General features: G+C 35.1%; 19 protein-coding genes, 1 long non-coding RNA gene and 1 other non-coding gene across 41 annotated transcripts; 11 read left to right on the top strand and 10 right to left on the bottom strand.

Annotated features, from left to right (window-relative positions):
* Nucleotides 1-2,799: 2,799 nt before the first annotated feature.
* Nucleotides 2,800-7,903, top strand: LOC18042925 (sugar transporter ERD6-like 6). 3 transcript variants are annotated; one of them, XM_024184199.1, is made up of 18 exons: nucleotides 2,800-3,153; nucleotides 3,246-3,308; nucleotides 3,393-3,482; nucleotides 3,585-3,644; nucleotides 3,752-3,817; nucleotides 3,906-3,971; nucleotides 4,088-4,163; nucleotides 4,724-4,740; nucleotides 4,832-4,924; nucleotides 5,070-5,150; nucleotides 5,272-5,356; nucleotides 6,286-6,332; nucleotides 6,406-6,468; nucleotides 6,556-6,615; nucleotides 6,810-6,875; nucleotides 6,967-7,026; nucleotides 7,116-7,230; nucleotides 7,606-7,903. In XM_024184199.1, the coding sequence occupies exons 1-18, from the start codon at nucleotides 2,965-2,967 to the stop codon at nucleotides 7,716-7,718; spliced, it is 1,410 nt and encodes a 469-aa protein (XP_024039967.1). In that variant the 5' UTR covers nucleotides 2,800-2,964; the 3' UTR covers nucleotides 7,719-7,903. The 3 variants fall into 3 exon arrangements, with proteins under 3 accessions (XP_024039967.1, XP_024039965.1, XP_024039968.1); XM_024184197.1 differs by having other exon boundaries at nucleotides 4,676-4,740; XM_024184200.1 differs by lacking the exon at nucleotides 3,585-3,644 and having other exon boundaries at nucleotides 4,676-4,740.
* An 868-nt stretch (nucleotides 7,904-8,771) lies between these two features.
* Nucleotides 8,772-10,694, bottom strand: LOC18042738 (3-ketoacyl-CoA synthase 4). The gene has a single exon (XM_006434939.2). The coding sequence runs from the start codon at nucleotides 10,524-10,526 to the stop codon at nucleotides 8,979-8,981; it is 1,548 nt and encodes a 515-aa protein (XP_006435002.1). The 5' UTR covers nucleotides 10,527-10,694; the 3' UTR covers nucleotides 8,772-8,978.
* Nucleotides 10,695-10,908: 214 nt separating this feature from the next.
* LOC18042761 (maf-like protein DDB_G0281937) lies at nucleotides 10,909-15,651 on the bottom strand. 7 transcript variants are annotated; one of them, XM_024183151.1, is made up of 11 exons: nucleotides 15,219-15,639; nucleotides 14,258-14,365; nucleotides 14,080-14,150; nucleotides 13,917-13,988; nucleotides 13,743-13,817; nucleotides 13,219-13,302; nucleotides 12,136-12,205; nucleotides 11,968-12,059; nucleotides 11,648-11,689; nucleotides 11,477-11,557; nucleotides 10,909-11,211 (listed from the first exon to the last, which is right to left on the bottom strand). In XM_024183151.1, the coding sequence occupies exons 2-11, from the start codon at nucleotides 14,316-14,318 to the stop codon at nucleotides 11,140-11,142; spliced, it is 720 nt and encodes a 239-aa protein (XP_024038919.1). In that variant the 5' UTR covers nucleotides 14,319-14,365; nucleotides 15,219-15,639; the 3' UTR covers nucleotides 10,909-11,139. The 7 variants fall into 7 exon arrangements, with proteins under 7 accessions (XP_024038919.1, XP_024038921.1, XP_024038922.1 ...); XM_024183152.1 differs by lacking the exon at nucleotides 13,219-13,302 and adding an exon at nucleotides 12,576-12,656 and having other exon boundaries at nucleotides 10,968-11,211; nucleotides 15,219-15,631; XM_024183153.1 differs by lacking the exon at nucleotides 15,219-15,639 and having other exon boundaries at nucleotides 14,080-14,188; nucleotides 14,286-14,346.
* Nucleotides 15,652-16,645: 994 nt separating this feature from the next.
* LOC18043079 (protein RADIALIS-like 3) lies at nucleotides 16,646-17,636 on the bottom strand. Of its 2 annotated transcripts, none has more exons than XM_024183158.1 (2): nucleotides 17,149-17,636; nucleotides 16,646-17,066 (listed from the first exon to the last, which is right to left on the bottom strand). In XM_024183158.1, the coding sequence occupies exons 1-2, from the start codon at nucleotides 17,418-17,420 to the stop codon at nucleotides 17,045-17,047; spliced, it is 294 nt and encodes a 97-aa protein (XP_024038926.1). In that variant the 5' UTR covers nucleotides 17,421-17,636; the 3' UTR covers nucleotides 16,646-17,044. The 2 variants fall into 2 exon arrangements, with proteins under 2 accessions (XP_024038926.1, XP_006434998.2); XM_006434935.2 differs by having other exon boundaries at nucleotides 16,646-17,059; nucleotides 17,149-17,520.
* Nucleotides 17,637-27,730: 10,094 nt separating this feature from the next.
* On the top strand, nucleotides 27,731-33,000 carry LOC18043078 (probable LRR receptor-like serine/threonine-protein kinase At2g16250). The gene is made up of 5 exons (XM_006434931.2): nucleotides 27,731-28,214; nucleotides 28,415-30,440; nucleotides 30,749-30,871; nucleotides 31,487-31,509; nucleotides 31,957-33,000. The coding sequence occupies exons 2-5, from the start codon at nucleotides 28,456-28,458 to the stop codon at nucleotides 32,550-32,552; spliced, it is 2,727 nt and encodes a 908-aa protein (XP_006434994.1). The 5' UTR covers nucleotides 27,731-28,214; nucleotides 28,415-28,455; the 3' UTR covers nucleotides 32,553-33,000.
* A 415-nt stretch (nucleotides 33,001-33,415) lies between these two features.
* LOC18042685 (50S ribosomal protein L27) lies at nucleotides 33,416-34,746 on the bottom strand. 2 transcript variants are annotated; one of them, XM_006434930.2, is made up of 4 exons: nucleotides 34,506-34,746; nucleotides 34,285-34,390; nucleotides 34,060-34,184; nucleotides 33,416-33,955 (listed from the first exon to the last, which is right to left on the bottom strand). In XM_006434930.2, exons 2-4 carry the CDS (start codon nucleotides 34,373-34,375, stop codon nucleotides 33,710-33,712), a joined length of 462 nt encoding a protein of 153 aa, XP_006434993.1. In that variant the 5' UTR covers nucleotides 34,376-34,390; nucleotides 34,506-34,746; the 3' UTR covers nucleotides 33,416-33,709. The 2 variants fall into 2 exon arrangements, with proteins under 2 accessions (XP_006434993.1, XP_024040752.1); XM_024184984.1 differs by having other exon boundaries at nucleotides 34,319-34,390; nucleotides 34,506-34,745.
* Nucleotides 34,747-36,455: 1,709 nt separating this feature from the next.
* On the bottom strand, nucleotides 36,456-42,376 carry LOC18042684 (5'-nucleotidase domain-containing protein 4). Of its 6 annotated transcripts, none has more exons than XM_006434926.2 (18): nucleotides 41,863-42,375; nucleotides 41,550-41,629; nucleotides 40,593-40,912; nucleotides 40,275-40,352; nucleotides 39,927-40,147; nucleotides 39,663-39,755; nucleotides 39,070-39,153; nucleotides 38,806-38,922; nucleotides 38,492-38,597; nucleotides 38,341-38,403; nucleotides 38,175-38,228; nucleotides 37,988-38,045; nucleotides 37,749-37,825; nucleotides 37,329-37,399; nucleotides 37,155-37,215; nucleotides 36,983-37,042; nucleotides 36,807-36,869; nucleotides 36,456-36,669 (listed from the first exon to the last, which is right to left on the bottom strand). In XM_006434926.2, exons 3-18 carry the CDS (start codon nucleotides 40,881-40,883, stop codon nucleotides 36,547-36,549), a joined length of 1,620 nt encoding a protein of 539 aa, XP_006434989.1. In that variant the 5' UTR covers nucleotides 40,884-40,912; nucleotides 41,550-41,629; nucleotides 41,863-42,375; the 3' UTR covers nucleotides 36,456-36,546. The 6 variants fall into 6 exon arrangements, with proteins under 6 accessions (XP_006434989.1, XP_024040361.1, XP_024040357.1 ...); XM_024184593.1 differs by having other exon boundaries at nucleotides 40,554-40,912; nucleotides 41,863-41,955; XM_024184589.1 differs by lacking the exon at nucleotides 41,550-41,629 and having other exon boundaries at nucleotides 40,554-40,912; nucleotides 41,863-42,376.
* An 8,473-nt stretch (nucleotides 42,377-50,849) lies between these two features.
* Nucleotides 50,850-54,847, top strand: LOC18042683. Of its 2 annotated transcripts, none has more exons than XM_006434925.2 (7): nucleotides 50,850-51,184; nucleotides 51,261-51,368; nucleotides 51,448-51,578; nucleotides 51,780-51,880; nucleotides 52,039-52,098; nucleotides 53,673-53,794; nucleotides 54,760-54,847. In XM_006434925.2, the coding sequence occupies exons 1-6, from the start codon at nucleotides 50,941-50,943 to the stop codon at nucleotides 53,755-53,757; spliced, it is 729 nt and encodes a 242-aa protein (XP_006434988.1). In that variant the 5' UTR covers nucleotides 50,850-50,940; the 3' UTR covers nucleotides 53,758-53,794; nucleotides 54,760-54,847. The 2 variants fall into 2 exon arrangements, with proteins under 2 accessions (XP_006434988.1, XP_024040347.1); XM_024184579.1 differs by having other exon boundaries at nucleotides 53,673-53,731; nucleotides 54,760-54,789.
* Nucleotides 53,827-56,796, bottom strand: LOC18042418 (putative S-adenosyl-L-methionine-dependent methyltransferase MMAR_2791). Its single transcript, XM_006434924.2, has 2 exons — nucleotides 55,798-56,796; nucleotides 53,827-55,380 (listed from the first exon to the last, which is right to left on the bottom strand). The coding sequence occupies exons 1-2, from the start codon at nucleotides 56,408-56,410 to the stop codon at nucleotides 54,752-54,754; spliced, it is 1,242 nt and encodes a 413-aa protein (XP_006434987.1). The 5' UTR covers nucleotides 56,411-56,796; the 3' UTR covers nucleotides 53,827-54,751.
* Nucleotides 56,797-59,011: 2,215 nt separating this feature from the next.
* Nucleotides 59,012-63,935, top strand: LOC18040607 (DUF21 domain-containing protein At1g47330). The gene is made up of 12 exons (XM_006434923.2): nucleotides 59,012-59,533; nucleotides 59,872-59,948; nucleotides 60,087-60,170; nucleotides 60,269-60,382; nucleotides 60,488-60,574; nucleotides 60,782-60,921; nucleotides 61,004-61,091; nucleotides 61,588-61,661; nucleotides 61,759-61,922; nucleotides 62,343-62,572; nucleotides 62,919-62,965; nucleotides 63,330-63,935. Exons 1-12 carry the CDS (start codon nucleotides 59,350-59,352, stop codon nucleotides 63,490-63,492), a joined length of 1,452 nt encoding a protein of 483 aa, XP_006434986.1. The 5' UTR covers nucleotides 59,012-59,349; the 3' UTR covers nucleotides 63,493-63,935.
* Nucleotides 63,936-64,575: 640 nt separating this feature from the next.
* On the top strand, nucleotides 64,576-69,690 carry LOC18040606 (probable methyltransferase PMT28). 2 transcript variants are annotated; one of them, XM_024182871.1, is made up of 8 exons: nucleotides 64,576-65,841; nucleotides 65,941-66,090; nucleotides 66,641-66,911; nucleotides 67,012-67,104; nucleotides 67,656-67,830; nucleotides 68,405-68,647; nucleotides 68,862-69,056; nucleotides 69,201-69,690. In XM_024182871.1, exons 1-8 carry the CDS (start codon nucleotides 64,957-64,959, stop codon nucleotides 69,397-69,399), a joined length of 2,211 nt encoding a protein of 736 aa, XP_024038639.1. In that variant the 5' UTR covers nucleotides 64,576-64,956; the 3' UTR covers nucleotides 69,400-69,690. The 2 variants fall into 2 exon arrangements, with proteins under 2 accessions (XP_024038639.1, XP_024038640.1); XM_024182872.1 differs by lacking the exon at nucleotides 68,862-69,056.
* Nucleotides 69,691-70,156: 466 nt separating this feature from the next.
* On the top strand, nucleotides 70,157-73,814 carry LOC112097639 (S-adenosyl-L-methionine-dependent tRNA 4-demethylwyosine synthase). Its single transcript, XM_024182873.1, has 8 exons — nucleotides 70,157-71,349; nucleotides 71,559-71,674; nucleotides 71,830-72,005; nucleotides 72,300-72,490; nucleotides 72,583-72,669; nucleotides 72,913-73,070; nucleotides 73,146-73,356; nucleotides 73,437-73,814. The coding sequence occupies exons 1-8, from the start codon at nucleotides 70,480-70,482 to the stop codon at nucleotides 73,575-73,577; spliced, it is 1,950 nt and encodes a 649-aa protein (XP_024038641.1). The 5' UTR covers nucleotides 70,157-70,479; the 3' UTR covers nucleotides 73,578-73,814.
* Nucleotides 73,815-74,835: 1,021 nt separating this feature from the next.
* Nucleotides 74,836-77,470, bottom strand: LOC18040509. The gene is made up of 2 exons (XM_006434920.2): nucleotides 76,022-77,470; nucleotides 74,836-75,598 (listed from the first exon to the last, which is right to left on the bottom strand). Exon 1 carries the CDS (start codon nucleotides 76,593-76,595, stop codon nucleotides 76,203-76,205), a length of 393 nt encoding a protein of 130 aa, XP_006434983.1. The 5' UTR covers nucleotides 76,596-77,470; the 3' UTR covers nucleotides 74,836-75,598; nucleotides 76,022-76,202.
* A 5,021-nt stretch (nucleotides 77,471-82,491) lies between these two features.
* LOC18041208 (uncharacterized protein At1g01500) lies at nucleotides 82,492-86,939 on the top strand. Of its 2 annotated transcripts, none has more exons than XM_006434919.2 (3): nucleotides 82,492-82,845; nucleotides 83,650-84,454; nucleotides 86,356-86,939. In XM_006434919.2, exons 2-3 carry the CDS (start codon nucleotides 83,747-83,749, stop codon nucleotides 86,584-86,586), a joined length of 939 nt encoding a protein of 312 aa, XP_006434982.1. In that variant the 5' UTR covers nucleotides 82,492-82,845; nucleotides 83,650-83,746; the 3' UTR covers nucleotides 86,587-86,939. The 2 variants fall into 2 exon arrangements, with proteins under 2 accessions (XP_006434982.1, XP_006434981.1); XM_006434918.2 differs by lacking the exon at nucleotides 82,492-82,845 and adding an exon at nucleotides 82,862-83,103.
* A 1,092-nt stretch (nucleotides 86,940-88,031) lies between these two features.
* LOC18041207 (phosphatidylinositol transfer protein 3) lies at nucleotides 88,032-91,000 on the bottom strand. 2 transcript variants are annotated; one of them, XM_006434914.2, is made up of 6 exons: nucleotides 90,841-91,000; nucleotides 89,808-89,899; nucleotides 89,272-89,448; nucleotides 89,032-89,130; nucleotides 88,702-88,947; nucleotides 88,032-88,513 (listed from the first exon to the last, which is right to left on the bottom strand). In XM_006434914.2, exons 2-6 carry the CDS (start codon nucleotides 89,862-89,864, stop codon nucleotides 88,232-88,234), a joined length of 861 nt encoding a protein of 286 aa, XP_006434977.1. In that variant the 5' UTR covers nucleotides 89,865-89,899; nucleotides 90,841-91,000; the 3' UTR covers nucleotides 88,032-88,231. The 2 variants fall into 2 exon arrangements, with proteins under 2 accessions (XP_006434977.1, XP_006434978.1); XM_006434915.2 differs by lacking the exon at nucleotides 90,841-91,000 and adding an exon at nucleotides 90,028-90,046.
* A 6,759-nt stretch (nucleotides 91,001-97,759) lies between these two features.
* On the bottom strand, nucleotides 97,760-100,598 carry LOC18041206. Of its 2 annotated transcripts, none has more exons than XR_002905342.1 (3): nucleotides 100,365-100,598; nucleotides 98,340-100,205; nucleotides 97,760-98,202 (listed from the first exon to the last, which is right to left on the bottom strand). It is a non-coding gene; the product is annotated as an uncharacterized LOC18041206 (long non-coding RNA). The 2 variants fall into 2 exon arrangements; XR_002905341.1 differs by having other exon boundaries at nucleotides 100,370-100,598.
* Nucleotides 100,599-107,159: 6,561 nt separating this feature from the next.
* Nucleotides 107,160-109,687, top strand: LOC18041338 (glucan endo-1,3-beta-glucosidase 7). The gene is made up of 5 exons (XM_024183866.1): nucleotides 107,160-107,226; nucleotides 107,989-108,647; nucleotides 108,818-109,141; nucleotides 109,241-109,499; nucleotides 109,620-109,687. Exons 1-5 carry the CDS (start codon nucleotides 107,160-107,162, stop codon nucleotides 109,685-109,687), a joined length of 1,377 nt encoding a protein of 458 aa, XP_024039634.1.
* A 1,889-nt stretch (nucleotides 109,688-111,576) lies between these two features.
* On the top strand, nucleotides 111,577-111,648 carry TRNAE-UUC. The gene has a single exon. It is a non-coding gene; the product is annotated as a tRNA-Glu (tRNA).
* Nucleotides 111,649-112,456: 808 nt separating this feature from the next.
* On the top strand, nucleotides 112,457-119,763 carry LOC18041337 (glucose-6-phosphate isomerase, cytosolic 2B). Its single transcript, XM_006434910.2, has 24 exons — nucleotides 112,457-112,661; nucleotides 112,956-113,016; nucleotides 113,140-113,216; nucleotides 113,329-113,410; nucleotides 113,494-113,541; nucleotides 113,860-114,015; nucleotides 114,108-114,204; nucleotides 114,356-114,398; nucleotides 114,590-114,657; nucleotides 114,761-114,845; nucleotides 115,124-115,172; nucleotides 115,680-115,752; nucleotides 115,843-115,903; nucleotides 116,684-116,750; nucleotides 116,907-116,963; nucleotides 117,069-117,122; nucleotides 117,201-117,329; nucleotides 117,729-117,792; nucleotides 117,908-117,981; nucleotides 118,233-118,286; nucleotides 118,353-118,421; nucleotides 118,862-118,951; nucleotides 119,096-119,203; nucleotides 119,410-119,763. Exons 2-24 carry the CDS (start codon nucleotides 112,966-112,968, stop codon nucleotides 119,458-119,460), a joined length of 1,707 nt encoding a protein of 568 aa, XP_006434973.1. The 5' UTR covers nucleotides 112,457-112,661; nucleotides 112,956-112,965; the 3' UTR covers nucleotides 119,461-119,763.
* A 1,303-nt stretch (nucleotides 119,764-121,066) lies between these two features.
* Nucleotides 121,067-122,451, bottom strand: LOC18040513 (deoxyuridine 5'-triphosphate nucleotidohydrolase). Its single transcript, XM_006434908.2, has 4 exons — nucleotides 122,368-122,451; nucleotides 121,873-122,260; nucleotides 121,688-121,779; nucleotides 121,067-121,604 (listed from the first exon to the last, which is right to left on the bottom strand). The coding sequence occupies exons 2-4, from the start codon at nucleotides 122,193-122,195 to the stop codon at nucleotides 121,360-121,362; spliced, it is 660 nt and encodes a 219-aa protein (XP_006434971.1). The 5' UTR covers nucleotides 122,196-122,260; nucleotides 122,368-122,451; the 3' UTR covers nucleotides 121,067-121,359.
* A 3,406-nt stretch (nucleotides 122,452-125,857) lies between these two features.
* On the top strand, nucleotides 125,858-134,421 carry LOC18040512. The gene is made up of 10 exons (XM_006434905.2): nucleotides 125,858-126,066; nucleotides 127,016-127,104; nucleotides 127,350-128,270; nucleotides 128,351-128,471; nucleotides 128,564-128,755; nucleotides 129,147-129,884; nucleotides 130,037-132,767; nucleotides 133,006-133,199; nucleotides 133,281-133,340; nucleotides 133,798-134,421. The coding sequence occupies exons 1-10, from the start codon at nucleotides 125,994-125,996 to the stop codon at nucleotides 134,184-134,186; spliced, it is 5,508 nt and encodes a 1,835-aa protein (XP_006434968.1). The 5' UTR covers nucleotides 125,858-125,993; the 3' UTR covers nucleotides 134,187-134,421.
* The last annotated feature ends 1,899 nt before the right edge of the window (nucleotides 134,422-136,320 follow it).

The following is a 136,320-nucleotide window of genomic DNA, read 5'->3' as shown; positions in this document are numbered from 1 at the left end:
GACGACAAAGCTCCAGCTCACTTTACCTGGGCCTGCCATCACAATTATTCGGGCCCATAATTTTGGTTTTTACTTCGTCGGATAGTTAACCATAGCGATGGCGGAGGGCGGTCGAAATCGATGTCAATTCAATTTTTCCGAGCATCGAACAAATCAGAAAATTTTGAATTAATTTGAATTTGATCTAAAAAATGGACTGAATCTAAGATGTTAATTTTTATAATTATAATTTTATTTAAGAATTATTATGTTAACTTTTTGTAATTATAATTTCATTTAAGAATTATTCATAAGTATCTCTATTGAATTTGAATTCATCAATTTAATTTAAAGGTTACCTATTACTAATTGATTAATTATTTATTTACTTAGTTGAGGCTCTTTTGGTGTAACTTTTTAAATAAAATTTATTTAAGTAAAAATTTTATTAATAGATCTTTTATAAGTGGAGCTTTTATTTTTTAAAAAAAAAATTGTTTGGTTGTCAATGAGAGTTTTTGTTAAAAATTATAAAATTATTTTAATAGATAATTTTTTTAAGTTATGTTATGAAAAGAATGAAGTACGATTGTCAAATAAGTAAATAATACTTTAATATTTTAAAAATATTTTACAACATTTACTCTTTAAAATTTAAGTTTTTACTAGTAAAAATAAAATAATTTATTTAATTTTTAAAATCCCTGCAAAAAATAACAAATATTTTTTTAAAAAAAGATTAAGGTTAAAAAAATACTTATGATCATTAGATTAACCATACGAAACAACAATTAATAAAACCAATGATAAAAATTAAAATATTTAAATTTAAAGATCTAAAACAATTACGTTATCAATATTATAAAAAAAATCATGCAATGACATGAAAAATAAAAAGAAAAAAATCTTTTTTTACTATTATTATTTTTTTAACTAGCTAATTTTGATAATCCGGCCAACGGTGGCTTTGCTATAAATTGTTGGAGTAGAAGCTCCACGTGACATCTATATTTGCTGTGTCAGACATGACGGTAAACGGGACTCCATCTAGTTTTGGATGAAGCTGAACTCTCGTACTCCAACGGCAAGAATAGATGCAATCATAAAACCATTTGTATAAATTAGCGTGTCTTTATAAAAGGAACATATGCATAAAATAAAGACCATATTTTTAGCAAAATCACCAGGACAAATAGTTGTGAAGAATAATAACAGTTGTGTCCCTAAGTTTTATGAAGAATAAGCTTGTATTTAGATTCTAACTAACACAGTTTATTGATTAAATTAGATCAACTATTTAACTATTATTCTCTATAAAATTTTGAAACAAATTAATTAGTCCCATTTCAGGATATAATAATTAAATAATTAATTTTATATAAAAAATCTAAATAAATTTATTGATAAGAGTGGATGTTTATTGCTTGATAGTTTAATTTGTAAAATATTTTTTTTAAAAAAATATCAGAAGTTTGGATTGAAATTTTATTGACATTGGTGAAGAGGGAAAAATTCTTTAATTTATGTTTGTGCACCAGAGCGTGAAAATTGTTAACAGAAAAATATGCGTACAAATCATAGGGGCGCGCATGAAAGTATTAGACGTTGTTATCTCTCTAATTGTGATTTTTTACAAAAAAACGAGGATCTAAACTTTATTATTTCGCACATAGAGTTGAGTCTGACGAATGACTGGGGGGTTACTACAGTGATTGTCGGACGATAGACCCGGCGGGATTTTATAATAAACCATTACATGCCAGAACCATAGTTATAATAAATTTTTTATTATTTATCATTTTAAATTTATGATTGTAATTTATTATCTATCTTATAACAATTCTAAGTAACCATAACTTTATAATAATAAACGGTAAAGAAAGTGAGTTTTTTTTTAAGAACAAGCGCCATCACGTGGAGGGTAATTTTATAGTACGGACAATTACAAAGTTGTGTTGCGAATTGTACTAGTTGTTAAGGCCAGTGTACTTAGTTCACACGTGGTCAAAAAAAAAAAAAACTTAGTTCACGCAGCAACAATGGTAGGTCCCATCGTAAATACTGTTGATGTGTGTAGGTGTATGTTACGTAAACGTAACGTAGGGGGATCCAGTTGTTGAATGCAACTTGACTTGAGTGGTACAAATTATATGATGCGGAGGAAGGAAGTGTTGCTTTCGGTGTGCTTGCGCAGTTGTGTTGATGAGTTTGGTTTTGTTGTTAAAGTGGAGCAGGCTAAGTTACAGATTCTGCTTTAGCCCGCTACCAAACAAAAGTATTTGCATGCTTTTTTTTCGTTCTGCAGGACAGATGTGGGGGATGTATTGGGTGCGTATGTTATAGAATCTGTAACATAGCATTGTTAAAGATATATGTACGTATTTACTGGGAACTTGATTGAACATGTGGCGTCATCTAATCATAATTCTATGGCATCGCAAAATCAAACAAGAAATTTAATGAGACGAGGTCGAGCTTCGCTGATTTAACCCAATCTGTTGCTGTTTGTGATGATATAATTTTATGGGTCACCTTATGTTACGTTAAGTGTAATATATATACACTTACAACAACTATTAATAAATCTTATTATTAATATTGTTGTTGTGAATATATATATGTTACACTCAATGTAACACAACAATGGCCTAATTTTATAATTCGAAGAGCCAATAGTATGTCAAGAGCCGAGGTAACAATTTCTTCTCCTTTTCGGTCGTCGGTTGCCAACAGGGCACAAGATGACAAGCGCATGACTAAGACTAAGACATGAAGACCTATACAAAGATATCTCCCTCTCGATTAATTGTATTACACAAACAATAAATAAATCAATCAATCAATGTATAGGTATAGATATTTCAATGCATGACTAATTAACTCATAAGCGGCTCTGGTCCTTACCGTGACTGTGAATTTTAATTCCTCTTCACATACATCTTTCAGTTTCGTAAGCTGTGGTTGTGCCCTCGTTTTCAGCTAAAAATGAGTTTCAGAGACGAAAGTGATGATCAAAATCTACGTAAACCGTTTTTGCATACGGGAAGCTGGTACCGTATGGGTTCTAGACAATCCAGTATGATGGGTTCTTCTCAGGTCATTCGGGATAGCTCTATCTCTGTTTTGGCTTGTGTTCTCATTGTTGCTTTGGGTCCAATCCAATTCGGTTTCACTGTAAGCAAGCTTACTCTCTCTCTCCCCAATTGCTCAACTATTTGTAACTTGGTCTTTTCATTGATTTGTATTTGTTTTTGTTTCCATTGTAGTGCGGTTATTCATCTCCAACGCAGACTGCAATCACCAGGGATCTTGAACTCACACTTTCAGAGGTCAGAATTTTACTTTAATTTGGATTTAAATTTCTGTTGGATTTTCTTGGTTAATTTCTAACATAACATGGTTTCTTGGCACAGTTTTCTTTGTTTGCTTCTTTATCTAATGTGGGAGCTATGGTTGGAGCAATAACTAGTGGTCAGATTTCTGAGTATATTGGTCGGAAAGGGGTAGGTAGAAGATAATTGCTTAAATTTAACCCCTATTTTTTGAGTTAATTACTTAATTTTTTTTTTATAAAAAAAATTGATGCTTTTTGTTATTATATGTAGTCTTTAATGATTGCTGCTATTCCTAATATCATTGGATGGCTTGCCATATCTTTTGCCAGAGTGAGTTTTCATTACAATATCAATATTTTAATTTTGGTGCTGTAGATTAGAGCTAGTGCGTTAGGATGAGTGTGTGAACTAATGTTTCATTTCACTGCTTGATGAAGGAATCATCTTTTCTTTACATGGGGAGATTGTTAGAAGGTTTTGGTGTAGGAATTATCTCTTACACGGTAATCTTCAGTTGTGATTTTGTGTTATTCAGTTAAATCTGTATATGAAGGCAAGTTGAGAAATACCATGTTTCTTCGTCTTCTCTAGGTGCCTGTGTATATTGCTGAGATAGCACCTCAAAACTTAAGAGGGGCCTTGGGTTCGGTGAATCAGGTTGGTTTATTGGTGGCTATGGTAAACATGGTTTGGTATTATTTCTATCAATCCTTACAGAAGTCAACCTCAAATCACTTATTGAATTGGTTGATATTTGTGTACATGTTCTGTAGCTGTCTGTCACAATTGGAATAATGCTGGCTTATTTGCTGGGACTTTTTGTTCCATGGAGAATACTGGCAGTTTTAGGTAGTTCTTGTGTTTATTGATTCCCTTGGCCTTTTTTTTTTGGAAATCTCTTAGATGAAAAGGTAACAGTTGTAAAATTTTGAGGAATGGGACGGCCATATTGCAATTTGTAGGTGAGCAATGGCAGCCAAATATGTTTGTTACAGAGGAAGCATCGTTTTCCATAATTTTCATATTGCTTTTGCAAAATGTGAAGACATTTCAGGATATAATTCTTTTATAACACCATCCTCGCATGATCTTTGAGTTAGCTGTGGTGACCAGCTAAAAAAGACAATTCTCAACAAGCTTTCTTCAATTCATTGCTGGTGTTCAAGATAATTCTTCACATACTAGATCTTGCGCTTTTTTGTTACATTGTCAATTTGCACAAACACCTTAAATCACTAGTTGAAGCTCTTCCTCCTCCTTTAGAGGGGAAAACTATCTCAATATTTGATTTCAATATGCTTTATTAATTAATGGTGATTATATTATCGCGTTGAACTCTGTCAACCTTTTTCTTCTTGCAGGAATATTACCATGTTCAATATTGATAACAGGCCTGTTTTTCATTCCAGAGTCTCCACGGTGGCTGGTAAGGTCCAAGAGGAGGTTGTTGTATTGATTATAGTTGCAAATATTGTTGTGATAAGATGCAAAATTCTATTTTTCCCACCTTAATTTAGGCAAAAATGGGTATGACAGAAGATTTTGAAGCATCTTTGCAAGTTTTGCGGGGGTTTGATACTGATATTTCCATTGAAGTGAATGAAATTAAGGTAACAGTAACAATGTTCAACTTCTTTTGAACATTGCAAAGTGGTTCCCTGCTTTTACACATCCAATCCCTTTTTGAATATACCTGGGAAAGTCTTTCATATCTGTGTGGTAGTTAAATAATATTATCTCACTTGCATGATGCAGAGGTCTGTAGCATCAAGCAGCAGAAGAACAACAATCCGGTTTTCAGAACTCAAACAAAGAAGATACTATTTTCCTTTAACGGTAGTAATTATTCCTAGAAACTATAGCTTTCATCTGCCCCCATTTTGGCCTTACTTTCAACAGTGCTCTAGAGTTTAAATCATTCAAACCTAATTGTTTGTGACTACCTGATGTCCTGCAGGTTGGAATTGGTCTACTGATCTTGCAACAGCTTAGTGGAATAAATGGTGTTGTATTCTATTCGAGTACCATTTTTGAATCTGCTGGTAAACAGAAACTATTTCCTTATCTGATGCTTGAGCTTTTGTGAAAGTGTTACACAACAGCTTTTGGAATTTCATTTTCGTTTGTACCAAACCAATTATGTACTTCTATATTCTTTTTAGAAATATTTTAATTTTACCACTTAATATTTTCTGGCTATTACTTTTTTCTACTTAATATTTTAGGCTTTACTATTTTACCACCAAACCTTTAAAAATAACAGAATTTTTAATAGATATTATAGTAAAACTCTATGTAACCTCTAAACTGTGTAAGTGCAACTTAATTCTCTGAATTAAAAAACTACAAAATTAATTATATACAAAGAGATAATGCTTATATCAATTGACTATTTTATATGTCTAAAATAATTAATTGATAAGTTGTAATATTATATCATGTGAAACTCCTAAAATACTGAATATACTAAAATATCTGAAATACCCCCAGACATAAGTAATTTTTTAATGGAATTAATGATTTGGGCGTAAAAGAAAATAAAAAAAATTGAAACATTAAGTGGGAAAAACCAGTTGTCAGAAAACTTTGGTGGTAAAGTGATATGTCGGAAAATATCATGTGGTAAAATGATAATATCCCTTCAAGAGTCAAATCATTAAGGAATTTATCTATGTGCTTGAAACCACATAGTTACACCTTCAGAAGTACGTTAGAAACCTCAAGTAATTACTGGTTGCAGGAAGCAATACTGGTTAAGCAGGATAAACTTTGGTCAAACAAAATTGCTATTTATCCCTGTTTATCCCAAAATATGTTAGTTATGCTTACTATCTCTATCTTGGCTGTATATGTTAGATTAATGGTGTCAAGGTTTCCTTCTGTCATGCTTAGGCTAACAAGTAACAGCATGCAAAATATCAGTTTAGCTTTGAATTCAAATGACTCTGATAGTTTCCTTAATCTTTATCAGGGATTACATCAAGTGATGTGGCTACATTAGGACTTGGTGCTCTTCAGGTATAGCTTGTTGAAAGTCCGATCTGTCACAATTCTCAAAGTATAAAATAATTGAAACACATACACCGTATAGGTCATCGCTACTGGAGTGACTACATGGTTGGCGGACAAAGCAGGTCGCCGAGCTCTACTTATTGTGAGTTCAAGGCAGTATTATTTTCACTTATTCACTATATCTGCATGGAGGTGAGATATGGCTAATATTCTCCTTTTTCTATTGCAGATTTCCTCTGTTGGAATGACTGTGAGCATCCTAATTGTTGCTGTTTCATTCTTCGTAAAGGTATACATGGTTGGATCCTTTTGACTTGCAAAATCTTAACTAGAACATGAAAGGTTGTGAGCGCACTCTTTGGCTCGAGGATTAACTTGTGAACATTAAAACAACCTACATATTGGGGAAGTATTTTTTCCAGTTTCCATCTCACTGCACTATCTGATTTAATTTTTTTTTTTTCCTGTTGCAAATCTAATCAGGGTTTTGTATCTGACGATTCTAGTCTTTATAGCATATTGGACATATTTTCAGTCATTGGAGTTGTGGTATGTCTGTTCTGTACATTATTATATCATGATTCCTGTTGAATCTTAATTGCAACTTTTATCATCTTCCTAACCTGTTTTTTCCTTTTAGGCCATGGTAGTTACATTCTCTCTGGGAATGGGGCCCATTCCTTGGGTTATCATGTCTGAGGTATTGACATCTATCACCACACTATGTTACATTTTCTCATCATCATTTCTGCTTATGAAACTATTCATTCTCATGTTGTGTCAATGCAGATTCTTCCAATCAATATAAAGGGTCTTGCTGGAAGTGTGGCTACCCTTGCCAACTGGTTAACCGTCTGGCTAATTACAATGACTGCAAACTTACTCTTGAATTGGAGTGGCGGAGGTTTGTTTGTCTTACTTCACTTGTGAATGCTTCACTTGTGCCACCTTAATTGGGCAGAACACAGCACAAGGCAATAACACACGTGATTTATTTAGTGTGGCAATCAACAGAATCACTTTGAGCAAAATAACAGTTTTTGGCTGATGGAAAAAGAAATTCTATTGCTGTTGTCATTACTGTTATGTTATTATTATGAGAGTTTAATATCATTGCCATATACCCCACATTTTCAAAGGGACAAGAGAAAATGAGCAATGCTTAACATGTCACAGCAATATAACAATGCTTCTTCAGTTTGTATGGTACATTTTGTATCCCTGACATTATTCTTATTGAGGGTGTTTTATTGATTGAGGCTGCCTTTTTGTCTAACAGGAACCTTTGCAATATACACTCTCGTAAGTGCTTTCACTGTAGCATTTGTGAGCATTTGGGTCCCGGAGACTAAAGGGAAAACTCTGGAAGAAATTCAGCGGTCACTTAGATGAGGCTTCGTCTCGTTTATTTGTACTCTATTGTTTCTTTCGTACCTTCCTTTTTTTCTCTTGAAGCAGCCAATTTCTGCTATTTCTATTTTGAAATGATCCTCAGATATTATGACACAAAGTTTTTGTTAGCAAATCAGCTTTAATGAAGGCATGTTTTCGCCCAGCAATTTGGGCTTTGACTTGTATTTGCCTAATCACCCTGTATTATCATATTCTCTGACATAGGAAGCATAGAATTTAAGCCATCAAAAGCAGGAGATAGTGTGTCTGAGCACTAGTGGAACTTCAAATAACAGAAATGAGTGATGAGAGTGAATTTATTTATTTAAATGTTTTAAATTCTAAACTAGACAGCTGCCTCAAAGATGGACAGCTTGATCCATCAATTTGATGTATGGAGTGGAATGAGGCCAAAGTTACTGAATTTTCAGAAGAAATGTCGAAACATTACGTTTTGAATTGCCGTACCTCTTGATAGAAAGGGCTAAGAGTTTTAAATATAATTTCACGATTTCCTTTGTGCAAAGTCAGCAAATGTACTCATGAGTAACCGGAAAGACAAGCCGAGATTGAAAGCTACGCGTAGAAGTCACCAGCCAGTATTTTCGTAATAATATTATACTTGCAGAGAGTTAGGAAGCACTTGACTTTTTATGGGTTACTGAAATTCCAAGCCTGTATGTGTATTGTCACTAGTCTTATAATGTTAAAAAGAAATTGTGGATGTTGTCTATACGTGGTGGTCTTGCTTGTTTGTGCTCTTGCTAAACGAAAATGCAAAGAAAGAAGAGAAGAAACGTGGCTTGCGCAAGTTATGAAATGAATGCAAACCAGAAGTAGAAAATGAATTCAGCAAGTTAAAATTGAAAGGGATATGAAGCTGCCAAGAGATGAATGGTAGTTTGAGAGAGAAAAACATTAACTAACCAGTTTCCCTCTTGCAACAAGGTAGAGGCTGCCTATCAGAAAGATTGGGAGTGATTACTTCTTTTTAACTTATTTTCGATATTAAAAAGCGTAAACTTACGTTAAAAGATAAAAAGGCCGGCGGTGTCATTCCCTCCTCATACTCCGAGAACCTAGCGGCTCTGTGAAGTAAAACGAGGATCTACTATTTCGCTATTAAACTTCTGGTTGAAAGAAACATTAGAGCATTCTGTAATAATGACATAAGCAATTATTGACAATCATGACCTGATGTGGTACAATATAAACAAACTGGTAGTCAAGTACCCCCGACGTTAATACCATTGAGGTGAGCTAGCTGATTAATTTCACAGGATAATTATCAATGCAATCTTCCCAGGGACTATGATGAGATGGTTTCACATTCTGGAGCGCCTGCCATACAGCACTGTTACATTTGAAACCGCTTCCAAAGGCAATCTGCCAGACGCGGTGACCCCTGCACATCCTCCCCTTGGCTTCAATATATGCTAGCTCATACCAGATAGAGCTCGATGAGGTATTCCCGAAACGGTGAAGAGTCATTCGAGAAGCCTCTACATGGACCGGTAGCAACTGCAGATTCTTCTCCAACTCATCAATCACAGCCCTGCCACCAGCATGTATACAGAAATGATCAAAAGCCAGCTTGAAATCCGGGATGTAAGGCTTGACATTCCTATTGAAAAGCTTCTTAATCACCAGAGTTGCAAAAAACAAAAGCTGTTCACTAACTGGAAGCACAAGAGGACCCAGCGTAGTGATATTAGTTTTAAGTGCTCCTCCAGCAATCGCCATCAGTTCTTTTGATAGAGAAACACCCGTCTTCCCTTGATCATCTTGTTCCTGATAAACACAACGAAAAGCCTTATCATCTGCCCCTTTGTGTGTCCTCACAATATGAACAAGCCTATACTTCGCCCGCCTCCTATCCTTACCCTTATTAGAAAGCAAAACTGCAGAACACCCGACACGAAACAAGCAATTGGGTATCAGCATGGACTTCTTATTCCCAAAATACCAATTCTGAGTAATATTCTCAGTACTGACAACAACAGCATAGGTGTTCCAATTCACTTGCAACAAATCTTTTGCGAGATCAACCGCAATCACTCCAGCACTACAACCCATCCCACCAAGATTATAACTCCTAATATTACCTCGCAGTCTATACTTATTCACAATCATAGCTGACAAAGACGGTGTAGGATTAAACAAACTACAATTGACAACAAGAATACCAATATCTTTGGGATTAACATTTGTATTACTAAAAAGGTTATCCAACGCACCATACATGACCTGCTCAGCCTCTTCTCTGGCAGCAGCCATTGATGGCTTAGGTGGAATAGCATGCATAGCTTCAGGGAAATAAGTCTCCTCTCCAAGCCCAGAACGCTCAAGAATATTGCGCTGGAACTCGAGAGAGGACTCATCAAAATCCCCTGTTAACTTCGAATGCTCCATGAATTTATCATACGAGGCTTTGAGATTATGGGGTGGTTTATAACAGGAGTAATCAACTAAATAAACCGGTCTTGGCCGAGTCATGATAAAAACCGTTAAGCCAAAAACAAGAATGGCTGAGCAAATAACAACGCTTACGAGATTGAACTGAAGGTGAATCCACAACTGACGTAGATCATCAATGTTCATTTCCGAAACTTGAATAGAGGTGATTATAATTAAGGGAATGAAACATAGTGTTAATAGATTTGAAATGAGGTAATGGTACCCAAGTTTTACGTACTTAAGATTCACGCTTTGTAAGAAATCGGGTAACCTTCTATTGTGTTGGATCCGAACACCAACCGGAGCACCGCCGCCGCTACCACTGTCGTATGTTGGGCCGCTTTGTTCCATTGCCGGTAGTGATTGACGGAGAGAGAGAGAGAGAGATGGGGGGAAGGTCAACTTTTTACTATAATTTTTTTTCTAATCCTTTGGTTTTTCATCGGCGATGATTACGTAACTGTTTGCCATTCTACGTGTGACGAGAATTACGATACCGCTGACGGCATCTTAACCCACGTGCCGGCTTTTCGGGGTACCCTTTCTTAGGCCCACAGTTGCAACATTAATCCAAAGCCCAAAAAAATTAATTGGGTTGTTGGACCGGGCTGCCTCATACTGGAATTGTTAAACCGGGCTTATGTTTGCCAACAAGAAGTCAAATAGCTCCCTACACAGACTTAACAGCTGATAATTCTATTTTATAACTGTGATGAATGCATACAAAACATTCTTCAAAACCAACTTAACCAAAGACACTGTTTTCACGATTCTGCGTAGTGCGTAACCACAGATGGTAAATTTAGCTATTTGCAATATAAAATATTAAACCTCTGCTGGTCTTTACAATCAAGATTCTATATATAAATTAGCAGTAACATACTAACATTATATAGCTGTTTTGCACTTGAGATGACTAGCGTCCATCATGTGAAAAATCAGTAAATAGAAAATGACTGCCATTTTAGAGTGCTTCCTTTATGAGTTTCTCGGTTACTGCTTTTGGAAGTCCCATCACACTGTCCATCGCCCCGACCTGAAAAACAATACCGATGTCATCATCCCCAATAAAATGGGTAATATACAATTTTTCAGGATAATTGTGATCAGTCATTGTACTACAGCTACTTAATTGAGTTATTATTCATGTTTTCAGGACGGACATTCTAGCAACCAAACTCAGATCTGATCCAACTACAGTATTCTATCTCGTCCTAGTCTCAATGTTCCAAATACCATACCCTGTGCGCTATTGTCTATTGAATTCATCATAAAGGATAGGCAGAAATTAAGAAACTAACCACTTGTTTAACATAGGGCAAAATCAAAGAATGTTCGATAATTAGTCCCCCAGCAACATTAAGCACAATTCCCTCCTCAATCTGAAAAAGAACAAAGTACAGGGTAAGATTAATATAACTCGTAATCCCACATGAAAGAAATTACAATTTTGCAAGGAAAACAAGTCATACCAGCTTCTCAATTACTTCATCTGGTATCTCATGGAACTGGATCTGCAAGGCATTATGCCGAACAAAAATTAATTTCCTGATTTACATTTAAGTGATCATAGGAGAAATAAAAAAAAACAAATATTTTGCATGCAATTCCACTGAAAAACCTTTTTCTTTTAATTTATATGGAAACATTATGTAAAGTGATCTCTTGATTCGGAGTACTTACGTGTCGGACCAAATTACAGAGTCAATTCTGCAGATCCATTGAGTAGGATCATGCAACAAAGAACTAGGATCTGAAAAGAGCACAAATAAAGAATAAGAACAAACGGTACCTCCACCCTGTCCCACTCTCCTTTTCTGAATCCTGTTTTAAGGTTTGTGACAAGAACAGAACCCACTGTGGCACATTGCCCACCAGAATAATCTGCAATCCAGATACGTAAAACACCAGACTGGAAGAATGCAAACAACAAAAAGTGGAGCAAAGAATATTAAGAAACCTTTTATGAATCGCCGGGCTTCCTCCCTGCTGGATGGTTTTTCTCTGATTACACCTTCATAGACCACCACCTCCAGATCATTTAATAATAACAGTAAGAAACTACAACGATCGAATTCATTTCCAAGCAAGGAAAAAGAATTGAAAAGAATTCTATGTTACAAGCATGTCTTATCACGAGGAGGCCATTTATCTTGGAGGATACAAAGTTCTGGTGAGCACATTGCACTAATAAATGAAAGCAGAAAAAATCTGCTATGCTGCCATTTAAATCTCTTCTGTTTAAATTTTACTTTTCATGATTTGATATGGGGTTATTTCTTTCCCTTTTTCCCCCAGAGTATAGTGAGTTATATATCTTAACAAGTTTACAATGCATAACACAGATCAGAGACAGAAGTAATCTAAGAATAGAACTAAATGAGAGCAAAAGATTTATACTTGATCACCAGTAATTAATATGGTTGGCTCAGCTTCCTTTATGTAGTCACCAATGGGGAGCCTATTTAAGATGGCTTCTGCCTGTGAAGAAGTTTTGTTAAGATAAGCACCAGAGTCAATGTTTGACTAAAACTAGAAGCCAATAGCGTATGCTAAGGGTGATGACAATCATGGTAAGAAAAAGAAATTTTTTTACTGAGACTAGGAGCATTTTAACAGACCAGAGAAGAATAACATGCAAAAAGAAACTTACTGTTGGTCTTCCAACAACCATACGTAAACAAGTACTCAAATTGCATATGCATTTTGCAGTGAGTTCAGACACTAATTAACAAGCATGCTTGAACATTCATGTCAGAATTAGCAAGGTAATTTAACTGCAGGTCTAGAGGTACAGCTTCTTTGGAATCAACAAAGTAGACTTTTTTTCTTTTTTTTTCTCCTCCCTTCCCAAATTTAATCAATAACTGGTTCCATTAGTCCAATAGAGCACTCGCTGGTGCCAGAACTAAAGTATAAGATTCCCCTAATGAAAGCTCAATGTATCCTCAGTCGATAAATGGCACTCGGTGACAACAGCTTGACACAAAATATGGTTTAAACAGGGAGCTTCATCTAAGATAAAAAAGAAAACAAGACATACTGTGTCCGCCACAATCAATATAGTTTGTTCAACATTCCCCAGTTGACTATCCGTAATTTGTAGTTTAGAGATTATGGCATCAGCCTGAGAAGCAATACACACTCCATCAGTGACAGACTCTTGAACCAAACTCCAGCAAAAGAATTTATGTTTCATACAAATCATATGAGGACTTTATAACCTTAAGACCACTCACAACAAGTCGAGTGTTAATAATTTTCAACATCAGCTTCTCTAACTACATCTCTCAATGAACCCAAAAGGAGGAATACTTCTCTCGGGCATGTTTGGGATTAAGGTAATGTGGCTTTTAGTCCACAAATGCTGAAAAATGAAGCCACTGAGTGGGTGGGTGGAAGATATTAATTACTAAGTAAAATTGGGGGTTTCGCAAGCTGAGCTTTCAAAAGTTGAGAAACATACCATGTTAACTATCCAAGTTGAAGCAAAGCAACACACTATTCGTGTTAAGCAAATAAAGCTATAAAACTGAAAATTAAAGTGAAAAGATAAAACACAATCACCTTAGCTTCAGCAATAGCCATGACTAAATCTTCAGGCTTCTCCTTTCGAATACTTTTCTCATCAATATCTGCAGCCTAAATATTTGACTGGAGTCAACTCTCTATATAATACCAGCAGCTTAACTTCACTAAATACGAAACTGAAATAAATCGAAGTTAAAATTGAAAAAGTACCATGACACTGAATTCATATCCCATTTCCGCCAATATTTTTCGACGTGGCATTGAAGATGAGCCCAGAATTATCTGAGCAACGCAATGATATTGAAAACCTAATTAATTAGACATAAATAAAAGAGATAACTTAAAACTGAAACAAAAACTGGTTTGGCGTTACCTTGACTGGAGTCGCACTGGCTTCCATGTTTCCCAAACTTTGTCGGAACTCGGAGGGACTAACCGGTGAATCTGGGCGTGTCAAAGACTCCTTGGTCATTTATTTAAAGCTGAGGGGTAATATGGTAACACGACATTGGAAGGAAATATTTAAAAGAAACTCTGTAAATGAAACATACTTAAAAAAGGCGTAATTTTGTCATTTACACGTGCGATGCCGCTTGCTTCCTTTTTGTTCATGTTTTTCTCTCAAGTCTCAATTCTAGAAGGGTGTGATTATCTTCTTCCTAAAAAGTTCAGAGACAGTGTTATTTAGACATGAATTTTTCAATAGGAAGTGTTAAATTTTAAAGATGCAAAAGTTAATTCACACACATTAGCTCAATAATCTCTGTTTAATCGTGGGTAGTTTATTTTATGTCATAATTAGGCTTATTCTTTATAATATTATAGATTGAAGTTGATTTTTTTTCTCCTTTTATATCATATAGAGATTTCATTTACCAAATACTATCAAAATAACAACAATATCAAATTCATATAATATAAACAATAGGTAAAATCATTAATGCAAATTTACTAATATTTAAATATAATTAACGTGTGCAACTGAAATATGCATTCACAAATTATAAGAACTTAACACTAAATGAACTAAGATGCTATTGCTGATACCTCAAATATTTATTAGATCATACTCTATCTTGGGATGGTAATGGGGCGGATATTATGTGGGGATGCTAATACCCATATCCATACCAGTTTGATACTAGACATCCAATTACGCTCTTACCTTTTTTGAATTTGAATATGTTGAAATTTCTGTTAAAATATATAGATACTATTCCCCTTCCCTTATCCCCTCTATCTCCTTTTAATTTTAATGATTATTAAGTTTAATTTTAATTAATATATTATGAAATAAAAATACTATATTTATTTAAACAAAAGAAAATTATAAAAATTGCTAAATACTTGGAATAGTAATGTGATGAGATGGCTGATATAATTTGAAATACAAAATCCTATTGAATTGTAAATAAAATAATTCCCCAGTACATAATATAATCAAGGAAAAAAAAACTATAAGTTCCTAGAATCCTACTTCTAACAAATACACATACTAGTTGCTACTTTTACCTGCTAATTATGTTAAATGCATTCTTCAAAATTCTTGTCAACACAATACTCGTTACAGCCATTCTTCGTCAGCCTAAAATAACAAAGAAAAAAAAGTGTTAATATTATTATAAATGAAAAATAATGTAACATTTACATACTATACTGTCCATATCTCTTTTTCATCAAACTCATCATTCTCTTCAACCTCCTTAACAACGCAAATACTTCATCTTTAAAATAAACAAAAAAATAATAAATAAAATTGATTCTTCAATAAGTAATATATACATAAATCCACCATTCATTGACTCTCATTGACTACGTTTTGCATCGAAATTCACCAAATTATACTCAAACGCCCAGTACACGAGAAATTTTAGAATATATCTGTTGTACTATGTCAGCCATATAACAAGTAAATAATATCATGATATGTGTGCATTTATTTTGTAAAACATCATGCAAGTGATAGTTGTATTAAATTCAATTACTCATGTCATGCATGCATTAATTGATTGTAATATAACAGATGTATTTTAGAATTTCTCTCAGTACACATGTTGCTTTGATAATTAAAAAAAAATCTCTTTCTTCTATTTCATGTGCTCCAATATTCAGAGAAAAATTTTCTAGTCTGCATTTAAAAATTGAAACGAGTTGATAACAGTGTAAATAAAGTGTTTTTTTTAATTAAAATTTGTGTTTTTATTTTTCTTTTATTGTTCGTGACATTCTCACCTTAACAAAGTAAAAATATCCTCATTAAAATATGATTATATACACACACATCTGTACGATGAAGACATATAGCCCATTTCCATCTACTTTATGGCAATCTCTCGTTCTAAGTCTAAATTTGTGGTGATCATGATTAAAATAGATTAAAAGATTTTGTTATGTAGTTAGTTTTTGTTGGACATATGTATATTAATATTCCGCAACTAATTAAATAGGCAATTTATAGCGACTAAATCATCCCTATGAAATGAAAGTGGGGGCTGCACGTTGCATGACAATTGCAAAATGCAAACTAAAATTATATTTATATTGTATTATTTGAGACCATTATGATAAGGGAAAATCTTCTACTACCATCATTATCATTTGACATCCAAACTAAACAAAATTATGTTGCTTTACAATTTGAGTCCAATTCCTCCGGCAAAGATTTATCGGGTTCTTTATTTTCTTCGCTGAAATCATACGGAACGTGTAATATGGGAATTAAGTCAAAGAAATTATGATTTCATTTCAACAAATCTTATCTTTTGTGTCTAATAAAGGAAAGTTCACGCCCTCATTTTTCTCCCCCAAAAAGTAACCCAATTTTTGTTTTGGACGGCTCCAAAACTCATAGATCATAATGATTAGTTCCCGACAAATTTAAAATGCGCGCAATAAATAATTTCAAATTAAATTAAGTCGAATATATAAGATCACAGAGAGAAGATGAAGATCCATGAGTCTCTTTACGATTATGTCATCGTTCTATCAGAGTATCTGGTATGTCGTCCTTGTTTGGTAACACACCAAATAGACTACATCATTCAAGAAAAATAAAGCTGAAACATATAGTAATAATTAAGATAGGCATAAATTTCGTTAATATAAAACGAGGATACGATGAACTTGGAGTCACCATATACATACAATGACTCGTTTATATGCAACCTCAGTAGTACATGTAAAGCTGAAGAAAGGAAATAAATAGGTGACAATACAATTATGAGGGATATTGGAAAAAGAAGCAAATACAAATATACATTATTAGCTTCTTTTGTTTCTTAAAGTTTACACATATTTGGATCTTTATTCCACGGATTCTGGTTCATGCTTCACTGAGCCTAAGAGTCTTCAGCCTGCGCGCTTGCAGAGACTAACTGTTTTAGTTAACACATTCAAAAAGATAATCAAAATATATATCCATATATATAGTAATAGTACGTACCTTTGTTCTTCATTATCCATGTTGATGTAACTGGGAGCTTTGTTGGTGCCACCAATTTTCTTGTAGTCGGGCAAAGGGATTTCGCCAGCTTCAATCCTGCTCACATCTTCAGCCAGCATCTCATAATGCCTCTTCACTTCCTCCACAGTTTTGCCACCAACGGCCCTGGCGAGGTTGTGCCAGCGATCTGGGGTATCCTTGTCATAAATGGCCAAAGCATTCTCAAACAACTTATTTTGCTTGGCAGTCCATGTTGAGCTGCCCGATGCCATTGCAGAAACTAAACAAAGTACAGTAAATGAATATATAAAAGAAATATATAAAAGAAAAGGAAGTTCAGAAAATTTATATGAGCAGAAAGTGTGTCGTTTGCTGGTGCTTAAATAGGCAGAGAGAGGAGGTGGTGGGTGGGCCAGTACTAGGGGGAGGAGGGGTTGGGGAATTGTGTTTTTGTTCCACTTAAATTAATTTGCCGATCAGCCGTTGCTTTACTGGCAAAACAGCGGAACTAATTGGTAAAAACCTACGTGGTTTTAATTTTAATTTTTACTCATTGGGTTTGCTATTATATGCTTAAAATCAAAGCAGGCACAATTGACAATTGTTTATTTGACGCTGGTTTTCATCTATCCGAGGAAAAGTCGTTAGCTGTAATTTCCATTTTGGCTCCATGTTTTTTATGACGCCTGCTTCTTTTCATGCATCGGCTGTTACCGAAATCATATGCTGCGATGCACTTGCAAGTTGCAAGCATCCCTCACGTGATGTTTGGAAGATACATGAGAATTGCTATGCGCATGTGGCTCTGCTCACCATACATGCATGTTTCAAGGCTACATATACATATACACTCGCAAAACTTAACCCTTTTCCCTTTTAACTCCCTAAAGCACGTTTCTGAAGTTGTAAGCTTGGAAAATAAATATAAAAAATAAAAAAATCGTGGGCTGCTTCTGTTCTTCACTTACCCGATTAGATAAGACCTGCATAATTAACAGGATGAGGGCATAAACACTAAAACTTGACTAAATTCTGGTAATGGTACTTACTTACAGATGAGAAAAAGTTGCTTCTAAGTGAAGCTAGTTGTTTTTTGTCTTTTCAAGAATGACAAAATTATAGCTGGATAGCTTCCCTTTTTTATGAAAGGTGCGGAGAGTATAGTACTAAGCTGAAGTGATCAACATTGCCTGCTTTTGGAAACAAAATGTCTATTTTATCAAAATACATAAATGCTTTCCGGTCAATAAAATAGCATCTTGCCACCCCGACTGATGATATGGATGGTGTAATGACCCAGTTAGCTAGGAAATTATCTTCTTAATTAGATTCATTATCTTTTTTTTAAGAACGTATAATCAAACTTGATACAAAATGAGAGATAAGAGAATGGATACTTGTGAGATACTAGTATAAGGTGCGATAAGCCTAGCTACCGGCTACCTACATCGAGTAATGAGATGATGCTATTACGTGAGATAGCTAGGCTGATCATACCAATTCAATAAATTTTTATCCTGTGTTTTTTCTTCAAGTAATTGGCCAATTATGACAGTAGTAACAAGATCAAATATCAACAAGTTGAGCTGCATTGATTGAGACTGCTATGTCGTAAGTCTTCCGATAGTGTGTACAACAGAGTCAGATACTTTCCAGGGAAATCTTAGGTGCTCTAGATCCTCTTGCCATATGCTCCCTCATCTGTTGGATTCTTGACATGTGTGAATTTATTCTTATATAATTGGTTGAGACATACACAAGGTAAGAATCCAAATTAAGAAAAGGGTGTGTATAACACGAGTACCCAAATCTCTCTCCTCTCCCTGAATGTGAATGCTCAAGGTCGCTGGAGCAACACCTATCCCAGCCTCGTGAGTCATCAGCACCAGCTCTACATTAATTTAGGCGTATTCTGTCTTGCGTTCATCCGTCACCAGCATCAGAGATGCTACCACAGTTGTTGCTTTTTTGTCTATTCTCAACAAATATTTTGAAAATGTATAGCTGGCTTGTAGATCTTCACGTACTATATACGATAATTGTACTTAAATTTATTTTTTTTTTCTGCAGAGAACAAGTTTAAGAGCTCTGATTTTTTACCAGCAAGGCAGAAATAAGGTTACTAATCATACTGTATCACTATAGCACACAAAACATATCAACTGAAGAAAAAAACCTAATATATCAATTGTTTTTGCTCTCTTTGCTACTAGCTTCTTTTGGATGATTATTAGAGTTAATTGCACTTGAAAACTTGCCAAGTTAATTGTGGCATGAATTTTTTTACTCCAATATGTGAGCTGGAGGAAATAATTACCTTTGATATATTTGCCTATCATAATTAAACAGGCACCTAAAGTAAACAGGCCACATGCAATTAGAAGCTAGTAGAAACACTATGAGATATTATTATCTTATTGCTAAACTCTATATATTCAATAATTTTGTAATTAACTTTAGGAGTAGTGACAAATAAACATGCAGAAAGAAGTTATCCATACAGGTATTGTTGTTGGAGATAAAAGAATCCTTATCATCCACGTCCATTATAAGTAGAATTTATCTCTCAGGATATACCTTTTCTTTCTTATTGATCATCCGAAGCTAAATGGCCATTTATTTTTTTTCCTCTTTATATCTTGGTGGCCCTGGATTGCAAGTTGATGTAGGGGTCACCTGGAGCTAGATTCAGTTACCAATGGATTCCTCACTGACCAAGACCAGATTCTGAACAGGTTCATTCCAGATACTTATAATCTGAGGGGAAATGGGAATCCCGGCCATCACTTTAATTTATTTTTAAATTAAAGTAGAATCTCCTATATGGACTCCGCTAGCTGCTTGTGATTTTTATTTTGGCCATTAATTAGCAAGTGATAAGTTGAAGTACCCCCAACCAAAGGGTTTCATAATTTACTAGACTCGACTTTTGATAAAAGGAAGAATTGAATAATCATAAGAGGACTGCTGGGAGCGGTAATCATTTGTTGATGATGACTGCTTTAAAGTTCTTACAGGTATATACCGATTGTAAAATGTGGTACATATACCTTGAGATACATCAGTTCAGGTTACTGATATATCGAATCCTTATCATCCATGTGTCGATGTTAATATTTCTGGCTGGCAACATCTTAATACACGCACGCACACATACATATATAAACAGCGAGTCCCAAAAAAATATAAAAAAAGCCGCCCACACTACAAAAGGAATATATATACGTGTGTGGGTTAATTATTCTTAAATGACACTTGTTTTAATATACTTCAAAAAGGTGACATTTTAAAAAAAATATACTCGATCATGTGACAATCTATTAACTTTTACTACTAACTCTAATGGAGGTAGTTAATTAGTTACAAAATGTTTTTATCCCTACAATTAGGTATAAAATGATGTCATGCTCCCACTCATTTATATTTATTTATTTATAATAAAAATACATATAATATTAAATCTATGTCTAATTAACATAGTTTTTTTTTTAAAAAAAAAAATCTTGTTGAATTAAAATGATTTGTGACTATAAAGAAGAACTAGATCTCTCATGAGCCGTGCAACATGATGTAGATTCAATATTTTTTATTTCTTTGGTTTTATGATTTAGAGCATAAAACATCAGACCCTGTTGCAAATGTGATGAATTTCAACCTGAATTTTTTAATCCACATTGAAAAATAACAACATTACAAGATTTTCAAATTCAACTTTGGTGATCTTTGAAAAAGCCCTTGCAAGTCTCCAACTTCATATCTAAATTAGACTAATCTAAAAATTAAAAAGAATGCACCAAACAAAACAAAATTAATCAAATCCTAAAAGAAAACTTTCCAACCATAAAACAGAATTTTCAAACCCTAAAATCAGTAAGCTTAATTTGACAGTGGCGGTGGTAGAAGGCTTCACGAATAGTGGTTGGATTTGTTCAAAGATGTTGTTCATTGTGTTACTGCGCTAGTGTGTGGCTGTGATGTTGCTACCACTGCTGCTCTGGCTCCACGAACTCGCGATTGCTATCATCGTATGGCCTTGGAGTAGATGAAGCCTATAGAAGGCGAAGAAAGAAGGAGAAATAGACCGGAAAAAAATGGAAAATGAACTGAAGAAGAGGAAAAAAGAAGGAAAGAGAGGAAAATGGGGAAAAAAGTTAAAAAAAAAAAAAACTCCCTTTTTCAATTTTACCGTAGGAATGTTAGAATTAACGGCAATAGTTAATGAATTGTCGCTTGATCGAATATTTTAAAATATGTATCACTTTTTTGAAATATGTCAAACAAGTATCACTTGAGGGTGATTAAACTTATATATGTTAGAAATGTTTCAATTAGGGATTTGACTATATTAAAATTATAAAAAAATTAAAAAAATATGTGTATTTTAATACAATATATTTTATCTTATAATATATTAAAATTTATATATTTTTTAATTTATCTTTTTAATTTTAATACGGTCATGAATTACTGATTAAAACCAACTGCATATACGCGCACCCATTCCATCTAAGTCAACGGACATGAAAACCAAATTTATTCTCTTGGGTCCCCCCTCCTTGCAACTTGGAGTTGGATATATCTCATGAAAGTCAGTTGTTAATTTCGGCCAAATTATTTCAATGTGCTTTGACATGGATAGATGCATACTGAAATAGACAGTTCCTTTTAATTACTACAGTACAACGTGCTTTAATTTTTGCACCTTACTTTGGTGGAGCAAATGAAAATCAATTGTCCGTTCTTCTTAAGATCATAAGAGAAGAAAAGACACGGGGATTGGGACGTGTAAGATTGAATTGGAGCAACAAAGGTCGGTAATAAAAATTCTGCCAGGCTGTATATATATATATATATATATATACAGATCGAGTTGATGGTGATGAATGGAATAAATGTTTTGGAAGATTCATATAAGATATGGCTTGATATGTACTCTTGTTTGCTTTATGCGTTTTCAGTGAATATCATATTCATGTCATCTCTTTCGCTGTATATTGAGGTGATGTTTGGTTTGAAGGAAAGGGAGGAGAGGAAATGAGGAAAATGAAAGGGAAAGAAGAAAGTATGGAAATTAAATTTCGTTGTTACGTTTAACATAAAATATTAAGGGAAAGGGAATTATAATTTTATTTTTGGACAAATTTGTCCATACTTTAAATACTCAAACTATTAAGTCATTAAATATAATTTAATGTCAATACTAAACTTTTGTCAATTTATAAACTATTTTTTTAATGTCAAAATATCTTAAAAAATTAATGATATATATATAAAAGCTTAATTCATAGCAAGGATTTAATTCAAAAATTAAAAAAACTTAAAAAAATAACAATATGCAAAAAATAAGTATATGAAAACATAAGAAGCCTAAAATTATGTAAATTCACTACTAAGGAAAAGTTTAACCCACACTTCTCACTCCTCGTCATAAAGACTATAAAAAAACATTGATGAGCATGAGTTATTTGAAGTTGTTGAATTCTTTTTTGGAACATGTGAAATCGACATACTATCATCTAGATCATTATACATACTCTTAAAATTCAAACTCTCTCTTTCATCTCAATTTTCTCTATAGCATTCATAAGGGCCTCTGCACTTTTTCTAATTGCATGGTTTTTACCATGACTCAAACATGAATCCTCGTAAAAGAGGAATGGTTTATGCTTGAAATATACTGCCTCTTTATGACAATGCAATTATTTAAAATGAACAATTTTTATGAAAAAATTCCACGTCATTTCAAATATATGTTCACACTTCAGCAAACATTTACACATCTACTAGTTAAGACATTACATTAAGACAGAGTACTGTTCGAAAGTTCAAAATAATTAAAATAATTATTAATGATCACCATATTATCGATATAATACCAAGATATAATGATAATAAAAATGAATAGGAGAATTACCTTAAACCATTTCCGTTTCTCATAAGTGGAGTTTTTAAAAACCAGATCAGGTTATTTCAATAACTCTCTATGAAGCCTTAACTATATATTTAGAGCCAACAAACGTAAATGCGCTCCCCGATATTCCCAGGAATAAGAGCAATAGGAAAGGCGCATAGGGTTCAGTCATTTTGTGACATTCGCTCATTATTCACTGAACCTGTCTGTACTGGCCAATTTCCCACCCAAATGCGGAACACTACTTAAATTGTCCCATCACTGTGCCCCCACTACCGAATAATCCCATCAAAATTTTATTGGGCTTTCCTTTAAGCACCCCTCTAAACAAACCCCCACAACCCATTGAAAACGAACTCTTTTCCCCATCTCCTTCTATCACATATCTCTGGAAATCAATTATAAACAGGTCATTTTTCTTAAATTTTCTTTAAGAACAAATGAAATGTAATGTTTCTTTGTTGTTTATTTTAATTGCTCAGCCCGTACTGTATAGCTAACCTAAGGGGAAAAAAAAAGGGAACTATTTGAAATTAAATTTCGCTTTTAAGAGCAAATTTTCTATCTCACAATAGAGAAAAACGCATTAGGGTTTAATTTTTCATTTGGATGCACGGGCTTCATTTGATTAATCTGTCCAAGGACGCACGAGGAATAGAGCTCTTCTGAGATCAATACCCCTGGTACGAAGCACATTTGTTCAATTCACGATGCTATACAAATAAATTTTCACAATTCTTGATGTGGAGATTTTATTTACGTTCTTTTAATAACAATTGAGCAGTGAGAGACCAATATATAAATGGGCTACAGTTGGGCTTGAAAGCCCATTAAACAAGTCACTGAATACTAAATCATATAGAATTTCCCGTCTATTATATTTACATATAAGAAGAGATTGTCTCTTCTTCTTCTTCTTTATTTCGTCCAAAGCTATAATGTCTATAATTGGACCTATCTGATAAAATTAAGTCACCTTTTCTTTTTTCTTCTTTTAAATTATGATTAATTGGTTTAAAAAAATTGATACATGCAATAAAATTTTGTTAAATAAACATGTAATTGAGGTGATATTTTTGTTTCAGTTGAGAATTATTGATAAAAAACGTCACCCACCAACCAATTCAATCAAACCACAAAATCCATAAATAAAAAATAAATCGAGTATTAAAACTACAATTTGCTGATCCATGTGATGAAGAAGAGGCACGGTAGCGGTGGAGTAGTGTCGCCGTGCAGCAGCGCAATGGCGGTGGAGCTGGGGTATCCCGCAGCAAATAGAGAATGGAGTGGTTTTGATGGAGCAAAGTTGGCCGCCGAGTATTTAGTGAAGAGATCAACATTGGGAGATTTTTGACAAGTTCTTCATTTTTTTTTTAATTGTGAGCAAGCCCATATAAACTGGATTGCCCCACAGGTTTAGTTTATATGGGTTATAATTTTATGTAGTGTTAATAAAGCCGAACGTGATATAATATTAGTTTATTACAATTCGAAGTTTGTAATACAGTGTTACGAGGGATGCCATAACGCGCCCTATTTTCATATAATTAAAGCTACAATGTCTTTCATTGGACCTATTTGATAAAATTATGCCACCTTTTTTATAAAAAAAAAAATCTAAAAAAATAAATTGATATATACAACAACATTTTATTAAATAAACATATAGATGACGTAATATGTACGTTTTTGTGAAACTTTAATTTCTTTTTTTTTAATTAAAAAGGACATGAGTTAAATTTTTTTAAATATATTTACCACGCACTCAGTGTACATTGGAAAATTCATAATGTTGTGTGTGTGTGTGTGTGTGTATACTTTGTTCACATGAGAAGCATTAATTCCGCTCAATTATAGGGGCTGTGAATGGCGAATTCTACATGAAGATGAGAAAACATAACATGAGCTTGGAGACCCTCTTTATCAATTTTAATTCGTGTGAACCAATGAAACTTCCTTCCTTATCCATGCATCACTGATAAACTTAGCTTTATGGACCGAGTCGTTGCCCTGAATTTACTTTTTCTGGTGGTGGCTGCTACGCTACAATACGTAATTTTCATGTCAATCAATTAACTCGGTAATCGTGTTGTAGAGGCTCGTGAATAATGTTGTTAGTCAAAGCTCGTCCTCGTCATTCATCCAATGTCTCGGCCGACAAGTCTAGAATTATCGCAGCCAACTTGGACACGTAATTCTCATCCTTTTTTTTTTTTTTTTCGTTTTGGAATTGCAATGATTGACTATGACAAAAAAAAAAAAAGAATTATTATGATTATTATTATTTCTGTTAAATCATGTCGGCTTTAGGTTTAGCAAATATAGAGCCTTTCCATTAAAATTTTAATCTCAAGTGATGTAATAATGAATGTGATATTTATCAATTGATAATAAAATGTTGTTATTATTTTTTAAGAAAATATGCCGCATTATTTTGAACAATAATTGCTGGTTGATTACAGGAGTTAATGGTTTACCTATTATTATTTATTTATTTTTCCTAATAATCAAAAGGCGTGGAGAAAGATGAAGGACTTTGACCTAAATATGGACAAACAAAGTATAATTATTGAGTTGTTTTGATGTTAAAATTGATGATTCAAAACTGTCGTTTAGTGTTTGTTATTACATTTTAAAGACAAAAGAGTGGAAGGAGGCCCCACGAATCAAGTGAATAAAAAAAATGGCAGAAGCAAAAGCCCAAGCGCAGAGCTGTCACGTCCACGTCGGATGACGCGTAGGAAAGTTGTCGCGTCAGTCACATTCCGTTCCCCATTACCTTCAATCACTTTTTTTATTTTATTTTAATATTTTAATAAATTGCTGAATAGAGTGTATAACAATTGACCAAAAAATGATTGATACGGTTGACTTCTATTTATCTTCGGGTTCATACATCAACACATAGTGCTGCATCTAATAAATTTAAATATTCTTTAATTGTGTAGTTATTTTGAATTATTAAGTGTAACATTTTTATGTATAATGTAAGATTAACGTAACCTCGGCGGCCTATTTTCAACCGAGTCCATTTCTCACATCGTATGAAATTGTCTGCCAGCATTAAACTAAAAGCTTCACCAATTGTGTGGGTGGGTGGGTGTGTGTGTGTTTTCCTTTTTTGGTTAAAAGGGGTTGTTGAAGGTAATAATGTGTCATTAATGCATACGGATCCCCACTCATTCGTGACGGGTAATAGCCAATAGCCAATAGCCAATAGCCAATAGCCAAGCTTGACTGGTAAAGGCTAGCTTAAAGCCTTAAAATATCAACCAATTTTTTTTCACGTCCATGAATGCAAAATTATTATCTTAAAACCAAACTCGTAAACATAAGTCAGCGCGGAAAGCAATGAATTTATCTCTTCTTACGCTCCTACCTTATACGAAGATGATTACGTGACAAACTGACAATAGTATGTTTATTGGAGTGATAATAACACTGAAGTCCTTGAATTCTATAAAAAGCTCAAAAAATGCATTATTTGCAACTTTTTTTTTTCACATATCCTTGATCCTTGTCCTTATGATCTCTATTTATTATATTCCACACATTACTTTGAGTTGAATGAAATAAATCACTCTCGTTCTCACGTGGGTGAGTATTCAGACACAAACCCCTTGTACTCTTAGGAAGTATCTATTAGTTACTTAAACTAATTAATATTTCTTTTGTTATATCTAGGGGTAGAACAAGCCAACTTTAATTAGAGGAGCCAAAAAATTAATAAATAAAAAAAGCTCAATGTATTTAATTATGTTTATTCACAAGATAATCTCATATTTATTGATGCAATCCTAGTTTATGTTGTGCAGAGTTTATATTATCATATTTTCTTGATTCAATTCATAGAGATTTAGGAAGAGTGTTGCTCTTGACCGAGGGCTAAAGATTCAATATTAGTTGGATGCATAGTTAACTAATACATTTAAAATCTATTGTGACCTAACCATAACCTGAGAAAAAAATTATTCTTATATATAAATGTTACTAGATTACTAAAAATGCAATGGCAAAGAATTATTATTTATAAAAATAATTGGATATTCAATTACTTTTTAATTTCTAGTAAGTGAAGAGGGGTTTTTTTATATACTAATTTGGGTAGTTATTAACTATTTGCTAATGGCAAAACTTGGAAACTAAAAATTCCTTGTTCTATAATCAAGACAATCATAAACTAATATTTAATAAAATCAATGTTCAATCTCAAGATTTACCTTCAATTGAGAAGGTCTACTAATTCGTCATTCAATCAAGCATCACCTGTGCATAAAAAAGTTGATCTTCTTTATTTAAGAATTAGATAAGAAAAATTCAATTTATTATTTATCCATTAATAATAAATTTCTATTTAGTTCTTCTTCTTCTTCTTCTTCTTTAATTATATAACTAAATGTCGATATACAAATTTACAAGATAGGTATTTGATTGATATCAATTCATTTTAATATTAAAATTGACGCGGATTTTTTAGCAAGCGATTAACAAAAGAACACAGTGGCATGGCAGCATGGAAGGGACTGTCCGGTAAAAACATTTAGACTATATATTTATTTGTGATTTTACTGAAAATCAGGGATCCAAACGCTATTTCTCATGTTCCTTACACCTCTAAATCAGCCTTTGCTAATCTGCTTCAGCCTGACGAATGGAAAGAAGAAGAAGAGCAAGTCAACGAGGGAAAAGCCTATATCTTCCTCAGAAGCAGAGGGCAAGCAAATGTGGAGCAGCACGAGGAGAACCAAAAGTCTAAAAAGCTGAGCCTAGGTGGACCAAAACCCAAAGCCCAGCCTCCACCACTTCCCATACCAGGTTGCATTTAAAGCGTCCGGTGACAACGAAAGCAACCCCAGCAGCAACATAAACTCAGCGGTTGGGCAGAGCAGTGGCAGCTGCTTCTTTCATAAATTGCTTTATAAACCCCATCATCAGTCAGTCATCCACGACATGTTTTGACGATTACATGATTAACATTAACCTTCTTCTTTGAGTGCCACATCATTCAAAATTAAACTCTGTTTTCTTCCATTAATATACAACTTACATTATCTTACTTATTTATATGCTTAATTAAATCACTCTCTCGCCGCATTCATTTCAAATTGAGGCGCAACAACATCGAACACAGAATCAAATCTCGTGATTGGAGGTTAGAATATTTATTATTTTTTCTTTTTTAATTATTATATCGTAAATAAATTTATTACTGTATCTTCATCTTATAACAAGTAGTGGTAACATAAATCTATAAAACTTATAGCACATGGTCAACAATACATCATGCACTTATTTTCTTTTTCTTTTTTCTTTTTTTTTTTTATGTGCATATCATTATTATTATTATTACAGTTGAGGCTTAGAGGGAAGAAGATGAGTCATAATAAACTGTCATGAACATGATGAGCTTCGCGGTATTATCAGCCATGGAAGCGAAAGGAAACTTGTTACTAATGGAAGCAGCGGTTTTCGTTCTTTTATTGATCCGGTGCGTTTTGGCCCAGCAAGTCCCGTTAGACTCCGCCGTCCAACGGTCCGCATTGCTCGATCTCCGGTCGTCTTTGGGGCTGAGAAGCCGTGACTGGCCATTAAGAAAGGAGCCTTGCCGTTCTTGGAGAGGTGTTCAATGCCAAAACGGCCAAGTCATCGCTATTAATATTTCCGGTTTCAAAAGAACCAGAATTGGCCGGCTCAATCCCCGGTTCGCTGTCGACTCTTTGGGTAACTTAACGCTGTTAAGTTCTTTTAACGCTTCTGGGCTTTCGCTTCCCGGTTCAATACCGGAGTGGTTCGGTTACCGGTTACCGGCGCTTCAGGTTCTTGATCTCCGCTCTTGTTCGCTCTCCGGATCGATTCCCGGTTCATTTGGTAATTTGAGTAGACTGAATGTACTTTATTTATCTGGCAATAGTCTTGCTGGTAACGTTCCCGCTACTTTGGGTGAGTTAAAGAAATTGTCCAATCTTGATCTTTCACGTAATTTGCTCACTGGGCAAATACCTAATGCTATTTCACTTCTTGGTAACCTTACAAGACTGAACCTCGCTTCAAATTTTTTTACTGGGCAAATTCCAAGTGGTTTATATTCACTTTCTAGCACTCAGTTCTTGAATTTATCAGATAATGCTTTGACGGGTTTTATTCCTAGTGTGGTTGGAAATCTTGATAAATTGATTGAGCTTGATCTTAGCAAGAATTCGATATCCGGGTCATTACCTTTGGAGTTGAGAGGTCTGAGAAATTTAGAGAAGTTGGTTATTTCAGAAAATGGACTAGAGGGTCAGCTGTCAGAAGGTTTGTTTCCCACACTTGATCAGTTGCAAGTTGTTGATTTGAGTGGGAATAAACTTGATGGTGCACTTCCTGCAACATTGTTTTTGAGGCCTAATTTGCGGTTTCTTGATTTGTCTCGGAATAACTTTACGGGTTCTTGGCCGATTTTGAGTACAAATGGTAATGCCAGTGGTGCTGTGTTTAATATCTCGAACAATATGCTGTATGGAGAGTTGAATTCTTCATTCGGGAAATTTAGTTTGATTGATTTGTCAAGTAACTATTTTCAAGGCACAGTGGCTGATGATAGAGGAAGAAATGTTTCTCTTGGTAGAAATTGCCTTCAATCTGTGGCAAGCCAGAGGAGTTCAGAGGATTGTAGACTTTTTTATGCCGAGAGAGGTTTGAGTTTTGATAATTTTGGAGTGTTGGAACCAATGCAGCCACCGGTACCACAACATGAGGAAAAAAGCAGCAAGAGGTGGATATTCATTTTGGTGGGAGTATTTGGTGGGCTTGGATTCATTGCGATTCTGGTGATTGTGCTGGTACTGATCCTGAGAAGATGTGACAAGGGCATTGCAAATCAAAGAGGCAGTGCAGATGTGGGCCCGGTTCCAGAAGGAGATAGCACACCACCTCCTAAGGATCCAGCTATTGTATCTGGTGTTGGTGATTCATTTACATATGAACAGTTGCTCCGTGCAACTGGTAATTTTAGTGAAACGAATCTCATAAAAAAGGGGCACTCTGGGGACCTTTTCAAAGGGACTTTGGCTGGTGGGACTACAGTAGTAGTAAAAAAGGTCAGTCTGCATTCGTTCAAGAAAGAATCATACATGATGGAATTAGATTTGTTCAGCAGAGTTTCACATGCAAGACTGGTGCCACTTTTAGGCCAATGCTTGGAGCATGAGACAGAGAAACTTTTGGTCTACAAATATATGGTATGTGGAGATTTGGCTAGTTCCTTGCACAGGGTTACAGATTTGGAGGATGACAGTTTACAATCCCTAGATTGGATTACAAGATTGAAAATTGCAATTGGTGCGGCGGAAGGTTTATCCTACCTACATCATGAGTGTAACCCTCCTCTTGTTCACAGGTACAGAGAAACTTGTATTTAAATCCATTATTATGGTTTTTGCCAGAATTCTTATGTTAGAACATCTGTACTGAAACTTAACAATGGACTTTGTAAAATTTGTACTGATCAAAAGAGTTGAAACTTCCAAATTCTGAAACTATCCAAGCATGATTCCATAGTATTCCAGAACTTCCATATACCTTTAGGCCATTTGCTGCTCATCTTTGCTATGTTTCAGTGATGCATTTGCGGAAATGTGCATAATTATTTGCTAGATTTTTTGAAAAATTTATGCATCTTATTGTACCATGTTTTGGCGGATGAAGAGATGTTCAAGCCAGCAGTATCCTTCTCGATGATAAATTTGAAGTTCGACTTGGAAGCTTGAGTGAGCTTCATGCTCAAGGAGATTCACACCAAAATGTGCTAACGAGATTTTTGTGGAGACAGTAAGTACCTTTCAGCCAACTTTTTTAGCATTTTCCACTTAAACATTCAGAAATAGCGGTTTGTGCAACTTTTTGGCTTTGGTATTGCTTGATTGAGTTCCCATTTGGTTTCTTTCTTCCGATAGTATATGAGAGTTTACATGTTTGTTATGTGATCCCCAGATACAGGCTTCTAACTTGGTCAATTCTTTGGAAACATGCCCTTAATTTATATTAGTAGACAAAGTATAAGAATAAAAATGAAATCAATGAGGGAAGAGCTGTTTAAACTACATTGGATATTCATATTTCCATTAGTAATTTATGGAATCTCATTATGGATGGTATTACTGCATAAGTTGGTCTTCTCACTTTGTTATAGGTTGTATCAAAGTTGCATGAATGGTCCTTGAGCATCTATTGTATCCTTGAAATATGTTTCTGTCATTTGGCTAGTGAATTAAATTAAATGAAGTAAATAAAAGTTTGACCAGTGATATATCTAAAAATTTAAATGAAGTAAATGACAAGATCTATCAGTAACAAGTTCTGAATTTTTAGCAAGTATATGCTGCATTTCATGTTTGTAGTGTTCTAATTGAGCTATAATAACATTGTTTTCTTGCTGATGTGCAGAACCTCTGATGCAAGCAATTCAGGTACTAAATTTTCTCAGACATACTGTTCTAGATATTTTTGGTTCCTTGAAATCTGTTTGTCAATATTGATTACTATAATTTATATGCCTGAGAGGTCCATCCTCCTAAACAGACCTTATCTGTTTGTTCTTAATTGAATTTGACTGTAAACCGTGATTTTTCATTGGTGGGTAAAAATCCCAATCCTATTAGATGACGCAACTAGTTTTCCTGCTACTGACAATTTAAGGGAGGTTCATACATAGGATATCCTTGACTGAACCAGGCCTGTTCAGAAATGAAGTTGTGTATCATGTAAAGTATTGAGTGTTAAGCTAGTCTGAATACTTGGAAGATGAAGCTACGTAAAAGAATTGATTATGTTGGATTTACTAGGTTTTTCGTCTTTGAGTTGTTAAGATTAATGAAAATTGATCTAAATTGATAAATATTTTTGATGATAAACAGGCTCGTCCGTGGCAACTTGTGCCTACGATGTGTACTGCTTTGGAAAAGTCCTACTTGAGGTTGTAACTGGCAAGCTTGGTATTAGCAAATCAGATGATGCTACTACACGAGAGTGGTTGGAACACACACTACCTCACATCACTTTACACGACAAGGAAATGTTGACCAAGATCATCGACCCATCTCTGATTCTAGATGAGGATCTACTGGAAGAAGTATGGGCCATGGCAATTGTAGCCAGATCATGCCTTGACCCTAAGCCTGCCAAACGACCGCCAATGAAATATATTCTAAAAGCATTGGAAAACCCTTTTAAAGTGGTGAGACAGGAGAGTTTCAGCTCTGCGAGGCTGCGCACAACTTCATCTAGGCGATCTTGGAGTACTGCTTTCTTTGGTAGTTGGCGACAGAGCTCATCAGATGTTGCAACTGTTGCTCACACAAGAGAAGGTATCAGTGGTCTAAAACAGTTGGGAAGAGTACTTTCTCACGATAGTGGTGGAATTGAGCACTCATCTTCGAATAAAAGGTCATCAAATGAAATATTCCCTGAACCGTTAGAAATGGAAGATATGGAGAGGCAAGACGAACATTAGTTCGAAGTGTGCGCTTGTGATTATCTTTAAATGATTTTGTGGCTTCCCATCTGAGCGCCTGCTCGATAGCATTTCTTGACCCCCGTCTTTTATATTTGCCTCATCACTGGGGTCCAAAACAATTTTTTGAAGACAAGTTGTTTGACCGCATGATGATGAGGATCCAGTGGAGCTTATAATGTACAGGCTAAGAAAGGGGTTGAAGAGCCAGTCTTGTAGAAGAGTGAAGCGAAGAGGGTTTTCATTTTTTTAACCATTCTTTTCGGTTTTGGAGCTTGTTCATTGTTAAATCAAAGCTGCAATTTTTCATCCTGTAATTGATAGTTTCTCACAGATCTCCTTGTAAAATTACAGAAAGTTTGAAGCCTTGAGGATATCCAGGAACGAAAAGCAAATTGAATGTACCAAGAAAAAGATAATTCATCGTTCAGAGTTCAGATTTGGTGAACATCCACTTTATTTTGACCAGATGCAAGTTTAAATGGCTACTCTGGATACCGGACCCTTGAGAACTTCTCTAACTAGGTTGTCCCCTCTATATTTTGAGTGGAAGTCAAATTCCTATGCTAAAATAATTCTTCCACTATAAATTTCTATACTAAAATTGCTCGTTTCACTATGATGCCAGTGCCTGTGCCAACAGATAAGTAATCAATCAAATCTTGCCCTCCAAATCTTCTTACAGAATTTTCCAAACCACTGCAAAACCTGCCTTGCTTGTGACTGTGGTTACCAGGAGAAATCATGTTTATAATGCTAGAGTTCTGTGGCAACATATGTAAATTCTGAAAGCAAATCCGTTACCTTAAGCTGCAACAGCCGAGATCCCAAACAATAAGTGCAGCAAAACAAAGAACATAAAAAGCAGAAGCGACAAACCAACTCAAATCATGTCAAAACCTTTCAGAATCTACCAGCTCAATATTAGTGGCAGTACATCATCATCCCCTTCATACCATTCATTGTGCAATATGTTCTTCATCATGACGATAAAATCGCGACAAAATGATCAAACAAGGAAAAACAGTAGGAAAATTTATATTCAATTCTGGTACACAGTTTCAGTAAAAACCCATATTTATTTCAGTTTCTGTCCAGAAAGGAAGAAGAAAAAGAGAAAAGAGTAGCTTGATTAAATAATCAAATAAAATGGGGTTTTATGCAGCCGTCTCCAGCTGAGGTGAAGAAGCATTTGCCGTTGCATTTGCATATAGAGGATGTAGCACATGGCCTTCCTTGGGTTCAACATGCACCCACTTGCGACCGCTAAGCTTGTGTTTTTCAAATTTGACACGTCCTTCCTTAAGGGCATAAAGGGTGTGATCCTTGCCCATCCCTACATAATCTCCAGGATGAAAGCGTGTTCCTCGCTGACGAACAATAATGTTTCCAGGTATCACCCTCTGCACAATACAATAAAAAACCACATTCCTAAACAAAAACCTCCATGATTAACAATCAAGTCTCTGAAGAAATATCCAAATCTGAGAAAAGATCATGCACTGACCTCACCACCGAATTTTTTCACCCCAAGATTCTTAGGTTTGGAGTCACGTCCGTTCTTGGTTGATCCAGCCGTCTTTTTGGTAGCCCAACGCCTAAACATCAAGCTTAATCCACCAGCAGATCCATCTAAACGAAGATAAGACACCACAAATTAATACAGCACTATCCAACAAAAAATGCAATTGAAAAACAATCTGTCAGAGCAGAGTCTATATCTATACATTACCAGCGACGCTGCCGTATACGGAAACATTACTAACCAGTTCTTTCACATTCAATCGCTTGCATAGCGTATTTGCGAAATTAAACATGCTCATTTTTGGTAATTTATCCTGAAAAGTAACCACCCAAATATTTACGATAGCTAGTTTATTTCGACGCAACCATCGAAGAAAAGGAATTCACTCACACGATATTGGTTCTTACAATTTCTCTGAAATCACGTACCTCTCAATATGCAATTCGAGTTCCTCAGTTCAAGTGATTGTTTGTCGATGTGGTGATGTTCCTCTTTTAAATTTATTTCATCCTTTGCTTCGCTCTAGGGTTTTACTTTTCAGTCGTGGAAGACGAGAGGGGGAGGCCGATGAGTAACGGCGTCGTTTCATTTGGGTAGGAAAAAGCTAAGCACACCCAGTTCCCGACAATGACTTCTTAGGCCTCACACGAGTTAAAAGTAAAATAACTTAATCATGTTAACGAGTTCTTCGGATACGGACGCTAAAATATGAATTTTATGTGAATTCAACTAAAATATAAGAACCTCTCAAAAAAAAAAAAAAACATAAATTTTATAACATTAGTATTATTTTTTTATTTTTTAGTGTTTAGGAGTTCGTATTTTTTAGCCGCATTCTTAATAAATCTTTATTTTAAAATCCGCATCTTAAAAAGTCTAATGATTTAAAGCATCTTAAAAAGAATAAAAAATTATAATTTTTTAGGATTTCTATTACGTTTCCATGTCCCACTTATCAATTTTTTTTTATGCCCATCTTAAAAGTGAGTTTAGTTGACAAACAAAATGTTTTGCCGGTGGACATTTAAATTAGGTTGAAACTTTAAATTTGTTCGAGTTTAAAAATCAAAACCAATGGAATTGTATTTTAATTAGGGTTAAGTTCGAATTGAATAGTCAATCCAACCGGGTTAAATAAGCATTTTTTAGGAAAAAAGAAACTCTCAAAAATTTAAAGAATTCGTATCTATCTGACCCTAATTAAAAGTTACAAACACACACAAAGTCGCTGCGGCCTCCTCCTCTTCTTCTTCTTCTTCAAGTAGTCTTCTTCTTTCCCCTCCCCCCACCCCAATTTTCTGCATTAATCAGTTGTTAGTTTTTTTTTATTAATTGTTAATTTTTATGTTAATTTAATTGTTAAAAATAGAATTCTTTAGAGATTAATTGGTTAACTTTTGGACGGGATTAAGACAAATTAGTTGGCTAACTAATTGAACCCAAATTTATAACCCGAATCGAACTTCAAGTTTATAATCAAATTCAATCGCGTTGATTTCTTTAAATTGAAAGAGTTGCAAATCAAATTGAAACCTGATTTACCCAACCCTAAGTTTTTGAATTAGATTATTTTTATATAAAAATTAACCCAGTCAGTATATTTGGTGCAAATAAAATCAGTTATGATAGTTTATCCAAAATCCACGCTATAACATTTTATAAAGTGCATGGAGAGGACTATGTGTTTTTGGCCGTTTGTACATGTACATAATTTTAAATGAATCGGCTGACTAGCTGAAGTGATTCTGTTTTAATTTCTTTGTTTTTATAATTTTGACACTAATTTAACCCATACTCTCTTAGATGCACTCACTCATCTTCTTAAGCTCATTCTCAGGTTTATTCTTGAGCATTAATCAAATATTGTCGTTCTTCTCTGATCCAAATTTTAATTGAACCATAAAAATATTACACTGCCAATGTATTTTTCGAGCATTATAACGAACTTCCTCCTCTTGATTTAAAAGAACTTATAAATAATTTCTCTTTGGCAATTCCAAAATTTGAAGTCAGAAGAATGCCATTATGCTTTTGTATTGATTTGAACAGAAAGAAGGGCCGGCCTTGCGGTGGCCTACTGCAAGTAGCATTAGACAAATGGCCGAACTACTTTTAAGGATTTATCCACGATCAACCTCCAAATAAAATCAAGTTCAAAAACATGAGAAACAAGATTCACACATTCATGGTAAAACTTTATCACTATTTTTTTTTTTTGTATTGAAAGGTGCTTTTTGGGTGGATGTTTTGCCCTTACTCACAAGCAGTGACGATTATTCAAATATTAAAACTGTAAAATTTCCAAAGGAATTTAACTACAAAAGAGCAAACAGAAAGGCAAAACAACAAAGCAAGATAACTTTCAGGCGATCGCTCCATTTTTTTTTTTTGGATCTCCCTAGGGCAAGAAATATAATAATGCTCCTTTCAAAAGCTAGACCTCCGGTGTTCAGGATGCAGACAGGTATATCAAAGGGGAATAATCTCGAATTCATGGGGCATGAAGTCTTCACTGGGTCTGTAGTATTTGTCCGGAGAGTACAAGCTTAAGTTGGACACTTGGCTAGTATAAAGGCAGGCAAATCTCTCAACCTAAAACAACAAAAAAAAAACACATCATATACAATAAATGAATCTTTTACGTTGAAAGTCAGCATCAACAAATGACCCAAATCACCTACAATACTATGTTACAGATAAATTCTAACTTGAAAATGGCAAAGTTATACCTGATGAGCAAAGCGAGAATTTTGATAGCCAGTCTTCATTAGTTGTCCCCATACCTTGTGAAACTGCAATTGCAACGACGCAAAGATGTCATCAAATTTTCTCTAATTGAGATGCCACTACAATTAGTCGCTAAAACATGACAAAACCCATATCACAAGGCATGAATGAACAACACCTTTTGGTGGCATTCCCGCTGTGCCTCTTGGTGACTCAGACGCGCCTTATCCCTTTGATACTATCGAATCAAACCATTAAATATTTTAAGTTATTTTGACAGCATTCATCTAGCAAAAGTTTATAGGGTTGCTACAAATTACAAAATCAGAATTATTGACAACTGGCCCAACCTCCAGATCATCCATTCTGGTGCACATTTTTCGTTGCTCATCGACATCAATACCTTCAGACCTGAAAAGGGGCATGAAAATAGAAATTGAAATATCACAAGCTACAATCACGGAGTCAGTCAGAGATCAAGTGCAAAATCATAAAATATGGAAGTCAAGAACAAGAATACTTACTTTAAAGACCACTTCAAGTGATGTATTTGGTCTTCAATGAGATCGCGCTCATTCCTCAGCAAATGAAGTTTCTGTACAGACAAGTGTAATTGAGTTGGAGTGAAAAGTAAAAAAGCAACTGATAAGCTATCTTCTTATTAGTTTTTGCTGATTAGAAACTACTAAATACATCATCAACCCATAGTTTAAACAGTTTTGGACAAATATAGGGCATGTTCTCCAAAACTATTCATCAAATTTGAAGCAGTGTATCACAGAGCTTATAAGCAAGGTAGCAAATAGCAGGCTTCAAGTGAAGCTGTATTGTAATCTACCTATCAGTGTTGCAATGTATTGGAAGTCTGATCTTATTGATGATTTCAACATTCTTAAATTGTCATTAAACATACTACTAGTATGGTGAAAACTTCTAAAACTCACCTTACGCAAATCCCTCAATTCCCAAAGTAACTCAACTTCCCTCTCAAGTTCAGGGACAACAAGCATTGTTCTCCAACCTGCTCAATAAGAAGTAAATAAAACACAAAGAAATCACGATTTTACAATAGAAGGGCTGTCATATATACTCTACAAAATCTATTCAAAGATCAACATAACAGGAGCAGAAAATATTAATCAATTTAAAAAAAGATGAAAAGCACAAGGGTAAACAGTCATACCAAGAACCTTTTTGCTGCGTAATATATCTCCATAGATATGATCTCCAACATAAAGAACCTACAGAAAAAGTACAACTTAATAATGTTACTATTTTTAGTATGCTTAAAAAGCAATAATTACAACAATAGACTAAAAGATAAGTTTTCCTAAGGTAATACTGACTCAGTGCCCATAATAAAGTATCACCTGTGAACTTGACTCAATTGACAGCAATTTATGCAGATGACCAACACTTCCGCCCTAAAAAGACACGTTGGCATGCACAATTAGAGTTAATCCCATTAGTGAAACTAATAAGTGTTCTCTGGTAGTGACTGGATATGGTTATCTCTAGATGTTTACTGAAAAGTACCTGAAAAATTCGACAGGTTCCATTTTTCTCCTTCAATAATAATCCTGGTGAAATATCTCCTACCTGTTCAACAAAACATATTCAGTATCTACTAACCGAGGGATAAAAAGGCCAAAAGGTGGACAAGAACAAATAACATATGCATGGTGACCTGCGGCATAGGTGTGCCATTATCAGTATTAAGTAGCATCCCAGACTCGGGTTCAACCTGAAAAAGATTGGCACGATTATCTTCATGGAAGAAGCCTGGTTTCGCACTGCAATGATAGATATTTCTTAAAGGTCAGATTCTGAAGGACTAAAGCATTGACGTTTACCAAAATGTCATGAAAATTAAAAGTATATAAAATCTAAACGTCTAACCACAAGAAGGGAAATAGATCAAATTTTCTAGAGAATTTTTGTCACAAACAATATTTAACACAGCATGTTGCAGTTTATGAAATCTGACAAGAAGAAATTGACCTGCCAGTTATGACTACATCAAAGCACTGAAGCCAATCAGAGTTGCGAGTGATTCCACCATCTAGTGTATGCGATCCACAGAGAAAGTTCATCACAATAGTTGTATAGTCCCATAAACTGCAACACATCCAATGTAAAATCACAAGGATTAAACCAATGAACATGGGATATCAGTTGCATGTTTGAATCATTAATCAACTCGGTTGAATTGATTAATGAATGTTGAATGACCAGATTAGGAAACAAAATTAAGAGATAATATACCTATTTGTCACCAAGAATGTTGAACGACCAGATTCTCTAAGCATTTTCAGCATGGGCACTATTGACCTGTCCTCATTGATATATCTAGCATTTGACAGAAGGAAAGCTATGTGAGAAAGAATCTATCAAAAATCTGTATCGTCAAATCCAAAACCAATAAAAACCAATCTGCTTTCAGTTTGGCAACTAGCCTTGGTAATACGTCAAGGCTTAAATCTATTTTAAACTTAAAAAATATATATATAAATTAATAAGTCAATTTCCTAAGGGTTAATTTCGGATTACCCCTTCGTGAATTAACTATCTTCAAGCCACCCCTTTACTTTTGAAAACCTCAAGTTACCCCTCACTTTTTTTAAGAAGACCCCATAAAAAAAAATCATCAAACCCACTCCTATTTTTCCATCATATTTAGAACAAAAATGGGGGTAACTTGATGTTTCAAAAGTAAGGGGAGTGATTTGAAAATAGTTAATTCATGAACGGGGTAATTCCGAAACTTACCCATTTCCTAAAGATAGAGGCTCATGAAGAACCACCATTCAAAGTTGATTTTCTTTGTGTAAGAAATTGAATTGCAACTTAATTCTTACGTTTTGGGATCCTTTGCAACCATTTGCTTCAAAGTCCCATCCCGATGGCACAAATCAACAGCAGCTCTAACATCTTTGTACATCCGAACATAGCTGGGATATCATATAAAGAAAGTTTAGCAAATTAAACATTAAAGTTAAATTATCAAAAGCAGTCTCATTTATCCATTCGGCTGTATAGATGAAGGTAATATCATTGTCAACAGTAGCAGTGTCATAAATCAAAGATCACAAAGACTACAAAGAGTGAAAGTATTTTCTTACTCAGTGCTCTTTGAGTCTTTTCCAGGATTATTGTCCATAAAGTCAACAAGTTGAGCAAAGAGGTAGGCTTCAGCTAATGAAAAGAGGGTATCAATAAGAGCATAGTCAGGTTCATCAAAAGCATCTCGTATTAGAGTATTTCCATAGGCTTCAACTTTCTCTTCCTTGGACATCTCTCTAAATCCATGGTAGGCTACTTTCACATATTTATGCCGGTCCATCTGGCAATGCACAACCATTGAGCAAATGTTCACCGATGAAATGCATACATCCAAAGAAAGTCAAATTGGCCAGACAAAGAAAAAAGTCACAGAACAGGCTAAGACAAAACAGATGAATGGGGCCAACCTTTAAGATATTTCCTCTCTTTTTATCAAGAACCAATCCTCTCACCATGTACTTCCAATCAAATGACCACTCCAGCAACTACATTAAACAAACAAGCTTAAAAAGAATATCACATACTGTCCAAATCTTAGAATGAGAATAGAAATACCTAGCAATGATAATAAAGCTAACTAAGATCATATCATATGGGACTACCAATTTTATTTGCTTGTACATATTGAATAAAGTGAAAGTTGCTTCATCAACTTACTCACATATATGCGCCTAGATATCACTTACATTATTGATAACACATGCATAGACTATAAGCAGACAAACCTCTTCAGGATATCCCAAATCATAAACCAATTTTCGGACTGTTCCATCATAAGCAAGGGATTCAAAAGTTTCAGGCTTATATTGAGCCAGAGTGTAATCCATATCAAAGCCAACAGCAACAATGTTCTTCATATTCAATGACCTGTTGCAAAAGATCTGTTTTCCTATATCGATCTTGCGTGCTCCTCCAGGTGATGCCCATATACATGGTTCTTGAACACCATCAGAGCAGCTGCTGTTCTGAAAATGTGATATTCTGTCACCTATACCAGCCCCAAGACCTTTGTCCATGGTATAGCTGTCATGCAATGGATTACTTCCTGACACATTATAGAAGGAAAAAGTAATTAGCTTTAAAGGCAGATTAGACATCGAAAATTATTGTAGCATTAAATATGTACTATATAAAGCAGACATACGTCCATAAAATCCATGTGATAAACGTACAAAACTCACGAATTCAAAGCCTGATCTGTCCAAATCTCTCGTGCCAAAGTCACGACAAAAAGGACAACAAAACGATATCTCCTAAAGGTACCATCCTAATTTCCGCTATGTACACTAGTAAGCGACGTTACTCCACAGTTCTGTCAAGTTCGTTAGCAAGTTTCTCACATAAACCGCCTCAAAACAGACAAAACCGATCACCTGCTTATCCATGCCCGGTGAACATTTCATGTTTATTAACTCTATTACATACCTTACACATTGAATATAGCTAAATAATATCATAGATAAACAATATCAACAATTTGTTCACTTATTTCAAAAAACACATAAGATTGAAGACACTTAAGTTTAAGCCTAGTGATACTCAAGTTACAGAACTAGCTCACTGTTCACTAAACAGATTTCAAAACGTTTAAATCTTCCTTGTTAAAAAAATATAAAATATGAAAGAAAATAGAAAGGGAAAAGAAAAGAAAAAAAAAAGACTCTTAAAAGTGAACATCTTACCTGTTGAATTTCAATCAAAAGTGCACACGACGTTAGGTTCCAGAGCCTAAGAATCTTCCAAGAAATGCTCCAAGAAACACCTAAAAATTTGAATTTCTGAATTAAAACGACAGCTTCTTGCTCCCTGAAGACAAACCTATAACCAGGTATCACTAAACTAAGCCTAATTCCCCCACCCTCAAGACCTTAATGCATATTTCATTACCGCAATTACAAGCAAAATAGCAAAAACTGAAACAGTATAGACAAGCAACAAAAATAAAATGGAAAATAGTTTCAGTTACAGAAGAAGCAAAAGTTGAAAAGCACTAACCAGCGGCGTGAAAGGCGTGTCGTTTGGCGAGATGGAACGGAATACGAGGCAAGAAAGGACGAGAGAAGTGAAAATCAGGAGGAGAGAAAAGAGAGAGACAAAAATGAACGGGACTCTTAGGAATTCGCATGATGGAATTAAATAGACATGCCTGGAAACAACAAGAATTAGGATTAGTATTAGAATTAGTTAGTAGTGGACAGGAATCCGATACTGGAACAACAAATGTGCGATTACAACTTGGCAATAAAATCGAAAGAGGAGAAGACATCTGACATCTAATCCTAGTAATAATATAAAGCGAGTAACTTGGTTTTGGCAAGTCGGGGAAATAATACTTGAATGGAAGAATTATCCATATTCGGGAGATAAGGGGGAATTAAATTCCAAATGAGGTTCAATTGAGCTGAGTTGAGGGAGGGAATATGAATGAATGAATACAAATATGTGTGAGTGAGTGAGTGAGGTGAGGGAATGGGAAACGTTAAAAGCGAGGGGGTGGGATGGGAAATTGAAGATTGAAGGTTTGAGATCCATACGCCTTTTTGCCACGCAGGATTTTATTTTATTTTTTGTCTTCCTGAGAGAGAGATTTGTGCTTGGTAATAAGAGTTAGTTAATTTTATTATTTATTTAAAAAGTGACATCAATATTTAAAATTTTAAAAAATATTTTAATTAAATTTTTTTAAATAAAAATTAATTCATCCTCTTTAAATTTAGTGAGTTAATTTCTTCTTTTTCAATTTGAATCAAAGTTTTTTTTCTGATCTGATTATGTTTTGAGCAAACCAATTAATTACTAATTGGTTGTTAATAAATAAAAAAATTTTAAAAAAATCTTACCCATACACTACCATTAAAAAACACATGACAGAAGATCTTTAAAGTATCAATATAACTCAAATCAAGAGAGGATCTTGCTCCCTTTAATTTATATTTTATTATTTTTCATTAAAAAAGAGAAAAAATATTTTAATTACTATTAATTTTTTCTTTAAAAAAATATTTATTTAATTAAAAAATATTAATTTATTTCTATTTGAAGAGTTTTTTTAGATAATATCATATTTTTTTCTCTTTTATTTACCACATAACTAAGTAAATATGTATTTAAAGAGTAAAATTTATATAGACTCTGTGAGATGCTCTAATAAATCATTTCTCTCTCCATTTTGTCGTTTTCTAAAGCTTCGAATTTTCTTTCTTTCTTTTTTTCCCCTAAAGACTGATTGCTTTAGACATATCTGACAATTTAACTCCCAATTTATGTTTGATGAACCAATTTCAAAATTGATTAGAAATCTGATTATCAAAAAATCAGTTTTTTAATTGATTCTTAAAAACAATTCAAGTTCAACGTAGCTTTTGTCTAATAAATTATTATTTGAGAATCTAATTTTGTAATGTAAAATACCACAATTACCAGCCATGATAATACATAATTTCAACAATACCCTTACAAAAATTAAATAAACATAAGATTTTCAAAGTTTATTTATTAAATAAAAATAAAATACGACAGTTGTTTACTGTTCTGTCACCAATGACTGCTGTAGCCGGCGACGGGAAAACCTCTGATACCGACACGACTAGTGTCATTCAATTCCATTGTTTGTGATCTATTTATTGGTAACAATTTTGATGGCTAAGGATGTTTGTCGGAGTCGCACGATCCACTTCAATTTTGGCGGCCGCCTTATTGCCACCATCACCTGGTGGCGGTGTGTGAGATGCACCGCAACCATTATTGAATATATGGGCTCTTGTAGATCAAGATATCGATGGCTGTACATCTCAAATCATTACCTGTTGACGGCGACGTCATAGATGCCGCCATCTTTACCAGATCTCTTATGTCGACAAATCCACCACCATTTTATAGATTAAAGAGTCGCCAACCGATTGGTACCTGATATGCTTCCATCGAAACAAAACCGTCGTCGCCGTCGCCGTCGCCGGCGATGTTCCCGGCATGGGAGTGGACACCAGCAACCTTTTTTTTTCATTTTCTTACGTTAGCTTTTTATTATTGACATAAACCATTATTTACGCATTAAAACAAATTATGTTTACGTTATTATACTTCTTCAAACAAAAATTATTAATATTTTGATAAAATTCAAACACTAATTATCAATTTAGTTATATCTAAAATGAAGTGAATATGTCCAAATTTGTTATTTTTACTGTTATTTTCATTTTCTAACTGTTGACAATTGATCACGCCGCAAAAAATTTAATGGTGGCCTTTGTGTTCATTTATTTTGTTTTCATTTATTTCATTTGAAAAATTTAAGTGTTGGAATTTTGTCCATGACTCATGGGTAAACCATACCCAACCCATAATGAAATAGTTTTCTATATAAAACTCACATCTAACTCATTTTCATGATTTACCCAATCCAAACCATTTAATTTGGTTTGGGTTTGGGTAAACCCATGGGTTGTGGGTTTATGCCCACCCCTAAGCTCGATCATCATCGCTAGTCGTTTGTGTAGCAGTAACAACAACAAACGTCACGCAAACACCTTTGTTGTAGGGATAGCAATAGGGCAGATATGGGTTGGATATATTCTGCTTCAAATTTAGATCCATAATAAAAATCAAGATTTGTATCTGTTTCAGATCCGTCATAAATCCATATTTTTCGCTCTATATCCATATCCAAACAAGAAATAAATATATATATCTGCTCTAAATCTGAAAAAAAATTAAAATCCAAATATACTCTAGATCCATCATGAATTCTAAAACTCAACAATAAAAAAGTAATAATTTTTTAGAATGAAAATTGAAGGCTAAAATGTTTTGATAACAAATAAATTATATAATTTATCTCAAAATATAATAAATATTGTAGTTTATACTTTTACACCAAAACAACAAATAAAAAATATAATAAAATATTCTTCAAAAGTAATTGCAGGAGTAATATCAATTTAATATTCTATTGTTTCCTTCATCATTCTAATATCCACACCCACTCACCCACCCTCATTCTTACAACATTAGATAATTACATATAAATAAAATATGATTTATATTCAATGTTTTATTATGGCAATATTTGACTAAATATATGAACAACTATATTCCTTAAAAATTATTTGGCCAATATAGTAAAATAAATTGCCAAGTTGTATTACTTGGCTTGCAATTTGAATGTTGCATGTACATACTTTGGGGCTGACTGACCTTTAAATTTATAAAACTAACCTTTAAGTTTAAGAGTTTAAATGCATGATAAATACCATTAATATGCTATAAATAAAATTTATTATCATTATAATTCTACAATTGGTATGAGACTTTTAAAATAAAATTAAATTAAAAGATGGGTGGGTGGATATGGATATGGATTTAGGTATTATGATAGATCTATACCTACTCCAGATCCGTCTTAAATCCATACATCAATATCCAAATCCGATCCAAATTCATTTTAAACCGACTCAAATCCGATCCGATTGGATTTGGATCACCTGGATCTTAGATCAAATCTAATCCATTGCCATCCCTACTTCGTTGTCTCTGCAAAAAACTCATACATCATCGCTTATAGAGCAACAACTGGTCATTGGTTGGCTAGCACGTCGTCGTCGTTTGGGCAACAACTGCAGGTTTCATGCATTGGCACCAGCAACCAATTAAATAATAATAATACAATAATTAACAACATTAATTTTGATTCTTATTATTTTTAGTTTTAGTATTATTTTTATTCTTATTATTGTTAACATTATAATATATACAAATAATTTCAGGAACAACAATTAACAATGAATAGTTTAGTAATTTGTAATGGTCTATTCCAATTTTAAGATTAAGTAAACACATCAATGCGAATGCAATTTATTGTGATTTCGATTCATACAGTTCAAGTAAACAACTTATAATGATTCCAATTCCTTATTTCGATTCCAACTTATTTTAATCTAATTTATTCCGATTACTTATTAATAAATACACTATAAATTACCAAATATGTATAGCAGATTATTTGAAAAGTGATAATATTATGTCAATTTACACCTTATCAATTTTTTTTTATTCTGTTTACAAAACTAGACTTTAGATAAAGATGGATTGAGAAAATTTGAGATTCACAATGGTCAACCATACTGGATTCCTTAAGTGATTTCTTAATAAAATTTGGCCTAACTTTATGCGGGAGGAATAAAAAATCTGAATAGGACATAATTTATTTTTTAACTTATAAAGTTACTTATTATCTCATTATACTATCCAATGAATAAATGCAACCACACTTTAGATATTAATAATTGAGTATAATAGTTACTATATTTGAAAAAATAAGTTGAGATATAAATTTTGTAAGTCTAAACTTTATAATTTATCATTTTTAAATAAAGTTATAGACCATGAAATAAGACTATATGATGAAATAATATTACTTAATGGATAAAAATATTGCGATGTTCATTTGGAGATGTGGGGTGCATTGTTACTTATTTTTTAAGAAAAAGCACCACTAATTATAATTACCAATTTATTATAAGTGTTAACAACTTAAAAATGAACTAATTATTAATTAGGTGTTAGCCCGTCTGTTTTTCATTAGGTATGGCAAGAAATTCGAGCTTTTATATATATTTGTAGAGAATAATTTCTTCTTTTTTTTTCAAAATATTTTATTTTTAGTATTTGAAGCCAAATATGGAGCACAAGTACGAAATATCTCAACTAGACCATTGCAAAACTTATTATTTTAACGTGTATCACATGTCAGTCGTAAAGAATGTTTGAGAAAAGGCAAATGCTAAGTTACAATAATTGTAACATACATTCTTCATGTGAACCACACAAATTGTGGGTCCTACAATTTTGTGTGGTTCACATGAGGGATGTATGTTACAATTATTGTAACTTAGAGGCTCCCGAAAGAAAATTATCTTAAGATTTTCTGAAATAGAGAATGCATAAACGCTGGACGGATCCATCAGTGATTAGTTATTTAAAACGTGTGTCATCAATGCGCGCGCGTGACTACCGACAAATTACAGGTGATATTGTTTTTTCAAAAACTACATTAATTAAAAAATATGATACTTGGTGGTGGTTTCTGCGATATCACCTGTAATTATATCTATACCACGTTTCTGCGCGCGCGCACACACACACACACACACACACACACACACACACACACACACACACACACACACACATATATATATATATATATATATATATATATATTTATTTATTTATTTATTTATCAATGCAATTAATAAAAGAGTGAAAATATAAATTCTATTTCAAAAGACTTTTTAAATAAAAATAAGTTAATATTATTTTAATAAATTTTTTATCTCCACTAAATTCAACTACCCTTTATTTTTTCTTAACAAATTTAATTACCCTCTATTTTATCACTCCAACAACCTTAATTACTTTGCATTTCCCCCCTCCAACAATTTAAATAAACCTTTATTTTTCTAAAAGTATTTTTAACTCTTTATAAATTAGAGCATTGGTGATGAAGATGGCTCAACGAATAAAGATAAATTAGGAACTTGTGTTGAAAATATCAGATAATTCAAATTGATCCATTTGACGAAGTTAAGTGAAAAAAGGGGTAATTGTAAAATTTATGGTGAGATGTGTTATGAGTTTAATAATACTAGTAGGGTGAAAAAAGGCCGTTATAATAAACAAAAAAAAAACTGATTTTTATTTTTTTGCAATGAAAAATTAATAGTAATTATTAGCACTTCTTTCCAATAAAAACAATATAATGTTAATAAAGAAACTTACTAATAATTTTAAGGACAAAGAAGCATATCTTATTTGAATAATCTTAATTAGGGCACCTTCTGATTTTTTTTAAAAATTTGATATTGCTCTTAAAATAATAAGTAAAATATTTTACTTGAAGAGTCTTTTAGTGATGCTTTTAGTTTGTTAGTCAATGAGAAATTCTCCTTCGTGTAAATCTATCTTTTAGTCATTTTTCTATATTGTTGTCATATCATTGTTGTTTTTGAGTGTTCTTGGAGTAATATTATTTATTCATTCACTATTTAGTATATGTGTATCCATATTATTATAATTGGTTGGAGCATGCACGTAATAAAAAGTAAATAAAAAATGACCAGTGCTTTAGGAGCACCTAAAAATTTTTCCTTAAGGGTTACCAAATTTACAGATTCTGTTAGGCTCCAACAATCACGATCAATAAACATCTTTCCACCCTGAAAATTTGTCTAGATCAAAATCAAATCCAAAGAAAATATTAGAAGTAGAAGGAAAATGACATAATATATATGGCAGAGGTCACGACTTATGTGACTGAACGTACTATTAGTATCATTCGATGTAAGTATTTTTGTAGACAAAAGAATAAGAATATAATCCAGGGCATAAGTTCTAGTGGTATATCAGAGTTGTATGCCACGTATGAATGAGCCGAAACGATTCCATATTCCACTCTTTGATTCAATTCTTGTTACAACTACCTTCGAATAATGATGACGTCTCGTGGATTAATCAAAATTAAGCAAGGCATTGTTAAGCTTCAAGCTTAGTTTATATAGTAAGACTGTTAAAGTCATCCTTGGATCCCTCAGGACACGAGGCGGAACCTAGTTGGTAATAGCCCCTTTATATAAGAAAATTTGCATAATTTTCGGTTAGAGTTCAAATATTTAAAGTCTTCTTAATTTCTCTTATATAAGATGTGGCAGTTTCATAATAAAAGATTTTTTTTTTTATTGAAGAATAGTACGGTCCCCTCCAAATGGCGCGTTCTGGTCTGTCATAACAATTCTCATTAAATTATTTAAAATCTTTTAAATTTCTCTTATATGACATGTGGCAATTTCTCATTAGAAAATTTTTTTACTCAAGAATTGCGTGTCCCCCTCCAAAAGATGCATTATAGTTTATCTTGATATTTGGTATAAACGTCAGGTTCCTCCCAAGTTTTTGACAGCGGCACATCTTTTTTTTTTCCTTCAAGGACCATTGTTTTGTATGATAGCGGCCGGAGAGTGTTGGAATAAGCTTGATGCACAAGATAAGGTTCGTGAGTCCCTCTTCCTAAGTTAGTGATAATTTATTAGAAAATGATACGCACCCAATTTATTAGAAAATGATACGCACCCCCTGGGTTCCCGACTAAGGGTGCGTTTAGGATTGAGGTGCTGTAACTTTTAAGTTATAACTGTTGTGAAAAAAAAGCTGTAATTATGAAATAAAAGTTAATAATATATAGTAAATATAAATTTTAAATAATAATTTTGATAAAATTATTAAAGATATAATAAATTTTATATTATATAAGTGAAAAATCATATCAACATAACTTAAAAGCTACAACAGTTAGTGTTTATCAAACACTTTAGTGCTGTACCTTAAAAGTTATAGCTGCCCAACCTCAATTTCAAACGCACCCCAAGGGAGGTTGATTTTAGAAAATAGAAAAGCAGCTTCTAAATCATAAGGCATCCTAGGCATACTTTCAGCGTTCCTCATTTTGCTCTATTGCCTATGTAAATAAATTACGTGTTCGAATCAAATTCCTTCCATAGGGATCCTTCGTGGGTCATGGAGACCTCCTTAAAGTCTAAGGATTCTGCCTACCTAATGCTTCCATCATTTATCCTTCCCATCATTGACATGTGCCCTTTTATAGTTGACCTAAATTAACTATCAATAATATTCCCTAGTCTCCTTCAGTGAAAAATTAAGTGAAGAAGACTATTCTATGAAAGGACACATGTCGTCCTTCTATTTCCTGTCATTTAGTGTGGTGCTCGTAAATTGGCTGAATTGCCATTGCAGAAGTCTCAATCCAAACAACAAAATCGTAAAAATCCAAAACGAGTTTAGATAACGCATGTGCCGGAAAGTTTGCCGAGGGAGACAAACGCTGAACACGATGTTCATGAGCTGATTTATGCAACAATTATGGACCATTTGGCTCGGAAGGAGGCAGTGCTTTTAATTTTCCGATGGAATGCGGCCAGGCGGGGTAATTGTTGGCTTTCACGGCCGAGCTGGCAAATATATCAATGCATTTGGTATGTTCAGCCATCAGTCTTATTCTGTTTTTGCCAACAACAACAGTTAACCCGAAAGGTAAAACTAATGTATTAACAAATAAGGTTCAAAATATAATTAATTTGACGAGGTTTATTGGTGGGTGCGTATCATTTTTTACAATTATAATGTCTAAAGATGCGCACGTGGACCAGGGCCTTGGGGGTGGAGCTAAAGTTAAAACTTGGGATGATACGAAGGCTAATCAATAGCAAACCAGTCAAGCTGCGCCCACCAAGCAATGATAAATTTCTTGTCTGACATTGTTGCTGGTGAAGGAATTCAAGTAGACGCCAACGAACGATTTTTAAGCCGCAATGGGTTGGAACTTCTCCGACCTAACACACAATCGGAGCTAATTTATATGCTAAGTCAGTTGGCAGAACATGTCCGCGATTATACCCGGTTGATGAGACATTCCAGCACCCCTCAGCCATTTGGTGAAACTTGTGCGATTGCGCCTATGATAATTTGATTTCGCTATGTTAGTTACCTGCAGTCTCATCGTTTGGATGAGATTGTTCAATCTGTTGGGATTCTGGAAATGACTGCTGTTGGGCAATGGGCTTCAGGCCCGCCTTGTGCTCCCATACTTTGCGCAAGAAGTACGTTGCTCGCTGGGTGAAGAATAGCCGGTCAGGTCGTCCCTAGTGCCATACTGACTTGTCTATACAACTACGATTTTTAGATGTGTAATTTCTTTTTGTTTAATGTTTTAGGTTTTTTTTTAAATTTTTTTTTGAGATTCAATTAGAGACGATTTTGCATTTTTCCAATACGATTTTGTTTTTTTCTCTCAAAAAAAAATACGATTTTGTTTTTTTTTGTCTAAAAAAAAAATACGATTTTGTTTTTCCAAGGATTTCAAAATTTAAAAAAAAGTTTTACTAACAAATAAAATAAAATTACTGGTGAAGCGGGCCTATACTCGGCTTTCGACTTTGGGTTTCAGACTTTGGGTTTCGAGAGGTAAAAGGTCAAAGAAACTGAAAGTATCAGTCAAACTCAACCATGACAGCAGCTCCACCGCGTCTTAGCTCCTGCGCGCCTTCCACATTGTTCACCGCCTCATCAAACTTCCCTCCAAAATTACCAATTTCAAAACAAAATCTCTTGCCCAAACATCAAAACAATCAACAAAGCTATCGCATCGAATTTGAAATCTCTCGAAGAGACGCCTTTTTACTCTCATTTCTGACTCTCGCGCCTTCACTGGCTCTACCTGATCCAGCCAACGCTTTCTCCATCGGAATCTGTACGTGCCGTTTCCATTCGTTAAGCAAAGCTTCTTGCAATCGCAAAACCTAATTGCTTGTTTGTTGCTCACGCAGCTGGACCAAAGGACTGGCTCAAAGAACAAAAGAAGAAATCCTCCAAGTTTCTTTTAGCCCCAATCGATGCCTCTCGGCAAATCCTCAACTCTGCGTACCTCTTACTAAGTAAAATTATCACTCTCCTGCAGTTACTGAGTCTCTATTTTATTAATTTAATTGATTAATTTTAGTTAAGTTCTAGCAGTGGATAAACAATCCGATTATACAAACAAAGATTTAGAGGAGGTACAAAAGATGTTTAGATCTGCAGCTAGAGATTGCGTTCCACAAGAGAGGAACTCATTTGTTGCATTTCAAGCTAATACTGGCGTAGAGGTTTGCATTTTCTTTTTCTTTTTTGGTCTTTTAGTATTTGTATTTGTTTTGATAGTTTCGTTTTCCTTTAATTAGGGTTTCGTTATTGCTCAAGTGAAATAAATAGATGATTGATCAGATGTTAAGAGAAAAGAAATTGATTCATTCCATTTGATGTGAAGTTGGCTGTGTTTATATTGTTCAAATTCATGTAATTCGCAGGTTTGCACATTTCGTTTGATTGTGAAGAATGCCTCTTCATTGCTTGATAATAAGGATCCTGCAAAATTGCAAGCTGAAGCTATACTTGATGATCTTATAAGGTAGTTACTGATTTACATGGGTGTGCTACCAATAAAGTATATCTGCCTATGTGTAATATTTTGTTTTGGTTATATTCACTGGAAAATGGAGTATCTTTGCGCCAAGAATGCATCCTGTCTGTTCTTGTTTCTCCCACCTTAATGCTTCTTATTTACAGATCTTTTGCTTCTCTTAACGGGTTGGCTGGTGACACTGCTATCGAACTCTCTTCCAGAAGGTACGTCTAGCTCACTAGAATGTGGATGTGGGAAAACTTTTTATTTTTTTTTCCCCCCCGAAGAATCTTTACTCTTGTGTTAGAAATGTAGTGTTTGGTTCACATTCCACATCAGCCCTTATCTTACTTGATCATTCTTGGCAATGTTCGTAAGTATAATAGCTGTAAAACATTAGTCGCTTGACTTTGAAATATAAGGAAAGAGCCAGAGAACTTGCTTTCCACTGGCAGCATCTTTTTAACTAAAGTTTAAATAGCCATTTATCATATAGATAGAACTCTTGAAACTAAGGTGCTTGTGTGATGTAGAATTGTTTTTTGTACTTATGAATTAGGAGTCAAAGTTGGTGCTTGTGTGATGTAGAATCGTCTTTTGCACATATGAATTAGGAGTCAAAGTTGGGCATGTCTATTGACTATTGATAACATCGTATTCTGAAGCAGTTGGCGCATGCTGTGAGTACTGGCTGGGACAATTTTGCTGGCTTTCAGCTATGTTTATCCACACATGTTGCCATTAATTTTGTGGATGTATCTATAAGCTGGTTTCTATATGCAGTTTAAAATTCTTTGCAAACTTGTGAATTTCCTAGATTATTACTCCTCAATTTAGGTGTGATGGTAGTCGTGCGTATTGAAGGCTAGGCTTAGGATTTATAGGTATCTAACCCAAAGGACTAGCTTATTGGGTGGAGGGACCTATTCTATTTATAAACCCAATTAAATCCTGTTTACTAGCCAATATGCGACATAACTCAACAATCCCCTCTTAGACGAAACTACTGGTAGACCCTTGTTCTTTTGTCTGACACACGTGAGTTATTCTGCCACCACATTTCGACTATTAGTGTCATGACCCAACCCAGACCTGTTAAGATATTGTCCGCTTTGGGCCTTAATAAGGCCCGCACGGATTTGTTCTTGGGGCGCCCATACACCCCAAAACGCGTCTTGCCAATTAAGGTGTGGATCACCCCTTATAAACCCAGCATCTCTCCCGTGCTTTGCCGATTTGGGATTCGCCTAGGGTGTTACATACACCCCCCCTTGGGGACTCAGCGTCCTCGCTGAGGTTTGCCCCACCATCGCTCAAGAGGACACGCGGAGCCGCTCTGATACCATAATATCATGACCCAACCCAGACCTGGCAAGATATTGTCCGCTTTGGGCCTTAACAAGGCCCGCACGGATTTGTTCTTGGGGCGCCCATACACCCCAAAACGCGTCTTGCCAATTAAGGTGTGGATCACCCCTTATAAACCCAGCATCTCTCCCGTGCTTTGCCGATGTGGGATTCGCCTAGGGTGTTACAATTAGGGTTTGGCTCTGATACCACTTATTTGAGACCTTGGCCTAGAATTTCTAGGTATCCAACCCAAGAGGCTAATCTATTTGGTGGAGGGACCTATCATGCTTATGAACGCAATTAACTCTTCTTTACTAGCAAATGTAAGATGCAACTCAATATTGCGCTTATTCAGTTTTTATCTACATTCTTTCTCTTAATTAACCTACTTCAATTATCTTTTCGTTGTCTTAATATTTTTCTAACAATTATTCAATCTTTACTGCAGGGAAAAGTTGGCTGATGCACTAATGGACACCATATCTTCCCTTAACAAATTTGAGCAGGGTATAAAAGACTGCCTTGAAGTATGAACATTCTGGTTTCCTCTTGCAATTTGAACATTCTGGTGTATGTTCTGCTTTTAAGGTTTTGTAGATGCTTTATTTTTTTATTTTTTTATGGAGTTGGAAAATAGAAGATACTGGAATTGTTGAAAATGTCTATTTCAACATGACGTCTTCTGGGTCTGCATCTGGTTATTTTCTGTATTATCTGTATTATAGTATTATTCTGGAAATGAAGATGGTTTACTTTTGCTCAAAGAGAAAAAAGGGAATATGTTCCACATTTAAGTTTTCCAATTTGTCTCTTGTGCATTCAATGATATTAGCAGGTAAACCTCCTAAGAACTATGCTGTAAGTTAATGATTTTGTATCATTTTATAATATGTTTATGTTTCCCAAAATGTTCGGGTGTATTTTGTGATTTTTATTTTTGTTTCACCTGAATTCTGAATGGCCATGAGGAACGGAGATTTTTAGAACTATGATTCCCGCCATCTGAAAATCTAGCTATGGTCTTGACTCTTACTATATGCAGTGGACAAAAACCTTGTGTTATCTGATTTTTTGACTGAGCATTGCCCTTTCTGGTTTCAAAGTTTTAATTCAATGGTTTGGTGAGTGGGTTTTACCCTTCTCTTCAGCTGCTTCCTGTTACATCAGTTTGCAAAATTTAGTTTCATACCTGAAAATCATAAGAGTATTTTAATGAACCCCCAATAGGTAAGGAACTTAAACTGGGGAATTTTTATGAAATCTTTTACTGGGAAGATAAAAGTATGGTTTATCCCTAGCATGTGGCTTAAGATAAAAGAGTAAACAACATTAGATGTATGCATATTGTTCATGTCTATGACCTGTTATAAATCATCACTCACTGCTCAGATTATGTGTTGCAATTTGGTTATTTGTGTGAGTTTTGATGTTTTCTGTCCCTGGGACAAATTTGCAAACAATAGATACTACATCTATCTTGTAACTGGAAGCTGAGGCCTAGGTTTCTACAATATAACAGATGGCTATCTATGCAGTTGTTTGATTCGGTGAACCAGAAGCCTGCACCAAATACAGTCGACGGCATGGTGTTCCATCATCTGGGTGGGTTTGCACGGACCTGGGTAAGCTCCGGAGCTTGTTGAACAGATTTAATGGATCATTCATGAGCCCAAAATGAGCATCTGGATCACCAATCTGTGAAAGCCTAACATTAGAAAATCCTAGGGTTGGCAGGAGACGATCTGGCCAATCACTTGAGAAATGGAAGATGGAACTGGATAGTGTGGTTGATGGTTGGTTCATGAAATCTGCTAAAAGAACTGTGTGAACAAGGTTGCACTTGTCAGCTATGAGCTTCAGCACTTGCATGGCGTGGATGTCCAAAAGATAGTAGATGATACCTTCTAGAACCCACACTGTGTTCTTCTCTGGCTTATACCCTGATAGCTGAAGCTTTTCAAGCCAATCATTCTCTCTAATGTCTGCTGCCACTGTGGTTAGGGATTTTGCTGTCATCCTTGGATGCTGCTGTTCATCTCCGAACTCCATTGCTGTTTGTATGAGAGCGGTTTTCACTTGCAAGACTTGTGAAAAATCTACTTCGAAGACATCACTTTCCTTCAAGCAGTTTAAACGGTATGCTCTTGTGTCCATTCCTACAGATAAAAGACTCGCTAAGCTTTTGATAATTGTAAATGCTACTGAATTTATTATTTACTATAATTATGAGTTTTCTATTCCTGAATTGCAGAGACTGATTTTCTTTTTTGGAAGACGCCATGAATCTGTGATGCATTGATGCAAGCTATCTACCCAAAATTTGTTATTAACAGTCTCTTACCACAGCTGTTTCTTACAAATGGTAGTAACTGAAAGATTAGATGTTTGCATGTTTCCATGAATTAGATTGGATTATATCTATTTTGTGGTGTGGGTCCATCGTTATTCATTCAGTTGATAATACGAAAGCTTAGGGACCTCACAGACTCTAGTTTGAGCTGCATTACTGATAACAGTGTGTAATAAATAATATGATCAAACATATCAAGAACCGGGGAGGAATGACCGCTAACCTGCACCAAGGAGTACAACCTGGGCTTCTCTGCTATTAAAAGAATTAAGAGCAGCTTCAATTTGTGAGTCAAACCAGAGGGTTCGAATGGCAAGAATTACCCCTGAAATTTCTCGAGCATTGTTGAGACGGTCTTTCTTTATCTTCTCATGAACGTTTCTTAGATACGTCTCCCCTGCAAGCAAGTCTGCAAGGGGGTCATGGATTACATGCTTCCACATGGCTCTCCCTGCTGCAGTTTGGCATGCTGTCCGTTGAAGGTAATCCCATTGAGCATCAATTGTTGCATGCAGATTTCGAACTGTGTCAGTAAGTAACAATTGTGAAAGCTTTAGCTCCTGCCATTGTGGGCTTTCCGGCAATCCATTTTCTTGGTCCGACATTTGTGAGAGAACGGAGAAATTTGAAGAGTAATGGAAGGTAGTAAGAAGATAATGCATGAGATATATAATATAGGAAGGGTTTATGTTTATGCAGGTAGAGGGAATTGTCTGTAGTTGGGATAAGGAAAGAGAGCCACACATAACCAACGTTTGAGAAAATCCTTCAATCGTATCGTGCTTCACTGCCTTGATGAAAAGGCATGTAACAAAATAGTCCACGAGTGCCACCATTTCATATGTCCCAAACTTCGTTTTCTAACATGTCCAATCCATCATGAATTGCGTAAAAAGGGCAACAAATGAATGGTTCAAAAGAGTTAAGACTCTTTATCGTAAGTGGGTGGCTCCCGTAGTAGCAAAATGTAACCAAGCCGAACCATTCTATGCTGAGGTACGTACTTGTCTTTTGGTTGCTCATGCCAAGTGTGACTTCAATCCACCCGAAATTGCCAATTGTGCAAGTACAAGGCTGGCGATGTAACATGTAAGTTTGTTTTGACAGATCAAGGTGGCTATCGGGTGGCTATGGCCTATGTGGGCTTCTTCTTCTTTTTTCTTTTTTTTTTCTTTCTTTTTCTCCCTTTCTCTCTTTCAAAGTCCTCTTTATTGGTCATCAGCAGGAATAGGATTCGCAGATTCGGCTTATTCCTAATTTTTTTTTCCCTTAAATGCAAATAATAATTTTGGTTGTGGTTTTCTTGAAAATTTTAAAAGCTAAAATTTTTTATGGAGTTTTATTTAGAGATTAGCACACAGCGGTCTGTGACACGTGGAATGAAACTAATACGGATGTATATCATCTTGTCTGTGTTTGCATCATTCATTTATTATATTAACCACGTTGTGTTTTACTTTTTATTCGCTGTCTTGCCTACCCATTTGTATTACAATTAGCTCTCCAAGTGATCGTGTCGTCTTAACCTGTGAACTGACTTTGAAATCTTTTACAAGAGAGTTGCGATTTTTTGACAAATTTAAGAAGTATACGGTTATTTTTATAAATAGGGAGATTTTTTATTTTCTCCAAATTAAAATTAATATATACTATTTATTTTTTTATTATTTTTATAATAGCCAATAATCTTTATGTCACTGTAATTTTATAATATAATTTTATTATTAAATACACTTGTATTCATATTTATTATTAATTAAATAAATTATAAAAATTTAATTACTAAAAATAAGATATATAGGTTTCAATGTGCATAAAAAATTAATAATAATATTTTTTTTATACTTTTTATTATTTTAAACATCTTTTCTTATAATAAATATATAGATATATTTTATATTTTCAAGATAGAATGTCATTTGAATGACCGTGATATATATTAATTTTAGTAGGGAGGAAATAATAATCTCCTTTATAAATATATTAAAATTCAAAAAATTTAAAACTAAACTTTCTTTTTCATTCATTCTTTGATTATGTACTATTTTTATTATCTAAGAAAATTTATTCTCAATAACATCGTAAAGGATGAAATTCGTGTTAAGCACATGGGCGAGTTAAACAAATGGTTGAAATTCGTATAAATCAATCGTTTACGTGAACGAAACATGATGTGTTTTGTTCATTGTTGTACTCTGACGGCCTGATTTGGAGCTCCAAGTCGTATAATTGTATCAAATATTTAAAATTATCTTTTATAACAGATTAATAAATTTGGATGACAGAGACTCAGAGCCACGCAATTGTTATAGAATTAAGGATTCCCTAAGTTAGATGCATTAGCCTAGAATTAAATGTTCCAGAAAAAACAATCTTCATGCTGTTACACAGCTCCGTACACCATCTATTCCTCATTGGGTAATTTTTAAAAGTCTCCCTTGAGATTTGGGCTTGTTGTGAGTAAATGGCGAAAATTTATTTATTTATAAAATATCCCCTACCGTCAGTTAACTTTAACATTGACCGTTAGTTAACTATGCAAAGATAATATTACCCTTAACAATAATTTATAGACGGAAATAACTAAAAAAAATTAAAATTATTGATTATTTTATCCTCTTTAAATTATTGATATTTTCTTAAAATTCCTACAAGAAAGATAAAATTAAAAATTTTAAAAATCATCTTTAAATTATTGATATTTTTTTAAAGTTTCTATAAAAAAGATAAAATTAAAAACTTGAAAATGAAATAGTTATAATCTTTACCTATGATATTGTAAATCTTTAAAATTGACAAGGATAAAATTGTCAAAAAATAGGATTTGTGCTTTTCGCGCCAACAATTTAAAATTTTTTTTTAGTTATTTTTGTCTACAAATTATTATTAAGGGTAATATTATCTTTACACAGTCAAATAACGGTCAATATTAAAATTAACTGACGATAAGAAATTTTTTATAAATAAATAAATTCTCACATCTACTTACAACAAAAGGGAGATTTTTAAAAATTACCCACTCCTCATTTTCCATCTCTGAGTGTCCAGTGAATGGCCCCGGGGCCTGGCCAGCTCAGAGTACATTATTAGGGTAGGTATCTGAGTATGACTGCTAGCCACTCGAAGTCTGAACCTTCATTGCAGAAAGAAGATCACTCACACACGACATGTAACAAACACTTGGTGAATAATAGTTACCCAAAAAATCTTTTTTAATTTTTTTTCAAAACTTTTTTGTTTTGTTCAGACACAAGTCGGGGATCCTCCCACTCTAATTTGTATTATGATTAATTTTTATTTTTTTACTTTTGAGCTTATAAATATGACATTCACATCAGCCGCAAGGATGTGGGGTCCACCTCAGCAACCTATGATAATAAAGCTTTATTTATCTATCGCACGCGGCCTTCGGACATGACAATGGAACTACAAAATTAAATTTTAATGAAAAGTTTGGAACGTGGAGAGAATGTCCGAAGGTTGAAATAGGCTGGCAAAACGTAAGCAGATCATGGCCGCAGATACCTACCTAATCAAGTGGACAAGTCGGTGTGAGTGCATACACGCAACGCAAGTGTTGGATGGCCGTAAAACTGAAACTTTTTTGCACAGTAGAGGTCGATTGCTGACTGATCAAATCGAGGAAACTGAACTGAAAGAACACATATAACTCATAAAGCAACAGACAAAGGCCTGGTCTGCAAATCGTTAATTTATTTTGAATATTGTAACAAGAAGAAAGCCTTGGGCGAGAGGAAGACGGAGAGAGTGAGAGATGGCGTCCGACTCTGACGTGGCATGCTGTGGCACGATGTTTTTTGTGTTCGTGCTTGGGATAATAGCGCTGGTGTGCTTCGCTGGATTGATGGCTGGATTAACACTGGGACTCATGTCTTTAGGACTCGTTGACCTTGAAGTCCTCATCAAGTCCGGTCGCCCTCAGGATCGTATCCACGCCGGTATCCTCTTTCTCTTTCATCGTCATCAATTCAAAGTTTGAATTTCAAACTTAATTTCTAAATTTGTTCATCACTTCTGCTCTGAATACTTATTCGCCTCCTGAATTAATAGGATTTTTTTTTAAACTCAATTTTCCTCACTGAAAGTTGATAAGAGTCAATCAATCTGAAGGGTGCCAATATTCCTGCTGATAACCGATAAGTTTTGTCAAACAGTAAAGATTGTATATTGAGATTTGAGGGCGGGCACTGAGTTGATTTCAGTTGTGAGTCAACTTACGAGCTAAGGGTTCTAACATTAGACAATGTGAGTTATGGTATCCTCTGCTTTTTTACAGCAAAGATATTTCCTGTGGTTAAGAATCAGCATCTTCTGCTATGTACTCTTTTGATTGGAAACTCTCTTGCTATGGAGGTAATATAACATGGTTCTATGATGTGTGTGCCTTTTTTTTTTTTTTAAAAAAAAAGAGAGAAATGTTTTTGTTAACATCAATATCTATATATATATATATTTTCAGTTGTTTCAATTATCTCTTTCATATCCTTGTAGGCTCTTCCTATATTCTTGGACAAGCTTGTTCCTCCATGGGCTGCAGTCTTGATATCAGTGACTCTAATTCTTATGTTTGGAGAGGTTTTCTTTTTTCACTAAATCGGGCATCCTTTCTTTATAACGGTGTTGCCCTCTTAAGTATTAGTTTGACTTACTTTTAAACTTAATTTTGGGTATAGATACTGCCACAAGCGGTCTGTACTCGTTATGGCTTGACTGTTGGAGCAACAATGGCACCGATTGTCCGTGTCCTTCTTTGTTTGTTCTTTCCTATATCTTATCCAATTAGCAAGGTATGATTGATGAACAGAAATGTTTGTACTTTGTGCTTTGTGTAAGTTGGGTTGGATAGTTGTTTAGCAAATTGCATTTTCAATGAATGCTTATACAAATTGTAGATTTTGGATTTGATGCTGGGTAAGGGACATGCAGTTCTTTTAAGGAGGGCAGAGCTAAAGACTTTTGTTAACTTTCATGGCAATGAGGTATTAAATTAATGTTTCCAGCTTTTTTAGTTCCAAACTTGTTTGCATTAGGCATTTCCGTATCAAACTATCTTTTGTTTGGACTTTATACAAGCTTTTTTGGAAGGGAAATGAATGACCAACCTGTAGCTTGTGTTTTACTGCTGTAAATGCCTCGTCTCTGGGCCAAATTTGTTGATGGGTTGTGTAATATACTTTGTTGTTTAGGCTGGGAAAGGTGGGGATCTAACTCATGATGAGACTACTATCATCGCTGGAGCTCTGGAGTTGACTGAAAAAACTGCAAAAGATGCCATGACTCCCATATCGAAGGCATTTTCTCTTGATCTGGATGCAACACTTACTTTGTGGGTTTGTGGATTCCTGAACATTCTATTTAATATCCTATGTGTTCTTCATACATCTAACTATATTTTCTTTGCAATTTAGGGATACCTTAAATGCCATAATGACCATGGGTCATAGTAGAGTTCCTGTTTACTCTGGGAATCCGACAAATATAATTGGCCTCATTCTGGTAATTTTGTTTCTTTATGTATATTAGGTTATTAGATTATGTTTTATGGATTGTTGATGGCACGAATACTTCACTTTTTTTTTTTCATCTACTTGCTTTATAGTCCATGTTCTTGTGATCACATCTCCCTTTGAATGGTAAAAGATTTCAGCAGAAGTTTCGTCTTACTGCTGGTTTGTTTGTAGTCATGAAGATAAAGACTAAATTAAGAAAATATTGAATTAGTTGTGTATTATTGAATGCATGGATGCCTAGAGTTTTCTCTTTCTCTTCTATTGTTATGCAATGTTTTCTTAGTTTAGCTCTTCTCCTTGATTCTTTTGTTCTTAAAACCAAAAGCTGAAGTTTCTGTTCATCTTTATTATTAATGTCATTACTTACACCAACTAATTTCTTCATAATTGTCACGTGTCAGTATGCACCATCAAACCAGTGTCTTTTCTTCTTCTTCTTCTTTATTTTTCATTTTTCGCTAACCCTTATCTGATGTTGGTAGGTTAAAAATCTTTTATCAGTCGATTATAGAGATGCAGTTCCTTTGCGGAAAATGATCATACGGAGAATACCACGGTATGATGTCTCTAATTTTTTTTCTTTTCTGGTCTGGAGGGATGTATATATGAAGGTGCCAATTTGTTCTTGTTTTTCTATATTATTCATCCTACAGGGTTTCAGAAGACATGCCTTTGTATGATATTCTAAATGAATTTCAGAAAGGACATAGCCACATTGCTGTTGTATATAAGGATCTAAATGAGAAAAAAGAGGGTGAGCTTTTTAAGGACAATTGTAAGAAGCCAAGAGGACAACCTGAGAAATCATCTCAAAAAGGTGAAATGGATGCTGCTACTTTTATTCTGAACTGTTTTAAATAGCAATATCATGCACCTCTGGTTGTAGTTGCAAGTTTCCAACCTTGAAACTCATAACTTATACATTGTTCTAAACTTCTGCTTAGCAATGTACTTGAACCGATGTTGTCTGTTACCATGTTTATTCCTGAAAGTTGTCATCTGGTACTACCAAACAGAAATTTTCCTCTTTGGATGTTTCTTGTCCGTTGCCTTTGTATCTGATTTCCATTTCAGCAAGAAAGAATCACCAGTCAATTTCATTGTTCTTCCTCTGCTATTGCTTTTGTTATGAGATACCATTTATTGCCGGTGCAAGATGGCTTTATTGCTCTTAGTTGCTTGGTTACTTGATCTGTTTCTGAACTAAATTTAACTAATTGTCTGGTTGAATTCTCAGTTGATAATGGGGTTACTGCTGCTGGCCAGAATTTGCGGAATAAATTGGAATCAAAAGATGCTCAACAGACTAAGAAAGTTCCACCAGCTACTCCTACCTTTAATAAGCGACACAGAGGTTGTTCGTACTGCATTCTCGACTTTGAGAATGGTCCTTTTCCAGATTTTCCATCCAATGACGAAGCCGTAGGTGTTATTACCATGGAGGATGTCATTGAAGAACTTCTTCAGGTAAACATTAAGCAAAACCACATTGCCTGCACATCCATGGGAGAGGTCATTCACTAAGCATTGTGTAGGCCTTCATATATGTTTATTTAGACATCTTTCCTAATATCATGGTAATGAAGAAATTGTTCTCTGCATTATGGGACTCATGGCAGGCCACTTGTGCACCATCAGTGTACCTGAGTGGTATTTTTTTATGCATGGTGATTTAAGAAAAAATATTACTGTCTGGAATGTTGGGATAAGTGTCTAAAACTGCTGCAGAAATACTGTTCTTGGGGATTGTCATTACTCTTTTAGTTTTAATTGCCTCTGCTGATTTATATATATTTCCAAATGTGTATGTCAGGAGGAGATACTGGATGAAACCGATGAATATGTCAACATTCACAACAGGTTAAGTTTTATGTTCTCCTTTGTGTTCTACTTCTTTATTTTCTTGTGTATGTGGAACCTGCTAATTGACTTGATTACTCTACGTCACAAGTTTAGTAACTTGTGACATTTATTATAGATGGATTGGAAAGGCATGGTGTGGTACGTCCAATTTGTTTCACTCTGATTTTCCAAGCCATGCTATGGCAAATTTTCTGCCTTGCTGTTGCTAAGCAAGATGAGAGAACTGCCAATACTGTCCTTCATGTCAAATCCAAAGAATCCTTGGTTTTTTTATTTCTCTATCTTGTATCAAGTAAAACTAGTACCATGTAATGAGTCATTTGGTGAACCTGAAGGATGATTGGTATTTTTGTAAATGCAGGATAAAAGTAAACATGCATGCATCCCAGGAAAAGTCTCAGAGTCAGGATAATACATCACAACCCTCTCTGAATGGATCATCTGCCCTTCAAAATTCTGCAGGCTCACCTTCCTTGGAGGACTTTGGTGCTGCAACCACTTTCTCACTGAAAGAGCCTTCCTGATCAGGGCAGCCGCCAGAGCTGGTTTTGAATAGAAAGAAAGCTCATATTCAGCTTTAGAGGAGGGGTACAGTTCAATAGCTAAAGGATGATCATGCACTCTCTAGCGATAATTTGGTCACAGGCGTAATTGCCGCAGCACGTTATTAATACTACAGGAGGGTAGGTGAAATTTGGGTTGTTATTGTGCTTTACTTGATAGATGAAAACATAGATGAAGTTACGGAAAGGAATCCTTTAAATTTAGTTACTTAGCCCACGGCATATGTTGAACTTTAGGCAGAAGGTAGAGGAGGATGTATAGTACTTGTGTAGTTGAAAAAGATACTTCCTGACTCATGTTGATTGCTTGTAAAATCAAACTGAAATCTCTGTTCCATTTATTGCTCTAGAATCCGAAAGCCTTACATCTAATCTAATGATGCCTCCGAGAAAGATTAGCAAAAGGATGCATTTAATTTAAATTAATAATAGCTTCTTTTTTTAATATTGTTATACAGGAGTATAGGACAATAACTGATATTATATTGAATATTACAATTGATATGTACAAATGGATTATACATATGATATTACATTAAATTTTACACAGCTTAACTAAGAGTTGTATTCCTCCAAAATCTCTTACTTTGGTTAAAGTATAGAATCAGGCTATCAAATTTGAATATAATGATTTAATCCGGCATGGGTAGATTTTAAAAGTTTCAATTGAGTTAAAATGCAGAATCCTTTAATAGAATCTAAACTGCTAAACTAATTTCCTTTGGAAACATATTTATTTATTAATTTTAAAAAAAGAAATCGAGAATTATTTTGCACAATAAATTACAAAAATTGGACAAAAAAAAATTTCTGAAGGGCTTTGCCCAAATATTTTTCGCACTTTTCACACTCCTGAGCCGCTGAGTCCCACTAGCTCACCGGACATTAGTGACCTTCGCTGGACAATGACATGCACCAATCAGCTTTCAGGGAGTGGCAGCCAATAAAAGCAAAAATAAAAATTACATGAGCGAAATCTTCGCTTGCTATTTCCTTCCGTTGAATGCGCCAACTACTACTACTACTACTCCACCCAGTACTTGCAGTATCGGCTCTCTCACATCACATGCCTAGCGGCTGTCGGAGAGTCGACTTCGCCTGCCTAAGGCATTTTCATTTGTCATCTCTTTCTCTCTCTTCTTTTAAATATTATGAAATTATCTTCTTTTAAACATTATTTCTTTAAAAGAAAGATTGAAGTCGTTAGGTGCTAGCCACTAGCTAGTACTATTGTTCCAGTTGAAAGCTCACCTCTTGCTTTTAGCCTGTTTTACCAATCTGGGTACTCATTATTTCTTACTTCTCAAGGATAACAATCTTGATGGGATTTTGATTTTCTTCATGTTTCCACTTTCAAGTGAAGATTTTTAGTAATATATCTTTGTTAGTTAGATTAGTTATTGTCGATTGTGGGGTGTTAGAGAGATGGCTATTGCTCGGTTAGCTCGATTAGGTCGGCATGCAAAACGACCACATGGTTTGTGCGTGAAGATGACAGCGGTTGCAATCTTGGGCCTTTGTTTCATTTTTGCTTGGTCTACGTTCTCTTCTTCTGCAAATTCAGTCACCACTCAAAGGGAAAGCTTTGATGATATCGCTGAGCCTGTGTCTGCTGATACAAAGGTGATAAGTTCTAAGCCTCAGTATACAGAGAGGAAAAGGCAATGGCATGAAATTGGTAAAGAAGAAGATAAAAAAGTGAAACTTGAATCTGATTTGGACAAGGCAAAAGAGAAAAAGATTAATGGATCTGCTTCTGTGACGGTTATTAAGCACGAATCTAGGAAAAAGAATGAAAAAACAGTGCCGAATGTGAAAAAACAGAAACACACTGTAAAGTCGGTGAATGAGGAAACAAATGAGGAGAATGAGAAATCTGAGAGTGATGATTCGCTGAAGGAAGATGAAGAAGAACAAGAGCAGGAAGTTGTGGATGGTAAGGAAGAAGAATCTGTTCGTGAAAGTGAAGTTAATGGAGAGACAGAAGGTGATGTTGATTTAGTTCAACAAGAGAATGAACAAAGTGTGGTTACGGTGGAAGGCGAGAGTGGTAGATCGAGAAGTACGGGGAAGAAGAGGAAGGTAAAGGGTCCAGTCTTTGATCCTAAAGCTCATTATAGTTGGAAATTATGTAGCACGAGGAGCAAGCATAATTACATTCCTTGTATTGACAATGAAAGTGGTTTTGGAAAGTTCCAGAGCTATAGGCATACAGAGAGGAGTTGCCCTAGATCTCATCTGATGTGTCTTGTGCCACTTCCTCATGCAGGGTATGGATCTCCTGTCTCTTGGCCTGACAGCAGACTCAAGGTATATACGAGGGTTTCATCCTTTTTGTTGAAGTTATGTGTATGGAGAGGCAAGATTCGTTCGATTTTCTTACATGGTATTCTCTTACTCTTTCTGCAGATATTGTATAAGAACGTGGCTCATCCAAAACTTGCTGCGTACATTAAGAAACATAATTGGTTGGTGGAGTCTGGCGAGTATCTGACTTTTCCCCAGAATCAGTCTGAATTCAAAGGTGGGGTTCTTCACTACCTTGAGTCCATTGAAGAGGTGAGTTTCTTCTGCAGGTGAACTATGAAAGTTGAATCAATAATGTCCTTCTTTTTGAGTCCCAATATCAACATGACCAGAATACTACTAGTCCTCATTGGATGACCCACAACTTTTCCTTGCTTTTCAATGATTGGTTCAGGAGCATATTAATAGAGATATTATGGCATTTAATAATTGGATAGTGATAACCACAAACCTTCACTCTTTTTGGCACTTCTGTAGCTGCCTCTAGCACGAGAGTCACTATCATCAACCTCTTTCTAAGAATTTCGGCTTCAGGCACCGATACCTATCATATAGAGCGATTAGGATGGTTTTGAGTGAACTTTGGTTGCATCAATCTGTAGAGGACTAGAAAAAAGGTGGATATACACTTCCCAATGATAAGGTGCACTTTAAATTCTGATATAAAAATATTGAACTTATGTAGGGTACAATATAATTTCTTGAGTTTGCTTCTTATGTTGTGCTTTTATTGAATACTTCATTTTTAAACCACTAACATCATTGGCTGATTTACATTTTGAAATTTGATTGTTTCTGATAGATGGTGCCAGATATAGAATGGGGGAAGAATATTCATGTAGTGCTGGAGATTGGATCGGCAGATTCAAGCTTTGTGGCGTCTCTTCTTGATAAGGAGGTCCTCACATTAACTGTAGGGTTGAAGGATGATCTAGTCGACCTAGCTCAAGTAGCTCTGGAGCGTGGTTTTCCTGCAGTGGTTAGCCCTCTTGGAAATAGAAGACTTCCTTTTCCCAGTGGTGTTTTCGATGCTATTCATTGTGACGGATGTAGCATAACTTGGCACGCCCATGGTTTGTGTTTAACCCTATCTCTCTTCGTTCATTTTATGTTATCATTTTCTGTTAGAGATTATGTCAGTTAGATCAGTATAGTCCTTTCTTTCCTTTCCAGGGGGAAAGCTTCTCCTAGAGATGAATAGAATTTTAAGGCCTAGTGGATACTTTATTCTGTCAACTAAGCATGATAGCATTGAAGAGGAAGAAGGTATGGCCTTTATGTCTTTCTTTTTTCATTTTTATATTGTTTTTGATGATGATGAATATGAAGCATTAAAAGTTATAAATTGGACCTGAAAAGCATTTTCTTTATCTCTTATGACTGATGTCCGTGCTCTAACCAAAGCTGTTTGCTTTAAGGTATTATTTGTCTCTCCTGATCTTGCTGATCTGTATTCGATGCATAGATTTAGATTGCTGTTGTACTTAAAAAATGTCATCCAGACATTACTGACTTAAAGTCCATGTCTAACTCAAGGCTGGGTGGTAGATAAGTCCAAAATGCACCAGTATGGGCAGCAACTAAGATTGCTTCTAGTGATATGCACATGTTCAGCTTTTGACGTCCCAGTCCTCTTTGGCAAGTAAAGCCAAGATTGCTAGTCTTTGTCAAGAAAAGAAAGTACATATTTGTTATTGTAGTGACTGAAAGTATTTTGTTGAAACTCGCTATGCAGGGGCTGAATTTATCAGTATTTTTCATATATTGTGCTGTAATTTTAATAGCAAGCCGTTTTTTTTCTTTTTTAATTTTCTCAGCCTTGACCACATTGACTGCGTCTATCTGTTGGAATATTCTGGCTCATAAAACTGATGAAATCAGTGAAATGGGAGTTAAAATATACCAGAAACCCGAATCAAATGATATATATGAATTGAGAAGGAAGAAAAATCCGCCTCTCTGCAAGGAAAATGAAAACCCTGATGCAGCATGGTAAGTGTAGATGAACTAGTTTGTCAAAATTCGTCTTCCTTTCTTTGCAAGTTGGTTTTGTTGACAATCTAGAATAACTCACATTCACTGTCCTTGCATGAAAATTAGATTCTATCATCCCATCAAATAGATTAATAGAAACTAAAATAAACCTCCTGATGGATAATAATTGAACAAATGTTACACTAGACCTTTGCATGATGATCATATACAAGTGAATGAATGCCAGCCTTATGTTGACAAAGTAAATAATTATGCAGCAATGATATATAAGTTTAGTACATGTTGGTTAGCATCATCTAGCTTCATTCAACTTGATTGTATCAAGAGGTAGAGACGTTCACTTGAGTTTCCACTTTGAAGATCATTGATATTCTTTTCATGCCTAAACATTTGCAATTTAGAACTTTGACAAGTTCAAATCAATTTCATCAATAGTAAAGAAAGCAGTTCTTCCTTCTTCAGTTTATAGCATTTACCTAGAAAAAATTTATGTCATTAGATTAATGCTTGTTACCAATCTGATATTTGTTATAATGTCATCCCCTTTACTTAACAACCGCATTCTGAACAGGTATGTGCCTATGAAAACTTGCTTACACACCATTCCATCTTCAATTGAACAACATGGGACAGAATGGCCTGAGGAGTGGCCAAAGAGGCTTGAAACTTACCCTGACTGGTTGAACGATAAAGAAAAATTGAGCTCAGACACAAGACACTGGAAAGCTATTGTTGACAGGTCTTATCTCACGGGATTGGGTATTGATTGGTCAAAAATCCGGAATGTAATGGACATGAAATCCATCTACGGAGGGTATGAAAACTTGCAACTGAATATTTTACATTTTACTTTGCACGTTAAGCTTATTTTCATACATTGAAGTAGCTATATCTATGAGGAGGATGTACATTGATTGAAGTTAGTAGTTCTCCTCTGCCTGAAACAGCTTCCCTCTTTGATTACATAAGTACCGAAAACGGAAAATGACGTCAAGAAATCGAATCCTAATGTTCGATAATAAATGCAGATTTGCTGCAGCACTTGCACAACAGAAAATATGGGTGATGAATGTGGTCCCTGTACATGCACCAGATACACTTCCTGTTATTTATGATCGTGGTCTTGTCGGTATCTACCATGATTGGTGTGAGTCGTTTGGGACTTACCCGAGATCTTATGACCTTTTGCATGCTGATCATTTGTTCTCACGTCTTAAGAGCAGGTTAAGTGCTTTTAGAGTTTCGGCTTTGCCAACATTAGAAGTTTACTGATTACCATATGTTACCGTTTGGTCTATCCCATGTGCCCAGACCTCTCAAAGCAGTGGGGCATTGGTTATTTGACTACATAAATATTACTTTTGCAGGTGCAGACAACCTGTTTCCATTGTTGTTGAGATGGATCGCATATTAAGGCCTGGAGGTTGGGCAATTGTACGTGATAAGGTTGAGATACTTGATCCACTTGAGGGAATATTGAGAAGCTTGCATTGGGAAATTCGGATGACTTATGCCCAGGATAAGGAAGGTATTTTATGTGCTCAAAAAACTATGTGGCGGCCTTAAATTATGAAGCCTGAGTTCTGTAAATAGATCGATTTCAAAGTGGACAAGATCATTGTTGTAGTGTTGGACAGAAGCTTCATTACAATTCCCTTTGAAAAGAAAGAAAAGTGGAATACTGATTCTTCATTTTTAGTTAGGCACATGTAAAATGATTCACAATTTTTCACACGAAAACTAGTAGAGTTACCCTCAATCAAATGTTCTTTATATTTTCTCTCATAGTCGTACAGCCATTAGAAATGAAAAGTTGAGGTGGGAGATAGAGGATCGATCCTGGTTCGATGAAAGAAATATAAATTGCCATCCACTTATTGAATGTGTTCTGATGATCTGGAACTTCTGTTCACTCTATTTGTCATGATCACGTTTAGTTTTGATTCCACGAGGCATCATGTATAGATTTCGGATTTTCCGAGGGTCATAGGGATGGCGGCAGCACCTGTGGGCCCCTGAATCCGCAAGCCCCCGGAGGAATTAGGGTTGGATACTTGGATATGGGTTCCAAAACATCTTAAAAATAAGGGAGTCCTTAAGATACATTGAATGTAACCTGACACTTGCCTAAAAATAAATTGGCGTGTATTTTGAATGAGCCCGAGAGGGCCCCCCGGGGAGAAAAAAAAAAAAAAGGATTCGGATTTGGAGATTTTTTGACCCCCTAACCCGACTCTTACGCCACTAAAATGGCATAGCAGCACATCTCTAAGCTGGGACCACGCAAACTGGTGTCTCTTCTGGACCCGGAAAACTTAACATTTGAAAAAACAGTGGAGTCGAGAAATTGCAGCAGGCTCCAAGAAGGTCAAAACGTGGCTCTCATAATTGAGAGCCCAATATTTGAAATAATAAGCCCAGCCTGACAAACAGCGGGGCGAAACCCATATTGGAGATGAGCCCACATCTTTGCTTGCTTAACTTGATGGTTGCAAATTAATAAGCACGTGCCACGCCTGTCGTCTTCTTCACTTTTTTAACTTTCTCTCAGCCTCTCCACTGTCGAATCCATTCTCAACGAAGCATGAAATGCTTAAGTTAAATAACATTCCTTCAAACCCTGAAACTAAGTAGCAAACTCGAACCATGTCATCTTCTTCTATACGTGCTCACCTCGCTCTTGTGGCTCTCCTCTCAGCCACCACCTTTTATTTCGCCTACAAATCTCGCCGCCTCAATAAATTCCTCCGCCACTCAGATTACCGCAAAAAACCTGAAAATCCTAACCCCAATAAAGGAAAACTTTTTTTCATCTCCCAAACCGGTACGTCCAAAACCCTAGCTAAGCGTCTCCATGCTCTCTTAACCTCCAATGACCTTCTATTCGACCTCGTCGATCCACAAACCTACGAGCCTGAAGACCTATCCAAAGAAGCCCTAGTTTTAATCGTTGCCTCCTCTTGGGAAGATGGAAAGCCAGCTGAAGCGGCGAAATTTTTTATGAATTGGATTGACGAAAGCGCGAATGATTTTAGAGTGGGTTCGTTGCTGCTGTCAAATTGTAAGTTTGCGGTTTTTGGAGTGGGAAGTAAATCGTACGAGAAAACTTTTAATATGGTGGCGAAAGATTTGTCGAAGAAAATGAGAGAACTGGGTGCGGGTGAGGTCTTGCCGGTTGTTGAGGGTGACGTGGATGGTGGTGAGCTGGACGTTGTTTTTGAGGATTGGAGTAAAAGGGTGGTTGCCATTTTGAAGAGCGGTGGTGATCGAGTGGAGAATGGTATTGTCAATGGTGAGGCTAGTATTGTGGGCGTGGAAAGTGATCCTGTTTATCATGAGTATGACGATGATGAGGAGGAGGAGGACGTGGTTGAGTCGGAGATGGTTGATCTCGAGGATATTGCAGGTAAAGGGCCTTCGAGGAGGTCGGTAAATGTGGCTGAAACCAATGGAAAAGTTAAAGATAGCAAGAGGGATATGGTCACACCAGTGATTAGAGCAAGTCTAGAGAAGCAGGTATCTTCATGTTAACTTCGTTTTTTTTTTTCAAATTTTATACTGCAATAATTTCAGTTATCTTGTACAATGATTGTCCACTGAACATGCATTCGTAGTGTCATCTTATGTTTGCTTAAACAAATGGTCGGACTGGGATCTGGTTATCATTTCTACTTATGACTGATGTTTTTCATATGATTGGTTGTTTCAAATTACGTGATTCACAGGGGTATAAAATTATTGGTTCACATAGTGGTGTCAAAATCTGTAGATGGACCAAGTCACAACTTAGAGGCCGAGGAGGTTGCTACAAGCACTCATTTTATGGCATTGAAAGCCATAGGTGATTATCACCTTTTTATCCTTTAGTAAGGCCTGATCTTGTTGTTATGCATTGTATAATTGGCTTTTATGCCTATTCCCTTCTGGATATCAAGTAATTTGGTTATTCATTAGTTGGATTTTCCTTTTCAAATTGCTGAATTTTTTAACGGACAGATGCATGGAGGCTACCCCTAGTTTGGCATGTGCCAACAAATGTGTTTTCTGCTGGAGGCACCACACAAATCCTGTAGGGAAGAGTTGGCAGTGGAAAATGGATGATCCAATAGAGATAGTGAATACAGCAATAGACCTCCATGCAAAGATGATTAAGCAAATGAAAGGAGTTCCTGGTGAATATTCTATATTTGTTCTTCTTGATTTTTTTTATTTTGGAACTGTTAGTTCTGCCATTGACAAACAGATCCCATCCAATGATGGTGAAGAAAAGGAAGGCGGTAAAATTATCCAATAATCCGTTTTTCACCTCCACCTCCACTGGATTGACTTGGTGTGACCCTTCCTTGCAAGTCAGGGACATGCTATTATAGAAACAACACTTTTGAGTGAAATGAAAAGTAACTCTAAGTTGATAATTCAGAGCATAGACTCATCTGTTGTATTGACTAGAAAATTTGTGCATGTAGGCGTTACATTGGAGCGATTGAACGAAGGCCTTACTCCAAGGCACTGTGCCTTATCACTTGTTGGCGAACCAATTATGTATCCAGAGATCAATACTCTTGTGGATGAACTGCATCGAAGACGGATTTCTACATTTCTTGTTACCAATGCTCAGTTTCCTGACAAAATTAAATTACTAAAGCCAGTTACTCAGGTCTGTTTATCCCCATTGCATCAGTTTGTTGAAAATAAAAATTGAATCCATGGTCATGATTAACAAACCTCTTGATTCTTTCATGCATGCAGTTATATGTGAGTGTAGATGCTGCAACAAAGGATAGCTTGAAGGCAATTGATAGACCTCTCTTTGGAGACTTTTGGGAGAGATTCCTGGTAAGCATGTCTTATTGCTATCCTATATATATAAATAAGTTGTTTGTGAAATAAATCAAAGAGAATTTTGGAGGAATTTGGAAAATCTCCTGTTTGTCATGAAATATTTTTGGACCTTCAGCACGAGTATTAATCTAGTTTCCATGACATGAGGCAAGCAACTGTTCTACAGTAGCTGTGTGTTGGTATGTTTTAGGCACCTCAGAGATTACTTATCCATGTTCCTTTTGTAAATAATGCCAGGATTCTTTGAAAGCTCTGAGAGATAAACAACAGCGAACAGTTTATCGCTTGACACTGGTGAAAGGGTGGAATACAGAAGACATAGAAGCTTATTCTAAACTCTTTAGTATTGGAAATCCAGATTTTGTAGAAATCAAAGGCGTTACCTACTGTGGGTCGTAAGTTCTTTTCCCTGATCTGGTTTTATTTTGTGCAATCATGTGCTTGCATAAATATTGAAACTCTTTTTACAGATCTGCTACATCAAAATTGACAATGGAGAATGTCCCCTGGCACGCCGACGTGAAAGCCTTCTCTGAAGCCTTAGCTTTGAGAAGTGAAGGGGAGTACGAGGTTGCATGTGAGCATGTCCACTCGTGCTGTGTTCTCTTGGCAAAAACAGAGAGGTTCAAGGTCAATGGCCAATGGTTCACATGGATAGACTATGAAAAGTTCCATGACCTGGTAAGTAGTGCACCAATTTCAATCTTTGGAGTCTTTAAAATGTTTCCCTTTCATGATTTTATTATTTGATGAAAATGCAGGTTGCTTCAGGAAGACCTTTCAGCAGCAAGGACTACATGGCTGCCTCCCCACACTGGGCTGTCTATGGTGCTGAGGAAGGTGGATTTGACCCAGATCAGTCTCGGTATAGGAAGGAGCGACATCACAAATCAAGTCGCTGACGGCTAGGCTAGGCTAGGCTAGGCCAATTAGAGATCCAAAACAGTTTTGGTTTGTTGAAATTTAACTTTTCCCATTATAATTATTATTATGATTATATTTTTAAAAATCTTTCCCAAAAGCACTTCCAACAGTTTAGCGGTTTCTGGCTATACTTTATGGGTACTGTTCCTTGTTGAGATTATTTTTTTATGTGCCTGACTCCTGTACTCGCTGTATTTTTAACTTCAAAATATATAAAAATTTTGTAATGTTTTATTTCAAAGTATCTATAGCACATTGCAATACCATTAAACAATTTAGCACTCATGGCTCCATTTGTGTTAAGTTGAAGGTGAATGGATTTGAATTAGTATTGCTCATCAGTTGTGTTACCATTACTCTTTGTAATGGTGACATTTTTGGTCAGATGTCTCTTAGGTGTGAAATTGGTAGTTTTTTTATCTGTATTCATCATATGCAATTTCAGATAGTCTTAACGGGTGAACAAATCCTCCGGTTTTTCATATCCATACTTTCTATGAAGGATGTTTGCCGAGGTGAGTAGGGTGCTCATCAACAGTGTGTCATTCTTGAAGCTTTAATCGTGTGATGTTGCAAGCAGTTTGCAGTGTTCGGTCTGATCCTTATCCTAAGGTATATCAAAATGTACCAGTGCTGTTACTGCCATGCAATTTGTATCTTACTCGTATTCTAGCCGAGCTCAGCCAGCATCAATCTTGAAAATATCACATCAACTCTTTGGTAATATTCTTGTCATGGATTTGCAACATCATGTGATTGAATTGGACTACGCAAATTCCAATTCCAATAACTATTGCGACCCTTTACTATCCTTGACTTGTAAGATAGGTCCTTTATTATCCAGAAATGTCTAAGTCGACTAGATCACTTTCAAATTGGAAACATCATACACGAGCCTTATGTTTCATTGTTTTTGCCTGAATTTTGTCATGTATATTACGTCCCTTCATCAATATTTCTTCATTTAGTGTCTTATACATTAATGTGCATTTTCATCTCTTTGGTTAAGGAACTTCATACTTGGAACACTCGTTGGTTGGTTCTGTCCCAATTCTGAAATTCCTCATGGAGAGATTTGTGGTGATACTTGATATTCTGATTTCCAGTCTATTAAAGAATGATACCGGAACTTGAATACTCTCCATTGGGGCTCTTACTGATTAAGAAATCAGCAACCAGTCGTTTTATCTTAATAAAATTCTGATATTTGAATTGACGAAGGTACATGAGCACAAATTTAAATTAAATCCATTCAATAAATATGAAGTTAGGATAGACAGAAAAAGAAAAGAAAAGGAAAGGAAATTTAAGTCCTGGAACAACGAAGAGTGAAGATACTGAATATTATCCAAATTAAAATAGCTACACTATACCTGTTGGAATGGAATGACACGGTGGACATTGCTGGTTTCCACTTTCTTGGCGGGATTTTAATTTTTACGAGGGCAATCAAACAAACAGTAAACACGAGGGGACAAGTTGTTGGATATGGATGAGTGAGGCGCGTGCAGACGGCGGCTGGGCTTTGACAAATTTACACTCAACATAAAGGACAGAAATACAGTGTGATCGCTGTCCTTTCCATCCGACGAGGCTGCCGCTTTGCTCTTACTTGTCAACTTCCTTTTTTGACTATTGGTTACAGCGAACTCCTCTTCTCTTCTCTTCTCTTCTCTCATTGGCCTTTCCCGGTCGGCAAAATCTCACCCTCAATTCTCCCCATCCAACACGTGGACGTTTCGCCTCTTGGTTAAAACTAAAAACCATCAATATCTATCTTCCGAAGAGTCGTATGTCATTGGTCGCTGAGGCGGCTAGGCCGCGTTCTAATTGTTAACACTTTAACAATTGTGCGTGACTCTCGCGTGCTAACTCACAACTACGCTGAGATGGCGTGAAAGTAATTAAGTAAATATAAATACTCATTTCAATTTCATTCAACCTTAGCGACGGCGTCTCTTCCTAATCACACAGACCTGGACGCTACTGACACTGGGCACTGCAAACCAGAAAAGACGATTACCATTCAGTTTCCCCTCCACCAAAACCAGATTTCAATCTTTTTTTTTTTTTGGCCTTCCTTCTCTCATTCCTTCAACACAATATATTTATTAATTATTTTTACATTGAAAAATCTAATAATGAATTAGAGTAAATACAACTTCAACTCAAGAAAACCCTGTAGCATAATATCACTAAAACCATCATATCAAAGTAATAATATCCACACAGCATGTGTATATGATATATAAGTCTTCCTGGTCTTCGTCTTCATGATTCATAATTGTCAATATAACTAATCTTATTCTATGTAACAAAGAAAACCCCCAGCAACAAGTGATTTAATTTAATTCATAAGAAAAATGATATAATAATCACTCAAGATAAAGCATGAACCAAGAAAGCAACAAATGATAGTAACCTGTCTATGGTCTTGCCATTGCCAATCGTAGGAACCTCGAGAGTTTGTAACAAATGAACGAAAAAGAATCATAAATTTGGCCCTCTCTTCACTCAGTTAATTACCCCATATATATATATATATATATATGTAATAGCAGAGAAGGAAATCGTTATTAACTTTTTCTTTTCGTCCGTTGGTTTCAGCTGCTCTTTCTGGGTTTGCTTTTTCTCCTAGCTCTGCTTCTTGGAGGCTCTTTTGATGGCTCCCCCAAAATAGACTGTCCTCCTCTCTTCTGTGCGCTTTCCATGGAAGCTGATGATGCTTCTGCCTTTATTACCTCTTGCTCTTCTTTGCTTGTTTGAAGTTTCTTTGGTTGACTCTGCTCACCGGTTACTTCTTTTTGACGAACTTGTGCTGCTGCTTCTTGATCTCTGTTTTCTTCACTTTCGACTATCTTTCTAGGCCTGCCTCTCTTTCTAGGAGTCTGAACCTGTGGCTGCTGCTGCGGAGTTTTATCTCCTTCTCCTGATGATGAAGCTTCGGCTATTGCGACTGACAACTCCTCCGTTTTTTGAGGCTTCTTTTTACCCATTAATTAAAAATTAATACACATATACAGCTAGTTATCCATATGGTATTCTATCTGTTCACTATATAGATAACTCGATATATGTCCTATACCCCAAATCAAAGCATCATCAAAATCAAATTTTTTATGAGATTTGATGAATCCTTAAATCCATCCTACAAAAATCCCAGTTTTTTTTTTTTTTGTCAATTAATTAATAAAATAACACCAAAACTCTCTTCTCTCTCTCTCTAGTCTCTCAAAGATCCTAAAGCTCAAAGCAAGTGGACTAATGTCTTTGACCAATCTCCTGATTCTGGGAAACCCATTAACTCTCTTTCTCTCTTTATACGACCTAATAGTAAAATAAATTTTAAAGGGACCTCCAATTGAAAAGAACAGAGAAAATTAAATTTAAAAGCTGAAAGCCACTAAAAATAAATCATCTTTCCTTTTTGTTTTTATTTTAGACATCTATATCTCTATATCCTATTCTTTTGCCGCAGAAGTAATAGACAAGTTGGAGAAAATGATGACGTTGGAAATTAAGCGAAGCATGGGAAGAAATAGCACGGGCTACCAACTATAGACTGCTAGCTAAGAGTTGCCATTTGTCGAGGTCCCGTCTCTAACCATGGTTAAATTGTTTTGCTAGCTAGGGTTTATATCCGAGCTTAAGCTATATGGCTCTTTCTTTAACTTCAATCATGTCATTTGATTTTACCTAATAAAGTGGATGCATTTTTTGTAAGTCAGTGGCATATTCTTCACTAATTAATAAATTTTTCGTAGATCAGCGATGTATGTAAGTGTAAGATATTTATACTTGTTTTCCCGCATGAAGATATGAAATTTAGACTCATGTATGGTCCCAAAAAATTCTCTAATAAAATATCACTTTTAGAAGTCCGCTATTTAATCTTATGTTACGTTTGTATTATTTTAAAAAATTAATAGATATATTAAATTTTAAAAAAAAACGTTGTTATATTACCACTGGTTTATTTTCCCTGTTGTTCTAGTGTGCTTATTTATAAGGGGCATGTTTAGCAGTTTGTACAAAGCGGGTCTGCAACAAACTCAAGATGCAGGCCAGTTTTCGGAAAGGCTGCAAAGCCCACTTGTACCGGTGAATTAGAGTAACAAAAGCTGTGTCACGGAGGCCCGCTTGAACCCTTGGGTTTATGCGGGTCAGGTTACTTTTATATTTTAAATATTATTAATTTGAGTTATTTTGATTTAGTTTAATTTTATAATAATTTAATTGTTTTATTAGTTAATTGAATATATTTGTTATCAAGGGCTTCAGTCGATCCGTACTCTCCCGTCAAAATCATCGTCGACCACCATTTTTCGTCATCAATCACCATACTCTGTCATAATGTTGTAGATTTTGACATTAAAATTAATACATGTTGAGTAGCGAAAAGTAACAGCTCATCTATGTCCTCGTTCCTCACCCTGAGGCGAATTTCTCCAGTTGAATGGCACAAGTAGAGTCTTGGTAATACATTGTGTACGGACATGTGCCAACTAGAAACGAGCACCGATCAGAGATACGTACCGACCAGATGCTCATCACCCAAAGAAAAAGGACACGATCTCACGAAATCACGACGATTTAACCATGTCCCGAATTGCTGGGGAAAACGTGATGTCCCACGTTTACCCACGATTCGGTGATTGGAGACCCATAAAGGTCTATCATCACCCGAAAATGGGGGGCATGAAGAATACTCAGAAAACGTGAGATGATTGCCTATAAAAAGCCAAGAGACTGATGAAGAAGAGGAGGAAAAAAAGGAGAGGGGAAAACTCTGCCAAATTAAAATCATAACTTATTTTATATAGATTTTCGATACAGATTGTGCCGAGAATATTGTATTTAGTTTACTCACTTAAATCATATAGTTTACCCATAAACACATTGTTCTAACTTAAGCATCAGAGGGTTTATGCCAGCAAAACCACCGGCATCTCTGACTTGTTTCTGTGAGCGCAGGCTTAGAAAGAAGAGAAAGGGTGATTCGGGTCCCAGGGACACGAGCAATTGCTAGAGCAGGGGGAGTGCAACCTTTCCTTCGTGGACAACACAAACGTTGGTGGAACGATCAGGTCGGGCAAATGACGACCGGATTTCAGCATCAACATTTTGGCGCCGTCTGTGGAGAGCTGGATAAAAAGCTACCACCAAGTTAGTAGTCATCAGAGGAGCAGCGAACGATCGATTATGGATGTGACAAGGAAGAATACCTTAGGGGGTGACAATGAAACTGATGAAACGATCACTCTCCGAGAGATCGCAAATGAGGCTAGAGAGAGGATGATGCAAGAGCGAATAGAACAGATGGAGAAGCAAATGGAGACTCTCACAGCTATATTGCATGACTTGAGGGATGAACGGAGAAGGGATTGTGAGACCACCGCGGTGAGAGATGAAGCCGTGGTAGAACCCAGCCTACGAAGGCGTAGAATCGAGGAGATCCCTCCGTTGGGGGACCAACCCTATGGGGTGCATTCCCATAGAAGTGCAGGTCGGATCCCAGGAGAGCGTGTGGATGAAAGGAGAGACCAATCTCGCTCTGGGCAAGTTCTAGGAATTGATGGCCGAGGAGCAAATATTGATGAAAGTGAACTCAGACAGCGACTGCATAATACCGAGTAGGAGCGAGATCAAGTAGCTACAGGCGATCCTGACCGCGCTTTAGAATTGGAGGGTGAGGTACGAAGGTTGGCGCAAGCGATGGATGAGATCCAAGGCAAGAAAAAGCCTCCGAGCTGGAGAATAATGCTGGATGAAAAATCTCTGCTATCAGCCGAGATCATAGGTACTGTGATCCTAAGAGATTTCTGTTTTTTCTACCTCAAATACTCCGGGAGAAGCGACCCGCTGGTGCATATTAAGTGTTTCAATGACATGACTGGTGTGCAGGGGTTAACACCAGCTCAGAGGTGTAGGGTGTTCCCATTGACACTAAAGGGACGAGCCTGAGAGTGGTACCGTAAGCTGCCACGTGCAAGTATAAGGGGATATGAGCATATGTGCCAAGAGTTGGTCGAGTAGTTCCGCAGAGCGATAGCCCCAGAGGACGATATGATGGAATTGATGGAGATGAAGCAGGAGGAACACGAATCCTTTCGCGATTTTGTGAAGAGATATCATCGGGCCGTGCTTGATCTGGGGGCTTTTAATCACCCACAGGCATTGAAAGGATTAAAAAAAGGTATGAGGATAGACCGATTGTGGTACAACCTATTCAGAGTTACTAAACGGGATATGAGTAGACGATGAGAGATATAGAAATTGAAGAGGAAAAAAAGGAAAGGGGAAAACTATGCCAAATTGAAATCATTACTTATTTTACACAGATCTTCGATACATATTATGCCGAGAATATTGTATTTAGTTTACTCGCTTAAATCATATAGTTTACCCGTAAACACCTTGTTCTAACTTAAGCATCGGAGGGTTTACACCGGCAAAACCACCGGCGTCCCTGACTTGTTTCTGTGAGTGCAGGCTTGGAAAGAAGAAAAGGGTGATTCGGGTCCCAGGGACACAGGCAATTGCTAGAACAGGGGGAGTACAACCTTTCCTTCGTGGACAACACAAACGTTGATGGAACGATCAGGTCGGGCAAAGGACGACCAGATTTCAGCATCAACAGTACCTATAAAATCCTCGAGCCTAAATTCTCTAGTAATCAAGTTTCCATTTGTGGCATATATATACAGTTAAAGTTTTAGAGTTGAGAACTCTGACTATAGATTGACAACGAATACAAGTTCCATTGATGGAGATATTGATGTTGTTGTGTAAATCTCGAGCCAAGGTTAACAATACTGAGTATGATGTCAACGGATAACATTCCAAATTTTTGGCAATGGCTAACAGCGATGATTTAATTTTTAATTAATTTAATCAAAATAATTTTATAGTGCATTCTATTTTTATACTTTAATACAATACATTACAATTCAGTGCAGTTCCAATATAGTATAATACATCAAACAAACACTGAATGACTGAACCTATTAGCGCGACAATAGTCCGTATATAATTTCGTGTTATTCGGGTTGGAAGGGTGATGATTGAAGAATGGCAATTACTACAAGTATAATTGACTGATATGATGAGGATGGAAAGCAGCGTGGTGCTACTGGAATCAATTATTTCAACATTTTTTTTTTAAATCAGTCTTGTTCCTATAATTTTTGTTTCTGCCTTCTTAATTTCATTATTTTGTCCCTCTGGCCTTTAAAATTATTTAAACAATTCAATAACTAAAAGCTGAATAGCCCTAATCTCAGTATATTGAGAAAGAGATTTTTAAGTAGTATTAATAGTAAAACTATTACATTATCCAATCATAAAAATAAGCTATGAATAAATAAGAATTATAAAAGATATTGACATAGTATATGTTATTTTTTAAAATTGCTCCCGATATTGCTTGAAATATATATATATATATATATATATACATGCACAAAACCAAGAATATACTCAATATTCATATTTAGTATTATTTTTGAAAGAACACGCAAAACGTTAGAAATTGGATTAATTGCAAAGCTTTGCAATTGCTTATTTAGTTGCAAATATTGAACAAATGACTTGTGAATTAAGATAGATTAGCTAGATTAATACTGACGCCGAAAGTGAAAAAGAAACAACCTTTGACTCGCACTCACGAAATTAAAGAAGAGGTTGAAAATACTATTATAGTGAACAGAACTTGAGGATGAGGGCAATGGCAAAGCTTAAGGATCATGGTTCTCTCCTAATCTGATCATATTCAGAGTAAATAACTCAATTATTAATTGATAATTAATAAATAAAAAATTAAAAAAAGTTGAATTTTACTCATATACTATTACTAAAAGACACATGAGATGATCATTTTTTAAAACTTAAATCTGGCGGCGATAATCAACCTCGTAGGCTCCACGATTATCAAATTAATTTGTCGTGGAAACTAAACGTCGTAACTTTTTTTTCCCTCTCTTTTGGGACTATATTCGAATAATTAATTAGCTTTATTAATCTAAATCATTGTCCGAACGGTTGGCTCTATACGTAATTAACCCCCCGTAATGTTGACATAAACCTCCTCACTACTCTTAGCTGACCGTGACATCTTCTCTGCAACTGCGAGCTCGAAAGATTGCTTGATAGTAGAGTGGCAGAAACTACTCATCTTTTACTTTTTATTTTTGAAACTATTTTTACAACATGCTACTGAGTTGAAATATAGAACGTTATTGGCATTTGGTAAGCACTCGTACTTCTTTCAGGTGAGCCGCCGTTAATGTAATTCAACCATTTTGTGATACGTCATCATACATACCACGTGGCATGATTATGCAGCATCTCATAATTTTTTTTTTTTTTTTTTTTTAGGAACATTGCAGCGTCTCATAATTAATATTTAAACTGTGAATTAATTTCACAACAATAGGTACTACTTACTAGAACTAGAGTCACTCACGGTCAATCGGGACTCCACAAACGCGTAACGATCTTTTAAATAAAGCCATTGATTTTAACTCAAAAAAGTAGAAAGTTTTATCAGGACAGTTCGTGCTTGAAAGAGACAGCGGCCTCGTGATTTGCAAATTCTTACCTCCTAATCGGATAAGATCTCATTATATGATGTGTGTTGCTATATCAACCAAAGTCGGAGCGGCCCCATTTCCTCTCGATTTTCCTTTTCCGCCATGTAAGTACGTACACGTGTATCATCCTCTAATTTTTTGCCATTTATACAGTAATTTCAATTATATATTTAGATCAAACTACGATATAACTGTATTACCGTATTATAGTTATATTCAATTATTAAATATATTTAAATTAATAAAATTCACTGATATTTAACGATTAGATACAATTATAATACGGTAATAAAATTACACTACAAGTTTCCTATATATTTTATTCAGTCTCTCTCAAAGAGACAACACACAAAAAAAGAAAAACATATGGGCGCCTCAATGTCCCATCACTCAATTCCAGATTATTGGAGTATTTTCAGATTATCTCCGCCTCTAAACAAATCAAAAACAAAAAAATTTAAATTTAAAAAAATATATTTTGGGGTATCTCTAATAATTTTGTTGGCCACGAATTCTGCTTCAAGTTGAAGATCGAAAAGCTTTAGGCTTGGAGCTTGAAAGTGATTTGTATGAAGTGACTTGCCGTTAAGAGTGTGTAAACATTGAGCTGATACATCGTAGTCCAAATCAAGATTGTGGATGGAAGATTTTCTTGGTAATTAGAATTTCGTTTGTGGTTGTGTATTTTTCTAGAGATTTGGCCGGTTTTATGACGAGTGTTATTTGTTTACTGCCAGAACTTTTGTCCTTATGCGCGGCATATCTGTTTCTTTTATTTTCTTTAGTTTAATTTTGATGAGAATTCAAGGATTGTTCAAGAGTTCATGAGCTCTTTTCTCAATTGAATGTTTTGATTTGTTAAAATCGAAAGAAGTGGAGGCGGAGATAGAGAAGTAAATAGCTGTAATTCTTGGTAGGTTTATTTTTATTTTGATGAGAATGCAAAGATGGTTTAAGAGTTCATGAGCTCTGTCCCATTATTTATTTATTTATTTATTATTATTCTTAGAAATAGAATTTTGGTTTCCTTTTTTCTATTAATTCTGAGGTGGGTATTCGTAGTTGTGATCAAAGATATAATCAATTATTTTTAAGTGCAAATAAAATTTTCTTGTGACTCGTCTATAAGGAGAACTGCTTTAAAATTTTAGCTACTATTGGTTTAGATGTTATTATGGAGTATGTGCTTTTTCCATAACTAATGTTTGATCAAATGGTACAGTTGGTTTGCATCTTTGAGTTCTGTTTTGATTTTTTTTTCTTTCGTTTCCTTATTTCAAGGATTTCAGTTCCTAAATATTTGTTTCTCTTCTAATAGAGTTTATTAGCTGGCTATGTTATCTTTCTCTGGACTAGTCATCTGAATATGACTCTTAACTACTTGGTTTCTGGGTTTGTTTGTTTCTCGTTTTTCAATTATTTATCTGAATGTTGATTACTTTGTTTGATCTTGAAACAGGCTCTCATAGGCTGTCTTGTGTTAATAACTCGATTCTTGCCATGACTTCATTGCTATCCATATTGGAGGGTTTCAGTGAGGAATAAGCTCCTAAGTCATGGAGAATCCTTATGAAACACCGGGCAATGGCGAAGCAACTGACCCAGGCCTACAAATTGTTAAATTCTCTCCTTACCAACCTGGTACGAAATTATCATCGCCTTGGTTTGATTTGAGAGTCTTTTATGTGAGGGTCAGTAATTTTCCGGTCGATGATTCAACCCCTGAGTTTCTCACTCTCAACCATATCCCCTTGAGCCATGACACCCTTTTAGAAGTGAATGGTGTTCGAAGTAGCATTTACTCTGATGGTGTCTCTTCACTTCTTAGAAGAGATAGGGTAGATAAGAAATCTGAAGAAGCCACATTCATAAGCACTGATAGTATTAGGTTGACAGGAAGTGTGAAATTTGAGGTGTTTGACAAAGAAGATCTCATTTTATCTGGGGTTCTGGAGATGTCTGATAGCAATGGTTTCACTGGGGAATCAAAAAAAAATGCAAAGCATTGGAGCATGAACTGTGAATCAGAGATCACTGCTGGCACTGGCTTTCTGAAGGGAAAACATATTGCAGTTCCTGAATTACCATTGCCCACAATTGAGGTTTATGTTGCTGGCTCCTTCTCAGGAACACCTATCATCTTAACCAAGACTTTGCAGCTTAGTTTTCGAAAGAAGCATAACAGGAAGGGCATGTTGGATGCAATCCCAGAGTATGAGACAACTGAAAACAGAAAAAATGGATCATCAGGACTTGTTTGGCAGGTAAAGTTACTTAAAAAGTTTTAATATCGGTTACTCTCTTAGTTCTTCTGATTTTAGACAATGTGTTTGTATACTGCTATTGCATGTTACTTAGAGGTAAATTAGTAATAATCAGTTATTATAAGAACTGATTTTATTCAAAATTTTCATGACGTATAGACTTCTCATTTATTATTAGTTTTAGTTATGGCGGTTGCATGCTTCCTGTCTTACAAACATGTCATGACAAAAGTCCCATTTGATATTGTGCTTGGGCTGGAAAATGGAAGCTTATCCTAAAGGTGTCTTAGGGTTATGGGCAGGGCACAACATTCTACTGATATAGGGTAGTAATCAATTCCTCCTTTCACTAATTTGCTTTGTTTTCAGTATCCTTGTTCTGTGAAAACTGACAAATGATCTTTATCACAAAGCCATGTGGAGTGTAGTACCCACTTGTTTGGTCCACAATCTCCTGGGCTCTGTCTGGGCATTTTTATGTTGGTTCTTGCATCATCTAATAATGAATTTAATGGGGAGTTTGCTATAGAGTTTCCTGCATTTTGTGTTCTTAAGTAATTAGCTCTAAGCTGATAACTTTATATTTTTTGAAACATCTCTACTTGGAGGTCTTAGTAGTGGTTATCTACAGACCTGTCTCAGGGGCTACATCTGTTGAATTATCTTTTCCATGAGCCTCACCTGTGCCATTAATTATGTATAATCCGTCTTTCTGAAATGAACAGATTCTAATACATAAATGCTAAAACTTCAATGGAAGTCAGTTGGCTTTTATAAGCATCAAATACTCTATTTTCTTACCCAGTGAGGGGAGATTAAGTTTGAGAATTTTGCAGTTCTGTGCCTGTATAATCAGATGGATAATGAAGCTCCTATCACTTCGTCCAAACTACCCTTGTTTTGATAAGTATAAATCCCGTCAGCATGAAATATCTATCAGCATGAAATATCTATTACTACTTATTTACTTCAAGTGAGGTCCTTCAACCAGCACTTTGTTTTCTTCCTCTGAAAAATTATTCATACAGATTTTTGCTTCACATGCATTTTCTATTCTCACCAGTATAATTTATCTTCCTCTTTAGCAAATATGTCATCCTTACACTGGCCAGAATTTTTCGTTCATCTCTGTGGATTTCCTAATCATGCACTGTTCCTCTCTCTGTTGGCTTCTTATAGAGTAGTGACGAAAACTAATAATTTAGTCGCTGATGTTATATCTTTAGCTTGATCTCTTACCATCTTACTGAATATATTTGTTCATCCTTTAACTGCATCTATCCTTAAGTCATTTATTTATAACAGCCTCTTGATATTTGGACTGTGCTGACAGTTAAATATCTTGCTTCAAGGTCAAACTGCTATCAGTTTCAATGAACCTTCCTTGTATGCATTTTTATGGTCCATTTTCAATCTCCTAGATTCTGTCTTTATGTATGCTGAAAAATTATCTCAATGGATATTGTAAAATGTAGATTTGTTTCTTTGACTATGATGGTGGGGTTCTTATTATGACTTCGTGTAATAGTAGTCTGAGTCAGATGGAGAACATATCAGAAAAGCCTTCATGAGAGTTTCTCTTGTAAACATCTCTCTTTGCATGCTTGCTCCTGCATATTGTATAAAGAATTACCCACTGTGTATTCTGTGCTTTTTCTCGTGAGTCTTCTTTTGGGTTGCCTATTTTATTGATGTTCTATTGCCATCACATATAATTAATTAGTAATCGATAGATAAGAATGTCTTTCATCATGGCCCTTGTTTTCCTTGAGCTTAATTTATACAATTAAAGTTGGAGAAAAATGCTAAATTTTAGTAGACAGAGCGAGAAATCTAGTTCATTCCCAATACTGAAAACACGATTTTTTTAATAACTTTCTGGTCTTATGCCCTGTTTGCAGGTAGCTGAGTACAGAAACTACAAACCCGAAAATAATGAAGATTACAGCAGCATGTACTGGAGGACGCAATACATGGATGGTGAAGATGGTGAACTCTCATGGTTCAATGCTGGTGTGAGGGTTGGCGTGGGGATTGGGCTTGGCATTTGTGTTGGCATTGGTATAGGAGTTGGCTTGCTGGTGCGTACTTACCAATCTACTACTCGGAACTTCAGAAGGCGGCTTTTGTGATTCCACTCATCTAAGCTGTTAACGCACTTGGTTCTTGCAACTTCCAGAGGCAGCTAACTTTGTCTTGTTTATGATATGCATCTTTGACATAAGATTTTGACTGAATAGTTTCCGTCTGTAGCAAACAGTCGTCTGTTGTTTTGATTTTTTTTTTTTTTTGGCCCATTTCCCCTTCTACCCTGTTACTTGAAATGCAATGTGGTGTTTGTTTAGAGAAGTAAGATAATTAGTTGCCCAAAATGGGCGGTGGACTACAGATTCATATATGTTGGTGTGAAGGTTTCACGTATTTCCCGCTTGAATTTATATGTAAATAAATCTGATTCTGTGAATCCAAGGTTACATTTTCGTCATTTTGCAGTGGCTACAGATATATGATTTCATATTACTGTTTATGCTTATTGTTTTAACGGGATTTTAGTGGAACTGCTTAAAATAAACAATTTTTTTTTTAGCAAAGATAAATAAATTTATTTAAAAGAGAGTGAAGCTGTCTCGCTAAGTTTTAAGGGGTACTCTTGCAAGAGGTTGGATGATTGAGCGGGTGGGGGTGCTTGAGATGGAGATGAAAGCGAGATGAAAATAGACATGAAACTACTAAGATAGAGTAAACTGAGGTTGAGTTGGAGTTGGTGAGCGATCATACTCCAATGCTCGAGTAATACTTTGGTAACAAAATGATGGCCTCAAGGTCTAAGAAACCTTGAAACCTAACATTTAGGTTGAATGTACTTAAAGGTTACTTTAGTCTATTTAGACATTTGGTGGATATTTTTTGGCTGACCTCCCTTAACTGAGATTATTTTAATATTTCATTTTTCTCTTTTCTTATGGTTACATGAGTTTGGGAGGTAAGAAAACCTTCAATCTCCTTTTTACTTCCATAATTGGACACATAGCAAGCTTTTTAGCATTATGGTCATGCTTTGCTTTGCTTTGCTTAAAGAATATCTACTCTCATTAACTCATTCTTTTTAGTTCAAAAGAAAAATATTTTATTCTTTCTCATGACGGCGTGCGCTGTTCACGTGTTTATTTTAACCACTAAATTTGAGTTCTAACAATACCCTTTCGTATTAAACATATTTACCAAAACTTTTTTACTCTCATGTTTGTTTTTTATTTTTTGAGTTTTACTACCAATGGGTCAAACGAGTTAACTTCATTTTGATTGGCTTTTCTTGGCCACGTGTCATGCAATCATCAGTCTATATTAACATCCCCAAATCTCCTCTCCACACCCCCCCCCAACCCAACATCCATGATATACTTGACGATATTTCGTCAATTTCATTGCTCTAGTGTTTGGTTAAAAAAAAAAAAATACAAAAAAAGGGTTAAGCTACACCTATCCTTTAATTAGATATCAAGGTTCGTTTCAGATTCTGTAAACTAGTCTGAAGGGTGCTAAAAACTCGGCATGCGAACACAAACTAACAGATACAGAAAGCAAGAACCATCATCATATGCATGTTTTATTCTACTAATTTCATGTCCGAGTTATGAGCGCCAATGGAAGCAATACAACATTTTCCTTCGCGCAGTAACTATAGCCCATCGGGAGCATCCCAAGATGATAAATTGATAATGTTGCTAAAATTTTGATTTATGTCCCTATCATTTATTACAATGATACCAGAGCAGCTCAACTGGCTGGCTCTGGAGCCACTTCAGCTCCAGAATGCCCATTACCAACGCGTTGGAGTTTGTCATCAAATCCCCACAATGTTGCTGATTTTGAATCATCTTGAATCATTAATTTGGAAAACTCTTCATGGTCATAATGCAATGTGGCCTTTCCTCCAAACTCAGTCGGAAGATTTTCCTCATCAAAATATGAACTCATGACTTCCACGCTGTCTTTATTCTTTGGATATACAAATTTCACCTTTTGGAATGTTTTGGCATCCAAGAAATACTTGACAACCTGAGATGCAGCAGAGAGGCAGCACATGTTATTTTATTAAAAGGTCTAACTCTTTGAAAACTAAAGAAATAATACCAAAAGTGGAAGAATTAAGAGAGAGATCTAAGAATTAATCATTAGTACGAATTCTAGTAATTACAAGCATGATATAAGAACCAGAATGCATTCTCAGGGAGCAGAACCAAAACCTTCCAAAATGCTTCAAAAATCCGTGGGGGATTGTAGAGAAATGCTATGGCCAGCCTTTCAGGGTAGTGATTTTGTAATATATTGATAGTTTCTCGAGCAGACCTGATAGGGACGCTGGTGCTCAATGACCACCCAGTGAAGTCTATTAACCATGCCATTTGTTCCTGACCCTCTGGAAGGTTTAGGATAGCATTCTCTATGAGATAGACTAGGTGTCTCATCTGATTGTCTATTGATGCAGTGTTCTGCAACATTTGAAATGACAACGGGTTTTAAAAATAACAAAATCTCAGAAAATGCAGCACTTGAAAATCATCTAAATAAACTACCTGCATTCCGGGTCTCAATATGAGAACAGTCCTGCCATGTCGGTCATGAAAACCAGCTCTAAATAACTTTCCGGTCTCACCTTCAACTGCAATTTCATTCTGGCAATGAAATCCTTAGCATGATCAGTGAAAGTTGAACTAATCGACCTCAAAGAAGCAATTAATTATATTGCCAAGTCCAGACTTATTATTTATGGCCTGTATAAATGTCACAACACACGACAACTGAAACCAACTAACCCAACGGATTTCCTCCGGCCTGTAGGTTGACCTCCATTTGAGTGTCTCTTCCAACATTTTCTTTGCTTTGTCCACATTCCAGTTTCGAGCCTCCAGATATCTCTTCAAGCATGCATCAGAGCAATACTGCAAACTACGTCCATAAAGTGGTCCGATCGCAGCCTTAAGCTCCTTGACCTGCTTCCAGTTTATTTTCACAGAAAAAGAGTTATTTCTAAAAGATCAATACATTTACCTCTATTTTGCTGTCAAACAATAAAACTGAGAAGAACTAATCTACTTTTACTAATTACAAACTAAAATTGATGGACTATATGACATGCTAAACTTCATTAATACAACTGATGACTGAACTCAAGGTACATGGTTTCTATATCTTTTCTGAGAAGAAAGATCTGCAAACCCTGACCCCAAATATTACGGGTGTAAACCATTGTTTGGTTAAGTGGAGCATCAAGGGAACACCAAGGAAGATAGAATCCACGCATATGATTATTGTGAATTACTGACTGCAGCCAAATGAACTTATTAATCACCTTTGACTCATGATGGTGCTCCTCACTCTCCTGAGTGTTATTCTTCTTGCGAAACATGGCAACTGATCCCACAATTTAGCAATCGAGTCAACCTATAACATTAATTACAAAGAACATGTGAATAATTTATTCTCAACTGATTCAACAGCAAGATGGCTAGTTTTGAGAATAAACAATCATGTAGGTCAAGATGAGGAAAAACACAGGTACAGCAACCAACCAATTTCAAATATTATAGCATGGATACAGGTTGCAACTACCAGAATACAGGACCATATGCTTGAGTGGATCTCCTGGGTTGATTATGGCTTAGTTAAATACAGAAGCCAGATCTTTAACATGATTGTCTTTCAACAACAACCGCTAAAGGGAAGGAGTCTTAGGCGAAACCATGTGGTCAATCTCCAAAGAGTTCAGTTAGGAAAAATAAAAGAAGCCAATTTAAAAAGAAGAATCATGAAATTCGTGTGTTAGATCCAGAAAAGGCAACATGATTGTTAGATCCACAGAAGCAACATGATTCAACCACCCCCCATAACAACTCTTTAATCTTCATTTTTTGAAAAAAATAGCCCATCAAACAAGAAATTAACAGATTCAGCCGCATGATTACAACTGTACACTCAACCAGCTACAATCTGAATTAATTTGCTCCTTGTGGTTGCATAATCAGTATTTTGAGTGTTCCAATATATATATATGTATTTGGCTACGCTGACTAATAATTTAGACTAATCAAAATGCCTTTAATATTTCACAACGGCCACGTACTGTGCAATTTCTCTCAGTTTTACTACAGAACAAAAAGCAAAAGCAACCGGATTAAGACATGCAATCAACAAATAGTTCTCTCCCTCGATCCCCAACAACCTTATTATTAATAAAAGGAAATCAAAATCATTATACCAAGTCACCATCGACGAAAAAGAAGATACATAATAATAAAAAATAAAAAATAAAAGATCAGAACAAATGATATCGAAGATAAGATCAAAATAATAATTCATGAGGAGGAGGTTTACGAGTACTGTACCTGGGGAAGGAGATAGAAACACCGTGGTAATGCTTTGTCTATGAATCTGATTTTGAAGAAGATGGAGTTGACGAAACGAATACAAAATTTACTAAAAAGGAAAAAAATGAGTGGGAGTAAAAGGAAAAAGAAAAAGAAATTACTCTGATAGATATTTGTGTCGAAGTGGAAGCGTAGCTAACTACAGTGGCTACAGCTATTTGTTTTGTTTTATTTTATTTTTTTATTTTATTTAATACGAGTAAAATGGGATCCTAATAGTTCACTATCCTAATTTGGATCACATGGCTGGCGTTGATGTTGAATTAATCAATTAAATTGAATGTCACTAAATTTATTAAATAAATTAAGAAATCTAAATTTATTTATAAATGATATAAAAAATATAAATAAAATATTAAAAATTAATAATTTTAATGAAGACTTCAATATTAAAGATCATGATATATTAAGTAAGAGATCATTAATATAATAAATAAAAACTCAATAGATATAAAATTAAACAAGTTAGAGATTTAATTAAATAAAATAGAAAAAATATTGAGTAATTTAGTACTAAATTTACTATAAATATAAATAGAAAACTTCAAAAAAAAAAAAATTGAAGTTCTAGCAGCGCTATTGCTCGACTGCAGCTTGGGGTTTAACTTGAAATTTAAAAACTTATTGATGTTTTTAATGATTAATATGTTTTCTAAGGATTAAAAATTTTTAGCCGTAACATACAGCTAATGTAAACATAAGCTTCGCCATTTGTCGCTGGCAAATACTTATTTATCCGTAATTAAAACTTGTACGATTCGATTTGATCCCCCCTTTTCCTCCCGTAACTCGCCCTCATTCGATGCTGCCCAAAAACGTCAAATAAATAAATTAAATTTATTCTTTCACTTCAGTATCGTGCACCTGCGTGCGTTCTAGAACATATGTGTTGGCATATTCGATTCGCCGTCGTTTTAAATCCTTCGATAATGCCAAGGTAGAGTGTTCGGCTTCAACGGCTCCGGTTTCTTATTGTTAATTTGTGATTTGTCTGTGATTGGAAAGTTTTGAAAACTAAACGGCTGGTTAATTTGGTGTTGGGTGATAACGCACTATGCACTCACCCAATTGGGCCCGAGTTGGGGCCCACAGCACAAAAATATTCATGGACCCTACTCTCCTCCGATGATTCGGTAGAGAGAGATTTATTCTTCCACACGTCGCAATTATGTAAATATTATTAAAGATAAAAAATTTTAACTTATGTCATAATAAAATTATTATAAGTATTAGTAGATTTTTTATTTTGAATATATTACTAGACTTAAATTAAACTGAAAAAATAAGGAAACAAATCAAATAAAACTAAAGAATTCGAAAAAGAAAGTTCACCTGTCCCACTACCTGTCACCTACTACACGCAAGAAAGTGATTAGATGGTATTGCTTTCAAAAATCTTAATCGGGAGGTCGGTCGTGGCAGGGACCCAATTGGCTTAAAGAAGCAAGAAGTTGGACAAATTCAGCAGCATGTGGCACGCTGAGATTTAGTCAAATTGTGCATGCTTCATTGAAGTCTTTTTTATTTTGTTATGGCTTGCTTTTCCAATGACCAAGAATTAAGGGCCATCAACAGTGGTAGTCTATAAATGACTGCTAATTAATTTATTATTTATGTTCAGACAAAAGTCATCAATATAATTGGTGTTAAGAGTCATGTCGCAGGACCATGAGCATCAAGGCCATCACAATTCAAAAGGCATTATTAGTTCTTGTTGGAGATTATGGATGTTAAAATATTTTTAATTTTCTTCATAAATTGCTGTTTATTATATTTCGCGATTGTATGGTTGTTACAAATTTATGCGCTAGTTACAGCGCTACAGGAAGTTTTTAAAATATACCATTAAGAGTTAGCTTTTTATAGGGTTATGAGAGTTACAAATGTTATCAATAAGTAATTTATTATAGTTCTGTTTAGGATTGAAATGCTGTAAGTTACAATTGTTATAGAAAAAAAATTATAATTATAAAATAAAAATTAGTAATATGTAGTTAATATATATTTAAATAATAATTTTGATAAGTTTATTAAAAATATAATATATTTTTTATTATACAAGTGAAAAATCATATCAATATAGCTTCCAAGTTACGGTAGCTAGTGTTTACCAAACACTAAAAGTTACAGCTGTCTAACCTCAATTCCAAACGCATCATATGTAATGTGAGTAATACTATAATTACAAAGATGACATGCAAATTTTTATGAAAAATCCATATGTAAGAGTGTGATAATAAGATAAGAAATCATAAAACAATATCAAGTTATAAATATAAAAACATGTTTGATAAGTATAACATTAATTAATATTCATAAAAGAGTGGTTAATGTGCTTGTTACTTTTATATGAATTCCGATAAAAATGGATAAATCACAATTTTCAAAAGGTCAAGAATGCAGGTAATGAGAAATTCATATTCCTTATATTATATTTTATGATTGGCCTGTGACTACGAAATGTTGTGTTTAATATCTAAAAATTGTGAACCAATTGATTTTGCCTAAGTGGCTAGAGTCACTCCCTCACAAGTGTGAAATAAGGGGTATGAATCCCTCCAGATGCACTGTGGAGGTTTAAATGTCTCAATAATTGTATGATTATAAATATTATAAGCAATAGTTTCATAAAAAATAAAAATAAAAATTATGCCCATTAAGGAGATTGATCAAGACACATGATGATATTTTTATTTAAAAAAATTCTTAATATTCATGTCAATGCTAACGAATGACTCTCACTAATTAAGACTTTGATAGTGCCTCTTTATTTTTAAGTATATGTATATTTTTTAATTTTTTTATTACATATAGTTGTAAATGATTTTCTTTTATAGTTGTTAATGATTTTTTTTTTTTTTTTTTGTGTACAATGTTCATGTCAACGGCCCAGCTGCCTTCCACCCGTTGGAAGGCACAACTTATATTTGTCCTATAGTGTTGTGGCCATTGGATATTTGAGAAGTTGATCCAATGGCTCTTGTTTGGAAGCACGAAATTGAATTTCAATTGGCAACCGTTTCGTGGACTGTGCAAGAGACAATTGTATACAAAAATTAAAAAAAAAAGTTCCCTTTCATCAGCCGCCACCGCCACCCATAACACCCTTTAATATCATGAGCATCGTCCCAATCCTTGGCTGCCATCCACAAGCTCTAACAACCACCATGACCGCCATCACAACCACCACTCCTCACAAACCCTAGCCACCGTTACAAACATTCATAAAATCTAACCACCATTGTCAGTTCATTAGGCTTAAACTCCGTCGCCGCTGTCTACCAATTATCCACAACACCTAACCACCGTCACCAACAAACGTTGGCCGCTGCCTCCTACAAGGAAGCCTTACCACCTGCCATCGCACACACATAGAGTATTGCGACAGAGCCAGAATGTAAATAAGATCCAGCCGAGGAGGGATGTTTTCCTTCTCTGGCCGACTTTTCTTTTTTTGTCTTTTCTAATTATTATATTACTTTTTTTTTTTTTGTCTATATTTTAGTTGTTAGATTGTTTTGTTGTCCTTGCTGGCGACGGTGGAGTTGCAGCTAGAGGTGGCAAAAATACCCGTTCGGTCTGGACCCGGACCATACCCGGGTGTTGTGGGCTGGGTATTACCCGGGCCGGGTATGAAGCCAGGTCGATCTTGGGCATCACTTGATAAACTCGGAACCCGAATTTTATTAAAAAAATATTGTAAAATATATATTATTTTAAATATTTATATTTATTTGACTCATTTAATATACATATATAAAGTTTTAAACACTTAAAATTTATATTTTCATGTCAAATTTTATTGAAATAAATTTAAAACTTATAAAATTACCAAAAAAATAAAAAATATATACACATATAATATAAAATTCGGGTACCCAGATTAAAACCCGACCCGAACCCGGACCCAGACCGATTGCATCCGGGCAGAGTCCGGTCATTACCATACCCGAACTCGGCCCGGAGTTTTGCCATCTCTAGTTGCAGCTTGTGTTGGTGATGCTTGGTGTCATTTTAGAGATTTTTTTTTTTTTTACGGGCTACACCAGTTATCTTCATTCATTACGTGTCCTTTTATAACATGTTGGATTTTACTACTTTTTTATCCAAGGGCAACAAGAGAAAAGAAGGGGTACCTTCCAATGGGTGGAAGGTAGCGCCCAAGTCAACGCATAGAATATATGGTATATATTTAATATTTCAAGTGATTAAAATTGAAAGCAATTCAAAGAATAGACCGCATTTCTAAAGCATTATTCCTCTAAAGAAAAGGCACAGAGAAATAGAACTAATAATAATAATAATAATAATAACCCGCCTATGTTGGAAAGGTAAGGATACTCTTTCAAAACTATATAATTAAATTTATAATAATTTTTTATTATTTATTATTTTATATATGTGGTTGTAATTTATGTCTTATCTTAGTCTTAGATCAACTTCAAAATAACAATAGCCTAATAATAATAATAATAAAGTAGAAAGGAGCATCAGATTCCGTTAAAAAGGGAAGCATAAAATTGTTGGGTGAAAACTGGAACACAGAATATCTTCCAATCAGCGTTAGTGTACGGCGTAAGCACAAAGCTTTCAATTACTGTAGAAATTTATTTATTTTTGGTTTTATCTTTCCTTGGTGTCATATGCTTCATTTAGTTAACACAAACTAATTAAAATCCATATAACGAGAGATTTGCAGTTTGTATAAAAGGTCAAAAGCACCATAATGGCCTAAGTTATTATTGAAATGCCATTTCACTTCTAAAATTGTAAATTAAAAGATGTATGTAAAAAGTGTTGGACGTAATCACTTCATTATTATATTTTTATAAAGAGTGAAACTATTTAAACTCATTCAAATATTTAAAAACTCACTTATTGATAAATTTATTTTTATTTGAATAAAACAATAAACAAATATCTATTCTATTTAGAATAAAAAATTTAATTAAAAGTTCTACAACCCTTTAATGAGTTCTTAACTCAAATAATGCTTTAATAATAATTTTGTTAAGTAATTAAGTTTATATTAGGTATTTGGACGGATTTGTAAGGTGAAATATAAATTTTCATAGAGGAATTAGGTAGATTTAAATACCCTCTGCCCCTTAAAAAACCTTATATTTACTACATTTATCTTAGTTGACTTATAAAACATCAAGTCTAGCTTTTAATTAATAAAAATAAATTACATTGAAAACATTTTTGTTTTTATCTAATTTTAATAAGTGAAAAAGTGATTTTGTAGTGGGTTAAAAAATTGGTAGATTAATATTTGGGGTTAAAATATAGTTTTGTCCTTAAATTTTATGATATATTAAAATTTTGAGCATGATATCATCATTATAATTGTTTGCTATTAAACTGTAGTTAAATGTATTGTTTGTGTGAATGTCCCCGCCCAATATTTTTCACACGTATTTTTCATTTTACAACTCATATAACCCATAATAAATTTCTTTGAAAATTTTGTATTTTGACATCCTCAATTTTGTGGACTTTTTATTGTGGCCCGTTCAAATTTGTAAATTCTACGCTCTGACCCATGAACCAAATCCTCAGTCATAGCCTATTAAAACTAATTTTAAAATAATTAATTACAGATAATATAATTTAACAAGACAAGACCTTTGTCATAACCTATTAAAATCTACCTGCCTGTATTTTACCAAACGCTTCCATTCATACTATCAGCGTCATTTTGGAAAAATAATTTCAGTGAATCGAGAGATCCAATTAATTAAATTAGATGTGTAAAACTACTGCAACAACTTTTGAACAAAGAGACGAGTCAGCGTCAACAATCAAAGGACCCAGGTGGATTCGAACCACCAACCTCCCAAAACTCGCAAGTTTGGGTGCTCTTGCCGTTTAGAGCTTATGGACCCATCCAACAACGAAATTTTGCCAAGACTACCAAGACTTCGGTGAGAACAGAAATCGGCACAAAAGAATGAACTCTCAAAAGAACCAAAAGCTAGAAAAAATAGGGCTACATTTACTTACAATTTTTTCTTTATTTCTTTTTTTAGTTTTGTCCATTTTACATTAAATTTTATGGTTTCTAATGAAAACAATTCAAACATATTTACACAAACCCGAAAACCTTTAATTCAATACAATGTCATTTCCCCGGGTGCATAGGGAACTCATTAATAAACCTTTTTTTTTAAAACCACATCAAGAAAGCAAAACGATATAGCAACGAGTATGCATCGATTTCTAAATAGTTACAATTGACAAATTAGCTTTCCTCCATTGTTGGTCCGCATAATATTTTTAAAGAGTGAAGAACCAAACCATCCAACGAACCAAAAAAGGTCTTCGACTAATTCAAAACTGTAGTTTCGACTAAAGACAACGTAAATAATTATCCGTAGCACCAAAATACAGATTATAATCCTACTTTGAAATTAAAATACTGTAACTTTTAAAATATAATTAGAGTAAAAAATTATAATTATAAAACAAATTAACAGAATATAATATACATAATTTTTAAAAAATTACTTTAATAAAACTAATAAAAATATAATAAAATTTTCACACAATTTTTTATTTTAAACTATAATTGTCAAACCTCAATCTCTTAAGCTATCTATAACCGCAAACTAAAAATAAATAGTAATAGGATAGCCAAAAAAAAGTTAAAAGAGAGGAAATTCAAAATAACAAAATTGTAACTTACAATAAATAAACACAATTTCTTTGCAATGAATATAAAAAAATATCGAAAACTGTCAATTACCATCTCCTAGCATTTTTTCAGAAACTTTTCAATATTCACACACTGAGTATCATCTCCAGCCAGATCAAACTACCAAGCATATGAAAATCCAAGCTTTACCAGTTCAATGATCACAACACCATAAACAGCACATCAGTTGCACCACTGCAATTGAAAAAATTATCAGAAGAGTGGCAAGACAATATTCTGAGAAAAACATTTACACAATAATAAAACTGCTCGTCCAAACTAGCAGCTGCACGAGGACATCATTACTACTAGCAGGAAAAAATAAATAAATTAAATAGTAAAACAATATCGAAGGAGCCAACAGAAAAGAAGCCCAACTCATCTTAACTTCATAGAAACATTTATCCCAGCCGCTTATTTTTCAAATCCAAGCTGATAAATGGATTACAACAGGTTTGAAACTCAACTGAAGCACAGTGCTGCCGTGCAACCAAGCTGATCCACATCGTATACCAGACACACATAGAACTGTTCTCCAGCCAAACTGCAAATATCTCCACCGCAAAGATGATACAGCAAAATCCAACACCATCAACACCACAGAGATAATAATGATCCAATCCCTGCACATTAAAATACATAATATAAACTAATCTCTGAAAAAAAAAACTTCTACCCTATTCAGATTCGTCACCTCTTGACAAACATATCCTCTGAAAAAACAAAAAAAAAAAACTTCTACCCTGTTCAGATTCGTCACCTCTTAACAAACATATCGGTTGCATAGTTAACAGCGTTTGATTTCTTCTTCAAGTTTGAGCAAGTCTCCCTCTCGCGTACAAAGCCCCCTGTCAGCACTTCTATGCCAGCCTGTACAAAACTTCTTATCTCCATCTCAGCAGTAACCAAGGATCATATTTATACAGAAAAAAATGCCACGATTCTTTACAGCACTCTTCGCTGCACAAAGATTGTCCAGAGCGCTGGCACAGCTACTACACTTGATAGAACCAAGGGCTCAAATACTAAATATACAAGCCAACCCCACCAATTCAGTACAAAAAGAATAAACCCAGCAACAGCTTCTCAATAACAAAACAACAGTAATTGTATGCTTATATCAATAAAATTGAAGAACCAGCACCCAGATTTACATAATAAGATCTGGACTTCAAATCTAAATCCCAGCTACACCATCCGCCATATCAACAACATCGAACTTGGATTATTTTTATTGTTACAACATCCATGAGAAGATGAATGATTATTTGATCAGTTATGTTGATCCACACTCAGGATTATAATTTGATGGAAATATAAGCAAGCAAATGAGATTGCATGTCAGTGCTGTTTCGATTAAATGTCAATGTTTTTTTAGCCTGCAGTTGGATTAAAATGCAGTCAAAGCTGACAGATGCATAAAACTTGATTGTTTTCTTATATAAAATATATATTATAGTCCTCAAGATATTTAGTTATAGAAAAGAAACATAAAAATAGAAATAAATTATAAACAATTAGGTAAACATTAATTAAATACCAAATATTAATGATTATGTTTGCAGTATGCACATCATCAATGTGAAAATTATATAGATCATAGTCTCTGGTAAGTTATTACCAGTTACTAGTGCAATTATGAACAATTAGATAAAACATTAATAACATACCGAATATTAATTATTATGGGCAAGTTATTACGAGCTACCAGTGCTATATAAGCTGTTATGATGAGCTAAAATATGTGTGCCAAAACATAGTCAAGTTCTATGTGTAACATATAAGCATTATTATGTAACAAGTGTCATCAATGTGAAAAGCATATAGATCATGGTCTCGGGTAAGTTAGTAGGAGCTACCAGTGCTATATAAGTTGTTATGATGAGCTATAATATATGTGTGCCAAAACATAGTCAAGTACTATGTGTAACATATAAGCATTATTATGAGATAAGTGTACCATGTATATAAAATTGATGTGTTTCAATAGATTGTACCTTCTGCTTTCCCTTCTTCGCGCGCAGGCATCTCGACTGTGAATCGTTGAAGATTTGGTAACGGACTAAAACGGCTAAAGTTAACGTAGGAGAAAAAAAAAGGAAGACGAGAAAAAAAAAGGAAGGCAAAAAAACACCAGACACCAGCAGGGGGAGAGCCGGGGTAACGAAAAATAATAAAAGAATAATCCCCGTGCCATCTCCCCCCGAGAACAAAAAAATAAATACTTTTATTAAGCTTTTTTGACCTGCCATGCAAGCGCACCTGTCATGGCAAAGGCCGTAATAACAACCACAACACGTAAAATCTATCTCTCAACTTCCGATCACATATTTTCCTCGCCAGTCACAAATTTTTTTCTCCTTCACCTCCACACACAACATAATATTATAACAGCTAACAGGTAATAAAGCAAAGACTAAGCTTACACGATATGGTAGCTAGCATAACAAAGATTTTTTTCCCCATCTTACTATCATCTGCAAACGTGTTCCGCAACAAGCCACGCCGTTGCGGGAGATAGATCGTATTCAATCCAGCTTCAGAACCGTCATGATTAGGTCGGCCACCATCACGATCAATCCATCGCTGACTTAATCCGAAGGGCTATTCCAAATCGAGTCAGCACCTAAAGAAAATCAAACATCTTGAGAAACCAATCACCAAACGATTTCAAAATTTAAAAATAAAAGATTAAAATTAAAAAAAAAATCAGATCTATGAACGTTTAAAATCGGAAAATCAGAAAAAGACGTTGAGATCTAACAACGAATCTGAAAATATATACCATACATGGAATCAGAACCATCCGATTTACGTATCACAGCCCAGCAAGCTCGCCGATCTGACGAAAATACGAAGATCCAGATCAAAGCTTTGAGAAAATAGGCGAAGAGCCATGATGAGCCAAGACTATCTATTCGAATTTGAATAAACAAAAGCGAGAGAACTTAGAGACGAATAGATCTAAGAAAGCAAACAGCTGAAAGAGGCCGGCGCAAACAAATGGCTACAATAACTGGTAGAGGTGTTGTCATCACTTATAAAGAGATGAGTACCGACTTAAAATAGAACCCTAGTGATCTCACGGCTATTATTGTTTGATGAGTTATGAGATGGACGGTTCGATTTGAGCGATATTATTGATGCGTGTGGTTGTTATTTGTGCGAAATTGATAAGGTATGGGCGGCTATTAATTGTCAGCAGAAGGTTCTCGATATAGGAGACTTTTCTTTGCCTTCACGTCTTTAAATTTTAATCACAATTAATCCATTATGGGCTCAAGATTTTTGACAATTTGACGAGGGATAGAAAATAAAAAGTTGATTAGCATTTAGACCACCCCCACAATTTTTTTTTTTTAAATGATAATAATCAATTGATAACTCAGGGCCTGCGCTCCCTCAAGTGGTAAAGCCTCTCTTGCTAGGCTCGCTTCCTTATTGAAAAAATAGTAATAATAAATTATCGAGCAAATAAAAATCAACGGTAGCCTTCTCCTCTTTCGCTACTTGGTCATGTATACATGAAACTCAGTCACGCAATAGGATTTCTTCTAGGCAAACAATCGTGAGTAGAGCTTTTAACACAGAAACCCTGCCATTTATTTTTATATTTTTTTTATTTTAATGGCAAAAGAAAATAAAATTACAATAAATCGAATTCAATAGTAAATTATGTAAATATAATTTTTCATAAATAAAATTATTGTTATTAGATAATTTATTTCTTTATTATTCAAACTTATTTTGATCTTATCAATAAAATTAACTAATATAAAATATAGTCAGGGCCGTGATTTATGGGACAAAGATATTTTAGTTTAATTAAATTCATATTTATCCTTTTATAAAATTTCCAAAAAATAATAGAATTATGAATACAGAATACGAAAGTGGGGTATAAAGATATTAAAGTGGAGTGAAGAGCATTTCTCAATAATAACACATGAATTTCTTGTTATACAATTGTGCTGCTTAATTTTATTATATTTTTAGATCAATATAAGATATCTCAATTTGAATCTTAATTGATGTAACACTTATTCATTGGATAGTGGTTAAGTATTTTACAAACTAAGAAATGCGTCATCCAATGAGATAGTGACATATAATATCGGGACTCAAAGTTTGGATCACTAACATTATTTTTATTTTTACGATTTGTCCATATGTGACATTATAGAGTTAGTGGAATTTGGTTGTTACCAACAATTTTGATCAAATTTGTTAGCATGCTTCAAAATCATATCAAGATATCACTCTCCATCTTGAGTGAGTCTTATGAGTCATTTATTTTTTGAGAATTAGAAGGTTAAAATTGAAATAAAGTGAAATCAAGATGAGTAAAAGAAATTATAATAAGTTATTTACTTGAGCTCCAGGAATTAAAATCATAATCGAAGTGAGTTAAATTCCAATTAATATATTTCCTTCTTCTTGGAATCATAAATGATTGGAATAGATTGTTTCAAGTTACAAAAGTACCCTAAGTTAAAATTATGTGTTTGTTCACAAATAAAATAATAAATAAATATTTTTAAATAAAATATATGCATCTTTGTTATAATATTCAACTTAATATTATGATTTTTTGAATAAAAAATTTATATCATTGTTATTTTAATTATGTTATTTTTTATTTATTTCAAAAAAGAACTAAACACATGGATTCTAAAATAATGGGAAGGGGTGGCTTCAAGTACAGGCGAACAAGGTGATCGCCTAAAGCCCCATAGTTTGAAAAGAGCTCATTTTTTTAGTATATTCTTAGTAATACTCTAATTAATAAAGTTTTTTTGAACTTACGTTTTTGTAGGGAAGACTATTAGACATCTCTTTAATTAGTAATTATTCTGCAATCAAGAATTATTTTTAAAGAAAATCTATATTTGGTAACCTTAACACTAAGGATATACTTATTAATATTATCTAATCATTAATTTATTCATTACTAGTCTTCCCCCCTCCCCAAAAAAAATCTTTACCTTTTTAATTTCCTTAAAAACTTAATTATTTAAGTTTAGAAATTTTGACTTGTAATTAGTATTTTTTTTAATTTCTATTCAAAATCTTATAATCTCAAGAAATCAGTAGATAAAAAAATTCCTATTATGCTCTCTATAAAGAAAGTTATTATATTCATCGATTCATTTAAAAAAATTTTGGTTTTTTGAAATACAAAACATGCATTTATTATATGACCATCTTAACTTAGTTCATCATCTTAACTTAAAAAAAATCAGTTCATCATCTTAACTTTTTTATATACTACCATTCTAAATATTTTATTCGAAAAAAATATTATTCTTACTTGATTGTTTGCTTGTTTGTTTGTTTTTGTAATAGTTTTAATAGAAGTAAAAAAGATATCTTTTAAACTTTTTTTTAGGTTTTGATTTTGAAATTTTTCAAGATCTTCTTGATTATTCTTGAAATTCAAGAATTAAACATATAATGAATTTTGAACTCTTTTATTATTATTATTATTATTTTAGTATTGAAGTAAAAAAAAAAATTCGCCTAAAGTCTCAAATACTCTAAACCTAGCTTTGAAAGACTGTTGCGTACCATGTTTTTCAAATATATACCTTGCGATATTCATCACATGGTACATTATCACGCGTGGTATATTCTTAATACATCTTTAATAAGTATTCTCACAAATTACTGTATATTTATATCCTAAATTTATCAATTTGTGACACGTAGCTTATAACTCTCATATTTTTAGTTTTTCATCAAAAACTTTAGCTTATTGTTACAATAAGCTATATGTAACTTATATTAAGATTTAGATACTCTTGCCCATTCTCCAAGTGTTTCTTTGATGAGTAGAGCTTTTAAAAGTCCCACACTTTCATCATTTCATTAGATACCAATTTTATTCTTAAAAAAAAACTACAATTTTATTAGTGATTGTTTCTTTCACATTAAAAACCGTCTACTTATAAGAAATTGATTGATGTATTATGCAAATAAGTAAACTCAACCTTCTATATATAGTGATTATTTATTCTAAGATAAGTATTTCTCTCCTTGAATATGTTAAATATTAAAAGGGAAATTACTTATTCCTTAAATAGGAAACCTCTTAGAGAACAAAATATCACGGAAAATTCTTATTAAAAAATAAGACATATTTTCTAATAATCTCTACCTTGGTAAGGTTTTTAATTAGGAACAAAACATAATACATTATCTATCCACAGAACCAAGTGGTCTCTACCGTTTTAACTCTACCAAAATTACACTAACATAAGACTTATGAAAATCACTCCACTATGAGTAAAATCTTATCCTCTATCTTGTAACCATAATTCTCTACACCAAGAATCATCACACTCTACATTATTCATAGTGCATATATTTAGCATATGTCAATCACCTTGCTAAAAGTACCCACTCTCATTTTTGGATTCCTTAAGAGTCCCCAACAATCAACATAAAAAATTCCATCACACACCTTGCATAAATGCCAAATGATTTCTTGCGAGCAAATCTTATAAATCCACTAGCAGAAGCAAATCACCTTTTATGGCACACCAAAAAGAATAAATCAATCTCTCTTGAAGAAAATAGACACCACTAACTAACATTATCACTATTTCCATCCATTGATTTAGAGGTATTTATCCAACTTGCTCTATTCTCAAAGACTTTCTTTAAGGTTTACGTCTCCTTTCCTTTCCTTATGTAACCATATTGAATCAATATATCCTTAATTTGAATTTATCATAAGGCAAAAATGATTATTCCACCAAACTTTTCAATTTTTACCATCATAGGTTTTAAATATCTGATTGTCCAAGATCTCGCAGGAAAAATATATCAAACAAATAATAAATAGAAAATAGATGGAGAGTTAAACAATCATAAAACATAAAAATTTATGTGAAAAACTCATATACTAGAAAAAAAAAAACCACAATTGTCAAGAATAATAAGAGAAAATATATTATGTAAAAAAGTATTACAATTACTTTAGTATTTTTTCTCATACCCAAAATCCTAAAAGCATATAATCTCTCAAGAGACTTATTGTTTCTCTCACATTAAAAATTGTCTACTTACAGCAAAACTGATTGTTGTATTATGAAAGCATGTGAACTTATCCTCTTTATATACCGTGATTATTTCTAGTAGGACAAGTGTTTCTTTTTTTCCTACAAGTTGTATTTCTCCTTTAACAAGTCAAGTCTAAAAAGAAAAATTACTTATCCTTTAAATAAAATCCTCGTAAAGGAGACATATTTCCTAACATATAATGTTAATCACATCTTGGTTCGAGCACAAATTAATCACCATGGTACAATTGCACAAAGTAATCATATATGCCGACGAGTAATTTATTGTTAAAAGTTCTTTTTCCTTTGAACTTAAACATTGTAAGTTGGTTGATGTAAGATTTAGACAGTCAAGACAAATCTCATACAAAATTTAATTTCTTGATCCGTGTTTGCCGTAAAAGTTTAATTACTTATGCAAATGACGAAAGAACTGGCATTAATTACCTAATTTTGAATGCTTCCTGCCGGTTGTTTGGACTAAAGATGAAGAAACCAAACTACCAAGGAATCTCGTGAAAATAATTCAAGTAAATTTAGTTTCGGAATCCAGTTTGTAGTGTGGAGAAAAATTGCACTTGGCTTATTTGTTTTATGTAATTTTGATTTACTAACTGAGAGATCGCAAAAGGTCAAAAGTAGATTTTGCTTATTACATCATATAAGGAATCTAACAGCTATAAAATGAGATTAAGGTGGAATTTCATTTTTAGTCAAGCCCGCCATTCTTTTCCGATTATTTATATATCCATTAGTTTCCAAACCAGATAGTTATATATAATTGTAAATCGAATAGGTCCAATATGCATTAACAATTGTGTCATTTTTAGTTTCAGCAAATAGATGAAATGAAATTTTTTGCTTCAGATTTGAACTCAAACATCTGGTTTTCAACACAAATTAATATATATGCATATTATAAACGACGGGTCAGATAATTTTCACTCCAGAGTAATGTATTTCGACATGTCATCTATTTTCTATAATTGTAAATGACGACAAGTCATGCTTAGATGAAATGAAGGATCATCCTGTAATATACATTTATCTCGTTCCTTTTCATTACAGGTAATTTCTTCTGATTGTCATCAGCTCCAGTGTGCACTTTCAAATACCTTAGCCGAAGAGGTTGCCTGGAAGTAATCGATTCTTTCTTATAGCCAAACCTAGTTTTATCTGTGGAGCTGATTCTCAATCTCATAAATGATAACATTCAATTGTGTGTGCGTGTGTACATATATGTATGTATATCTATGTGTATATCCAATAAAAATAGAAATTGCAACCATTCAAGCCCTTTATGAAGTCTTCATAGCTAACGGTAGATATCTGATATCTGAAAGATTTCCGAGGTTTTGAACATTTTGCACCAACATTACATTTACCCTCTTCCCTGCAACTTCCAGTAAAATAAGATTTGGTAGTATTTTCAATTTTTCTTTTTCTCAGTTTATTTTCATGCAAATTGTATACGTGTTCTCTTTGAGAAGCGGGAAAAGAAAACTATTGCAGTAAGATTAATGATAGATATTTGGAGGTCGGCTCCAATGTTCGTTCAATTGTACATGTTAAGACTTAGGATCAACTTCATGCATACTGCATCGAATAAAATCATATCAAAAAAATTATTTGCGGTTTCTTTTCCCAATAACCAAAATCATATGTGCATTTGTTGATGGCAGATTTGAAGATACCAAGGATGAAATACCAGGTTTCTGAGGAAACAGCAAAGAGTTTAGGCATGATCCACTTAAAAGTGAGTCTTAAAAGACACTGCTAAAACCTTGAAGGAGAAGTCATTCAATTTCTAAATGATGTGATCAGTAAGGAAGTAAAGTAATGCAAAAATTAAATAGAAATATTGTGCTTAATCAAATGATTCATTTAAATAAGGGTCTTGTTTAACAATTTCAAATATCTATCTACTATGACTGATTAAGATGTATCTTCAAACAACTAACAGTATTATTCCATTAAAAAAAAAAATCAACTTTGTTTGTGTTTCCTAATTTGTATTTTTACACTATTATTGAAGATTGATATCGGTAACATATTTAGTTTGGTAATCATGCAAGGATTTGTAATGGACAAGAATTGACTGGTGATTGCAGATCTTCTGGAGTTTATAAGAAAATAATTGCTGGAATTAAAACTTAGTTCCAAGTGCTTCAAATTTATGGCATTTATGTACCGAAATAAGCTTTACGGATAAACGTTTAGGGCAATTACATGATTAAACTCTGAAGAAGTCAAGATACTAGACTTGACTTTTCATTCTTGTCCATATGCAAACGTAAAATCGGTAAAAATGGAGAACTATATGCTGCTCCGCACTCCGGCTTCTTGTTCTTTTATTATTATTATTATTATTATTACTTTTATTCTTCCCATTACTTTTCAAAGGTTTTAGCTCCGCACAAATTGGTCTTTTACAATTCTACCCTTAAACTCCCTTGTCTTATATATTGCCGCTTCAAATTCGAAAGTCACAAAAACAGAGTCAGCTTTAATTAGCCATGGCATTTCTTCCTGATGCTTCACTATACATCCTTCTTAACATCTTAATTGGCATAAATATTGCAAGTAAGTTATTAGTTTCTAGACATTGTGAAATTTAATTCAATTAAATCTTCAGTTTTAGGTTCGTTTTGAACAATTTTGTATCACGAGTACTCTAGTGCAAACATTCATATTTTATTATAACAAACAAACTTGTTATTTGGCACTTAGCAACACAAACTCTTAATTGTTGTAGTTCCAAGTTCCAACCATTTTATATTATTATTATTTTTTTGATGATATGAGAATATTGCTCAAATTACAACTCATATTATACGAGAGTATAACTGATACGTACAATCATATATATATATATATATATATATATATATATATATATATATATATATATATACTGAGACCTATTGACATCAATGCTGATATGACACCGCTCAGATTTTTCACCCTTTCAAATTTCGAGAGATGTCAACTTCCAGCCTGGGAGAAAGACTGCCAGTACAATTATATATATATATATATATATATATATTGAGACCTGTTGACATCAATGCTGATATAGCACTGCTCAGATTTTTCACCCTCTCAAATATTCGAGGGATGTCAACTCTCAGCCTGGGAGAAAGACTGCCTTCACTCAAGCTCTGTGACTCCAAGGAAGGACATTTAAATTAAACTCCTGCAGTACGTCTGCGGAGGCTTCGGCTCTAGCCGCTTGGGCTAAGCCCAAGGTTCATTTTATTTATTGTTTAAAATTCACCTTTCTGTTGTATTTATTTATTTATTTATTTACGATTAGAAAACGAAACACTCCGATTGCTTGTGCAGGGTCAGAGCCCTTTATAGGCATAAACTATGGGAATTTAGGGGACAACCTGCCATCACCAGAAGACACGGTAAAGCTACTACAATCAACGTCTATACAGAAGATCCGATTATACAACCCCGACATTCCCATGATCAAAGCCTTGGCCAATAGCGGAATCGACATTGTTGTTGGAACACAAAACAGTGAAATCCCTGCCTTAGCCTCGGATCCGAATGCTGCAAAAACTTGGATAAACACCAATGTCCTACCCTTCTACCCCGCAAGCAATATCTTCCTTATAATGGTTGGTAACGAGGTCTCTCTCGACGAAAATTTTAGAAAACAGCTTCTACCCGCAATGCAAAATATGCAAAATGCATTGGATGCTGCCTCTCTCGGCGGTAAAATTAAGGTCTCGACTGTGCATTCAATGTCCGTGCTTTCTCACTCTGACCCGCCCTCTTCGGGAAAGTTTCAAACCTGGCTTGTAGATGTTATGAAAGGATTCCTTGGATTTAATAATGCCACCGGTTCGCCTTTTGCTATCAATCCGTATCCATACTACGCTTACAACAGTGATCCTAGACCTGGTTATTTAGCTTATTGTTTGTTTCAAGTCAATGCTGGGCGAGTTGATCCAAACAATAACATTAAATACATGAACATGTTTGATGCTCAGGTACAATATGTTTATATAATTAAATCGTTATTCTTTTTCGACAAATTTCAGTTAATGATTATATAAATGAAAAATATTAATTGTATAGACGTACGTAATGTATGTATGTATGCATGCTTAATTATATTACATATAGATGGGCGTACAAAAATATTTGAAAAGTTTTGTAGGTGGATGCAGCACGTTCTGCGTTGAACTCTTTGGGATATAACAATGTTGAGATAGTGGTTACTGAGACTGGATGGCCATCCAAAGGAGACGACAAAGAACCTTGGGCAACCATTGATAAGGCCAAGGATTATTACAGTGGCTTGATAACCCATCTTCGGTCCAAGGCCGGGACTCCATTGATGCCTGGGAAGACAACTGATACTTATCTCTTTGCATTATACGATGAGAATTTGAAACAAGGGCCTATTTCTGAGAGATCGTTTGGGTTGTTCAAGCCTGATCGCACTGCAAATTTTGATGTTGGCCTCCTAAAGAATAACAAAGTGAGAATTAATTTTAACTACATAGAAATTAACTAAAGCAACTAGCTAGTAATATTCAAGTTAATTTGTTATTGCGTTATTAACAACTAAATTCAGGAGAACCCGGGTGCACCAAACAAAGCAATGTGGTGTGTGCCAAAGGAAGGCGTCACGAATAAGCAGCTGCAGGCAAATATTGATTATGCTTGCGGACGAGGGATTGACTGCAGTCCGATTGCTCCTGGAGGGGCTTGCTTTGAGCCCGATACATTAGCATCACATGCTGCATATGCCATGAATCTTCACCATCAAACTAATGGACGCAATGCATGGGACTGTGACTTTTCAAAAACTGCCACCCTATCATCCAAAGATCCTAGTAAGTTTTCTCTTGTACACAAACACAATTTTTTTTCCTAACATTAATTATTTATATCCTTCATTATACCTTTTCATGGTTAATCACGATGCTTATAATTCACTCTTTTGTTATTTGTAGGCTATAAGGGTTGCATTTACCCTAGCAATGCTCGCGAAAGCAAAGACGAATTAACCAATATGCTTTAAATACTTGACAGAATGCGTTAGTTGATGGTTTGTGCTACTGTAATTATGGGTTAGTGATTAAGTCATCATCGATTACAAACAGGAAGAGGAAGATTTGTTTTTTTTTTTTTTTGCTTTTCATAGTTAGAGGAATAATGCTCCATTGATTTGCAATAGCAATTCCGGTGATCGATATTTCGTGTACTTGTTCATACGAAGAAAATTTGATCAATAATGATTGCGTGGATTGATGTGTTTTCATTTTATGCCTTGCTGGATTTGGATTTCTGTGGAATTCGCTTCAACTAATCACAACACGAGCACTTACAGCTTTTTATTTTTTATACAATCACTTGACTTGGAGGATGATTACGGTATCTTTATTTCTTTTGGAATAAATAAATAAATTAAAGGTTGTTTATTTTTAAATCAAAGCTGTGAGCATTGTTTCTACAACCAATATTCCTATTTTTTATGCGTATGCATTCAGCTTAACAAAATGAATTAAGTGGTCTTTTTTTTTTTTTGAACTCGTTGCTATTTACTTTTGAAATAGATATGGTACTTATTTTCCTAATAAACTTTAATATAAACTTGATTCATTTAAACTCAAATTGAATCCCATCTATTCGTGTCATATATATTCTATATATATGAGTAATTTTACAATAATGTAATTCTTTACTACAAGTTAAAAGATAAATAATACAGGATATCAACATTTGAGTCTCAAAGTCACGTGTCACTCATTTATTAAATGATGAAATTTTTATAAAATTACTTAACACTATCTAATGAATGAATATTACATTAATTGAGACTCAAATTAAAACTTAGATGTTGTGATACTTAGCATGACTCTTTGTCCTACAGTGTATTAAAATTATTGTTTTAAATTCCTATAATTTATTTATTTTCTCTCCAAAAAATTATGGGAATTACCATAATTATCTTCCAAGTCAAGTGATTATATCAAAGAGATGAAGTGGAAGCTTACAATAACAACACCCTCTTAGGAAATACACATCAATATATATAAAACTGGAGACTAAAGAGTATTATTAGATCTCTCGAGGTCTGTCAGGAATTATTGAATATGCATATTTACTAGTACTACAGGAACGATTTCAGTTGTTCTTGTTATTTTTTTGGAAAGATAGGCAATGTCGGAAGTTTTGGATAAAAATATTTCTTATAGTATAACGTGAAAGACAATTCTTTTAGAGATTTTTTAATTTATTTTTTACTTTTACTTATAATTCTTAACACGAAAAATAAGCGCTGTCAACAGGAATGACTAAGAGGAAAGCTTAGAATTAAAGGGATATCAAAATTCAAAAGCATCCCCCCTTGTATTTTAAAGAGCTTGTCAATTGTTTCTGCACCAATCATACCCACCTTTCAAAAGTTAGTTCACCTTTGTGCTTTTCCACGTGATCAAGACTCAAGTATCAATGCTCTACAATAATATGTGAGAATTGAAATTCCATTTTATATTATTAACGCTTTAGGTGAATATGCTTTACAGCAATTTTATGTCTCAAGTTCTTGTATTTTTTAGCTAAATGCATTTTGGTGCGGCTAATGGTCTAAATTCTCGACCTAATTTACTTGATGGAATGTATATACATAGCTCATGAATGGTTTATGGTTCCAATTTACAATAAACACCTTATACATAAATAATATTCAGGGTATTAAGGATTTCAATGTTTAAATCTTAAAATTTATGAATTATTCATTTATTCGATGATAAATTTTATAACTTATGCCAACCTAAAATCTAATAAATAAATGTCGTATAATTTGGAACTCGAACAATGGGATACTTAGGATTATCTTTTAAAAGTTCTAGAACCTGCAAATCTTGAAAGAGATAATTATTTTATTATAACGAGGATAACCAGAATTCCGTTGTCGTCCAGTGGTTAGGATATCTGGCTTTCACCCAGGAGACCCGGGTTCAATTCCCGGCAACGGAAAATACTTTTACACGTATGAGGACTATTGACCACGTAACCCGTTGTCGTCCGCTTTTAGTTTTATATAACGAGGGCTAATCTGAAGTCATCATCCTAGCAACGGACAGTTGTACTTTTGATTAATTTTTATTTTGTAATCCAACCCCAGCGTGAAAAATACGAAGGAATCCTCCCGTTGATTCCCCTGGCCCACTGCATCTACACAGCCCACGGATTTGAACGCTCACCGAGAAAGCCACAGATATTCCATCAAACCCAAAACAGCTGGTTGACAAATAGCCCAAGGTTACACGGTTTTTCGAAGTTGCATGTGCACCGATTTATTGGAAAAATGTATTTGCTTTAAATCAACTAAACATGTAAAACATTTGTAATATCCGTTTTTATTTCGTCTTACCCTATTTTTTAAAATATAATTTTTTAATTAATCTAATTTCTCTCCATATCCCCATTTAATTCTCAATTTATCCTTCTATTTCTCTGTTTTGTCTCATCTTAAAGTAAAAATTACGTTAACCCATCATCTCGTTATTTCTTTATTTTTATTTATTTTTTTCTTTTTAATTATCTTTTAAAATCATAAAATCAGACAGCAACTTGATCACCCATAAACTTCCACCTCAATTTTTTCTCATTTCAATTTTTATAATTTAAGTAAATAATTTATTTTAATTCTCATTTCTTATTTTCATTTCACTCCATTTTCATTTTATTTCAGTCCATTTTAATTTTATTCCATTCTAATTGCTGAAAAGTAAACACAGTACAAACGAAACTTACTAATACTTGGCGCCTGATCCGACTCATCGGTCATATGCCATATGCCCGTTTCAGCAGGCTTCAAATTACACGTGGCCATACACCCCTTGCCACTTGACAACTTTCGTCCTCTCCTTTGCGAAGCTTCATGCTTTTTGCTTTTGGTTCTTACGCTCTCTATATTGCCAATTGCCCGCAATCCACCTCATCCAATTCTTCTACAAATCTCTCTCTTTCCTTGGTTTCTCCTTCAGGTATTATTGTTTTTAAGTTTCTTTTTTCATTTATTTATTTACAATCCGAATCAATCTCCTTCTCTTCTCTTTTTAAAATTGATTTGGTTGATCATCGTGAAGCTCGTTAAATTTTGTTTCTGTTTTTCACTTGATTGTAGAAATATAACATTCAACTCTTAGGTAGCTTAGAAAGTGGAGGGAAAGTCAACTTAAAATGAGTTTTGAACTTTGTAGCTTTGCTTCAAAGTGTCACAAACTACTAGAATGATATCAATTGACTTTCTATTTTCTATCACATATTGTTTGATCCAGGATTTTGCAAATGGCTTCATCAACTCTAATTTGTGACACCGAGCCATGGAAGGACTTGAAGGTGAATTGCTTCTTCCTGTAATTTTGTCGCAATGAGTATTCGGAACTGCGTATGCAGTAATATTTATGAACTTAACGTGGATTTCTTTTTTTTTTCTTTTTTCTTTTTTCTGTGATTGTGCAGAACCATGTGCAGGAAATTAAAAAGACTCATTTACGTGATTTGATGAGTGACACTGATCGATGCCAATCAATGATGGTGTATGTATTTTGCACCATTGGAGATGAACCTAAGATCATTGCTTAATTGATTGATTTTATAATAATGCTGTGAATAATTAGTTTATGATTTTGTTTTTGGGAATTTGTGCAGGGAGTTTGATGGGATTCTGTTGGACTACTCACGGCAAAATGCCACGCTTAAGACAATGGACAAACTCTATCAACTGGCAGAGGTGACGTTGGATTATTTCAATTTTGGAAACTGGGTAAAATCAATCTTCTAAATTCTAGTGATACTACCCTTTTCTCATTGCAGGCTGCTCAACTCAATAATAAGATTAACCAGATGTACAATGGGGAAAAAGTAAGTCAAGGTTTATCTCTGCTGCTCATATCTTTTGTAGACTAGGGTGAAACTAACTCTTTATAAGGTACTGTTGACCATGATTGAGCCAGCCGCTCTCTGTGAGACAAGTAAATTTATAAAAATTTGGCTTTGTGATACTTAAATGAGGTCACGAATTCACTATTGTACAGAAGGTATCCAAAGCTCTTGCTTTGTATGACTAGATTTAATAAGTTGCTTTTTTTTAGTGGACTTGATGTTTTGTCAGTGCTCCAACATGATGGCATTATTATGATATTACAATGGTTTTGGATTGTGCATTGGTAACACCTGCAGATTAACAGCACAGAGAATAGGTCTGTGCTTCATGTAGCTCTTCGTGCTCCAAGGGATGCTGCCATAAATAGTGATGGGAAGAATGTGGTTCCAGAAGTCTGGAAAGTTCTGGACAAGATAAAAGAGTTTTCTGAGACAATCCGCAGTGGTTCCTGGGTAATTTATCTTTTGTTCTTTTTAACGCAAAAGCAGGTTAATACTTGACCGGGAAAAGCATGGATTATCTAGTCGGAAAATGTTTTTGGCAGGTTGGAGCCACTGGAAAAGTATTGAAAGATGTTGTTGCCGTTGGTATTGGCGGCAGTTTCTTGGGTCCTCTCTTTGTGCACACTGCTCTCCAAACTGGTATTGTGCAAACCAATCAAATCTTTTTTTCAGTTTGTTAACTTTACTCATATAGTCATACGGTTGTGATCTTTCTCCTTCCAAATCTTTGAAATTCTTTTCCCATTGAACATGACCAAGATATTTTTGACTTACCGATGGTTACTGACAGATCTAGAAGCCATTGAATGTGCAAGAGGACGCCAGTTGCAATTGTAAGTACTTATCTGTCACTGAAGTTGTGTATGTTCTTTTCTACATTTATCAATCCTTGAAATGAGATGGTAACTGTACAAATCTCTTCGTGAGTCATAAAAAAGACTTTTAGTCCTATAGTTGTTTTGCGTGATATCACCAAAGACCATTCTGAACAGTTGTGACAATTTCTTATTTGCATTGACCACAGTCTAGCAAATGTTGATCCCATTGATGTTGCTAAAAGTATCACGGGACTAAACCCTGAAACTACCCTTGGTATTGCCTTTCGTTTTATTAATTTGTATTAGTTTACTTGAATTATTTATGAACCGTTCGTAATTTTGATCGTTTTGTCTGTTTTTCTTGTACACCTATGCAGTTGTGGTGGTTTCAAAGACTTTTACAACGGCTGAAACTATGCTGAATGCTCGAACATTGAGAGAATGGATATCAACTGCTCTTGGGTCAGTGCAAAAATGATACTCTACTGATTCTTCAGTAATGTTGTCATTCTGGTAGTTTCAGGTTTGAAATCAATGGCTTAGATTTAGGTGCTTATCTGGAAATTATCAAAAAAAAAAAAAATTAAAAGAACTATTGGATGTAAAAGTGAGAGCGCATTGTACTCTATGAATTGGTATTAGTTTGTTTTCCGGTTAGAATTCTCTTCGATATTTCATTTTTCTCTCTATTTTTCTGGTCTTTGCTCTTAATTTGCATGTGATTATGCATATATTTTCAGGCCTTCTGCAGTTGCAAAGCACATGGTGGCTGTCAGTACTAATCTTACGGTAATAATTTCTTTCATTACCTGCACTCTGATGATAAAGCAATTTGCTGCAATCTGGATTGATCTTTCATCTGTTAAAGATTGGTTTACTTTTGACATTCATTAGTTTAGGGTCTGGATGTCTAGCTACCCTGGTTTTAGTGTATATTCTTTTGCCTTGATAATATTTACTCAGTAATTTCCTGTGACAAATTCTGATTTGTCAGTTCAGAGAGCATAAATGACCCGCAAAAGACAGGCGCCTAAATCAGTACATCATTTTCTGCAACACCTGATAATAATTTTTGTAATTTGCTCCTGCCAATTCACAGATTACCAATTGAGTTATTTCAATTATTTTCTCATATGCTTGGTAAAAGCTTATCTAAACGACTTTTGTGCATCCTCTCTGTTCAACTTGAGAGTGGATAAATTGTATGTCTGAAATTGTAACATATTTCAGTATTTTATTAATTTTCAGTTTAAGTTGACTAACCTTGTTGCTTATATTTGTTTCTTTCAAATTCAGCTGGTAGAAAAGTTTGGCATTGATCCTAATAATGCATTTGCATTCTGGGACTGGGTTGGTGGTCGGTATAGTGGTAATTTCTTTTAAAACCATGGTGTTTGCTTTTCGGGAACACTTTGTGGTCAGTTATGGTTTTAATTGGTAATTGAATTGCTGGTTGCAGTTTGCAGTGCTGTCGGGGTTTTGCCTCTGTCTCTTCAATATGGTTTCTCAGTTGTTGAGAAGTATGGTAACTTCTTGTTGTTTTTATTTACTTGCTATCACTTTCAACTTCTGAGATCAGTGCCAGAATTTATTGTTCGCCATGGGATTATCTTGAAGTAAGCTATGGGAATTAAGTGGAATTCCAAAATAAACCTTGATACTTGAATCGAAGTACATACTCTTCAGTTGAAACTATTAGAAACTATAAAGAGAAGAGAGAGATATAAGTTAGTTCTTTGTCATTAGATTTTAATTATATTGACATAGTAGTCTCTGTTTTACAGAAAAGTAGATTTGATGTATATTGAGTTGGATTCTTTTTCAGATAAAACAGAATAAATGAAGAGTTTAGCTTGATGCAACTAAAAGCAAATGAAAATGATGCATATCTTCAGTATTTGTGAGCTGTGTACATCTTTCATCATTGTTCCAACATGTCCTTTTTAGCTTTTTCCTTAGTTAAGTGCTTAGTGCAGTATTCCTGTAATTCTTAAAATGTAGAGTTCTTGCTTGATTGAGCTGAGATTTTTCTTTTTCACGTACAAAGGATTTATTTGTTACTAATATAGTGAAGAAAGGGCGTAGCTTCTCAATAAGTAATTCAAGGAATTAACTATACTTAAGGTGTGAGCTATATCTGTTCCTTTGAACTACACCACCTATTCCTTCTTTTCTTAACTCTTCCTTTCGGGCAAGTTCTAGCTTCTGCCCCATCCTCAATCTGAATAAATGCATTTGCATATTTTTTTCTGACACGATTTTATTGCATATTTTGATAAGATGCTCTTTTGTTATTTAAGGTTCTTAAAGGGTGCTTGGAGCATTGATCAGCATTTCATTTCTGCACCTTATGAGAAAAATATACCGGTAAGTGCCCCAATGACATTATTTTTCACTAAGCCAGAGATCTGTACCTCCCATTGGACACAGCACGCGGTAGCAATAATATTCTAATGGAGCTTTATCTCTGGACAAATACCCTTGGTTCTGGATGGAGTTAATCAGGTCTGTTCAATGCTTCAGGTACTTTTGGGTTTGTTGAGCATATGGAATGTTTCATTTCTTGGGCATCCTGCCAGGGTTAGTGTTTTGGCTCCAGACTGAATTTGAGCTACTTCTTGTTGATCACTGTTCAATTTTCTCTCTCTTTTTTATTCATTTCCTGACTCCTCTGCTATCTTCCAGGCTATATTACCTTACTCCCAAGCCCTAGAGAAATTTGCCCCTCATATTCAACAGGCAAATGCCCAATCTCCTTTATTTTTCTTTTGTCAAAGCTTTTAATACTTATAACTTGCTAAATTTACTTTGATTTAGGTTAGCATGGAGAGTAATGGCAAGGGAGTGTCAATTGATGGCATGCCCCTGCCCTTTGAGGCCGGTGAAATTGATTTTGGTGAACCTGGAACAAATGGTCAGCACAGCTTTTATCAACTAATTCACCAGGTTACACACACATCCCTCTGCGTCTGGTAGAAGCTTAAATGGACAATTTTTATTGCATTAATTTCTAAACATACACCTGTGGCAGTCAGAAATGAAACCTTTATGGAAAGGTTCCCTACAATTACTATGTTTAGGTAATATGGGTCTCTTCTATTAATAATGGAACTGTGTGTGTGATCAGCTGTAACCTAATGGATGAAGATAATTTTAGCTCACAATATGTTTGGAGTTTAAATGACATGTCATTTTAGGGGAATGTAGAATATAGACCTGAGATTTAAGTGGTAACCATTCATGCCATGTAATTTGTTGTTCATCTAACATGGTTCATGGATTTAGACTGAATTTGAACTACCTGTGAGCTGTGTATAAATTAACTTTCCTTCTTGAAATCTCCAGGGACGTGTAATTCCTTGTGATTTTATTGGTGTTGTGAAGAGCCAGCAACCAGTTTACCTGAAAGGTATACATCAGATCAAACCCAATTTGTTCAGCAAATTTCAAGATTGATGGTTGAATTTTAATGCTTTGGCTTTTCAGCTATCCATCAATGCATCAAATTCTGAATTTGTTTGCAGGTGAAGTGGTGAGTAACCATGATGAACTCATGTCCAACTTTTTTGCACAGCCAGATGCCCTTGCAGTGGGGAAGGTAGATTTTATTCTTGTATCTTTTGGATGTTCTGATCATTCAACCTATTACGAAGGATAGCAAAATTTTATTATTCTTTATTATTCTTATTGGTTTTCTATATAGAAGAATAAAAAAATTATATTTTTAATTTCCAGCCAAAAATCAAAGCTGTTTTTTTTTTTTTTTAATTGTCTAGCGACCTCATGCACTTTATAATGAAACACTTTCCCTTAATTCCAGATACCTAATTAAACATCCTTCTTTTGTAGACACCCGAGCAGCTACAAAAAGAGAATGTTGCACCACATCTAATTCCTCATAAGGTAACTTCCTTACTTTGTAGTAATGTCTCATTCTAAGTAGCCCTAACTAGTGGTTACAAATCACAGACTTTCTCTGGCAATCGGCCTTCTCTCAGTCTTCTGCTTCCATCACTGAATGCTTACAATATTGGACAGGTTTGTGATTTCTTACTTCCTTTTAATTTGGCAGATTTTATGTGTCTAATTCTATTAAATATTAGTATTATTCACATTATCTTTCTGGGTCAGTGTGTTTGTCACATTTGAATTTTTTTAAATTGTCTGATAATGTGAAAAACATTCTTGAACCTTTGTGAATAACATTTTGTAAGATCAATGGATATATCTCCGAGTTCGCTAATTTATCATTTTGAAAATATTGAAACTACGTATTTGTGATATTTGCGTTACAGTGAATTGTTTGCTGTTAAACATGGAAGTGAAGATAGTTCAATGGCAAAGTGTAGGACCTAAAAGTATTACAATTACATAGCAAATCTGACTTTTTGCCCCATGGAATCATGTTACAATTTTCGTTGCTCTATGTGCTCTTTATAAATTATTTCTATAACCTAATACTATAATATCTTTGTCAGTTGTTGGCAATCTACGAACACAGAATAGCTGTGGAAGGTTTCATATGGGGAATCAATTCTTTCGATCAGTGGGGAGTTGAGTTGGGGAAGGTATGCATCATCTAAGAAAGTTTAAGATGCTGATACTTTGCCATACAGAAATTTCTAAGATGAAGAAGTTACTATTTTTCTCAACTTGTAATGCCTTTTCCATCGTCATAATTGCAAATTATTTGTTTCCCTCTGTGATTGCAGTCTCTGGCTACTCAGGTTAGAAAGCAACTTCATGCTTCTCGTATGAAAAGAGAACCGATCGAGGGCTTTAATTTCAGTACTACAACACTGCTGACAAGATACCTAGAGGTATGGCAGAACACCTCATGTCAAGACTATTAGCATGATATACTTATCATTGATAATAGGTCTTGGTCATCCAGTAACTTTATTTGTCCTAATGCTTTGTAGAAATTTTCCCCATGCTAATAGAGGTGTTTTGCTCCAAATACACAGAATGTTTTGATAAATATTATACTTCTGTATTGCTGAAAGGCTAATTTTTCACTTGACAGGCAAGTTCTGATATCCCATCTGATCCTCCAACGCTTCTTCCACGGATATAAATGGTTTCTGCTAAAAATTGTCTGGCAATTTGGCGTACGAACTCTTGTTTCTGGCTTCATGTATCCACTTAACTGAAATTATCGCGGAGTGAAATTATCGCGGAGACTGCATAAAATTTTACTGAAGACTGGTTATGCCGGTGAATTATAGTATGTAAAGTAATCAAACTTTAATAATGCTTGTCCCCAGACATTTCGTTAAACCCGTCTTTGGGATACCTAGTTATCTTAACGATTGGGTTCAAATGTTCTTACCTTTGTGGGTAATTAATTCAGAAAAATGGATTCGAATGTTTTTCCTCATGCACATTCAGTTATGGAAAACGTGTCATGTCCTTTCATTGTATCGCTTTTGAGGCCAACATGATGTCAGAAAGTTGACCAAACCTCACTTGAGGTCGAGAGAAAATCAGTATTCATGTTAAATTTCGTTTAATATTACGTTGGTAAATTTGTATCAGGAGAATACGAAGTTGAACCGTGCCGTGGATGCTATTGATGACAATTCGAATATTCCATTGGTAAATTTGTATCAGGAGAAATTCAAAGTTGATCCGTGGGTGCTACTGCTACTCGAGACAATTCGAGAATTCATGGTTGACCTTGTTGTATGCGGTCATCCTAGCGCCCTTTGGTTAATTTTTAAGGGAATGACACGTGATATTTTTGGGCTCAAGTTAAAGCAGTCAAATATAGACTTAAGCTTTATTGAAAAAGGGGAAAAATAGACTTAGCCGGTAGGAGGAAGAACCATAAGCCACGAACATGGCGATTTCTGATCTTTTTCAAATGCTTTCTTCTTCCGCATCATCACCAGGTCCTCCCTTCCCTTCCGTTGGCATCATAGCCCTTCTTTAGATTTATGTAGTAATTTTGTACCTAGTCATTGACTTCAATGAAGATTACAGGCTTTACAACAACACAGCTTCAAGCACAGATGGGATTTCAGGTTTGTCTCTTGAGAAGATACGGGGATTCCCTTGGTTCGATTGTCAAAGAAACTTGGCTGCAATTTGTGCCGTGTGCTTGGATGGAGTTCACAAAGGAGAGCGCTCCAGGAACTTCTCAATATGCAAGCATGTATTTCATGCACGATGTACTGATCTTTGGTTGGTTAGAAGACTCACTTGTCCAACTTGCCGTTCTCCATTCAAAATGGAACCCGTTTGAATGTTGTATAGTAGTATCGAAATTCGGAATTGGACGTTCTACAGCAAATCATTACTCCCTACATTCCTAGGCATGTCCATAATATAATTTCTTGACTGTAATTCCTTTTTCTTTTTTTTCCTTTTCCTCTACACATCCCACCAATGCTATTGAATCAATAATTCATCAATTAATCATTGCCGTGCGTGATAATGCAAATTTTGAGCGACACAAACACCTATTTTCATTTGCAAATATTCGCATCAATGGTTGTTTGAGCCTCCTTCAACCATAAATTAAAGGATATCTTGGTTTTTCAGTTTTGCAATTCTATAATCATAAATTATTCAACAAGAATGAAAGAATGGTGTCAAATTCATTGCGTTTCAATGACATGCTTGCCATTACAACGAATCAGGGCAACTTGCTTGTGCTTGTACATGAACAGTACTCATAATTAGGTTACAATTCAGTAACTAGTGCAAGTTGTAGAATTTCTACTACTAAGCTTAGCATCAGCAAATTTACAGCCAAAACAAACCCAAATGTTGTTCTATAGATAGAAACAACAAGAGGATACATGCCATTTCTTCCATGCCAATACTACTTACCAAGTGTTTACAAATCAAGACAGCAAAACAAGCCAATGGCCTGTACACCAGCTGCCCGACAAAACTACCCAGAGACCCGAACTAACATTACCATAAAAACAAAACACTTGCAACAACGCATAGTCTTCAACCAAGAAATTCAAACCCCAGTAGAGCCAAAACCACCTTCTCCTCTGACAGTAGAGTCCAAGCTCTCAACCTCCAACACATCAGGAGTCACGATTTTCTCAATTATTAATTGAGCAATTCTATCACCCACTTTCACCTCAAAATCAACATCAGAATGATTAAACAAAATCACCCCAACAGGGCCCCTGTAATCCGCATCAATCACCCCGGCTCCCACGTCCATTGAGTGCTTCCACGCCAGTCCCGATCTTGGCGCTACAATACAAACCAATCCCAATTACATTATTATAATTATTTTTGCAACAAAAACGATAACCCATTAAAGAAAAAACAATTACCAATACGTGCATATGTTCCTTCGGGTATTGCGATGCTCAGATCTGTTGGAACAAGAGCTTTTCCCCTTGCTGGCACCTTAGTCTCCGCGGCACTACACAAAATACAATGATAACAAATAATAGTAAAAAAGAAAAAAAGAAACCATAAAATTTTTTAAGCAACATAGGAGAGTTCCCGAATTTACCTGGAGAGATCGTAGCCAGCAGCAAGAGGGGAGCCTCTTTTGGGCAAAACAGCCTTTTCGGAGAGCTTTTTAACTCTCAAGAGAGAGCCTATGTTGTCATTTTCGACGCCGTTCTGGTGTAGTTTTGGGATCTTTGGAGAAGGCTCTTTGACTTCTGGGCTGCCATTTTGCTGCCCTGCTGGGGCCATTTTGAAAACAAGCTTTAGTGATTGGTATCGAATTGGGTTTTGCGAAGAAGCAATCTCCAAGGATCGTTTATATATAGGAAATCCCGCGATTTCTAATCTTCCCCAATTTGTGGCGCGAAATATTCCCGCCATCATTTTCCCCACTTTTTAGAGTGCACACGCTCCCTCTTGTAGTAAATTTCTCAACCGTACCCTGGCCTCTGCATTAAAGATAATGGTGGTATTGTTGGAAGGGATATACAGAACTGGACTAGAAGGTCACAATAAGTCAAGTATTCAAATCCAAAGGGGATAGAAAAGTGATTACCGATTAGAATTAGCAGAAGAGACTCGGCCCCGTCCCTTGATCCGAAAAAAGTCTAGAAAATATCATTTGAATTTAAAATTTCCCATTTCTAACTTTACGTTGGGCCCCCTCGTTTTTACGTACTTCTGTTATAACCTGCAAGATTTAATAATTCTCCATTGTCCCTCAATGCTAAAACAAAATTGAGGGGGGAGAGAGAATTAAAAAAAAAAGATTTAAATTGAAATTTCTCCTTTTCTATGTAAACTTTGGACTGGCGCCGGGCACCCCCTTAGGTCTTTATGTTCCTGCTTTAACCTGCTGGAGTTTACGTTTATCCACCGTTGCCCTTCCGTAGTTCCGTTGGCTCCTCGATTTTAAGGATTTTATGTTATTGACTACTCATGTTTATGGTTTTTACTTTATGGCCCAAGCTAAAATCCAGATTTCACCGCCACTGGTATATGAGATTTTTGTTCAAATTAGCCATTATTTATCAGCACTGATGTTTGCCCCGGGTCAAACCCCGAAACTGGCTAAAACGACATCGTTTCGTCTATTAATTTTTTTTTGTTTTTATTCGCTATGAAACGACGACGTTTTGCTTGGATAAATCATAAAAGCAGCAATAGAACCAAGTTGTTTCTTTGTCTTCGTTCTCGTTTCACCAAACAGCAAGAACCCATGGAAAAAAGAAAAAGGGGAAGCTTTTGGAATGACAGATTTCAAATCTAAGCACAATCTCTGTCCGTTCCTTTAATTTCTCTTTATCTACATAGATTTATCATCACATCACTGATTACATAACGATAGTTAATTAATATTCTCTCTCGCCTTGTAAACAAATCTTAGAGAAAATACAATTAATTATCTCTCAAAAACACTTAAATGACCAATGATTAATTCAACATCACCCAGAACAAACTGGCTCTTCCTTTATATTTTCCAACAACGGCTTCCTTAACCTACGTGAAACTAATCTATACTTGAACTCCGGCACCGGAAAGTACCCATCATGAACACCCTCCAAGGAAAATGATGTTTCCGTTAAGAGAACAAAGAGGAAGAAGCAGTTGGATTAAGAGAACGAAGAGGAAGGAAGAAGCAGCTGGTTCTGTTTTTTTCACTCTTTACGTTGGCAAAAGAAAATGATGTTTGTGTTACTAAGGGTTCTGCAGCAACGAAGAGGAAAGGAAGAAGCAGTTGGGTATAGAGATGGCAAAAATACCCGCCCGGTCCGGACTCGGACCGTACCCGGTGTTGCGGGCCGGGTAATACCCGGTCTGGGTGTGAAGCCGAGTCGGTCTTGGGCATCACTTGATAAACCCGGAACCCGGATTTTATTAAAAAAATTATAAAATATATATTATTTTAAATATTTTATATTTATTTAACTCATTTATTTTATATATATATATAATTTTAAACACTTAAAGTTTATATTTTCATGTCAAATTTTATTGAAATAAATTTAAAACTTATAAAATTACCAAAAAATAAAAAATATATACACATAAAATATTAAAAAATATAAAATTCGGGTACCCGGATTAAAACCCGGCCCGGACTCGGACCCGGACCGGTTACATCCGGGCAGAGTCCGGTCATGGCAATACCCGGACCCGGCCCGGGGTTTTGCCATCTCTAGTTGGGTGAAGAAAACGAAGAGGAAAAGTTCTGTTTTTGCACTTTATACAAGCCAAAATGACATCGTTTCTCAGCAAATTAAAATGAGAAAAATAAGTGCCAAAACGACGCCGTTTCAATTGTTTCGGGGTTTGACCCGGGATTTGACCCGGGGCAAACATCATTTTCCATTATTTATAGAGTAATGATATAGCCACAAACTCTTGTACAAATTAATGTGGCATGATAAGATTGGTTGAATTAAATATCACTTGGCCCACATGATTTATTTTTATTATTTTATATTTTTATTCAACCAATGAATTAATGTCACGTCAGTTTGTATAAAATAAATTTGTACAATAATTTATTACTGTATAATTACTCTTGTAATCTTGTTTATATTTGAAAAACACAGTGTAGACATTATGGTTGAAAACATTACAAAAGAACAATTGATTGAATTTTTAATATAAATTTAAAGCACCCCTAGGCAACATATGATAGGAGAAGAGCAATGCCATTGACTTGTTTCATACTTTTAAATTTTAAATTCCATATTTGGTAAGTAACAAATTGATTTTTTAATTAAAAAAAATGTTATTCCAACCACATTGCCATCCAACTCCGCCACTCAAAATATAAATCTTATAACATTTTATTGGGAGATCATTACTTGGAACCAATTTCTTAATTATAAATATGAAGATTCAAACACTAATGTATTGCCGTCGTTTTTTATTTTTTTATTTTTTTATATGCAACCAACAACAGTCCGTGTTGTGAATGCGTGTGTCATACTTTGCCAATTATACATTAGTAAAGTAACGATTTAATCGTCAATATTGTTTATAATCCCTGAGCTCAACATCATAGAATTGTGTCACATGAAATTAATGTCCAATGTATGTGTTTAATAATAGAATTAATTATTTAATCAATATAAGTTATTGTAATATCCAATAACATTATTTTTGAGTATTTCTAACTTATATGTGCAGTAAAATATATTATTTTGGTAATATTGCTCAACAAACTTTATCCATCGCCTTATATATTTACAAAGTGGATGATTTTGTGTCTTTCAAATGCTGACACATTAATTATTCCTTTGTTCTCTACAATCATCCTATTCACATCTATTACAAAAAGTGATATTCTTTGTGCTTTCTCCTCTACATGCATTGCCTTACATGACTCAAAATGTTTCTTACTGTTTGAAATTAGAATTTGAATGGTTCAAAAAATTTACAAATGTTAAAAAGTTAATACGAATTATCTTATTATTGGTAAACCATAATACAATAATAAAATTAATATCCATGTAGAAGGAAATAAATTAATTGTGATTCAATTGCAATTGATCTACAAGAATTTACAAAGAAGGCTAGATTTTTTTTTCAGCTAAATTAGCAAAACACTATTTTATTTACGTTTGTTTCAAATTTCACATTCTTGACTCACCATGACATGTCATCAGTCTAACTGGCCACGAGCAGTCCGAATATTCAGCCCTCAGAAAGTGCGACCCTTCCTAGTATATAACTAAAACGATGGCTTCCTAAGTCGTTTTTGTTAGTCATCTTAACCTGCGCGGTTCGTGGCGCATTACGCACCCCAAAAACTAAACGGAATGGAAATAAGATTATCCACCCCCGGCCTTTTTCTCCCCACGACCGCCGAATCCCGTGAGGGACACGCCATCATTCAGCAATCATTCCACTCAAGCGCTTATTGTAACGACATCAATAGCGCGTGAAGACATAACGTCAGGATTGTCATAGGAACCCGTCCAGCAGTAATACGAGGGCCAGCGTGACAACAAAATCAAATCTGCTTGCCATCGTAAGCTCGCGAACGACACCGTTTTAACTTGCGCCCTTCCTTTTATCGAATTGGCTTCTCAATAACCTAAATTCCCCCCATTTCTCTCTCACTCGTTACCTCGCAGAAGCAATCGAACAAAAAAAAGGAAAAAAGGCGAAATCCAAAATTACACAAGCAACCGTCTCCGATCATCCATGGCCGCCAATAGCTCCGCCTCCGACTCTCGCCACCAGCTCCCTGTCGCGCCGCCCCTTCAGATCCCCAAAGGTTCCTCGCCTTTTAATTTTAACAAGCCCAAATCTTTTCACTCACTCATCTTTTTCGGCTTACCTGAGTCCAATGCTCTTTTGAAACCTTAGCTCGAGCTGTTTAGTGGTTTTGACCCCAATACGGTGATTATAGTGACCGAGAGTGTGGTTTTTAATAATTTTACTAGCTAGGGTTTTTGTCACTTTTTTGACTAAAAAATTTATGTTAAATTTTTAATTTTTAATTAGCGTGGTTACGGATGCGGTCCTTAGCTGAAGCATTTTAATTAGCTTGCAATTCAAATTTATAAACATTTCAAATTAATTTAATTTCTGTCTTGAAAATTGTAATGTGACTGTTCTTACTTTGATGTATTTTTTTCTGCTATTATCATTTTTCTCTCTTGTGAGTTTTATACAGTCAATGCATGGGTTTTGCGTTTGTGACCAATTGGTCGTTAAGTTATTGGAGTGGCTAGGGATACGTGCAAATTACGACCTAAATTTTCTGAGTTAGGGTTTTGTTAATATTTAACATTGTTTATTATGTCACTGGTCAATGGTAAAGTTTCTTTCACAGAGGTCATGTGAAATTTTTAGTTATGCTTGAAAGTTGAAACAAATGAATTATGCAAGTCTAGCAAAACTCTGCAAAATTTCCGAGACTAATGCCGGAGCTATACGAATTCAGATTATAAATGTCGTGGAGTGTTGTTTCTATTAAATCATTGCTGACTAGAAATTTAGATGTTTTCCTAACTTCTGATGTTTTCCTTTTGCAATTTCTTGGTTTGATACTTTGCTTTTACAAACTTCAGTTTAACTGATTGTTGCATGATTTGTTATGTCTATTAGTGGCTTGTTGTTCATCATCACATTCTTTATTTTTCTAGTATTAATGTTTCTGTATCTCGCATCTGGCTATTGGTCAAATATTTTGAATTGATGTTTCTGTTTAATTCATGCAGATGTTCAAGGATCTGACAATCCTATTCCACTTTCACCGCAGTGGCTTCTGCCAAAGCCAGGGGAGAGTAAACCTGGAATAGGAACTGGGGTGTGTTATAAATTACTGTTTTAATTACATATTTTTCCAGTTTATCGGAGCAGCATACTTATTAGAGAACACAATTATGATTTTTTTTTAATTTCTTTTTGTGCTTTTGTAACGAATTGACTATCAACATCTATGTCATCATCTGTGTTTGAGCAGATTGCTTGGTTTTCAATTTTGCTTTATTTACTGGAAATGATATGATTTATGATGCTGCTTCAAAGCAATTGATTTCATTTTTTTTGCAGGAAAGTCACTTCAGCCAGCATCCAGCTCATGGAGATCACTCAGAGATCAAAAAATCATCTGGAACTGGAGAAGAGATGAATGAGATACATAAGAAAAAGGATGTGTTTCGGCCTTCATTGCTTGATATGGAAACTGGTCGACGTGACCGCTGGCGTGATGAAGAAAGAGACACCAATTCCTTGGTGCGCAAAGATCGCTGGAGGGATGGGGATAAAGAACATGGGGACAACCGCAGGATGGATCGGTGGACTGAAAACTCATCCTCAAGACATTTTGGGGAAGCACGCCGTACTCCCTCTGATCGTTGGACTGATTCAGGTAACAGGGACACCAATTATGATCAAAGGCGTGAGAGCAAATGGAACACACGCTGGGGGCCTGATGATAAAGAGACAGATGGTTTACGCGAGAAATGGTCTGATTCTAGTAAGGACAGTGACATGCATCATGATAAAGGATTATCTCATGTTTCTGGCCATGGAAAGGATGAGAGAGAGGGAGAAAATTATCGGCCTTGGAGATCCAACTTGTTGCAAAGCCGAGGAAGAGGTGATACTTCTCATCACCAAAATCTGACGCCTAACAAACAGGTTCCTGCATTTTCCTACAGCCGTGGGCGTGGAGAAGGCACTCCTCCAGTTTTTTCTGCTGGTCGTGGGAAGCTAATTTCTGGTGGGAACTCCATCAACAGTGTTTCTACACATTCACAGTCTCTGGCAATTCTCTCAGACAGGGTTGAAAGTAACCATGGAGAATATCTTCCTTTAAGATACAGTAGAACCAAATTGCTTGATGTGTATAGGATGACAGATATGAGATCATATAAAAAACTAATAGAAGGGCTTGCCCAGGTGCCTTCTCTTACACAGGAAGAACCATTAGAGCCTCTAGCATTTTATGCGCCTAATCCTGATGAATCGGTAATCATACCTATTAATTCTTTTGGTGAGTTTGCCAACACTTTCTGCAGTTGATTTGATTATTTTTACTGTTTGAATAGGCTGTTTTAAAGGGAATTGATAAAGGGGACATAGTAAGTAGTGGTGCGCCTCAAATATCAAAAGATGGATCTGTGGGTCGGAATTCTGTGGATTTTACTCCATCAAGACGAACCAAACATGGTAGTCATTCCTATCAAAGATATATTTCTCTATGTTTATCCATTCATTGTGGTGTAAAATTGTTTAATTTTTTAATGGACTTGTTTGAGCAGACAGTAGAGAAGATTTATCGCTTGCAGTTGATGATTCCAAAGACGAAAATTCCGACAATTTAAAGGGCGGCTATGCAAATTACTCTGGCGGCTCATCCCTGGATAGGCAGACTCACAATTATGTGTCTAACACAAAGATGGAAACCATTCAAGATCAAAAGTCTCACACTGATAACAAGTTTAGAACTGAAGGTACAGAATTGCATGGAAAGTGAGATTTTGTGTAGATTTGTATTATAGCCTTGCAGGCCATTCTTGAATTTGATAAACCTTGGTAAAAATAACTGAATTTTGTGTAATTATATGATTTTAGCCTTCTAACATATCCTGAGCTTTGAATTTTCTGGAAAAGAGGAATTGTTAAAAATACTTGTAGGTTCTATTTACATTACTTTGTCTATTTTGATTTAATTTGTATGCTATTTTGGCTGTTGAGCCTTAGTTGATGTTGTGTCCTACCTCTTGTTGCATAGAATTTTAACATGTAACACTGGATCATGAAGATTGGATAGAAGTGGCTTTTGTTTAAAGTTGTACTCTTCTTTCATGATGTATGATTTATTTATTTACTGTTTTTTTATAGTGTCTAAGGAAGATAGCACTCCTTATCGAAGGCCTGAAGTTCCCATCAACAGAGAAGCAAGCATGCAAGAAAATAATTCCGTCCAGTCTGGCACCCCATGGAAAACCTCATCACTTGGAGAAAGTTCTTATGTAGGCTCTTATGGGCAGAGGGATATTCCAAGTGATATTAGAGCAAAATCCCCTGATATGGCCTGGTCACAGCTGCAGAAGGATACTACTAAGCAATGGGAAGGTGATATGGCTAAATCTTTATATTCTAGAGATGAAGCTAAATGGCAGACCAGTGAGGATCCTGTTATTAAAAGGCAGTCATCAATAGTTATGGACAGGGAACAGGAAGCCAGAAAGATTTCACAGCTGACGCCAGAAGAACTTGTACTTTACTATAAAGATCCTCAGGGTGAAATTCAAGGTCCTTTTAGAGGGATTGATATTATTGGATGGTTTGAGGCTGGGTATTTTGGTATAGATTTACTAGTCCGCCTTGCTGGTGCATCAAATGACTCACCATTTTCGTTACTTGGTGATGTTATGCCCCATTTACGAGCTAAGGCCAGGCCACCACCTGGATTTAATGTGCCAAAACATAATGAAACAGATGCATTAAATCGACCAAACTACAGTGGCTTTGATGTAATGAGGAATGAGACAAGGCATAAGGAGAGTTTGGCAATGGAAGCTGAAAATAGGTTCTTGGAGTCATTAATGGCTGGTAATATGAGTAATATTCCTCAAGGTTGGTTTTCTTTTTTGAAGTTCTATTTTGTTTTTCACTAGATAAATGTGAAAAGTTTTCCGAATTGGAGAAATTTTGTTATCTATACTTTTTCTCGTTGCGATTTGTTGTTGTATTACAGTGAAAAATTGAGGATTGTGGTTGATTTGTAGGTTTTCAAGGTTATGTTGGAAATAATCCCAGTGGTGGTCCTCCATCTGGTTTAGATATTTCAAATGACCCATATCTCTTGGTGAAGAGAATGTCACTTGAACGGCAGAGATCTTTACCCAATCCTTATTCTTTTTGGCCAGGAAGAGATGCTGCACCTATGGTTACACAGTCTGATATAGTCTCCGACTCCCAGACGTCACATGCGAAACTCCTATCTTCAGTGACTGACAATTCTCGCCAACCGCCTCATTCTCAAAGTGCTGAATTGATGTCCATCCTCCAAGGTTTATCTGACAGGTCTGCCTCTAGCATAAACGGTGGTGTTTCTAGTTGGCCAAATTTCTCTGCCCAAAGTGGCTTGGATCCAATTCAGAATAAATCTGATTTTCATCATACTCAAAACTTTCCTCCCCAATCCGCCTTTGGGATTCAAAACCAAAGGTTGCAAACACAGAATCCCACCTCTTTAGTGAATTTACTAGGTCAAACTATAGATAATCCTGCTGGTGGTTTATCAACGCCTGAAAAAGTAATTTCCTCTAGTTTATCTCAAGACCCACAAGTGTTAAATATGTTGCAGCAGCACCAGTACTTATTGCAGGCTCAATCCCAGGCTCCTGTTCCAGCGCAGCAGCTATTGTTGCTGGATCAGCTCTTGTTGTTTAAGCAGCAACAGAAACAGGACGAGCAGCAACAGTTGCTACGGCAACAGCAGTTGCTTTCTCAGGTTCTGTCAGAACATCATTCTCACCAGCTTTTGAATGAGCAGTCTTATGCACCGTCACAGGCAGCCATACCAGCAGATCCTTCTCGGCTTCAGTCATCGCAAGAATTGCTACAGGGTGGCTTGCAGATACCGGTTCCAAAGATGCGAGATGAACATATGAAAGACCTACTGAATTTGCCTCCACAAGTGACTCAGGATTTAGGCCATTCTAGTGGGTCTGATTTTGTGCAGTTCCCACATCAGGTGTTTAATCATCAGAAGAGCTGGACTGCTACTCGTCCAGAACAGATAGATGATATCCATCTTAAGGACAAGTTGGCAGCACCAATAGAAGGCGAAAGCTTTCCTTCGTTAGATGTGATGAACAAATCTCTTCACGAGTCTTCTCTAGTAGAGAAACCAGTCTTTGCTTCTGATGGTCATGCTCCTCTAAGTGATGAGAAGGCATCTGAAGACATTCCTAGGGCTGATGAAACTATAAACGATGCAACAGAGGACTCTTTACCTTCAGAGTTTTGTGAACTTCCTTTTGTACCACCTACCGGAATTTGTGAAAGTATTGCATCTATGCCTGAGCATTCGAATGATGTAAAAGTTCAACCAGATGTTGCTTTTGATGCACTGCAGGTTGAAAGCAAGAAAAGCATTGATGGACTTTCAATGGTGACAGAGGTAAAGAGTGTTGAGGTTCGTGAGGGGAAAAAAGGTTCTGAGAAGAAGTCAAGAAAGCAGAAGTCTGGTAAGTCACAATCTTCAGACCAATCAAAGGGAGTAACAAAAATATCCTCTTTGCAGCAATCAAAGCAATCTGAAACAGGAGGGCCAATTGGTGAGAGAAAATTTGAGACAAATAATAATGCAGGAGAAACACACTATGTAACATCTACACAAAAGAAAAGAGAGAGTGATTCTGTGGCTGTTACTGCGGAAAATCCTGATGCTCAACATATTAAGAGCTCATTACCTGAAAATTTTTATGGGAATGATGTTGAAACTGTTGAAATCGATAGTGAATTCAGGTCTGTTGGGTCTGCGTCAGTACCAAATAGTCAAATAGAGCCTGGACATCGAGCATGGAAACCTGCCCCTGGTTTCAAGCCAAAGTCATTATTGGAAATTCAACAAGAAGAACAGAGAAGGGCACAGGCAGAAATGGCAGTGTCTGAGATCACTAGTTCTGTCCACTCCATAAATTTGTCATCCCCTTGGACAGGTATTGTGGCCCATTCAGACCCTAAAGTTTCTAAGGAAATTCGAAAAGATGTAGTTGTTACTGAGTTGAATGTGGAGAAACCAGAAAATTCTCCAGAAACAAAGAGCAAGAAGAGCCAGTTACATGATCTCTTGGCAGAAGAAGTTTTGGCAAAGTCCATCGAAAGAGATGTGGAGGCTCCTAATAGTGTGTCTACTTTTCCTAGCTTACAGGGTACGATTGTGCATGCTGAATCTGTTGATGATGGTAACTTTATTGAGGCTAAAGAAACTAAAAAGAGTCGCAAAAAGTCTGCAAAAGCTAAGGGTTCTGGAGTTACTAAGGTCTCAGCAGCGTCTTCTGATGTTCCTGTTGGTACAAGTCCCATTGAGAAGGGCAAAAACTCTCGTCTGGTACAGCAGGAGAAGGAAGTATTGCCAGCAATACCATCAGGCCCATCTTTGGGAGATTTTGTTCTTTGGAAGGGGGAGTCCGCAAATACTTCAACTGGTCCTGCTTGGTCTACTGATGCCAAGAAGGCCCCTAAACCTACATCATTAAGGGATATCCTAAAAGAGCAAGAGAAGAAGGTTTCTTCTTCCCAGCCCCTAAGTCAAATAACAACTCCCCAAAAGTCTCTGCCGCCTCAGGCTACTGATGGTGGTAATCTATCCCGGTCAGTTTCCGCTTCTCCATCTAAAGCTGCTTCTCCTATCCAGATCAATTCCCAATCTGTTACTCAGTTGAAATATAAAGGAGATGACGATCTATTCTGGGGCCCACTTGAACAATCAAAGAAAGAAACTAAGCAGTATGATTTTAATCTTATTCCATCTTGCTCTTTTTTCTTTTTCTTTTTGTTCTTTTTGCGGTGCTAATATTTTTTTAATCAAAATTTTGATTGTTCTTGGAATGAAGTGTTTCTTAAATATCTGATTTGTTTTAATTGAGCCCTGGGTTTATCTTTTGTTTGATTTCTTTTCTTTTGATCAAATCCTGGTAGCTGTATTGAAAGGCGAAGTAATTTGTGTTTTCTTTCCTGTAAACAGGTCAGATTTCCCTCTTCTTTCAAACCAGGGCAGTTGGGGAACTAAAAACACCCCTGTAAAAGCAACTTCAGGCGGGTCATTAAGCCGTCAGAAATCGATGGGTGGCAGAACTGCCGAGCGCACTCTTTCATCCTCACCTGCTTCTGCTCAGTCGTCCTTGAAAGGGAAAAAAGATGCCTTGACAAAGCACTCAGGTAAAAATATTGTAAGCTTGGTGTCCTTGTTTTCAAACTCAGTTATGGTCTGACATTTTCTAACTTTTTCAACCCTCCCAGAGGCCATGGACTTCAGAGATTGGTGTGAGAGCGAGTGTGTTAGGATCATTGGGACAAAAGGTATCTTTTACTACTTTCTGGTTTGCCATAAAATTAATTTGCTAGTTTCGGTGGAAGTAGAGGATCAAAGGATAATACTGTCTTCTGTAGTAGCTGCAACTAATAGTGCCTCCTTCTTCCTCCTTCTCGGTTTTCTCCCTATAAAGAACTGCAAATATAAAGATGGTTAAATGTGGCTTGTCGGACCATAAGATCTAAAATGAGCAAATAGAAAGATATTTTTAGTGGTATGTTAATGCCCCCTGACCAGAAAAGATGGTTTACTTCTGTTCTTCTGTCTGTTGTGTATCAAAATACAAAACCAGTACAAAAATGAAAAATTTTACTGGTGAGCTTGATCTGTAATTTTAGTACTGCATGCTAACTTTTTTTTCCTTCTTTTTTAAGATTAGTTCCTTGGAATTTACTTAAAAGAAACTGAGGTAAAATGGTCTTTAAATCTTTTTTCTCTTGCTAGATACGAGTTTCTTGGAGTTTTGTTTGAAGCAATCCAGATCAGAAGCTGAGTTGCTTCTGAAAGAGAACCTTGGATCCTTTGATCCCAATCATGAGTTCATTGACAAGTTTCTCGACTACAAGGAGTTGTTGCCAGCAGATGTACTTGACATTGCCTTTCAAAGTCGGAATGATCGGAAGTTCAGTGGTGTCAGCGCTGGAGATACGAGTTCTGAGAATGCAGGGATTGGAGACTTTGGCCGGGATAATGCAGTGGGCACTGATGGGTCTGCCAAGGGGGGAGGCAAGAAAAAGGGGAAGAAAGGAAAGAAGGTTAGTCCTTCGGTTTTGGGATTTAATGTGGTGAGTAACCGTATCATGATGGGTGAGATTCAGTCGGTGGAAGATTAGGAAAGATTTGCGAAGCGGATGTAAATACAGTTGGCTTAACTTTTGTACATGATTTCTTATATTCTGTAGAATTTTTGTTTTTCTATATAGCGTCTGCAGCAGAGCTAATTTATTCTGCTCGAGCGATTTTGTTAGTTACTATTCTAGCAGAAGAGTTCCTTGATATTTCGATCATAGAGAAGCCATGCGATGTTTTATGGATTTAATTTATTCAATGAATCCTTGTTTTACTTCACGTCCTTTTTCTGCTTTGTGTTTTGTTTTGCTTTTGATTTTACGTTTCCAGTCGCACTTTTTTTTCTTAGTAAAGTTAACATATCTTAGATTAGCCTGGTGGGTGTTATTGTTATTTTGTCGGCTTTAAATTCTTATCGTTTTTCACTTTGTGGTGTCAGCATCACGTTTCCACTTTCTCCTGGTAATGTAGTCGTTGAATTCTTACGCCCTTTGATATGTTATGGGTAAGGATTTGATTGATGACTATAATTGATGAACATTGGATCTCCAACCTTTCCATTCCCCCAACTGTCTCATCCTTTCTCACTCGGGGAAGACTATATTTAAAGGGCCGTTCTTCGATATGTTTCTGGCCGAAGTCCATTGGTTAAATGGATCTCTTGTTGGAGGTCTTGAGTCGCACACTAAGCATAGCAATTATATAAAAAAATCAATCGAATTTTTATTCAGCCCTATGGAATTGCAGAATGGATGATCCGATCCGCAAAGATCACGATTGGGAATTGTTTGGTCGTCTTTTTTCGAGTAAGAGGCGAAATATAATCAACTTGAATTCGGAACATTTATTTAAAATTTTAGTGAAAGACTAGATTTATCATCGATTCTTCCGAGAGGCCACAATTACCGTGAGCAACCATATTAACGACGAGGAATGCATTTTGCTATGCAACTAATACTTAGCTCTCCTATTCTTCGAGGTTGAATAGTCTAAAAGGTAGTACTAAAGTCGTCCAAAACAAGTCAAAGTAGAGTTATGGAAAATGCCAAAATGGATGCATTCATTTCACGTTGTGTTATTATTTATTTATTTTTTAAAAATTGATATGTACATTGCAATTAAATGTTACTAATATTTATAACAAAAAAAATCAATAGAATAATTTGGATCAACCTAAGAGTCTTAGACGAAATCTATTATAATACAATCTAAATTTTTATTCTAAAATTTATTATGGTACAATTTAAATTTTGGGTAATTTTTAAGGACATCCCTTGAGGTTTGGTGTATTAACACCTAGATAAAATGTATTACTGTAATTACATATACCTCCCTTACCGTTAGTTATCAGTTAGTTTGACCGTTAGTGGACTCTTAAAATAACTAAAATAACCTTCTCGCAAAAATGATAGACTACATCAGAATCAACAAAATCGATTTGGAACCATCTTTGAAAACCCATGTCAACAAAAGATTGTGTCTGAGTAGGGACAAAATCTTTGAAAACCCACTTCAATAAAATGGTTGTTGATGCTTGATGGTGTGTGTTGGGTATAAAGAGGATTCTGTTGGCAGTGAAGCTTCATCAACGGCCTCAAAATGAAAATGGCTGTTGATGTTTGATGTTTGATGCTTGAAAGTAGCCGCAATTGCGGGTTGAAAAAAAATTGTGCGTTCATGGCTGTTAAGATGTTATTGAGGTTGGGGTTGCATGTAGATTGAGGTTGGGGCTGCTTGTGGAGAGGTTGGGGAGATGGACAGCGATGATATGAACCATCACCAGCGGCAGAATTTGCAATAGTGGTATCTAGCATCACAAGCCACGAGAAAGGTTTTGAGAGACTGTGCAGTTGGGTTTTGGGACTCAGAGGTTGCTGCATGGTATCGATGGCTCAAAGGTGATGGCAATGGCAGTTGGGCGGCGTCGGCGATGGCCAAAGGGGCAGCAGTGGCGTGTTAGTTGTTGTGAGACAAAAGTCGTGCTCTTGGGTAAATATTTGGTGGTGGACAGAGCTAATTTAGAGGCTGCTGTGAATGGGGTTGGTTGCCAGGGTGAGGAGGGTACTCCGGCAGTGGCAAAGCACCACCACCAGCTGCTGGTGGAGCCGCGGCCAGCTGGTCAAGGCTGGGTTTTTATTTTTTTGAAAGCAAGTTGGTCAAAATTTTTATTGATTGGAT

This window comes from Citrus clementina, unplaced genomic scaffold, assembly GCF_000493195.1.
Source record: "Citrus clementina cultivar Clemenules unplaced genomic scaffold, Citrus_clementina_v1.0 scaffold_5, whole genome shotgun sequence".
Lineage (NCBI taxonomy): Eukaryota > Viridiplantae > Streptophyta > Magnoliopsida > Sapindales > Rutaceae > Citrus > Citrus x clementina.
Note: the sequence above shows the minus strand (reverse complement) of the source record. Positions and strands in the feature narration are given on the sequence as shown.

Bases quoted from the DNA above. Each gene is read 5' to 3' on its own strand.
- LOC18042925 (XM_024184197.1), top strand. From the start codon at position 2,965: ATGAGTTTCAGAGACGAAAGTGATGATCAAAATCTACGTAAACCGTTT. The intron at 4,741-4,831 runs GTAAGGTCCAAG...ACCTTAATTTAG, and splicing joins CAGAGTCTCCACGGTGGCTG to GCAAAAATGGGTATGACAGA. The intron at 6,876-6,966 runs GTATGTCTGTTC...TTTTCCTTTTAG, and splicing joins TTTCAGTCATTGGAGTTGTG to GCCATGGTAGTTACATTCTC.
- LOC18042738 (XM_006434939.2), bottom strand. From the start codon at position 10,526: ATGGAACAAAGCGGCCCAACATACGACAGTGGTAGCGGCGGCGGTGCT.
- LOC18042761 (XM_024183157.1), bottom strand. From the start codon at position 14,178: ATGACCAAGGAGTCTTTGACACGCCCAGATTCACCGGTTAGTCCCTCC. The intron at 13,989-14,079 runs GTAACGCCAAAC...TGCGTTGCTCAG, and splicing joins CCAGTGCGACTCCAGTCAAG to ATAATTCTGGGCTCATCTTC. The intron at 13,818-13,916 runs GTACTTTTTCAA...TCAAATATTTAG, and splicing joins GATATGAATTCAGTGTCATG to GCTGCAGATATTGATGAGAA.
- LOC18043079 (XM_006434935.2), bottom strand. From the start codon at position 17,420: ATGGCATCGGGCAGCTCAACATGGACTGCCAAGCAAAATAAGTTGTTT. The intron at 17,060-17,148 runs GTACGTACTATT...GCAAGCGCGCAG, and splicing joins ATGGATAATGAAGAACAAAG to GCTGAAGACTCTTAGGCTCA.
- LOC18043078 (XM_006434931.2), top strand. From the start codon at position 28,456: ATGAACATGATGAGCTTCGCGGTATTATCAGCCATGGAAGCGAAAGGA. The intron at 30,872-31,486 runs GTAAGTACCTTT...GCTGATGTGCAG, and splicing joins ACGAGATTTTTGTGGAGACA to AACCTCTGATGCAAGCAATT. The intron at 31,510-31,956 runs GTACTAAATTTT...GATGATAAACAG, and splicing joins CTCTGATGCAAGCAATTCAG to GCTCGTCCGTGGCAACTTGT.
- LOC18042685 (XM_006434930.2), bottom strand. From the start codon at position 34,375: ATGAGCATGTTTAATTTCGCAAATACGCTATGCAAGCGATTGAATGTG. The intron at 34,185-34,284 runs GTAATGTATAGA...ATCTTCGTTTAG, and splicing joins CGTATACGGCAGCGTCGCTG to ATGGATCTGCTGGTGGATTA. The intron at 33,956-34,059 runs GTCAGTGCATGA...TGTATTGTGCAG, and splicing joins TGAAAAAATTCGGTGGTGAG to AGGGTGATACCTGGAAACAT.
- LOC18042684 (XM_024184589.1), bottom strand. From the start codon at position 42,133: ATGTCTTCTCCTCTTTCGATTTTATTGCCAAGTTGTAATCGCACATTT. The intron at 40,913-41,862 runs GTTAGTGCTTTT...ATAATGTGTCAG, and splicing joins ACACGCCTTTCACGCCGCTG to GAAGTAATCCATTGCATGAC. The intron at 40,353-40,553 runs GTAAGTGATATC...TGTTTAATGTAG, and splicing joins ATGCATGTGTTATCAATAAT to TTGCTGGAGTGGTCATTTGA.
- LOC18042683 (XM_006434925.2), top strand. From the start codon at position 50,941: ATGACAGCAGCTCCACCGCGTCTTAGCTCCTGCGCGCCTTCCACATTG. The intron at 51,579-51,779 runs GTTTGCATTTTC...TGTAATTCGCAG, and splicing joins AAGCTAATACTGGCGTAGAG to GTTTGCACATTTCGTTTGAT. The intron at 52,099-53,672 runs GTACGTCTAGCT...TCTTTACTGCAG, and splicing joins ATCGAACTCTCTTCCAGAAG to GGAAAAGTTGGCTGATGCAC.
- LOC18042418 (XM_006434924.2), bottom strand. From the start codon at position 56,410: ATGGTGGCACTCGTGGACTATTTTGTTACATGCCTTTTCATCAAGGCA. The intron at 55,381-55,797 runs GTTAGCGGTCAT...TTTTATCTGTAG, and splicing joins GGTTGTACTCCTTGGTGCAG to GAATGGACACAAGAGCATAC.
- LOC18040607 (XM_006434923.2), top strand. From the start codon at position 59,350: ATGGCGTCCGACTCTGACGTGGCATGCTGTGGCACGATGTTTTTTGTG. The intron at 59,949-60,086 runs GTAATATAACAT...ATATCCTTGTAG, and splicing joins GAAACTCTCTTGCTATGGAG to GCTCTTCCTATATTCTTGGA. The intron at 61,923-62,342 runs GTGAAATGGATG...TTGAATTCTCAG, and splicing joins TGAGAAATCATCTCAAAAAG to TTGATAATGGGGTTACTGCT.
- LOC18040606 (XM_024182871.1), top strand. From the start codon at position 64,957: ATGGCTATTGCTCGGTTAGCTCGATTAGGTCGGCATGCAAAACGACCA. The intron at 67,831-68,404 runs GTAAGTGTAGAT...CATTCTGAACAG, and splicing joins GAAAACCCTGATGCAGCATG to GTATGTGCCTATGAAAACTT. The intron at 69,057-69,200 runs GTTAAGTGCTTT...TTACTTTTGCAG, and splicing joins TTCTCACGTCTTAAGAGCAG to GTGCAGACAACCTGTTTCCA.
- LOC112097639 (XM_024182873.1), top strand. From the start codon at position 70,480: ATGTCATCTTCTTCTATACGTGCTCACCTCGCTCTTGTGGCTCTCCTC. The intron at 72,006-72,299 runs GTGAATATTCTA...TTGTGCATGTAG, and splicing joins GCAAATGAAAGGAGTTCCTG to GCGTTACATTGGAGCGATTG. The intron at 73,357-73,436 runs GTAAGTAGTGCA...ATGAAAATGCAG, and splicing joins ATGAAAAGTTCCATGACCTG to GTTGCTTCAGGAAGACCTTT.
- LOC18040509 (XM_006434920.2), bottom strand. From the start codon at position 76,595: ATGGGTAAAAAGAAGCCTCAAAAAACGGAGGAGTTGTCAGTCGCAATA.
- LOC18041208 (XM_006434919.2), top strand. From the start codon at position 83,747: ATGGAGAATCCTTATGAAACACCGGGCAATGGCGAAGCAACTGACCCA. The intron at 84,455-86,355 runs GTAAAGTTACTT...CCCTGTTTGCAG, and splicing joins CATCAGGACTTGTTTGGCAG to GTAGCTGAGTACAGAAACTA.
- LOC18041207 (XM_006434914.2), bottom strand. From the start codon at position 89,864: ATGTTTCGCAAGAAGAATAACACTCAGGAGAGTGAGGAGCACCATCAT. The intron at 89,131-89,271 runs GTTAGTTGGTTT...TTTCATTGCCAG, and splicing joins GGCCGGAGGAAATCCGTTGG to AATGAAATTGCAGTTGAAGG. The intron at 88,514-88,701 runs GTTTTGGTTCTG...GCTGCATCTCAG, and splicing joins TTTTTGAAGCATTTTGGAAG to GTTGTCAAGTATTTCTTGGA.
- LOC18041338 (XM_024183866.1), top strand. From the start codon at position 107,160: ATGGCATTTCTTCCTGATGCTTCACTATACATCCTTCTTAACATCTTA. The intron at 107,227-107,988 runs GTAAGTTATTAG...TTGCTTGTGCAG, and splicing joins AATTGGCATAAATATTGCAA to GGTCAGAGCCCTTTATAGGC. The intron at 109,500-109,619 runs GTAAGTTTTCTC...TGTTATTTGTAG, and splicing joins CCTATCATCCAAAGATCCTA to GCTATAAGGGTTGCATTTAC.
- LOC18041337 (XM_006434910.2), top strand. From the start codon at position 112,966: ATGGCTTCATCAACTCTAATTTGTGACACCGAGCCATGGAAGGACTTG. The intron at 116,751-116,906 runs GTAAGTGCCCCA...TCAATGCTTCAG, and splicing joins CTTATGAGAAAAATATACCG to GTACTTTTGGGTTTGTTGAG. The intron at 118,952-119,095 runs GTATGCATCATC...CTGTGATTGCAG, and splicing joins GGGGAGTTGAGTTGGGGAAG to TCTCTGGCTACTCAGGTTAG.
- LOC18040513 (XM_006434908.2), bottom strand. From the start codon at position 122,195: ATGATGGCGGGAATATTTCGCGCCACAAATTGGGGAAGATTAGAAATC. The intron at 121,780-121,872 runs GTAAATTCGGGA...TATTTTGTGTAG, and splicing joins GCTGGCTACGATCTCTCCAG to TGCCGCGGAGACTAAGGTGC. The intron at 121,605-121,687 runs GTAATTGTTTTT...TTTGTATTGTAG, and splicing joins AGGAACATATGCACGTATTG to CGCCAAGATCGGGACTGGCG.
- LOC18040512 (XM_006434905.2), top strand. From the start codon at position 125,994: ATGGCCGCCAATAGCTCCGCCTCCGACTCTCGCCACCAGCTCCCTGTC. The intron at 126,067-127,015 runs GTTCCTCGCCTT...TAATTCATGCAG, and splicing joins GCCCCTTCAGATCCCCAAAG to ATGTTCAAGGATCTGACAAT. The intron at 128,472-128,563 runs GTAGTCATTCCT...TTGTTTGAGCAG, and splicing joins ATCAAGACGAACCAAACATG to ACAGTAGAGAAGATTTATCG.